The sequence below is a fragment of the Protopterus annectens genome, chromosome 5.part1, assembly GCF_019279795.1.
Source record: "Protopterus annectens isolate FY-2018-M chromosome 5.part1, PAN1.0, whole genome shotgun sequence".
Lineage (NCBI taxonomy): Eukaryota > Metazoa > Chordata > Ceratodontiformes > Protopteridae > Protopterus > Protopterus annectens.
Genome location: NC_056736.1, coordinates 193,482,357 through 193,626,535, shown reverse-complemented (window position 1 = coordinate 193,626,535; position 144,179 = coordinate 193,482,357).

Here is a 144,179-nt window from a genome sequence, read left to right as displayed (position 1 = left end):
CACACACACACACACACACACACACACACACACACAGGCTTTGGTGTTGATGCAATACACAGAGAATACTGTACACATGGATGTACTTAATTTTGTAGTGAACAGACAGCTTACACACGAAGAACACGATAGACAGTACTCAGAGTCCAGCTTTGCATGCAGGGGTGTATGGTTCCAGTACTACAATCTGCAATCTACTCTTACTAGGGAAAGCACTGTTAACAGTAGTAGTGTAATGATACAATACATGCAAGTGTGACTGCATATAACCTAGGATACCACCCATGTATGAAACACATACAAACATAAAAGATTGTTGTACCAGCCATACATACTCAGGTGACCCATACAGAATACTCACACCCCTTGCTACTGTAATGACAGCACATAGAAGCATGTTATGTACATGGAATTAAATACACTTAGGAAAGATGACATTACCATGCTATTTCATTAGACTGGAATGTGATCACTAGTTACCAGGGCTGAGCCATACTTAGCAGGTGTAAACATTGCTTAAATATAAATGCTAAGCAGATTTGCACACTGGCAAGTGAAGCCTACACTGTTTAAGCACCTTTTCATTTAACTGTACGTTAGCAGCACTTATCATCAAGTAAACCTTTGCAAACCCGCTTAAAGCTGCCAAAAAACTGCCTTAACAACTCTGTATCCAACAGTCCTTTTTCCGCTTAGCAACAAAATAAACAGCCCTTGCAGGACTTGAACCCAGGATCCTGTACATTATAGTCACATCAGTTAACCACTAAGTCATCACAGCTGTGAAATTGTTTGTACACATACTGAATCATACTGAACAACTGCTTTGACTTCTACAATTGTGTAGTACTTGATAGTGAAATTAGTGTTGAATCAGTATGTTGTTATATCTAAATATACACATAGATAAACATGGTGGGATACATCTGGGAAGGTATATACAACACTCATGTTTACACATAACGAGGATATATAAATATATATATATATATATATATATATATATATATATATATATATATATATATATATATATATATATATATATGCATATGTAGATATATGTATACATACACATACAAATATATTTATATATATATATATATATATATATGTGTGTGTGTGTGTGTGTGTGTGTGTGTGTGTGTGTGTGTGTGTGTGTGTGTGTGTATATATGTATATATATATATATATATATATATATATATATATATATATATATATACAGTAACAGGGGTTGTGTTAACAGACATGTTGTGTAGGAAATCACATCTGATACTGACATGTACGCCATCAGTTACTGACAGACATCATAAGATCATCATAGTGAAGTACCACACAAATCACAGTAATGATCCTGTGGAATACAAAAGAGATATGACCAATAAATGTGTATAGTTTGACACAATCTGGTCAGTGCAGAGGTATACACAGAACTCCTTAGTGCAAGATGTGTAGACCAAGCCTGACAAAGTGGATGTTTACAGCCCCATGTAAATGGCTGGAATAGATAAGCTCACACAGTTGATGAATTCTCACAGTCCTGTCTGTCCTAACACATATTAACTGGAGGAGCAAAGGTCCCATGCCCACATACTTCACACTAGTTAGTGACATACATCTTTACAGCATCCCACTGCTTTGTCAGAAATATACAACAGTTATTGTGGCCAGGCAACAGTACAACTGACAAATATTTGGACATAACATCATACTAGGTAAATACACTAAGCTGCTAGGCATGTCACAAAGCACTGTGCAAACTACAGGCAGACTCCCACAACATTGACCCAAGTTTCCTGTGTGGGAATACACATGTACTTGCAAATATACCAGGCATTACAGGCATGTAACAGCATGGAGCAACAGACACCAGTGTGAAAGTGCATACCCACAACCAATCTGAACACAGTCACAGTCACATTATGGTAAGCCTAAGTAATATTACAGTATATGGACAGTGTGAACAAAACCACCCTTATATGAGCCACTCACACAGTAACCCTACACATACCGGGCCAATACACAGTATAGTCTAATGCCTAACTGTGGTATGAGACATGTGTCAGTCTGGCCCTACAAACATGTATGCTGACAGGGTACCATAAACTGGAGCAGCATGCAACATCAGATAGAACAGGAGCAAGAAGAATGACATCTACCACAGTCTGTACACAGGCCAAGTAACATATTCACAATACACACTCTGCAACAATCACCATAAGTACACAGATCTCACTAATGTACACACTACAACAGAATGTCCAGGTTTTGTCCTCAAATATAAGGCCTGCTATACATAACATATCTAGCATTCTGATATCTCACTGGCTTGTTATCAGGTATGATATCAGTAAATAATGATGTACTGTACATATGCACCTCTTACTGCATGACATATGGACAAAGAGTGACAGACTTGGGGGACAGAGGCACAAACACAGGGCCAATATTGATATATTGCTGTGATAAACTGAGAAATTTCCTGGTGTAACAGGGTTTGTTGTGACATATCTCTTCTGAGGGATATGAAGCCAGTAACTCACATGGATGTCATCATGTACTGACTGCAATCATCAGAGTATGCTACTGCATATCTAATGATAGGAAATGTGTGAGTAACACAAAACTTGTAAGGCTCCAAACTCTGGACAGTCTGCAGATAACCCTACAGGTGAGAGTTTCCTCAACCACATAACACTGTCATGCCATATCCACACAGACCCTGTTAAACCAACATTACTTCAAATGTAGAACAGCAATACTTACATTCTGTCTCCATGTCTGGAACACCCCCCTCCTGTTTGTTGGCCTGTCTCCACAATGTATGTTTTAAGAGGTATTCCCAACTACCATCTGTGATGCTGTTTGCCAAACACCCACATGAAGTCCTGCTCACAGTGAAGGAAAAGGGCCAACACCCACATGAAGTGCTTAGTTATAGGAGTGTGTTTCCATGCAATTGGCTATAAGAATGATACCACAGCTGTTCCACATGCAATTAGCAAGTGGGTGACTGCAATTCATACACAGGCCATCAGAAGATCATGAGCATTCCTTACAAAATTCAAGCTGCTGCCTAGGCAAAACAGACGTACTTTTCCACATCCACCAGAGAGGGAGGGAGAGAGAGAGAGAAAGAGAGACAGAGACAAAGTAAGAAAGGAAGGGTGTAAGAGAGTAAGAGCCAAGTGTGTTTGTATATGATCCGTGGGTGGAGAGTGGCATCTGGGTATTATAACAGTTGCCTCTATTGTTTACTAATCCATACTGTCACATAGTAATTGCACATGGCTGTATACATTTATGGCTGAGGATTGTCTACAACAACCTCTACACTGTTTGAAAACTGTTGGCCTTGTAATGTGAACAATGGGAAATATAGGTCCTCAATATAATGATGTAGCAAAACCAACACTGCAGTGGATCCTGTCAGTACACAATCACCCCACCACCCACAAAGGATACTGATGACACACATACAAACACACACTTACCAGTACTGAGTTTCAAACCCCTACCTGACTATGTATCGCTATTACAGTGTTACGCAGTTTTTGCACATGTCACGGAGCTTACATTTTGGAGAGGTGTCCAAAGGTATCTTTGAAGATGAGTAACATCAGCAACAGTGCTAAAGGAAGGATAAGGGATGTGCATTACGTGTGAATGTCCACAAAAACAGGTGTCAACAGAGACCCACACACACTCTCTCAGGGAAACACACACATTATCACAGATGGCAGGATCTGGATTAGAAACTCTACTTGACTAGTTTGCTACACTACAGTATTACACAGCTATCACAAATGCCACAGAGCTTATATGGCTGATACTTGGCCAAAAGATTATTGCATGGTGAATGGCATCAGCAGGCATGCTGAAGTAGGGCAATGAGAGGTGTAGAGATTGTGAATGGCTTCAAAATCATTAATCTCCACACACACACACACACACACACACACACACACACACACACACACACACACACACACACACACACACACACACACACTTGCCAGTACTGAGATGCACAGGTTCATTGCTTCACAGGTGTGTAGTAGGTGAATGGGCCTGAAGGCTGTACAAGGATGGGCAAAGGGAATACCTTGGCATCAGGCCACATTGCAATGGTCTCCAGTGTGACTCAGGGGTGTAGTCCCTGGAGTGGTCCCCACAGGTAGGTATTGTATTCACCATCCACTCATCTGGGTTATTATTGTGGGTGGCCAGTGATGTGCATTGCTTCCCATGTATATGATTTATATTCCATAACATGGACAGTGTTTGGGTTGACCAAAAGATTATTGCAAGGTGAATGGCATCAGCAGGCATGCTGAAGTAGGGCAATGAGAGGTGTAGAGATTGTGAATGGCTTCAAAATCATTAATCTCCACACACACACACACACACACACACACACACACACACACACACACACACACACACACACACACACTTGCCAGTACTGAGATGCACAGGTTCATTGCTTCACAGGTGTGTAGTAGGTGAATGGGCCTGAAGGCTGTACAAGGATGGGCAAAGGGAATACCTTGACATCAGGCCACATCGCAATGGTCTCCAGTGTGACTCAGGGGTGTAGTCCCTGGAGTGGTCCCCACAGGTAGGTATTGTATTCACCATCCACTCATCTGGGTTACTATTGTAGGTGGCCAGTGATGTGCATTGCTTCCCATGTATATGATTTATATTCCATGACATGGACAGTGTTTGGGTTGTGCACATGTCCCACACACATGTTCTTTGATGTGTGGAAGTGTACTTGAGGTCTCTGGGGCATGTTGTGTGGACAGGTTGCTATCTTCTGATGTAGCATTCCTAACCTCATTTGGTGAGATGTGGCTATGTAACTGAGGTTGTGGTAGCACCTACATTGACAGCATGATATGGGTATTCAGTGAAGTTAGTGACATCTGTCCATACAGGGCATGTTTATGAGGCATGGTATTTCCTTTGTGGGTTACATTTGCAGACTCTACAGTTGTTGCAGGTATCCAGTGGGGAACATAGCAAAAGGACCACTGTAAGCATTTATTTGCCTACTGTAGGAATGGAACAGAGTGCCATGTTCTTTTACTTTACTTGCTGGATAACACACACAGTCAGGAGATGTAGCACATCACAGTACTTTCTGATGTCAGTGGCACTGTTGTGGTCAACAGGCATGTAGTCCACTGCAATAACACCGTGGTTACTATATGTGAGGCAGTATGCAGGAAACTACCAATATAGTGGTTGTTGCCTAGCCAAGTGTGTTTGTGTATGAGACATGGGTGGAGAGTGTTCTCTGAGTAATACAAGGGTTGCCTATATTGTTCACCAATCCATAATGTCACATGTGGAGCTATGGATTATCTACACCAGCCTCTCTGGTGTTTGACATCTGTTGCCTTGTAAGGTGGACAATGTGACATATACTAGGTCCTCAATATAAAAATTTAGCAAAACCCACCCCACAGTGCATCCTGTTATTACACAATCACAACAACCTCCACACAGGATACTGATGACAGACACACACACACTTGACAGTACTGAGATTCAGAACCCTACCTATGTATTGCTACCACAGTACACAGCACGTATTGCCCATGCCACTGAGCTTAAAGGATGGGTGTTTATCCCAAGGTACTTCTAAGGTGAGGAACATCAACAGCCCTTGTAAATATTGGCATTGGGTGATGTAGTGGGTGAGAGATCCCAAAAATAATTTTACCCTAAACACACATTTGCCAGGGGTGAGGTTCACACCTCTATCTAACAATCTTTATGGACCATTATGTTATGCATTTACCACATGCACCATTGACCTGCCATGGTTTAGGATTTGCAACAGGTATTTGTAAGGTGGATGATATCTGCAGGACACCTAAAGTTAGGCTCTGAGATGTGTACTGGCTGTAAATGGGGACAACATCCTTGAGATACACACATACACACACAGATACACTTGCCACAGATGATATTTAAACTCATACCTGTGTAGTTACTGCTACTATATAGTCCTGCATTTATGGCACACATCACGGAGCTTATAGGGCTGGCCCTTGCCCAAAGAGGTATTTCAAGGGGATTGACATCAGCTGGCTTGCTAAAGTAGGGAAATGGGAGGTGTAGTGACTAAGAATGGCCTCAAAATCATTAATCTCTCTACACACACACACACACACACACACACACACACACACACACACACACACACACACACACACACACACACACATAGTTTCACAGTTGCCATGACTGGGATTAGAACACCTTTCTAACTAGTATATTACATTATAACATTACACAGTCATCACACACATCATGGGGATTATGGGGCTGAGAAATGGTCAGAGGATTATTTCAAGGTGACTGACATTAGCATGAGTGCTAACATGGACTATGGGAAGTGCAGTATGTGTGTGAATGGGCCATAAACCATTCCTCTGGAAACACACACACAACACTCAGTCACACACAACTTTACATTTGACAGGACTGGGTATACAAATGCTAGATGAATACTGATTTGTACTATCATGTTACACAGTTATCACAAGCACCACATACACTATAGGGCTCAGGGCTACCAAAAGCAAATGTCTACAGTGATTGACATCGGCACATCATGTGATATTGGCCAAATGGATGTGTGGTGTGTGGGACGGGCCTCATGATGGCAATCTCCTTTTCACTGTCTGCCTCTCTCTTCCCCATATCTCTGTGTATGTCTGTTTGAGCTATTATAGTGTGTTGGCCTTGGATATGTGTGAGCATTTCTATCCAATGTGTGTGCAAAGCATGACTGGTGGGCAATGTGGTGTGTGTACACAGACATCTGCGACTGACAGATATGTATAGTCCACTGTTGTTGTCAGATGTGGGCTTCATTTCTCTATGTTGGAGCATGCCCAATATGACCTTCTGTATTTTGTTGTCAGACATGGACTTTATTTCTCTAAGTGTAGGAGGCTGCCCAGTATGACCTTCTGTATTGAGTGTGTGAATCCATTCCAGGTAGGTTGTACTCTATTGCAGGATTTTATGTTCTACAAATACAGCTAGCAACCTGTTTCTGCAGGATATCTGTAGATAGGTTGACAATATGGAGTCACAATGGGCTAAAGATAGTGGGATACTGTAACTATTGTGTCTGTGCTGTTTGTGTTACATGGTTGGTGTTAGCAGAGATATTCAGACATATTTACTGTTTTACACTGTGATGTATTATGTCATCAACTACTGACAGATATACTTATTTGCTCACAGTTATTTTCTGGGGAAATACAAGATGAATGAAGCTATGTACAGTATTGTGGTCTGCAGCCTACATATTCTTACACACTCATGCCATTCTGGAGGGGTAGCTGCAGACACTTGCTGATGGGTCTTTGTAAATGGTCCATCACCTTGGTACTGTGGTGGCTGAGGATCCCCTGCTTGTACATCTATCGACATAACAGAATGGCCATATCCTGCTGTGGCCATACTTCTCAGCTGTACAGATTCACCCAGGTTATCCAGAGGCAGGGCTCATATATCTGGTCAGTTCCCTTTCACATTGTGGTTTATGAGCAGGTTTGTAGCCTATTACTGGGTTTGCAGGCAGGGGTAGTATGGGCATACATCAGAGTTTCAGACTTCACACACTCCATGGCGTCCATGCTTCTACACTCCCCCACTCTGTTATTGTATACTTTTCCTAACATTATACAAGTGATATATGCAAAGTATCCCTATAGTTGTCCCTTCATCCCAGTGTTATTTAGGGGTTGGTCCACAGTTCATGCAGTAGGACATGGTGGGCATGCTATTGGGATTTGTCGACATGACCCTGCACTTGTGTTCTGTGGACTGTGTTATGTTGTTAGTTGGGACCCCATGAAATAACATACATTAGCAGTACAGGTGAGGGACTGGCCTTTGGCAGAGGACTGTAGGGCATCTGGTAGTGATGCAAGCCATCTGTAGCAGGCCAGTGCATTCTCTCACTCCTACAGTCTCATGCTGTGAGCCACTGGATTCCCCTGGGGTGTCAGAGTAAGTTAATGTCAATAGTTCCTGTCCATATTAATCCATTGGTCTGCTTACAGCTAGGGACACACCTGCATGGGACACCTCTTCAGCATGCTGCATTCTGTGGGTATTCCCATTCAGAAGTGGGGGTCATACTATACTCATTCCCAACAGCAGGGGTATGACCTCAGATAAACATGTGGCTAATGGTGGGGTGAGCTGAGTGCATGTGGGATATGGAAGCTTCTTGCAGCTGACTCACAGATATACCTGAGACATTCTCCTTATGCTGCCTTGTGCAGAGACATAGGCAGTCTCTCATTACTTCATAACTGTGCATTTTGTGGTCTGCCAGTGATTGGCCAGACTACATCAGTATTCCATACTACACAGACAACTAATGTGCTGCTAACCTGTATGCACAATTCCAAAGGTGTGTGCAGTTGACAGTTACATTTCATGTACTCTGTCTAGGGTACTTCCACCTGTGTACTGTGTGTATGTCTGGGCCTACATTCATGGCATGTCCATCTTTCAGATGGTGACAGATATTGAAATCTGAACAATGAGTATGGATGACTGCTGAATTGGGTCTTGGTGGGATGCATTGTGGTTGGCACTACAGTTGTCAGAACATGGCCCTGTCATCGACAGCACTGGTCATAGGCCACCAGGACACAACCCTCCATGCCTACATGCTGACCACTTCCACACAATATACAACACACAACAACCTAACACACAGAGCCCTGTAAATTGGGCCAGCTCAGGTAATCTGTGCTCCACTGTTATTAAACCCACACGTACATGTTACTGCATTTCTACATAGGATTGTAGGGTGGGGGTACACCTGACAACTGTAGACATTTGCTATGACTGTACTGGTATTTCAGGTACTCTGTTGGCTTCCATTTAATTTTGTATTCTGACCTATCATTCAGACTAGAGGCATATCAGTAGAGTACAAATCTTAGGTTTTATTGACCTACATTTCTGTTTCAGACTTCTTACCCTGCAAAACTAACATACAACTGCCTGACCTGTTGTAGTCTGTCTGCTGATGTTTGGAGGGGGCTGTTCTCCATTGCCATTAATTGGAGGCTGTAGCACAGTCTTTCTTTATAGTCAACTACACCTGTTCTGCTGGCTGAGGCTGTTTTTGGGTATGTGAGCCTCAATGACATGTATGTGTGTGTCCTATGGATACACATTTGGGCCACCAGATGTACTGCAGTGGGATTTGTCACCTTGTCTAGTACTGCCTAGTTTGTTGACACTAGTATTTGTTATGAATTTCATGCTGCCCATATAGGTGTCCACTATCTGCTGCCATCCCATTCAGCCACCCGATTCCTTTGCATGCTCACATCCATACCATAACTGCAACAAGTAGAACATACTACTCCATTCAGCTATTGATAGGAAGAGTGACTTATCTTGTGGCTGTGCCAGTAGTGAGGATGGTGTTGGAGGGCTGACTATGTCAGAGCCACATAGTACACTCCCTATACATGGTAAAGTACAGGTAGTGTCACATTTGGCATCCCTTTTACTGTATGTGCGAGTCAGAGAGAGGTGTCATTTCCTGGGTTCCTACCGTATCAGTGTATGTGCTATGCATTGCTTCTTTACCAAAGCCTAGACATACTGGGCACACCTCCTTCTGCCTACATGGGCAGGCTCTGGTTGTTCCTCCTCTGAGTCACTCTGTGCCTGTGCTGGCCTTGGCAAAGGTTGGGGGATATGTGACCCTACCCCATGCTGTTCCTGCTGCAGCTGTTTCCGCAGGATCATATTGAGTAGTAATGCACATAGAAAGAAAATTTGTGTACATGTAGCTGGAGAGTACTGCAAGACTCCACCGGATATGTCTAGGCATCAGAACCGTGACTTGAGCATCCCAAACACATGCTCTATTATGATTCTGGTTTGTGCGTGTGCCTCATTATGGAGTTCTTGTTCGGGTGTGTGTGCATTTCTGATGGGTGTCATCAGCCATGACTCCAGTATGTAACCCGCATCCCCCATTAGGTGGCTATATGGGATGTCCCCACTGCAAATCTCTGGTACAGCTGTGTCATATGCCAGATGTGGGAGTCTTGATAGCTTCCAGGGCTGCCAGTACAAACATTCATTATAATGCCATGGGCATCGCACATAACCTGGCAGTTGATGGACGGGAAGCCCTTGTGGTTTATGTAGATCCTACCGCGCTTACTGGGTGGTGCTTTGATGTGTATGTGCATGCAGTCTATAGCACCCACTACCTCTGGGTATTCTATTATTTGGTGGAAGAGACGCATATTGCTGGTCAGTGCCTCCCGGGTGTTGAGGAAATATTTGCTCATCGGCATGTCTGACATGGCATTCAGAAACTGGTGGAGTACCCTGGATGCTGATGCCTGTGAGATCCCCATGATATCCCCAGTTGCCCTTTGGAAGGTACCTGTGGCTAGTATTCTTAAGCCTACACATACCTTGGTATCCACTGGGATGGGTTCCCCTCTGTTGCTTCTGAATGTGAGATGTGGCTGGCACAGCTCAACAATTTGCTGTAGGATGTCCCTGTCCACCCTATAGCGCTCCACTATCTCCAGTTCATGTAGACCCTGGTAGGTTAGCCTGGGTTTGTACACTCTTCTCCTTCTCCTCACTGTGGGTTGGTCATCAGCATTCTCATCCTCACCATCCTCAGCCTCTTCCACATATTGATGTATGACAGCAGCCCCTATCATTTTGTTAGTTTTGTCAGGTAAAATTTCCCCATCTATGTACACCAGTGGTGTAGAGCTTGTGGGAAAAACCAGAGTGAAAGGTGTTTGCATAGTTTATAGTAGTGTGCTGGGCTGGACTGCTGCCTGTGTAATTGGCTGATTCTGATGCATTTCACCTGCCAGCTATGCTAGTTCTCCTTGATTGACTTCCTACTGATTTCTCTTCCCATTGCCTTCCTGTTTAAGCCCCAAGGTGTGCTGCACATACCCAGTGCTCAGATATGAACTGAGCTGCTATTACCTGTTTTTTTTTTTTTTTTTAAACCTGGTGCGCGCGCCCGTTTAGGCAATGTAAACTCTGCTTGGCAGCCTCAGACACACACCCCCCCTTCCTTAGCTGTGGTTAGCTAAGAGAAAACATGGGCCCCAGAGCTCCAATAAGCTTACAGCATGCATGACACTCCCCTTATGAGGTCATCTACTGCTTATGCTTATACCATGGTGTTGCTGCACCTACACGGTTGGGTGCAAGCTAACAGTGAGGGGAAATCTGTGATTCAGTATCAATCCCCTTATTTGCATGAAATTGACTGCTAATGTATGGTTACAAAACTGACACTCAGCCTTTTCCCTTAGAAACCTCTATTCCATGGTATTATTGTGTTATGCATGCCATTGACTATTATGGCAGAATTCTGATTTTGGTTTAAAAGCTTATTTCCAACTTTTTTCTTATTTTTGGGCTGATCCTGTTTGCGCACCACTGCCCTATGCTTAAACTGCTGAAATCAGCCAAAAAAAATAAAAGTTATTTTTTTATAATTTTGCAACTATTTACCATGCAAATATCCATATACTTGGCCATTGGCATGCCTACTACATTGAATATATGCTTTCTTTGGAGCTGCCATGCCCCGTTTTGTAATTTGCAGAAATTTATTCGGTTAGTAGCCAAATACATTTCTGCAGGTTGCACTATTCCAGCACAGATGCCTGCCTGCTTCCTGGATCACTAATTCACCTCATTTGGATGGTTTTCACCTGAAAATGGGGTAATTACCATACAGGAGCTGTTGCCATGCAGGAATAGTGTAAGAGCACTCGTGCACGTCCGTGAGCTCATTCCTGGATCACTCGTCGGATATATTGCATGCAGCAGCTCTTGCACTATTCCTGCACACCATGCAGAGCTTGCTGAATCTGGGAGATTATCTTTGCAGCAATTTTCCAGGGACAGAAATTAGTCAGCCCCGCTGCTTCCAGCTGGTTGAAAGACTATAACTGGGATTCATGAAGCTCAGCGCAAGGATGTGCGGCGTAGAGATGGCACAGCAGCACCACATACATATTAATGAAGGCACATTGCCACAATGGCCATGTGCATAGGAAACGTGCGCGAGTGCAGGGTGTGTGTCTAAGTGCTGCATGGAGGCGTGAACATATCGGCTGCATACGCGCAACCTAAAATGCTGACTAGTACAGCCTGCCTCTAATAGTAATCACTCCTGTCAGTGTCCGTGGATACTGAAATGTATGCAAAGCATACAAGACAGTTTTGCGAGCACCAAAATAAAAAGTAAACACAAAGGCACGTAGCTGAATATTGAGTCCCCGTCCCTCGAACAAATGACATTTAAAACCCCGTGCCCATATTCCATTGTAGTGTTGATAGTTATAGCAAGTGGAAGTGAAATGCATCGCATTAGTGTGCTGCCAATTGCTAAGCCTAGCCCAATGGTTAGGGTTAGCACCTGTCCCACATTGTGAGGGACAGTCCCCTCTACGCAGTTGTGTCCATACCAAAACCATTATAAATGTCAAATTTCCTGCGATTGTAGGACATAATTATGTCCCATATTTTATGTAATAGTCCCATACAATACTTATTTCCGTACGTAAAATACCTAAATGTTACAAGAAACAGAATAAGCAAGTAAACAAAACAGAATAAACAACTAAACTGCTACAACACTAAGCTTACATTTAGGCATAAAACTAAAGTACTATCCTTTGTACTGACCATGGGTATGTGTTGGCCTGTAAAATCTGATGTGTTTCCCGAAAATGTCCCATCTTGGTCATATGAAAAGGTGGCAACCCTACCAATGGTCAGAGCATTCACCCAATATCTGCTCATTCGCAGTCCAAGTCGTCCTTGTCAGGACAGCCCAAAGATGAATGGGTATTATCTGGGTCTACCTACCATGTCATGAAAGATAAGTATTTACGTGTACCTATCTGCATGAAGTACAGCATGTGGAAGATCAAAAATGCTAGGGTAGTCCTCACAACCATATTGGCACCAGAGATATGTAGTGTACGCAATGTGTTCTGTTGACTGTGCCATGGGCCATCAACCAGAGAAGGGATGGATGGTGTCTGTGGAATATGGGGGTGGGGGTTGAAGGGTAATGCAATAATTCGCCAAGAGGAGACTGGGTTGGATGCACAATAGGTGAACTGGAGGTGAACGAGGGAGCAGTGGGTGAATCATAAAGATAACCAAACAACAAACATTCACATCTGCAATACAACCTGACATGCCGTACTGTAGAACACAATCCCACAAACATATGAACATTAAAATGTGCGATACATATGTACAGAAACGTTACCAGCACATACCCACATAATGGTCTGGCCTGAACTGAGCCATCCAACCCCAACACACCTGGATAAATAATTGAATACCCATCATCCCCTCCACAGCACACCACCCACCCCTTCCTGAACGTCCACCAAAACCACCCATACTAGGGTTGCTAGCTTGGCGCAGCCATATCTGCACATAGTGACCCCTACTCATATCTAGTAGGCAGTCTCACCCTAGGCAGTCTCAAGATTGCAAACTATGTATCCCTTGCATGTATAATCCTACCTCATTTTCATAAATCCAAAGGAATCGAGGTCATCAGTCCCCACAAATATTGGATATCCCTCATGGGATAAGTATCTGTTCTAAACATTAGACTTGGTGTCACGACACGATGCCCAGTCCTCTAGACATCTGGACACAAGTTGTATGAGCAGTAGTTGTCCACAAGACTGCTCAGCCTCCAGCCGGTCCTGCAGAACCTACAACCCGAGATTAAACACCTGACCACGAAGCACGTCTTCCCATGTGCAGTATCGGGAATATATACCTTACACATTTGCATAGTGGCAGTCGGATATAGGGTGATTAAGGCACTTTAAAGCAGATGTAAGTAGGGTTACCACCTGTCCCACTTTGCGAGGGACAGTCCCTTTTTGGGCAGTTGTGTCCTGACCAAAAATAATACAATGGCAAATGACCTGTGATTGTAGGAAATAATTATGTCCCATATTTCATGTAACAGTTGCATAAAACAGTTATTTCTGTATGTAAAACACTTAAATGTTACAAGAAACAGAATAAGCAACTAAACTGCTACAAGAATAAGCTTTCATTTAGGCAAATAAGTAAACTTCTGACCTTTGTACTGACCGTGGGTATGTGTCGGCCTGTTAAATCTGATGTGTCCTGAAAATGCCCCACTTTGGCCATTTGAAAAGGTGGCAACTCTAGAAGCGGGTATGCAAGCGTGTATGTGCGATGGTAAGTGGTGGTGATTCAACAGTATGGGAAATGTAAATAAGCATGTAGGTGTATATGCATGTGTATGTGCAGACCGATATATATATATATATATATATATATATATATATATATATATATATATATATATATATATATTTATATATATCTATCTATCTATCTATCTATATATATATATATATATATATATATATATATATATATATATATATACATATACATACAGATATATATATATATATATATATCTATATTTATCTATCTATCTATATATATATATATATATATATATATATATATATATATATATATATATATAGATATAGATATATAGATATATATCTATCTATATATATATATCTATATATATATATAGATAGATATATATATAGATAGATATATATATATATATATATATATATATATATATATGTAGATATGAAGAATGAACATGGTCAGAATATAGCAGTCATAATGAATGTGAAGGAAACAGCAGCAGAACCCCCCTGTAATACTTAGTGCTGTCATATATCAGGATGGCCACAGGAGAGCACACCTCTGCATCCCCAACCACAAGTAGGACACTAAAAGTGGAACTAATAATGTCCCCATGCTAAGTCTGACTTTGAACTAGATACAGGGCAGTCCCGGTCCCCAGTCAGACAAGCCTAAAGCTGGATGACCACATGAACACCCTGACAATCAAATATACGTATGTGCCAAGACTATAGGATTTGGAGGTCTGAATATACTTTGAGTGAGTCAACATGTGGCAAGGGTCCAGAGCAGTAGGGAATGGCGCATGTGTAGTAGTGCGGTTTTCCCAACAGGAAAATGGATGCCTACTGTGTTAGTAAGTGTTGAGTCGTGTGTTCGGGTAACTCTGAACCATGGGTATACATATAAATGAAGTAGAACATAATAGTGGAGTAGTTAGAGCATCCGACTATCGAGCAGACGTTGCCGGTTCGACTGCAGCACACACCATTTATGAAGCATAATCCATATATGAGGATATCTTGCTAATTTTATGCTGTATAACAATATAATACCAATTAAATGTGAACTGTGGTGATGTATCACAGTAAGAATGTAGACGATTTTGCATGAAGTGAATCAGTGGTTAAATGGAAAACTGCAGCTGAAAAGTGTTGTACTCACCCTTTGTCCAATGGCCCTTGTTCCACCCAACAACACAAAATACTGCGTCAGCCAGGCCCAACGCCAGGACCCTACACATCAGAATCAATGTGATTTACCACTAAGCCATGGCAGTTATACCTAATGTCCGCCCCGTGGATGTAAGTAATATTCTGATGTGGGTATAGCAGATGCCCATACGTCCCAAACCTTAAGAGCACATCTACTGGATATTCCATAAGCCATTGGGGGAACACATAGGGACCATATCATTGAACTGTCCCCGATTACCAGGGACGTCCGTGATTATGAATCAGAATATAACACAGTCCCAACTAAACCCTCCTAGAACTAGTGATATATAGGAGGAAAGGTGGCAGAATACACGTAATGAATAATGACAACATGTAAGAGTCCTAAACAGCATGTACCTCAGACAATGTGCATGAATACATATGTGCTCTGGGTCCGTCAGTGTGTCAGGTTAATAGCACCAACCTTCTAAATGTGTCCCTGAGGTTGTTATGCAGTATCCCTGATTGAGTGTTCATTCTTCCCCATTCGTATGAGAGGTCTATTATTGAGAGAAAGTGCATGTTCCGCCGAGTACCTTAGAAAGATGATAGAATTATAGGGTTGGGGTTACCACCTGTCCACCTTTGCGAGGGACACTCCCATTTGGGCAGCTGTGTCTTGTAAAATAAATGTAATTATGGCAAATGTCCTGTGATTTAGGGCAAAGATTTCCTATATTGTCTGTAGTAGTTGCATAAAACAATTATTTTGTATCTGAAACACCTAAATGTTATAAGAAACAGTATAAGCAACTATAATGCTACAAGAATAACCTTTTATTTAGGCAAAACAGTGCAGTACTCTCCTTTCTACTGGCTGTGGGTATATGTTGCACTGCAAAATCTGACTTCTCTACATACAGGTCCTATAGGGTTGCCACCTTTCCAAATGGCCAAAGTGGGACATGTTCTGTAGAAATGTCAGACTTTCCAGGACAAAACATACCTACAGCCGTGCATAGTACAGAATTATACTTATTTGCACAAATAAAAGCTTACTCTAGTAACATTTGAATTGCTTATGCTACTTCACATAACATAGAAGTTTCATATATAAAATAACTGTTTCATGCAACTATTAAAGAAACATAGAATATAATATTGTCCTGTAATCAGGACATTTGCTATGTGTTGATTATTTTTGCAGGACACACCTGACTAAAGAGGGACTGTCCCTTGCAATGTGGGACAGGTGTTAACCCTAAAGTCCCACCTTGGCCAATTGAAAAGGTGGCAAACCTATAATAGGCATGTGGTAGCATGACTCGGCCAATGGATGTGGCTCCCAAAACCCAACAACTTGTCTGTATTGAAGAGTCTTGGTTCACATGTATCAGCCAGATGGGAGCAAATTGTAAGAGGAACACACAAATAATACGATTAATTCACTGGATAGTCCACTGATTCTGTACATTCGAACACCATGCCATTGCCTAATGGGCAGCCATTCCCGATACTGTAGTCATGTAGTCCGATGTAATAGGCATCACAAAGTGGGAGCAGATTGTATGAGGAACACACAAATAATATGATTGATTCACTGGACAGGCCACTGATTCTGTACAGTCGAACGCCATGCCGTCGCCTAATGGGCAGCCATTCCCGATACTGTAGTCATGCAGTCTGATGTAATAGGCATCACAAGGTGGGAGCAGATTGTATGAGGAACACACAAATAATATGATTGATTCACTGGACAGGCCACTGATTCCATACAGTCGAACGCCATGCCGTCACCTAATGGGCAGCCATTCCCCATACTGTAGTCATATAGTCCGATGTAATAGGAATCACAAGGTAATATTGTGGCCCTAGCTCCCACCCAGGGGTGTGAGTGACAGATGCAAGCACCAATGTCGGTGCATTTGCAAGTGTGGGAGCGAACAGGTGTAAGTGTGTTTGGCTACCAGTATGCGAGTATTGCAATGGAAAAGTAATGTAGAGGCTAACCGAGTGTAAGAAGCTGTAACCAGAGGTAAGCAGTGCTTAACACCGCACAAATCCACCACACCAGCTCCCAACTGCTTTAATGTGCCTTACTCCCTCCATATCCAATGGGCTTGTTCTGTCCTACAACCAAATAAATGTCCTTTGCAAGGGTCGGAACCAGGACAATGCGCACACAGCTAATGTGAATTACCAATACACCATGGCAGATATACAGACAACGGACAGTACCACAAACATATCATACAGCACAGTCATTCTACAGTATAGGAATGTATCACATCATGTAGATGCATATGTGTGTGTTTATGTCCAGCATATAGGTACATACATATATAGAGATATATCAGGAGCATACCATGTGGCAACAAAGCATTACAAATGAATGAAAAGGGGAAACACCAGTGACGCCTGTATTATGTAGTGGTGTTGCTCTATGTGATCTCAAGATTCCCTCAGACAGACATGTATCAGTCATACACGCAAATAGTTGTACATTGGCCGTATACATAACTCTGTGCATGTAATGTACATTAACACAACAGTACCTGTCCAATCATTATGTGTGAACAGTAGTCTTGCAAGGTGCTGTGTGCAACATCATCACCATAATAAAGGTAGATGGGGTAACCATAGAGGGACTGGTAGTGTTGTGTGTACAATGGGGTCATTCTCATCATGTGTACCTGGACCATGTAGGAGTGATGTGCATACCAGGATCATGCACCTGACAGACAGGGGTGAGGATAACAGGAGTATGTTGTGATGCATATTAAAAGGGTTTCATGTGTCCAGTGGGCATGTGTGTGTAATGGAAAGCTATGTATAGGGCAGATGTTGTCCTAGGAGCCAATTGGCCTTATGTTTCCATAGGTGAGGGTCGGATGTAGGGGAAGGAGTGTAGGTATGGCCGTGGAGGATAGGTAGGATCACAGAAAAGACAACATACAGGGTTGGTATATGACACATGTGGGGGGATACACCCTGGACAGGGATGAGTGCTCGGCATTCACAAGTTCATGGGAACAGTGGGATGGAGGTCCCTAGCCATGGGCAACTGCCAGTGCACCTAAACAGCTGCAAAGGAGGCAGTGCTGGGGGCTGTCCAGGAGGGGCAGCATCAGCCTGTAAATTTGACACTCCACCCTTGAGCTGGCATATCTGGCTTTGGAACCCCTTATTGAACCACCAATGCAACACGTCTGGGACCGCACAACAGCAGACATGTACCTGTCTGGTCCTGTTCCCAGGGGGGACATGCTCCATCCTCAGTGGTGGTACCACCAGAAGGTGGTGCAGAGCCAACAGAGGTTGATGTCTAAGGCTAGGCACCAGATGTGCTAGTGCCCGGTGCCATGGCCAGCAGAAGTGGGACAAGAGGTTCTGCTGGGACCTCCCAACCCATTCAGCCTATGGTGTTGCAGTTTAAACCCACATATGGCTGAGTGATAGACAACAGCATACAGGATTACCTATGACAGTATGCATAGATATCACCAGTAACCCAACACAACAGATGGTATACATTTGCAGAGGGAGCACAGCACATACATATATATTGCATGCCATCTGTACAATGTGTAGTAGATGTGTGACCGCAGCTATGAACAGTTGCCCATTATTGGCTTGCTACTGAGAACCCCAGACAGTGTCTGTCATACCACTGTCTCATGTGACACATGTCCCAGTCAGGTATGCAATGGCAGTAACACATCCCTATCATCATGTACTGTCTGCAGTCCTCACACCATGCTTCTGCTGTGCACAGATATGTGTTCAGTGTGTAACACAGGAAACAAATGGTTGCACACACTGACCAGTTCACAGATGGCCCTGCAGATGGGGGACCCTCATGAACAGAGTACTGTCATGTCTGTATTATAACATGCAAAATAGCCATTACTACACACAAACAGGTAGTATTCTCAATGCAGCATAGCTACAGTTACATGTTGTAGTCATCTGTGGCACATCACCCTCCTGTCTTTACGCTATTTCCAACTGTGGAAAATGATTGAGGTACATCCAGATATCATCTGTGATGCCGTGTCAGAACACCACATCTAGGTACCACTTGCAGCAGCTGTCATGGCCAAATAACAACATGTTTTCCCTAGATAGTGTACTGTGTTTATCATGCGGATGGCTATGGGAATGCCATCACAGCTGTACCACATGCAATCAGCTAGAGGTGAACTGTAATAGTTGCAGAGCCCATCACCTGACCATTTCCATCACTTACAATACACATGCTGCTGCTGTGCAAGTGTACCCCTTCACATCCACCAGAGAGTGTGTGGGTGGGACAGGCAAAGTACACCAGGGAAGGGCTTGGAGACTTAACCATAAGCATAATCTGCCACACACCAAACAGTACAAGGGTCAGACCCCTGACTGACTACTCATTACTATTACATGTGCATAACATTACTACATGTGCCACAAAGGCGACATGTTGCTGTGCTGTAAGAACATATATGTGTGTAGGTGAGTGACATCTGCAACAGAGATATAGTAGACATACATCGGGTGTGGCACACATGGCTGTCCATGTGAACGGATGCCATTGTCACCACAACCACACTCTCTAATGGACAGGCATTGACACCTTTGCCAGGGCCACAAATACACAACATAACTACTTAGTTTGCCACACTGCAGTAATGCACAGGACTACATGCACCACAGGGGATATCTGGAGGTTCTATGGGCTAGGGCATGTGAAAGTACTTGAAATCTGTTGGTATGCCAACTAGGGTTATACTGGGAGTGACTGTGGTTGGGATCATCACAACCCACACACAGACACAGGGTGCCAGTACTGGCATGCAGGTATGCATTGCTTCATGGGTGTGTAGTGGTTGGCTGTGCAAGATGGCTATACAAGGGTGGGTGAGGGGTAATCCTTGGCATCGCATCACCCGACAATGGTGTGCAGTGCAGGGGTGTAGTGTCTGCAGTGTCCCACACAGATGGGAACTGCATTATCTGGCCTGACATCCTGGTTACCAATGTGTATGCCCATAGCTTTGCAATGCTTGCCATGTCTGTCTGTGTTTGATAGTCCATCACATGGACATTGCCTAGGATGTGCATGTCCCACAATACTGTACAGTAACATATACAGGTATACCTCGTTTGGCAGACACATGTTGTGTACACAGCCTGTTATCCCCGATATGCCAGTACTGGCCTGGTGTGGCGAAACCTGCTTATAGTGAGCAGGTTGACCCTGCACCTGCATTGATAGTATGATACAGGTATTCCATGGTGTCAGTGGCATGGGTCCATACAGGGCATATGTGTACAGCATTGTCTAGCCTCTGTGGATCACATTTGTTGGCATCACATATGTTGGAGGCATTCAGTGTGGAACATAGTGAAGGCACAATGTCCGCATATATGTGCCTATTGTACCGCTGTACATGGTGCCATGTCCTCTGCAGGCCACTGCATTCACACCATGCCTACTATCTGTCATCAATGTGCATGGTATTAGAAACATAGCAGGATATCCTGGAAAAGTTTGTTTGTGCATGGCACATGGGTGTGAGACATATACCGGGTACTAGTAGGGCTGCATACTTTGTTCACCAGGCCTTTTGCCAGATGTATGGGTATGGCTTGCCAACACAGTCTGGTGGATGACTGACAGTTGTACTCCTCGTGAGGTGGCCAATGTGTCATAAGATGGACACCATATAGGAAAACTACAAAATCCGCTCCCAAACATGTCCAATGGTAAGACAATCACGGCCACCTCTACACAGGCTCTAACAGATAAACACACACTTGCCATGTCCTGTATACAAACCCCTACCATATCACACTGCAGCAATACACATTTAGGGCATGCACTACGGTGAATACTGGGTTGTGGCATGCCTACAGCTGTATACCTAGGTGGTGACAACAGCAGGAATGACAAAGGTGGTCATGCAATTTGTACAGAGAGTGCATACTCTACAAAGCACTGTATTGTCTCACACAGGCAGACACACACACACACACACACACACACACACACACACATACACACTTGGAATGTCTGGGATTAGAACACCGACCTAACTACTTTATTACACTACAGCATTACGCAGTTACAGAATGCGCTACCGAGATTACTGGGACACATCACTCCCAGAGGTGTACTTGTAGATGGGTGACATCATCAGCCTTGCCAAAGGCGGGTATAGGAATTGTATGGAGTGTGAGCACACAACAGCATGCATGTGTCACAACAGAAGGCATGCAAATTACACAATCATAGTAGTAGTTAGCATACATCCCTGTGTTGCACCATGTAGACCAGCACAGGTTAACAGTACACCTGCCTGATGTGTGGCATATGACATTGACAAGCACATGTAGTATGACATGTGATCTGCTGACATGTGCAATGACATGCATACATGTTTAACACAATGGTGTCCTGTCAAATATACAGTGGGATAATGGTGTCTCAATGCAGTGTTGTCTGTCCGCCCTACAGATATACTGCACATTTAGCTGATGTGCATGACCATTGCAGGGAATCATAAGGCATCTCTATTCCTATACAGTGTGAGTTACAGACACAGTTCATAGCCATGACTGTGTTCAGAAACAATATATATATATATATATACTGTGGAATGTGACACACATCACTGAGATGTATATACACACTAAACCATGATGTGGAATGTGTGACACAGGTCTCTGAAGGGTATACGGATGACACCCCTGCACATCTGCAACCATATTGCTGCTGCCTGGCAACTATGGCCAGATGTGGCGAACACGCCGGTACACCATGTCCCATATGATATCTGTGTACCACACACACAGACACACACACACACACACACACACACACACACACACACACACACACACACACACACACACACACACATGAGGAGCAAGTATGACATTGATGTCCAACACCAGCAAGGAGAATGTACTGTATCTGTGGGCTGATGTGGATACTGTACACATGACTGCTGTCATGTTGTGACACCCTCAAAATGTTCAACACATCTAATGTGGTGGATTGATATCACGCCTACACAAGATGTGCACAGGCCTGTAGGATGTCTAGTGTTCCACATCTACAATATAACCATTACACAAAGGCCATAGTTGGACCACGTGTAGCCATTGTACGACAGGGTGTACACACAAGCACATCACGTCTACTGTGTGTGTTGCTTTATGTCTCTGGTCATCCTCCATGGCCATGTGTGTACATGTGTTGGCCAAATTGTTGTGATGGGTGTCTATTTCACATGTCTGTGTTGTCCCATATGACATACACCCATAGATGTCATATGCTCCACTGACGACAGGGTTATGCAGACAAAGGGTGGTATGTGGAATATGTTTTCAGGTTAGTTAGGCAGTGTTGCAGCCAGGCCACTAGATGTCATGGATATGTCAAGATAGCACATCACATTGGGTGACATTCATAGCAGGGCTATGATCCACACCAGTGAATGCTGTGGACTGGCCATACTCCAGCCCACTGTGTAGTACTATTTGTATTCCCCACATGTGAGTTCTGATCTGTAGTACATGTCCCTACAGTGAACAGCACCTCCACCATTATATGCACAGCTGTCCACACATCTGGCAATGACAGTTTGTGAGGATTCATGTCAGTGAGGTGATTCACATAGTTTGCAAGTATTGCAAATGGGTAGGCATTGTGATGTATTGCAGGTCCGACCTGTATATTGTGACAGGACCATACATTATGTGTACATGGTGTAAATGGCCACATGGCAGATAGATCTGTGCATTATGATGCCTGATAAATAATAACAGTTTCACCTGCAACAGGCTGCTGTCACAGCGGAATGCCAGAGGTACCTAAATAGGAGTAAAACAACAGTATGAGCATTATCCACACCTGTATGATGGCTACAGGGTGCAATGTGCATGTTAACACATACAGCAGTCTATTAGACTATACTATGGTGTATGCACATGTGTGAATACACAGAGTAGCATACTATAGTATGCAGCATGTGTGTATACATGCCTTGCATATGATGTTACATTACATATTGTACAGTGACACATGCAACTATATGGAATATAGTTGTTATAGGTGCAGTACTGACTTACCAGGCAACTCCAGGCTCAGTGGTTGACAGACACGCATATCCACAATATCGGCTAAGGCTTGTGGATGCGGTTCTGCAGGTGTCCCCAAGTTGGCCAGTAGCTCCTCAGTACGTGTGAGTGGGGGCTGAGTTGGTGGTCCACGACCTGTTGCACCTTGTTCCCTTGCAATTGCATTCACACGTTGTTTCGCCCATCTAATGTGGTCTGTACAGTGTCTGCACACCTGCTGGTATTTGCAGTTGTGGCCACCCACATCATTAACCCTCCTGTGAAGTTCCATCCACAGGGCATCCCACTGCTGTGCATCCTGTGGCACATGGCTGAACAGGATATCATGATTGTCATGTAGGTAAGGGATGAGGGCCTCATTTTCCAAGCAGGTAAAAGGGGGCAGCCTTGCACACGGCATACCCGGAAGACATAATGATGGAGACAGGTCACAGTAACTCACAGAGACATACAGAGCTACAGCTGAACATACATATGTATTGCATTTATTACGATTAAATAGTTGTATTTGCAAATCTACATGACACTGACATGTTTGTGTCACACACATGTGACACTCAATGATGAGTGGATATTATCACCATATATGTGTGTGTGTCACCTGATTACATTGCTCATACTCCATGTGGATGCTGTCTTGATGTAGGCATGTCTGTTTGCCTGTACTGGTGTTCCTACCTATCAGCACATGGCTGGATGTGTCCACATTAATGCAGTCCACCTTGATGCTGTGTATATGTCACATATAAAGACGTACACTGCCTTAACAGACATGACCTGTGACCCTGCAGACTTGCTCACATAAGGTTTTACATGTATGTGTTCTGCCATATACATCTACACGGCACTGTACAGCAATTCAACATCCTGCCATGTATCACCTGTGTTGCACATGTGATACACATGGGACACTGGCTAGCCAGATAGTATTTGCAGGGATGGATATCAACTATAGCATGTGCAGTCAAAGTCAACTTGTAGGCTATATGCCATGGGCCATGTATGAATCTAGGATGAAAGGTTACCTGGCTGTAGCTGACAGGTAGGTCTCTGGGGCCAGGTGGAGCAGTTCCATATTACTGATCCACAGGGTTAATGATACATTTGTCATGCGATCATCACTCCATGTCTGAGAGGGGAGCGATGTGCAGCTTTGACGGACAGGAATGCATAGTATGGCAGGACTAAATAAAGTGTATGGGAGAAGGATCTGTCCAGCATGTGGAAGGTGGATGTCCATGAAGTATGTGTTTGAGATCAGGATGTGTACGTGTAGCATATCCAACATCACTGGGTTGGACATAGATTTATTCAGGGTATGCATCATGCTACATAGCGGAGATGGGAAATGGGAAGACTGGTGTAGGCCATCTGCACATGGCCAGTACCCCTTAAAGGAAATATGTGATCTGATATGGGTCACTTGAGTGTTGTGTATGGCTGGACAATGATCTCTATATTCATGGATGGCACCCTGTCATTATTAGGGTTGCCACATATGACTACCTGACAGGTGCGGTGACATAGCTATCACAGGAAAGACAACTGCCCAGCTGCATCCCTTACACACAGTGTCCATTATGTTGACTGCTGCCTTGGTGGTAGTTCATAGGTACAGGGTTATTAAAATAGGGGTGACAATGCAATATGTAGCTGTCAGATTGTGGCATATGTCACACACACCTCACCCATAAAGCCCCTTCTGTATGTTGTCCACAACACTCTTGTGTCAGTTATTGCTCCTAGGTCATAGTCCTTTGCATACTTCAATAGGCAGATGCCTTCTGTTTGTCTGTGTGGTATGAACTACAATGAGGGGGAATAGAATTAATTAACCCTGTCTTACTGTAGCTGGCACTGGTGTGATGAGCATGTATTATTCAGACACCTTCTGTAGTGTTGGTTCTTCCAGCAGTCCTGTTACAAAACACTCCTGTGACATAGGAATGTAAATGTAGTATACCAAGTGTAGGTGGAACACAGTGTGGATGATGATATCCTATGACTTGGCAAGGTTATGATATGCAGTGTGAAATCAACCTTACTGTCATCTACGTCTGTACTACTGACATCAAATAATTTGATCAAGGTTCATAGCCTTTCAGACCAGACTCAGCAGGGTATTTGTGCAGTACTTCCCATTATCCGTGGAGTCTCCCCCTTTGTTGGTTGTGATACCTGTTGGTGTGCACCATTCAGTGTGTACACAGCCTGACACAGAGCTATGTTTTACATGATGTGTATGTGGAGAGCAACTTGTTTTGCCATATGTGTATGATACAACCTGTGATGTGGGCAGGTCCCATGCAGCCTGAGTGCAGCTTGTACCTGCATAGTTGTGGGTACAGAGGCTCTGTGGTGTACACGGATATATGATTGTGCACCTGTTGGAGGGTGGCAGTGTGTTTGTGTTATCCAAGACCCTATCTGGATTGCTTATTCATGCTCAGCACTTGTTCAGAAATTGTAAGCACTGCATAAGCTACTAATTACTATAGCACTCAATCTTCCTCATTACCTAGAGGTACACATGTTTTGTACATACTTTTCTCACTTGCTTAGAGTAAAATAGCTCTTGTACTCACTTTCCTCACTTATCTAGGGGAAATTAGTTTTATATTCAGGCATGTCCAAGGGTAAGCTGCCAATGTTCTCTCCTGTCTATCTGATGAATCTGGACATCTTGAGGCAATGTAGACATTGCCTCATGTACACAGACAACCCTCTCCACCTACCACCCAACACTACAACCTGTGAGAGATGCACTTATCTAGCCAAACTGGAGGTAAAGCTCTCTCCAACCAAGTTTGACCCTGACAGTCATGTGGAGAAGGTAAACATTCGCACCACACCACACTCATCACATAGTCTCACTGAATCTACCCCACCATTAACTGAGAAAACTACTCATGTACCAACTCATTAGCTCAACGCTTTCTGGAATTCATAAACCCCAATGCCCTGGATCAACATATCCACACACCCACCAGCGGCAACAATATCCTAGACCTAGGCATTACCAACATGAGTGACCGGTGTTCCACACCTGAAGTCAACTCCTCATTGGTCCAATCCGACCATGAGCTGAACGCCATTGATATCCACATCCCGCCCCCACCCCCCATTAAGGGAACCACAGTATAATATGTCTACAAAGCCAACTTCATGCTTCTTAAGACAGACATAGTGAACGTCATGACACCCATGCAGATGGACAATACTGTTACAACTGCTGAATCCTACACAAATGCACTCTATAAGCACTTACAAGGGTGCATGGATCGTGCTAACCCAAACAGAACCAAGACGCTATACTCCTAATTAAGGAAGCCACTCTAGTTTTCCCTTGCTATAAACAAACTGTACAACAGGAGGAAGACACTGTTGCAAAAGAGAGTACAATCCCATGCGTGGAGGAGCTCCCTGGTCAGCCTCAGTAAGAAGGTGAGATCCCTTATAAGATCCTCCAAAGCTAGCTGCAAAAACAAAACTGCCACTAATTCCAACCACAAAGCATTCTATAGCTATGTCAAATATCTTGATTTCAACACCCAGATCTGCTCTGAGTTACAGCACAAAGGCACGAACATTACAGTACCAACTGATATTGCCAACATTCTGGCAGATAGGTTCAGTGCTACCTTTCCCCCCTCTCAGCCCCTAAAGGGCCCATATCTATACAGGAAGAGTGCGGAGTCCCTGTACTCACAACTATGCAGGTAAAAGCTGCACACTCTAAAGCCAATATCACAGCATCCATGGGACTGGACAACATCCCAGGCTGCGTTTTACGTGAACTTCAGAACGTACTGGCTACCCACCTATGCACCATGTTCAATAACAGCCTCGCATCTGGCTTTGTGCCCCCTGAATGGTGCACAGCAACAGTTATCCCACTCCACAAAGGTGGCAGCACAATGGACCACGGGATCTATTGCCCTATAGGCCTGACTAGCCTGGTCTGCAAGTCTATGGAGCACGTTATCGTGGATCTCAGTCACAGAGACATTGGGTACCTCCAAACCTTTGACCTCTCCCAGTTTGGTTTTGTTAAGGGCAGACCATGCCTCCTAAACCTGGTGGACTTCTTAGAAACAGTTACCAAGGCATTAGATGAGGGTAAGGAGGTCCACACAGCCTACCTAGATCTCTCAAATGCTTTCAACACCATTCCTCATTCTGGTATTATCTACATACCCATCCGCCTGAACATTAACCCCGACGTCATGTGATGGGTTGCAAAGTGGCTCACGAACAGAACCCACACTGTGGGAGTTGCATACCCTAAGTCCGACTGTATACCAGTTACAAGTGGCATCCCCCAGGGCTCAGTCCTAGGACCCCTTATGTTCGGTATATAATTCTCTGACGTACAGGCAAGCACAGGAGGGCTTTGGCTGAAAATGTTTGCAGATGACTGCAAACTAGGGGACAAAATTGTTTCCCCAGCTATTACAGACACCCTCCAGAAGGGTCACACTGAGACAGATACCTAGTGTCAATATCATGGCCTCAAGCTGAATGCCAAAAAGTGCATAGTTATCCCCTTTGGATATAACTAATTATCCGTGGACTACCACATAGGTGCTAGTTCCCTACATACAGAAAAGGTAATAAGGGATCTGGGAACCCCAGTAGATAGCAAGCTCTCCTTCAATACCCATAAAGACAAGGTGGTTATAATATCCTTCGACGTGGCCCCCGTAATCTCTAATGGGTTCGCATCCAGAGCAAAGGAGGCCATTGTGCCTCTCTACTCATGACTTATTAGACCCATTAAAGGATACAACACCCCATTTGGGATATACCTTACTAGACAACTGCAACAGCTTGGAAGACCACAACAGTACCACACCAAGAGGATTACTGACTTCATACAGATGACCTATGCAGCCCAACCTAAGAAACTCCAGCTGTACTTGGTTGCATACCGCATACTCACAAGTGATCGCTGCTTGATATACATGGCCCATGTCCAATCCAGTATTGCTGGATATGGTCCACCTAAACAGAGGCCTCTGAGAGCCACATGTTCTAGGGATATACACCTAACCACAACAATGATTAGGACATGTTGGACGGATAGATTCCTGACCCAGACACTCCCCATGCTTTGGAACATGATCAGGCAGGGCCCCTCACTAGAACTTTTCAAGGGAAGCCTTGATGTGTGGATGGGAGACAGACATGTACCCCAGGGATCACTGCAGTGGCTCTGCTGGACAGAGACAAAGGGAACTAATGGCTCTGCCATTCAGAGGCACAAGAACTAACCTGTGGGGGTGGCAAAAGCCAACACACTCTAGCTAGGCTTATAAATACCCTTGGTAAGACAGCCTAGTACCTACCTTTGCACTTATTACATGTCTTATGTGCATGTATAGTTAACTAGCTCTTCCATTTTACTTTGCTATCATGCTGATAAACTGTCGGGTGACTACAAGTCATATGTATCCTGTTATTGTGTATTGTAAATGACAATAGACATAACTAATGTTTGCCTAACATAACAGTAATGCTATGTAACTTGTAATACATATCTGCCTACAATACTGTAGATTACACTGTTATTGGCACAATATCCCACAATGCAAATCATAATTACACAGTGTGCCAACCTTCGACATGTTAATTTCAGTAATACACCCATACATATGGCTACTGTTGAAATATAGAACTTTGAAAAGTGTAAAAGAAACCAATAAAAACAAACAGAGCAAATGTCAGTAGAAAAACAATTTACTATAAGCGCTTGCGGTAAAACCAATGCTTCACCTTCTTCAGATACAAAATGTTAAATAAATTAAGAACATTTAAATACTCTTCAGCATAGCAGTTATTAATTAACAATTAACAAGGCATCCAACTACTTAAGTTCAGCTGCTAAACAACCATAAAAATTAAAGGTACAATCCACATACATACATTATCCAAAACCTCAAATTCATTCTAAAAGAAAAATAGTGAAAGTGCATATGATAAAAATGATGAATAAAAACGAAAAAGAAATTATTTAAACCTTTCAGTGTCTTAACGATAATAATTTAAGCACACATTTAATTGATATTTGTTCGTTAAGATCAGGAGGTATACAGGCAGTTGTCCTAATCTGCCAATCTAGCTCATCTGTTTCCAAAAGAAGTTGCCAAGGGCCACCTCTTGGATCAGGGCGTCTGCAATGCAAGACTACAAATCTAAAACAGTGGTCTGAATACTCGAGTATGTGTTTTGCCAAAGCGTTATTTGTATCTTTTTTACTTATGGCATAAACATGCTCATAGACCTGCTGTTTTAATTTTCTTTTGGTCTTGCCTATATAAAAAGCGGTGCACCGATCACATATGGCAGCATAGATCACATCTTTAGACTCACAATTGAATCTTCCCCTAATAAAATATCGTTTGTCATTGATCATGACCTCTTTAGTTACTTGAATGTTTTTACATTGAGCACATGCCCCACACTTTGACATACCATTAGAACCTGGCCCTTGCAATTTCCTTCTTTTTTGAAGTAAAGCTTTAAGGCTTAAATTCCTTCTATAGGTGATCTTTGGCTGCATACCCAATTTCCCACTCAGGGTTAAATCCTCAGTAACTGCCCCCCAGTTTTTGTTCAATATCTGCCTAATATAAGCATAGTCCACTGAGAATGTACATAAAAAAGAAGTCTGTAAGCTTTTGTCCTTAGGTAAGTCACCTTCGAGGTCTTGTTCAATATTTACTAATGTTTCTTTCAACAAGGTAGCTCCCAATAATGGTTTAAAGTGACCCTCATGTCTTTTAAGGACCACTTCCTCTCTAACCTTAACAATTAAGTTCCTAGGATATCCTCTATTAACAAACATTTTTTCTAAGTTCTGACACTCTGCTAAAAAATCACAAAAATCTGTGACTATTCTTGCTGCTCTCACCATTTGCCCTTTTACTACGGCCTTCTTTTGATGGAAAGGGTGGCAGCTATCATAATGCAATAAAGCATTAGAGTACGTAGGTGTTCTGTAAATTTTACTCTTGTATTTTAAGTTGGAATAATCTTTATATAACAGAATGTCCAAAAAATTGATACTACTCTCTTCAATTTGATAAGTAAAGTCCAAAAAGTTAGTCAATTTTACAATGTCTGAAATAAATAGAGGAACTCCTTCTCTTGGACCTTTCCACAAAAGGAACATGTCATCCTGGTATCTAGTGTACCAGGAGACATGTTCCCTAAATGTTGGATGTGTAAACAACAATTTCTGATGGGAGTCATCATCCACGGTTCCAGTGCATAGCCAGCATCCCCCACCAGGTGGCCATATGGGATGTCCCCCCTGGCAAATACCTGATACAGCTGTGAAGCATGCCAGATGTAGGAGTCGTGATAGCTTCCAGGGCTTCCAGCACACACATCCATGATAATGCCCTGGGCATTGCACACGGCCTGGGAGTTGATAGAGGGGTATTCCTTGCGGTTTATGTAGCATCTACCCTGCTCGCTGGGTGGTGACTTGATGTGTATGTGCATGCAGTCTATTGCACCCAGTACCTCCGGGCAGTCTGCCACATGGTGGAAGAGACGCATATTGCTGGCCAATTCCTCCTGCATTCGGGGGAAGTATATGTGCTCATTGGCATGTGGTAACATGGCATCCAGGAACTGTTGGAGTACCCTGGGTGCTGATACCTGTGAGATCCCCATGATATCCCCAGTTAGCCTTTGGAAGGTACCTGTGGCTAGTATTCTCAAGCTTACACATACCTTTGTGTCCATTGGGATGGGTTCTCCTCTGTTACTTCTGGCTGTGAGTCATGGCTGGCACAGCTCAACAAGTTGCTGTATGGTGTCCCTTTCCACCCTGTAACGCTCTACTATCTCCAAATCATGTAGCCCCTGGTAGGTTACCCTGGGTCTCAACAGTCTCCTCTTCCTCCGGTGCCTGAGATGGTTGTCAGCATCATCCTCCACACCACCGTCAGTCTCCAACACATGCTGGTGAATCAAAGCTATGGCAGCCTCTAACATGTACATATTAAAAGTTCCCTGTTTGTATACACCAATGGTGCAGAGTGTCTGGGAATATGCAAGTGTGTGTATGGAGCTTTCACACCTTTTACTATTGTGCAATGGATGATGCTGGTGTAATTGGGTGTGTATGTGCAATTCCAGCTGCGGGGTATCTTAATTATTGGTTTTACAGCAGGTACTGCTATTGTGGGGCCTTTGGTGTTGACTTATGCTTGGCTGCCATGATTCATCTATTGCCCTTTACTTCACTTTTCAACCCGATTCCCCTCCCATTGTCAGGCATGCATCCAGCTGCCGGCTTTCTTGTTTTGTACTTTCACAACCCAGGATTGTGTTGGGAAATGTGTTATGTAGCTGATCTACTGCAAGTTTGCTTTGTTCTGCTGTGACAGTTCTCTTTTCTTTGCTGTATGGCACCTCCCCTTTCCTGTTCTGCAGGTAGCTGCTAGCAGCCTTGTTAGCTGTTGTCAATGGCCCACTGTGAGTTCCTAGGTGTTAATAACTCATTTGTACTTCAATTACCATGCTGCAGCATTTCCTTATTGTCTTCCCGTATCCTTCCTGTTTCAGATGTGGTGCGTGCCACGCACAGCTGTTTATCGGTTTCGAGCTCGTTTTCATCCACATTCACATGCACTTTTGGTTACCTTCTGTGCTCTCAGCAAAGCTATGGCTGCTTCCACACCCCTATCCTGCGGCTTTGCTTAGCAACAGGCAACCCAGATTAGCAATGATCCAATGTGCTTACAGCTACGGAGGAGCACCCCTCTCTTGATGTCATGTTTACCTCCAGGCCACTCCTCGGTGTTGTACCGCTACGCCATGTGGTACATCCTTACGCCGGTGTGGCATTTGCGATTCAGTATTACTTGACTCATTTGCATGGCATTGACTACTAATTCCTAGTTACCATGCAGGCCACTGTCACAGACCCTTAGCAACCCTTGCGCCATGGTTGTGGTGTAGCATGCATGCCATTGACTATTATGGGGATTTCATGAATTGTGTTACATTGCAGTTTTATGACATCTAAATATATTTTCCTTGTGATCCCATTTGTGCACCGATGCACTGAAGTTTTATTTTACATTAGTGTGGCCATGACATTAAATGTTATTTTTTATGTGTTGTGCATGTTTTTTATGCCATTGGCTATATATATTTAGCCATTGGCATATATTAACATTATAATACGTAAGTTTGTTCGCTTTCATGGCTCTGATTTTATGTTTGAAAAAAATGTAAACCTTTTTTTTGGTTTACATTTCTTCATGCTAATGCTATGCCTGCACCACTTCATGAATTGCTATATACCTTCATTTGCATGCTGCACTGCTTCGCATGGGGAAATTATCATACCTGCGCCAGGAGCTGCGCAGCTCTGGCATATGTTGGTAGTGCACGTGGAAACAGCTCATACCTGAATCGCTCGGCGGCCATATTTGGTGCCTGATCGCCAACGCTACTCCGGCGCCTGGCACAAGCTTCATGAATCCCAGGGTTTGTCACATACAAAACTGGATGTTATATCTCATCAGGTGTACCTTCAGAAAAAGTTGTCCCCCAAGGTTAAATCACTGTCCCATCTATTCTTCTCCATATTCATCAAAAAGTTCCCAGTGGACCTTCCTGTTTTACCACTGTTCCTATATGCTGATGAGTTGGTCCTCCATAGTTCATATCCAACTCACTCCATAATAAAGTCGTAACTCCAAAAATATCTTTAACCTTTTGGCTTAACCCTTTCAGTGCACAGTATTTGCAAATGTCTGGTCTTAGAATGTATTAGTTATTGGCTGTTTTTGCACTTAAAATTCTATATGTTAGAAATAGTTGCTTATTTATGCATGGATTTTTCAGGCAATGTTACTAGCATACTTAGACAAAACATAATTATTCTGAGCTGATACTTTGAAAGACAAAGGGGCAGAAGCAGCTTGAAACTTAATGAAAAATCAATTTGTATGCCATTTTTATGCCTTAGCATATACAAAAATAGAAATATCACTCTTATGTAGAAACCTATATTGCTTTTAGGTCTAAAATCACATAAACATATAATCATATTTTTGCTAGTTTTGTTGATTTTACATTGAAAAGAACTGTATATTTGTCTTCACTTGACAGCTTTATATTCCATCCTAAATTCAAATGACAGTATCTGTTAGCTTCTTTAATTTAATCCTACAAAATCCTCAGAACAAAAAAAATGGATAATACCTCTTTTGTTTTGCACAGCCTAATAGTTTGTAGAAAAATAGTCACTAGCATCTGAAATAAGAACAAGGTTCCTGGAACATATGGAATATGGGAATTTTAACCACTGTGGTGGAGTTGAAGGTTAAATCCTTGACTACTGTTCAGTCAGCCTGGATCTGAATAGACGCTTGGCTGCCTGACAGAGTAGCATGGGCATTACTATCCCTAATGGGATGGTAGTTCTACGACTTCTCCTACAATGATTCCATTTGGAATTTGGGGATGTCACAATGGGATGGCATTGTTTAAAGAGGGCTTGGGTGATGAACATAAATGAGTTCCTCTGGAGATGTAGCAATATATCATACATCCCCATTGCTCAATCTCTCATTGGACATTACCATAGAGACTGATAGGGAGGGGGAGTAAAAGAGTAGGTCATAAGTAAAGCCCCCTAGTGAATGAATATGTCTACAATCTCAGGACACCCTTAAGATCTGCGCTGGCCTCCATCCCTGTGTTAGAGAGAGTCCAGGGTTAAGAGTTGGCTGGTAGTCCCTGCAATGTATACAGGAACATACAAGGCCATAAGGATGTCTCAGAAAAGAGGATAGGGAAAAATTGTTTGTAATAAATGAATAAGTAAATACATAAAATATGAGTGCTTTTTATCCCATAAAATATGACAGAAGCATTGCTTTTCCCCTAAAATGGTATTATTTTTTGGGTCTCATTTCATATAAACTCATCTACAATATGGTTCAGGCATGTATCAGCATGGGAAATGTAAAATGTACAATTATTATTATTATTATTATTATTATTATTATTATTATAATTACCACCACCATTGCAATTATTATTGTTAAGAAATGAAGGACAAAACAAAATAATCCATATGGCTGAATAAGACAATTATTGGTGCCTACTAATAAAAAAAACATTTCTCAGTTAAGTGTATGAACTATTATAGCAGATTTCCCAGGGTGATATATCAAACCAACATACAAAATGTACTTAGCTGGGGTGTCAGTTGTTAGAAACACATGCATAACTATAGGCTGGATTCATGAAGGGCTAATCTCTGTGCTGGCACTGTGTAGAGCCACCAACCAAAGAGAAAAGGCAGAGTATGGTAATGAAAGCATAACTAGCTGAATTACATGCTAATTAACCAATCCAAGATGGCTGAACCATTTAGGAAGCTATAAAGTAATTGTGTACACTTAGTGTAGCTCTTGGCCATGAACTCCAAAACCGATTGGAATACAGTCACCATCACACTTAGGGAAAAAAGCAAAATTAGGGACTGACTCTTGCTCTGTCATATGTATATCTGCAACAGGGTCATATTTATGCTGCTACTCATAATAGACCTCAGCCAATAAGAAGAAGGGTGTTCAGACCCCATTTAACATATCATGGACTGTATGATATTGAAATATGAGTTATACAAGATTGATAAGGAAACATTACAGGAACTCGGCAACTTCTGCCACCAACAAGATCAGATCCAGGAGAATCTGAGAAGAACCTTTACCAGTAGAAATTAAGGTATGTGTATCATCAAAGATATTAGCTTTTGGTACACTCCAGAGACACACACAGAGGATATACTAAGGATGTCACAGGCCTCAACCTTCAGAATATCACATGTCTTAATGTTGTGCTATAACATGCAAAAGAATACATCTATATTCAATGCACAACAGATCTGAGAGCACGAATAATGCTGGAATTTTATGCTATAGCACACGTCTCTGATGTTTTGGTGGCCATACACTGCACTCACATAGAAGTAAAAGCATCACCTTATGAACAGGAAAGGACATACGTCAACAGGAAGGGAACCCCCTCAATCAACTACACAATTGTTTGTAATGTCCCAGGGATCATCCTCAATGTGTGTACAGGCAACCCAAACAGTTACCATGACTCACACATATGGCACACCTCTTAGCCTTTCACAAGGTTTGCTAGGAGTGATGTTCCACAAGACTGTCTACCAGTGATGCAGGTTAGGCACTAGAACTGTGGCTCACAACACCCATCAGAAAGGCACACACACACACCAACAGAAGAATTTATTTATTTTATTTTACATTTGTTTACTGGGGAGGTCCAACTGGACAGACCTGTCTGTTTTCAGCGGAGGCGCAGGGAGAAAAGCTCTGGAACAATAGTTAACATACTATACATAAGACATTTACATGAGCATTGTAGTTTACACATTCTTTTATAAAAATATAGCAGATAATAACATATGATTGCTTAACATAGTTATATAAGCATAGAGATTTAGATATACAATTAAAAGTATAGCAGGTAGTAACATTTGATTGTTGTTGATACAGTATGTTTACTAGAGATAATCTTGAAGATGTACTGAAGATAAGACAAGAAAGGAAAACTAAAAGTTGCTAATAAACACAATACACTTGCCTGCAATAACTGGAGAAATTCTATGAGAAAATATTTACACAATACTGTGATGTAACCATGCAATTCATTAACAAACTTGGAACGCACAGCAAGAAGTGACATATCTGCAGTATACAAATAGTGAATGAAAAAACGCATACAGATAAAAAAAAATCTACTGCATATTGAAATACATTCCAAACATGAAAATGTAAGCAGTTTTTGAAGTGGACAAACATACATTATGAAAGAATGTAGTAATCTGTAGAAAATACTCCTCCAAGTAAATGCCACTAATGGTCTGTCTCTATCAAACCAGTCTCCCCTCCTTTTACTTCCATAGCTACACCATTATCTTTATTTAGTGTATATTCAGCCATCAGAGCACTGTAAGGATGTAAATGAGTTGTTAAATTATTATCATTTCTGAATACCAAAAAAATCACTTTGTGTAGGTGAGGTAAACATCATGTGAGAAGCTACATGATTGCATGCACATGCCATATAACTGCAGGGAGGTTCGATGACAAGTGTTATCTGATAATGCCTTGCAAGTGTTAATGATTAGTCTGACTACAGCAACAAGCAATATTGAAGTAACTGTTCTCTCTGAAGTTCTTGTATCATGCAGAGTAGGCTTAAGAAAAAAAAAACATGAAAGCAACTCTGCACTTTCTTGGTTATCTAGCTATATCACCAATAGGTGCCAAGCATTTAACTGGCAATCTAACTTTTCTACATTTTATCTATACAAACAGGGGTTACACCAAGGCTCCACCTTGGACCCCTATTATTTAATATCTTTATGAGTGAACTCCACTCTTCATCTCCACTCCATTCAGTTATGTAATATGCTGATGATTCCACAATCATCTCCTGCTCTGACAATATCTCCCATCTTCACGCCCTCAGTCAAGAGTCTCTGCACTCAATTGAAAAATTGTTAACTTTCAACCAACTTCTACTTAACCCTAAAAAATCTAAACTTCTGCTATTCCTCCCTAAATCTCTCCAACAGCATAATGCTTCCTTTACTGTCTCCTCCCTAAACAACACTATCATCTTTGCTGAAACTCATACAAAACTACTAAGAGTTATTACTGATGACTAGCAAAAGTTGATCTCCATACTCAGTAATGTATTAAAAATACTTATCAAAAGTTAGGCATGCTTTACAGGCATAAAAATACCTCGCAAATGCTTCTGGGCTCTCCCTTACACAAGCTTTCCTAGTTCCCTCAATACTTTATGCAGCCCCTATCCTTACTCACCTCTAATCCAACCTTCTGTCTAAATTGGAACTCACATATAATAAAATTGCAAGATTTGCCTCCAAACACCACTACCGTTCTCACCACTGCCTTGCCTTGAAAAACCTGCAGTGGCTGGAATTTCATCATCAAATACTACTACCCCAACTTCTCATGATTCATTCTGTCTTACAGGTGCCCTCATCCTGCCCTTCTCTTCCCCCAATACATCCCTACACTCCCAACTGTGCCCTATGTAGCTCTCAACAGCATCTTCTGCAGGTATATGTGCCCAATAAAAATATTGGCAAACTCCTTTACAGTTACCCAGTGAAAAATGCCTGGAATAAACTACCACTTAGTGTCTGATCAATCCCAACCCCTAACCCTTTTAAAACAGCTGTAAAGGATTCCCTTCGTAAATCATGGTCATGCCTATGTAATCACCCAACATAACCCTATCTTCCCCTCCTGTTATATTCCTTCAATACTTCTACAGCAACCATCTCTGCTCTTTCTCTCTGACAAATCTAATAATAGCTCAGTTTTTCTCACAGCCTACAGCCCTGTAGACTGGGATAGTGATCTGTGCCCTCAGATTACATATTCATTACATATTTACATATACAGATTACATATACAGATTCTGTACATAATATACATATATAAATTTATTTGCTCACCTTAGTTTTTGCATATACGTGACTTTTTTAGTTTTTCCACTTTGTACTGTATGTACTTTTTGAACCATAATATGTTTTAAATCACTGTACATGTTTTAGCATGTTTTTTCTCTCTGACTATGTTGTCATACTTGTTAACTCTAATATTTTTTTTTTATACTCTGTCATGTGATTACTTTTGTCACATTTACTACTTGGAGCTTTTCTCCTTGGGCCTCCACTGAAAAAGTGCTGCTGCCCAGTTGGACTAACTGGTTAACAAATGTTAAATAAATAATACACTTGAGGGCTATGAGAACAACCTTAACAACACTGGTATTATTTTAATAGTATCACACTCTCCATCTTCTGCTTAAATTTTGTATGCTATGCTAATCACGTATATTACACATTGAAGCAAAGATGTAAGTAAATGCCCATGACATTGCATTTCTGTTAGTTAAGCTGAGAGAAGGAGAAGATGCTTCTAAAATAAAGAAAAATATATCTGGCAATTTTACATTAATATGGTGTGGGTTATTATTAGCCTAAATTATTTGTCAGTATCATATTCATGTAGACTTGTTGAAGCAAATGAGAAAGGGGCATTTTCTGATCTTTCTAATGATGGACTTGTAATTTGATGGTCTTCAAAGACAGATCTGTATGGTATGTATATTTTCTGATTACTGCTCTAAGCCTGTGTTGGCGGCAGTTATGGATAAGAAAAGCAGCAGACCGTGTGTTGCTGTTGCGCTGAATTGAGGGTTCAAATCCCCATAGTGCTCTCTTCAAGAGAGTTAATACATATTTCCTAACCATGTGATCAGGCTATAAAATGCACAGAGTTTGAACATCTTACAGTCCTGCGTTTTCATTATTATTTCCTGATATTTACTACTACTGACATTTTTTTCCTTTTATTGTGTTTATCATTTGTACACATTTTGGCAAATTACACCTTGGGCTGTCAACATTCCATGGCACTGAACAAGAACCCACAGCTCAAGTCACAGACTAAGAAGTTTAATTTGGAATGCCTTCATTAGTACATTTCAGAGTGGCACAGGAGTGTTTGGCTACAGCACTTAGCAACAGTATTAAAAAAATAAATTCTGCATCTCACCTACGCATCACTATTGTGCACAGTGTTAATGAAATGATTTTAAAGAAGCAGGAAAGAAGATGGTGTTTGAATCCAGCTTGAAGACACATGCTGCTTGTAATGTTTGCAGCCGGTATAAAAATGCAGTATGTGTTTTTTTAAAGGTATAACTGTTGAGGAGAGGAAACACAGGTCATGCATGTCCTTGGGTTTTGTGGTGTGTAATATAAATTGTTGTATTTTATTTGCTATTGTAATTTGTGCACTGCTTGCAGAGAACAATCAGAGCTCACAGGTGAAATAAAAATGTGAATTTTTTTTCGGTATTCTTCATTAGCAGAAACCCTCTTTTCACCACTCCACAGTATTTGTAATGAGTGAATGAGTGAGAGATGTTTATATGACCTATACCTCTGTTTGTAGCACAGGCTGTAAATGCAGTGACTAGATCCATAGCAGAGATGTTCTGGGGTTCAAATAGAGCTTGTGTGAGGGAATACAGAAATTATTTTTCAAGACACACAAATTACTTTCATTTTAACTTCATATGCTTTTTTTTCCATTTCTTGCCTTCTGCGTTTGCTCATTCCTGAGTGGCATGCAACAAACCTTACCTGCTTATGGATAAAAATGAAACATTTTATTTGGGCAGCCTTTTGTATCATAAACAGGCGTAGTGGTGATGAACAGATATCAGTACTTTGAGCAGTACTGAATGGAGGCTATTCACTCTTTGTGGCACAACGTGTAAGTGCAATGTCTTTAGAGACAGCATACAGGTGATCCGGGGCTGAAATCCAGATAACATTTATTTTTACAAATGGAATGTGGATGACATTTCTCGCAGTACTTTGATTAGGAAGGTAACACTGCATATAAATGAATATCATGAATAGGTTAATTGCAAGAAATGTATCAGTTATACTATGTAGCATATCTCATTGAAGACTTACTTATGAAATCCAGGTGATTATGTGTGTAATTGTTTTAGCATAACAATTATGATAATTAAAAATGCATTTGCATATCTATGATGGAGATATTCTTTAGTTAAATTAGCTTGACTTCTCCCATAGCCCAACTCTCTGTAGTGATTCTACTTGGTCTGAAAATCACAGTGGTGCCTGCCTCCATAGCCATGCTCAGGCCTAATGAGATATTCCATGGGAATGATCTCTACTAACTGGCCATGTGCTATCCCTAGACATGACTGTGTAAAGTAGCACAGAAAGCCATATTAAAGAACATGTCTGAAAAGCTACAGTCCCACATTGTCATCAGTAAGGAGACTGTATGAAAGGTTAGACTAGCTGAATATCTATGGCAAATCTGTGGTATATGTGTGTGTATGAAAGTGTGTTGCAGTATGTGTGCATGTTTGTAAGAGTATATGACTGGAATCTGGCTCAGGTGAGAGTTTGTATGTTCATGTGTGTGTGTGGTGTGTGTGTATGTGTGTGTGTGTGTGTGTGTGTGTGTGTGTGTGTGTGTGTGTGTGTGTGTGTGAGCGCGAGCTGTCTAGGAGATCACAATAGGGGGTTAGTTAAGAAATGTTAAAAGCAGGTGTGTGTTTGTAAAGGTATATGAGTGGAATCTCACTCAGATGAGTTTTTGTGTGCCCCTGTGTGTGTGTGTGTGTGTGTGTGTGTGTGTGTGTGTGTGTGTGTGTGTGTGTGTGTGTGTGTGTGTATAAATGTGTGTGGGAGAGTGAATGAGGGGGGAATCCTCTGCCAAGCTATCCATGGGCCACCTGTGGCGTTTACCACAGAAAAGTGCCGATTATCACTAGTGGTAACACTAGAAGATTAAGGGACATGCAAATTACCCAATAATGAGGTCTTTTCTCCTTGCAGCTAACAGAAATGTCATCAGCTTTAGTGATGTTCCTGAATATATGTCGCAATGTAACATTGTAAGAGACCTTCTACTTTTACATCAGGTCATGACTCACTTTTACAAGTTGTAAAATTCTTATAGACACTGGACACATGCAAATGCAAAGACATGTGCACATGCGTGCAGACATACACACATTCACTCATTTACTATGTCTGTCTCTGAGCTTCCTGCTTCAGAGTTCTGAACATCAAATCTACATAAGGAGATGCTTTTAACAGTGAGATTTCTCACAATGGCGTTTTTTAAAGTGTTTCTTTTAAGCAGTGATACACTCTCTTCTTTCTTTCTTTCTTTCTTTCTTTCTTTCTTTCTTTCTTTTCTATTAATTGGTAATAAACTATTGTGTATATTGTAAATAACTTACTAACACCTAATGAAGGTTTCTAATTAGTTTAAAACAATGTGAAAGTTTAAAACCTATGTCAGTCCAGTAAAATGTATATCATTTCTATATCCCAGTGTCACCTAACAGGAAAGTGAAAGCATGATAGTTGGAAAGAATTGTAAGCATGTGTGCAATAGATAACCATGAACATGCAAGTAAAATATATAGAGGAAAAGCACAGTAGATAAGAAGTGATACATACAATTCTAATGATCCAAAAGGCAATTTTGTCACCTGGCTGCAGATCAAGCTCACTACATCAGATTTTCTTTGCAATAAACAATATAACAGGGGCTATTAATTGACTGTCGCAGAAAGACATTCGATGATTTATGTAATAAACACATGTAACAATCGCCAGAGTAGTCAGCTAATTAAAAAAGTGAACACATTTTTAAAACACGGAGAGAAATTATCAAAAGGTTATTCTAATAAAGGGTTTATTTAGTTAAACTAGTTTAATAGCCAAAGACTTTTTATACATACATAAAACAAAGAACCGAACTAACTGCATCTGTTAGATGATCAGTGTCTGGTAGCAGGTATTATATTTACTTTTTCATATAAAACACAATACAGAGGTTCCCCAAATAGTTTACTATATTGTATTATCCTCTGGGAACATCAATGGATTTTCATTGTTTTTTTTTTGTCGTTGTTTTTCCTCTACTGTTTCTACTAGACGAATTTTGTCTTTAGTAAGGCCTCAAGTAAGATGCTCTTATGGGTGTGCTCTTTTTTTCAGAGATTCCTAACTAAATTACTTTATAAGTATTGTGATATAAGATCCTGGAATTAGTTCTATTGATAGCATCAGTAAATGTGGAGTTGATTTAAAGATACTTATTTGAAGTTAATCAGTAATTACTCTTTCCCCTTCCTGTTGCCATTGTTTAGCTGCTGCTTAATAATGTTTTCAGTACATGTTGTGGCATTTATTTTACTCTTACTCATTTCTATTTTATAAAACAGAGACATTTGTAAAGAATTCCATGAATTCATACTGAATAAAGTAATGTTCACTTTGTTCGTTTATATGCGTTCTGAATAAATTGTTGTTCAGTTACCTCACATTTTTGAACAATAGATGTCATTATCACCATCACTTGAATGTAGAATCCCAGTATGTTTGGAAGTAATGGCAAAGAATGAAACATCCACGGGGTAGTCCTAGAATAATGAAAATCTAATAATAAATGTGTGTTCAAAATGCCACTTCGTATTGTTGCTGTAAACAGTACCATGCCTTATTCATGAACCTTGTGTAAGACTGTGCTGTTTAAAGAATACATCTTGTCCCTCATGACAAAGTCCAGCAGAAATACAAAAAAAGACTAAAAATAATAAATAATAAAAAAATGATATGTTCTATTGAAGACAATGATCTCAGAAGAGATAATGCAAACCATTTCAGTTTTCTTAAATATCTTCAAATTGTTACATCCATAATTAGTTTCAAAGACTACATTTCACTAACTGAGATACATTTGCTGTCATCTAGTTTTATTAAAAAGGTATTAATTAGTCAATATGTTGATCCACTAGCTGACATCTGTTAGTCAAAATATTTGCATTCCTAGCACTGCTCTCAAGATGTAAGCATAAACTCGTATATAATCATTACTGTTTTCACTAGCCTGAAACATTCAGTACATCCTATCACTCCTTATTGAAAATGGAGAAAAAATAGGCATTTTAATTATAAAAACATTTTAAAGAACACCTGACCATAACTGTAGCCCCATTTACCTCAGGGTTTCCTTTTTGACAGTATGATCAAAATGTCAAGGATTTTTCATTTGTCATGCTGTATAATACGCCTTTTTATTCATTGTAATAACTGTTGGAAACATAGTGATAGGGTGGGATCTATACTTTTCTACAGTGCAGTAGACAGAGTAAAATTCCCTGCATTGTATATTTAAATTACCATAGCATATTATGCATGTTTATTTCCCTTACTGGACATTAAGTCATTGTTACTGAATTTGTTTTACTTGCAAAATATCAGTTCCAATAAGATTCTGACCAAACTAATAACTGTACATTCCTTGCTTATGGCAATGTTCCTTACAATTCACATTTTTTTCAAACATTTATTTAAATGTTAAAAAGTATACTGTGGTCATGTTGTGTGGTGACTGCATTATTTAAAGCTACTTCACCCAATTCTCATTCATCACTTGGACTATTAAAGCTAGATTATCTTCTGGAAGTTTCAAGACTGCCCTTTTTGTTAATGTTTTTGATTTTTGTGTAGACTTGTTAATTTGAATAACTGCCATATGCTGTCACAGAGAATGCTTTTTTTCCTCAGGTAGCCTACATTAATTTATAGTCTGGATTAATGTTACATCATTTCTTTATAAAAATTAACTTTCCACTGAATGCCTTTACTTCCGACTTAGTATTCCTTGGTATATATATAAATTTTCCTTTGTTAAACTCACCTAGATGCTTAGAAAATAGTGACTATTATCTCAGGTTATTCAGTCTATCATGTACACATTTTGCATCTAGGGATATTACTCATCATTATAACAGTGACATTTGCTAGTAATCCAGTGTTATTGCATTCTTTCCCTTCCAGTGTTACTGCATTATTTTTAAGTGCTCTCTTATGTCCAAACTGCTGTTCCTACACATCCCATTCAGTTAATTATCCCTTGCACTAAAATACAAAATTTTACTGCCTCCACTGCCTTGCATTGTTTAATATTGCGCACCTCAGTTTTTGCAAATTGTGAGCAAGAGATATTATAAAACACAGCATCTGGTGATAAACACACATTCTTTGTCTAACAATGCTTATTCTATTTTGCAATAATATTATACAATGTATTATTAGAGAAGACCAGTCTCCACCTGTGATTTTCACATCATGGAGATGTCTAGGTGCATTGTTAAATTTTAGATCTTCCTATAGGACATGTGCTATGTGACATTTCTTGTATAGTTCTATACATGATCACTCCTTCTTATATTACCAAAACCTTTAATATCAATACAGCAGATAATCCTGTAATATGTAACACATCTGCTATTTACAGAGATCAAGCAGATAAATTAAGCCTTGGTATGTTATATGTGCTATTTATTTAGACAAACCTTCTTCACTTAAAACTACTGTTGGATAGAAAATGGTTACATTTTCAACTTACACCTTTCATAAAAGGTTATATTTAAGCAATTTTTGTAACAGTTTATGTGCATTAACATCATGCTGCCCTCTTGTGAAGAAAGCAGGCTGTATGTCAGAGAGGGATAGATCCTTAACTATAAGCCACATGAGCAAAGATCAATTTTTGTCTCGGGTAACAAGAGAACCACATTGGGAGGATGGGAGTGAATAACTTGCACAGGCTCACCCAACCTTTGTGGGAGGCAGATGGTGGTTTCTGTCTTCCAGCGTCTCCCATGCAGGCAGAGGCTTGCACACTCACAATGGGAACCATAAGACCAGTGGACATGGGCTTGGTAATTTCAAGTTGGTGATGATAGCTCTCTGGAGTTATGAATGTGGAAAAATTCCCATTCCCATGGGAAAGTACCATTTGGGTGATGAAGATTTCATGATAGCCATACCAGGTAAAGTTAAAGCAGTTAAGGAGAAAACTCTTAATGGTTGTGTGCATGAGAGATCCTCAGTCTCCTCTCACCCAAGGGGTAAACAACAACTGATTAGAGAAAGGGTGCAATCCTCAACAAGAAGAAAAACATGTACTATAACCCAATGTTGTCATATATATTGAATCAATTAATATATATGTTTGTTTATCCCAGCAACAAAAGCAAATGTGTTGGTGGTGCACGTAATATAGGTATTTTGTCTGAATTTTACAATGATAAACATTTCAAAGTTCTTTATTTACTAATATATATATATATATATATATATATAAATTGTCTCTGTTTCATGTTTTCATGTGGTCTTTTGGTCTGAAGATAGCTCAGATCACTGCAGTTCATTCAATTTGTTTTTAAAAGATAGATTCCCAGACATGGCCAGTGAATATATGGAGAGTGTAGGGCGTTACAACATCTAACAGATGTGTTGTGATTGTTGTAAGTATGCACTTAAACACTAGATGAGGATTAGATTCACTTAATTGCAAACTTAACTTTCAAGCACAGAAAAAAAACACACCTACTCTTTGAACTGTCCTGAAATTAACTAACAGACTTTTTCTAAGATTAGTTTCTTTTAACAGTAGTTTGGATTATGGCAATGAATTAAAGCATCTTCTAGGTTTGCAGAGAAATCCAAAAGAAACTGCTGCATGCATAATTCACTGAACTGTACATTTTAGTTTTTGTTCTTCATTAATTATCAGTGAAGGGTTATCCTCTACTCACACTCCATATGAGTCACTTATAATCTTCTCCTCTCCCCCATCCCATATATATTCACACATTGGGTTTAATAACTTCTTGAAAAAGGATTTACATGAAATATCCACATAAAACTGAGAATGACAGACACATTGATAGAAACAAAGATATTTGTAAGGAAATTTAATTGGGCAATTTATTTTAAAGAAGGGAAAATATAGTAGTAAGGGATGATACACACAGAAGGTACGAAATGTTTATCTCCTATCCACACTATTTCATAGACATTTGAAAAGGCACATTAAAATGAAATTAGAGCATTGGCACTTACTAAAGGTAGCTATTACATATATAACTGGAAAGAAGAGGAAAAACAGTGAATTAAAGATCACGTGGGTTGAATTATGAAACCAGATAAGGGAGGGGGACTGTTGTCAATTGACTATATTAGATATATGCCTCAATTATTCCATAAGAAATAACAGTATATGGAGGTATAAAAATGAAAAAAAATACAGCATATAAAAATACTGATCTTAGTTTGGAACAAATATTGATACAGCAGTTTATTTCCCTTTCCTTATACAAATATTTTTGAGTGATAGATGCCATAATTTCAATGAATTTTGAGATTTCTAAAATTTATAGTGATATCAGTTGTCCTCTTTTTTACCTTATAGTAGCTGCTCAGAGATCTAAGGCACACACATTGGCAATATTTATAGAAATAAAAGCAAAAACGTTTTTATAATTTATTTCCATGTCTACATAGAGATTCTTGGGATTTCTAAGCAGAAAAAATACTGATTTATGTAAAGAGAATGTCATTGTGGTTACTGTATACATTGTTAATATTCTGTCTGTGATCCACATGATACATTTCTATCTTGGTTCCAGGAAAGGTTGTTAAAGATAACTGAGTTAACAGCTATGGATATTAATTCTCAAACAAACTGATATAGCATGTGAGTGATGTATTTAAATAATGTCACTGGAGGCACAGCTGTCACATAAAAGTACTCCTAATGTCAATAAGGTTGTCAGTGGTACACACGCTGCACCCACCATGCACAATTCAAAGCAGACATATAGACCCATATATGCTGATGCACTTAAATGTAACCGTCCTAAACCCCAAACATCACCTAGATGAAGTACACATAACAAAGACCCTAAGCAGCCCCGAATGCACTCATTCAAAACAACACCAACAAAACAGCCACATCTCATGGAGCCTGTACCTATACGCCCATAAGGCAAGCAACCATACAATCCAACATTCTGGTCATTGGAGACTCCATTGCGAGATACACTGATGTCCGCCTCACCAGGTTGAGTAAGAAGGAAGTCACAATCAGTTGCTTATCAGGGGCTAGAATCCATCACATTATGCATGTACTCAGGTCATTGGACCAATATGACATCCGTGTGGGGGTAAATGACCTGAGACATACCTCCCTAGACTATGTGAAGAGAGACATTGTGGAGCTTTCAGAATATGTGTCACAGGCTGGTATGAGCCTAGCACTGAGCAGCATGTTACCTTCTCCAAGGATCATGCCACAATATGAACAAAAGATGACTGACTTTAATAATTGGCTTAGTTTCTGGAATCAGTCTAAGGGTGGGGGGGTGCAATATTTGTCAGCATGGAAAGAGATGGTTAACAGACCATGCTGCTTTGCCAAGGATGGTCTGTACCTCTACCCTCTAGGCTTTTGAATATTAGCAAAAGCATTGCCTTTCCCCACAGTGCCTTTTAAGGCAATGCTAAACTGAAAATACTTCTGCCATAGCAAATGGAATCCAAGAAATTCTAAAGGTATTACTGCTCAATGCTATAAGTCTGAACAAAAAATTCCACTCCCTAGAGAATGCTGATGTCTGTGCAATCACTGAGACATGGTTTAAAGGCACAGACAGCACACTGACAGTGCAAGATTATAATGCCTTCAACACACTTAGACCAGCTACTACACAGACAGGGTCTAAAGGTGGAGGTGTCTCGATTTACATATAAAACAAATATACCTCAGGGCTGATCAAGTAGAGCAATGCACTTGAGCTTCTCTATGTTCAAATCACCGTAGGAAAAATCCAATACCACTTCCTTGCAAGCTATATCTCTCCCTTTATAACCCAGGAAACCCATACCATGTATTTAAACTTATTGGAAACACTCACCATTCATCCCAAATGTCATATTTATGGGTAACTTTAATCACCCCTGTATTAAGTGTGAATCCTATGTGACACCAAACATATAGGCACAGAAATTCCAGGATTTTGTAAACACAAACTCCCTGGACCAGATAGTCAATACACCAACCAGTGGTGCAACCATACTGGATGTGATCCTCACAAATATCTCACTTGAGATACTAGGCACCAACATAGCCTTTCCTATACTTACCTCTTGTGCCACACACAGCTAGTACTATTCTCCTTCCAATACACAAACTTACTGCAAAAGCTCAATTCTCCCCCCATCTAGGTCCTCCTATCCTTCATCACCTTCCTTCTTCAATCCATCCAGTCTAAGCAAAACATCACACATAATAAGTATATCCCTACCCTATCTGCCTCAGTCATCTTTGTTCTCTATCTCACTATAGGATAACTTGCATAACATGAATAACACCACATTGAGTTCTGTCCTAATATATGTATCTTTATTTGTTATTACTTACTAGGCCTGTTGTTTTACCTTGTTTATAAAACTGCATCTGTGTTTGTATTATTGCTATGTAAATGAATGGAATCTTACGTGATTGTCTTGAACTTATTGTAATTATTTTAATTCTATTTGCTGCTATGCTCAGTTGGACTTTCCCAATAAATTAATGTAAAATAAATAAATAAATACAGTAATATGGGAGAGTGCTGTACACCTCTTAGCTTAATGTCTTCCTGGTAAGATCAGACCACAAAATGGTCTTCTCTGAAGTAAAAATAAAACCTGGACACCGAGCTAATCCTAGAATATTCAAGAACTATTCTGAGGCTAAATTTCTGCTATTAGGCGATAACCTGGCAAAAATTTCAAGCTCCCATAAACCCTGAGAACACTGTTGCCAATGCAGAACTGATCACAGAAACCATACACAAGCATGTTAATAGCTGTACAGAGGCAGCTGTACAGTCTGGTAGATTCCCATACAATGTCAATGCTCCCTCACAATCCTGTTCCATATATTGATCATTTTGAAGTTCCGTGGTCTGGCTATTATGTAACACTCCAGTGTAGTTGGCCAGCATCTGCGTGGTTTCCACTTCAGTTCAGTTGGGCACACAGACACATTAACGCCTCCTGGAAGTCGCCATCTTGATGATAATGTTGAGAATGTTGATATATCAGAATTCAATAAATTGCTCACTGAGGTCCCAGTCAGTTTGCAGGTCACAATAGTCTGATCTAAAAATGTATCAAAATCACAATGTAAGAGTGGTGCTTATGGCATGATATTAGATCATTAGAAAACAATGGGGGGCTACTACATATGGTGCTGTTTAATGATACCAATTGAGTATTTGTGTGGAGCACCTTCCTGTTATGCCAAGCTATTGGTTAATGCACCGAAATTTGAGAACTTATGTAGACGTGTGCAATTGGAATTATCAAACCTTGAATTTTAATGAACTTCATAAATTATATATAGTGCAAATGGAACTTAAAAGCTGTATGAACATACCTGGTCTTAGTTCAACTATACTTGAATCACAGGTAGTTGCAAAGGTAATTTTGTACCTGCTAGCATTGCTGTTTTGGAATATGTCTCTCTCCTTATAGATCTATGTTATCTTTACTCCTTGGAAATGTATATGCATATGCTTAGATTGATGCAGATAGGGAAAATTGTGTGCAGTATAACAAATGCATGTGACTTACAGGAGGGGTGTCAGATTTATTTGTAAGCAGACAGGGGGGTACATCTGCATCACTAACAAGCACTGCTTTCCCATATGCAGTTGTACAGAAAAATTTGCACAGCACAACTGAACAGTACATAAGGACATACTCATGGATTTTCCTTATATATATATATATATATATATATATATATATATATATATATATATATATATATATATATATATATATATATGGCTAGTGACTGGATACAGTCTGGGGTACATATATATGGAAAACTATGGACTCCAACATTATCTGTATGTTGCTATGTAGTATGTAGTTGTAGCACTGTTATGGATATGTATTCATTGATGCTTATTAAAATATGTACTAGAATTACTGCCTCAATAAAACAAGATCTCTGTTTATGTCTGTTTACAATATACTGTGTGTGGTCTGCTTACAGATATTGAGACTTTATGATGCTTTCCATAAGTTGTTCAACTGATAATTTTCAGATACTCTCTGCTAATGTGGATGGCATTCACTGCTCAGTTTTGATTGTGTTAATATAAATTCATCATGTGTAGCAGTTCATCTCAATATGACTGTTTTTTTACACTGGTTGTCTGTTTAGACTCAAACTGCATTATAGCTACAGGGTGCATGTGATAGCCATCACACATTTCTGCTTTACACATATGTCATGTATAGTATGTTAATGTGAACCCATGCAGCATGTGTGGATTGTGTGGCACATTGTTCTTGTGTTTAGACCTCTGCTACTGTGATATCTGCTGTAAGGGGTTTCAATCCCATAGACAGCCTCTGCAAATATCATAAGTTATGTTCTTGTTCCAAGTCTTATGTATTCATATATTGTTTTCATATCACATATGGCTTTATATGTCACAGTACTATATGGGACAGGGGCTATTTCCTAGTATTTGGCAGGATTGCAGAGAGGTTAAATTGAGATAATCTATCCACATTATCATCTCCATATGTGGGCCCCAACATCAATCTAACTATATGCATTTAACTGTCTTCCATATGACAAACAGACCTAGGGGTGACAGACTTTCCCCACAGTAAAAAGAAATTATAATAGATGTTCTGCACCAGCATGGATGGAAACTCCTTTGATGTACAGGAAATAGACTATGAAGGAATGAAGTCTGAGCTGACTTCACCAACATGATTGCTGTGGGAGGTCGCAAAAGATCCTGGTAGGCCTGTTGCCAATGGTACTATCATGATCATTCGTGCAGCCAGTAGGGTATAATGGTATGAGAGGTTGAGGGATATCACCACTGGCGGCCCACCATTGACACTCCACCAATGAGATCACACAGTTTTTTGCACCACTGAATACGGTGAATGGAGATCATCATATACCCAGGGGCAGGATAGAAGCAGATATTCCAGGCTGTGCATGTATGTGTGTTACTTCATGTAACAGTGATGCATATACAGTAACAGTACATATTGCTGTTGCATGCATATTCCTGTATTGTCATTTTTGTGTTGCAACAGCAGAATTGCATCATGCACATGATTCCACACAGGGTGATCGCCAATGTAAGCGTAATGACATGTTAATACACCTTCATTACATACAGCATACAACAGTGCAACCAACATGTGTAATGTCTGAATTCATTTGCACAGGTCTATCCACTTCTGTACAACATCAGGACATGACAAGTGAGTGTCTCCTTATACCATTAGTGTTATCATTACCTGCTATTGCCTCAGCATCCTGTCATGCCAGTGGTGTAATCTAGCATATTGATATTTCCCTCACATTGTAAAATACAGGTACTTGTCTTGGGAGCATGAGCCATGCAGGTGTGCCTACAGGCAGACCAGGTATGGTTCCTCATGTTCATAGGCTGCAGAACTGTGTCGAATAACTATAGTGTATGAAATTAATGTTGCTGTTTTTTACACAGGGATATCTGACCAGTAGGCAGTCAGTACCTGACATTGGGCATACTTGGCATAATGGTTAAGGTCTTCACCTCATAGACATAAAGTACAGGGTTTGATTCTGAGTGCAAGCTATTCACAAAGCTTAAAATGGCACTTCAGGGCAATTAACCTAGTGTTTACCTACAAACTTTGAGTATCAGCATATCCTGTTATTGTGTTGTATATGTCATCATGCGTCTATACCAGTGTCTGCATAGATGACTGTGTTTGCTTTGTCTGTACTTTCCCACTGCAGAATCTGCTTTATGACACACAAACTCACTACAACAGGAGAGTGTAACTAGTATGCTATTCCCTCTGTTTACTGCATGCCAGTGCTCATTACTCCTGTTGTTGTCCTCCATTAATACTGTGTCCTTCTACCCCTGCATAGGTCAGCCAAAACAACTGGTATATCTATGTATTACCTACTGTGTGTTTTACCTCTGTTGGAATAGTACATGCTGGCAAGTATGTGATTAAGGATGTTGTGTTTATGCCTTTGTTTTTCTTCCACAGTTTCATTTTATCCATTGCTTCCAGCACTGGCTTCCCATGAGGACATATCAGGTGTATGTTATAATTGTATTCATTACTTATGTCATGCATGTTGAATATACAACATAATTGTCAACTCCCTGTTATATAGTTTGTGTGGGCCATACATGGACAAGGACCTGGTAACACATTATTATCTGTAACATTGCTAAGAGATATATGTGACATATGCCATTAATAATATCCAGCACATGATATAAACACACTTTCCTGACCTGTGTAATCTATATCGTCTTTTATCATATCCAAAGCATTTATACCTCCATTTGCCTGTCCATTGATCATAATGAGGGGTCTGATGTGGCTCAGTATGGTAGCATGGCCCTTGGCAAAAAGGACACAGCTTTGGTGATACAGTCTGGCCCAGATGGTGACAGTTATGTGGATAAGCCTGCAGTCTCAAATGTGAAGGAAAACTTGTCCAGCCATTTTGACAATTCAAGTAAAGTAAAACATGGTTGCTGAACAATAAATCTGGTTTAACAAATAAAACAAGAATAATGCAGATAGTAGAAAAGCAGAACCACGGCTAAAGTTAAAAGCAGCTTTATTAATAAAATGTTAAAATCACTCTTCTGCAAAATCCAAAAGTTAAGTATAAGAAGTTAAAAATAACTCTTCAGCAGTATCCAAAACTTGTGTTGCTAGTAAAGACTTTCACCTTAAGGCTTCTTCCAGCTAGTGATTGTCAGTATTAGAACTACAGTATTTAAGTAAAAGCATGTGATTACTGCACCTGTAGTTTTAGATCTTGAAGCATTGGTCTTAAAGCGAAAGATTCAGTAAAATCAGATGCAGTGTAAGCATAGAAGTGCAAGATCCATTTCATTTTTTGTAACTCAGCTAAGTGTTTTAAACGTCCTCCATCTTCATAGGTTCATGGGATGGTGCTAGGCTATCTAGGGCTTATACAAGCCTAGCCATAACAATTGCCTAGCTATTTCTTCACACAGTATTTACTTCCCTGGATCCCTGTCTATCAGGGTTACTGACGTGATCCCCGGGGTGAATTTCCTATCTCCCATCCAATCATCAAGGTTCCTTTTGAAGACGGCCAAAGAGGCGCTCTGCTTGACATGTATGGGCAGTCTATCCAAGAGTCTGGGGAGTCTCTGGGTCATAAACCTATCCTCCTGGCATGTTTTGTTCATTGTGATGACAAGGTTTAGATCCCTGGAGAGTGCGTCTCTGAGGGATTGGGATTTCTTTAAGTGTAGCATGTCCAACAGCTCTGGGTTTGACATGGCCTTGTATGTTAAGCAGAGATCGCCTCTGAGCAGACGATATGCGACAGAGTATAGGTTACGTTTTTTTTAGACGGTCAGCACAGGACATCTGCTTTAGGCCTGTGATTCTTTTAGTGAGGTATTTCTGTGGCCTTTCCAGTTGTTGCAGATGTCCTGAGAGGTACATACCAAATGGGGCATTGTATTCTATAATGGGTCTAATGAGGGATGAGTACAGTGGGACAATAACCTCCTTTTTTCTGGATGAAAAACCCTTAGTGATGAGGAGTGCCACATAGAAGGATTTCCTGACTGTTCTGGTGATGTGGTTATCAAAGATGAGACCACTGTCCACCTGTGTCCCTAAGTCTTTTATCACACTTTTGGTGTTTAGTGTACTGCCACCTATGTGGTAAATCACAGGTACATGTTTTTTTCCCAAAGGGGATAACTATACATTTCTTGGTATTGAGCTTGAGCCCATGGCTCTGGCACCAAGCATCTGTTTCTGTAAGGCCCTTTTGTAGAATATCCACATAATTTGGGGATTCAATAAAAGCTCCCAGTTTGCAGTCATCTGTGAACTTTGTTAGCCAGAGTCCCTAAGTGTTGGTCTGTACTTCAAAGAAGTAGATGCCAAACAAGAGCGGGCCCAGGACTGAACCCTGAGGTACTCCACTTGTCACTTGTCTGGAGCTGGATTTGGAGTTGGCTGTTTTTACAGTGTGGGTTCTGTCAGTAATCCAGTTGGCAACCCATTGTGTGACGTAGGGATTAATGCCCAGCTTAGTAAGTTTATCTATGATTCCAGAGTGGGGGATGGTGTTGAAGGCCTTGGCAAGGTCCAGATAGGCTGTGTGGACCACCTTACCCTTGTCCACGGCTCTGGGGACTGATTCAAAGAAGCCAATCAGGTTCTGGAGACAAGATCAGCCCTTCACAAACCCAAACTGCATGGGGTCCAGTGTTTGAAGGTTGCCAATGTCTTTGTTTATAAGTTCCATGATAATACGTTCCATGGCCTTAAAGATCAGGCTCATCAGACTGATGGGGTGGTAGTTCCTTGATCCAAGGTGGATCCCCCTTGTGGAGTGGGATAACTGTAGCTGTACACCACTCAGTGGGCACAGAGCTTGAGGTGAGGCTATGATTAAACATGACACTTAGGTGAGGTGCCAGCTCATTTTGTAGTTCATGTAGTACATTGCCTGGGATGTTGTCTGGTCCCATGGATGCTGTACTCTTAGCTTTGGGAGAGTGCGTTTTTTACCTGTGTTGCCATTATTACGGGAATTTGGCAATCTTTCGGTATTGAGATGGGCCCTTTAGGGGGGTAAGAGGAGGTGATATTTGCACTGAATCGATCTGCCAGGATATTAGCAATATCCTTGGGATCAGTATATTTAATGCCATTCTGTTGTAGCTCAGAGCAGATCTGAGTATTGCCATTTAGATTCTTGACATAGCTATAGAATGCCTTGTGGTTGACTTTGGAATCCTTGGCAATTTTATTTTCATATTGGTTTATATACAGTGCATAAAATTAAAAAATTTAAATTATGTGAATTGTCTGTTTAAAATACGGTTGTACAAGGCGTTAGTATATACTTGTCTGTTAATATCAGAAATATGGTTACCAATCCCTTCCATAAGTTTCCTTTTGGTCATGCTTACAAAACATACTGGCCATTGTGTGCCTCAAGCCATACATACCACATTCTTGGAGTCACAGCTCCCATGAACATGTATGAAGAAATGTTTGTTAAATATAGGATGTTTAATAACCTTGTCATTGTCTATACACTGATAATAGATACATTTATTTATAGGTACCTTTTCTTGAACTTGAAAAACTTGTGGTAGATCTTGGTTATTCCTAACAAAGTATACTTTTTAAGTTGGCTGCTCTTCTGTAGCCAAAATTAGGAATTGTGGAGATGTAATCACTTAGTTGTGATATTTATTAATTTATTTATTTATTTATTTGCATTTGTTAACTGGGTTGGTCCAGCTGGGTAAGAATTACCCTTTTTCAGTGGAGACCCGTGGGGAAAAGCCCCAAACAGACATACAAATACATACGAATAGAGACAAATTAACAATATTACAGAGGAAAACAATATTATGGGTACAATGGATAAGAAAAACAAACAATGAAAGTTTGAGAATATGAGTAAGGTAGGCCAGAGGCATGCATGCAAAAGATTTATGTAAAGGTGTTCTGAGCAAGATCTCTGAATTAAGTTAAAGTAGGCAAAGAAATGATGGTTTAGGTGTGGACTTAGTAGTGTGGGAGTTTTAGGTGGGAGCATGTGAAGGACAGTCCCATTTGGAGGAGAGATGGGAGAGAAGCATGGATTTGAAATTGTTGTGGTTAGGTATATTACGTAGTGGTGTGGGGAGATTGTTCCATAGTTTGGCTATAGTGTGGGATAGTAGTAGTTTACCAGTTGGGTGGATGGGTTTGTGTACATGCAGGATGTTTTGGCCTGTGGATCTTAGGGTACGGGTAGGTGTGTAGGGTGTTAGAGATTTAGCAAGAGAGGGGCATTCTGCTGGTTTAGAGATGAGTTTGTGGGCTGTTGTAAGTTGTAGGTACTTTAGGTGGTTGTGGAGTTCTAGCCAGTTTAGGGTGTGTAGGGAGTGACAATGATGGGAAGAGTTCTTAGAACTGGTTGCAAATTTGCAGATTTTATTGTAACAGGCCTCAAGTTTAGCACGGAGTCTGAGTTGTAGGTTGGAGAATAGGGGAGCACCGTACAAGAGAGAGGGGAGAAGGAAGGTAGATGCAAGGGAATTAACTAGTATTTGGTGATGATTTGTTTAACTACTAAAGTATTGCAATTGTAAGTTATCATGCATCGAATCGTGATTTCTGTGTGCCATATGCTGAGTATATTCATTATTATGAAATAAAGATCTTGTTTCATTTTTGTGAGCTGCTATGATTTCTTGCTGTGTATTGCTGACCTGTGATTCTTGATAACCTGTTCTGATGAAATCAGAGGTAGTAGTATTAAGTTGCTCTGTCGTAATAGTATCTAGTGTATTCAATTTGGCAACTCTCAACATTTGATTTTTCAAGATATTTTTAAACATATGGAGGATACATGCTGGTATGAAGTAAATAACTGTTCCTTTTAACTGGCTTTTTGTACAAAGTGCTCTAAATTTTTCCTTCTTGGTTGATCAGTAATTTCAGGTCTAAGAAATTAATTTCTTGACTACAACTTTCTTTTTGAAGCTGAGAAATTGAGTGGTTGCTGAAAAATGGCTATGAAAGTCCTCTTAAAACATTGCATCTCCAACCAAATAATAAAAAGATCATCCACAAACCATTTGAAAAAGGCAACATCTCCTTAAAACAGTTATTACTCAAGATGTATTCAGTTTCCCATACCAGCATTACTATGGTGGTATAAGTATTAGCCATGGGTGTACTCATTGGTGCAACTTGTTCTTGGATATAAATTTGTTTTTGGAAAAGAAATACATTGTTCTCAAGTACCAGATTCAAAACTTCACATGGCAATTCTATATGGGGATGTGTATAGTTTGTGTACTCATGCAAGTATTGGGAAATGGAATGTACCCCAATGTTACGTGGTATTTTAGAGAATAATGAATCAACATCAAGTTTTACAAGAATATGTTTACGAAGTCCCTTGTTTGCTGACCATTGGGAGAGTTGAAGAAGAAAGTCATTTGTATCTTTTATAATAGTATTCGCCTTATACAAATTTGTTTTAATTTATTGTCCAAAAACTTAAATATTGCCTCTGTAATCTACCCACGAGCAGAAACTATGGATGTTCTTCATGTTTCACTGTTGCAGTCATCACACTTGGGTTATCTGCCGCAGGTAGCCCTCAGTCAGCCCGAATACCAGAGAATGAGTATTTCTGTGTCAGATGCTGTCGCTCCAGGACTGACATCAGGTCGTCAGGGGTATAAAAACAGGTGGCTGATGCCATTACATCAGTCTTTCTTGCTGAGGAGCCCAAAGCAGAAGCAGTTCACAAGTGCAGGTCAGCCGCTACCTGAATTTTCATTTACGAATTGAATAATTCTGAAGTCTTCTAAAGCTAAGTACCCCATTGGGGATCCTTTTTTCTTGCTCTAACCAATGTCAGAAAAAGTTAACAATTGTCTTGCCTGTCGAAAGCAAATACCTCACAGAGATTTTCATTCTTACTTCATCACCTGTTTTGGCCTAGACCATGACATACCTCTCAAGTGTACCTCATTACGAGGAACGTACCTCATTTGGGGTCTTATAATGTTCATGTTCCTCGAAGTTCCTCAAAGTTCCACACTGAAAGAGTCTGTCACACATTCAGTGTTAGGAATTTTTTTAAGTGAAATCCATGGTAAATAGAAATTAATCATATTAATTCATTAAAGGATCTTCTTTATAAGTAAAACCAGCATATTTTAACAAACCTATGACCTTCCTAGTTGAAGTTGTTAGTAAGCCATTAATATGTGTTCCACATTTTGCCCATTTGTTCCACATTATGAAGGAGAGTGTTCCTCATTTTGGAGATGGAAGGTTGAGAGCTATGGACCATGACGTACCTTCCTGTCAGTTTTGTGCCTTATTTAATGCCTAAACCATTCATCGTTGGGCTCTCTTTCTTGCTAAATTATTTTGCTCTTGATCTCCGTATTCTGAAATGGCTTCAGTAAGCCATCCAACTACTGATATTCTGAAGAAACGTAAAGACAAAGACAGAGACAGTCCGCATAGGTTCAAAGCTGCCGACGATACTTCCATTAAGCTAGTCACCAGTCCACCAGTACTCAGTGAGGCATTTTCACAGCCCCTGATGCCCACTTCACTGGATTCGTAGGCCTCTACCAAGACCCAATTGGAGTCCAGTATGCCGCAAGACTCTTCTTTGACTATGGAACCTGCGGATGTCTCTACATTGGATGGGTCTGGAGCCCCTGTGCAGGCACCAGCTTCTGAGGCAGTTCTTTGCTCAACCGATGTTCGACTCAAACTGACAACTTCTTTTATAAACAAAACTATTGAGTTTCTTAGGCCCAGAGTATGCACTATGCCTAGAAAACCGATGACCAAAGTGCATGCACCTGCTCCCGTGCCACAAAAACAAATGTTTAGAATGGCAAAAGACCTTATTATGCTGATTATGGGAAGTTAGCCTTCCCCTGCTAAGAGGAAAAAGAGACCAGTCCTCTACAGCTTCTACAGACCAGGAGTCTGATGACTCTTAGATTTCTGCTTATGAAGACATGCCCTTATCTGCTTTTGAGGATTCAGATGCAGAGGAATCCATTCCCTCTGCCTCCCCTCCAGAGGATTTTTCTTTTGGTGAAACCTTGCATACCTTAAGAGAGTATTTCCACTGGGAATGCCAAGACTATCCCCAGTCCAAAAAGAGACTCAGAGAATTCCTAGAGTTGCCTCAGCACAGGCCTTTAGCAATACCCCCTGTCCTGGATGTTGTTTATGATGTTTTTATGGAATACAGTCTTAATCCTGACACTTTGCCTCCTGCCTCTAGGAAACCAGACAGATACTACAGAGTAGCTGACACTGACAAATTTATTTTCAAGAATCTTACTGCTGACCCAGAGATCATTTCTCAGGGGCCTAAAGGTATCAAGGCTACTACAGCCAAGAATCCCACCCCTTCGGATGGGGATTCCAGAGCTTTGGACAGATGGGGTAAAAAGGTATATACCTCTGCAACTCTTGCTATTAGGGCATTGAAATGCAAGTTTCACATGCTGAAGTACCAGTAGCATATTATGGAACTTATTAAACAAGAAATGGCAACCTTTGCAGACTGTGCAGAAAATAAAGAATTGCAAGAGCTTATCCACTCTGCAAGCCAAGTCAGTAAGCATACTTTGCAGTGTGGCTTTGACTCCCTAGAAGCATCTTGCCGGGCAGCAGTCACTAGATCTGTACTGAGAAGACATGCTTGGCTCAAGGAGCAGACCTTGCCAGACCATGTCAAATCAAAGTTACTAGACGTTCCTTTGAACAAGGACAGTTTGTTTGGCACCAAAGCAGAAGAGGTTCTTAAGATGGAAGAAGAAGCTAAGTCTATGCAGATTGTTAAAGAATTCTTACAAGTGCAACCCCCTAGATTCAGTAGGCATTGCCCTTCCAAATACTGGTCCTTTCCAGCCTGCTCCAGGCCTTCTCAAACAAGACCCAGGGGAAACAGACCACCCAGACTAAAGTCTCAGGATATGTTTTGATCTAAGCAATGGAGGGCCCTAACCCCTAAAGCAGAGAGTAGTAAGCCACCTCCTTATGGAAAAAACTCACAATGACTTCTTTATGCCACTCCCCAGTCCTGACCAATTGCTTGTGCCCCTAGGAGGAAAACTTGCCCTTCATGCAAAAAATTGGATGTCAATCACACAGGACTGGTGGGGCCTCAACATTGTATCCCAGGGGTACAAATTTTATTTCCATTTACTGCCAACCCTAAGCAGGATTCCAGACCTTCCTCCAAACCAGTGGGTAGAGGCTTTAAGCCAAGTAGCTTCCCTGCTTAATATCAGAGCCATTCAGTCAGTTCCAGTAGAACAGAGGGGTCAAGGATTCTACTCCAGACTCTTCCTGGTACTCAGGAAAGAGGGCTCTTGGTGCCCAATCCTGGATCTTTGAATTCTCAATACCTTCCTGGTGGTACCAACATTCAAAATGCTTACCCTGCAGCAGCTTCTTCCTATGCTAGCCAAGGATGCCTGGTTAGTCACCCTGGACTTAAAAGAACCCTATCTGCACATCCCCATAAGGGACTCATGCAGGAAGTATCTATGTTTCAGAGCAGGATCTATGCATTACCAGTTCCCTGCACTTCCCTTTGGCTTATTTACTGCACCCAGAGTTTTCACAAAATGCTTGGCTCCAGCCATTGCATTCTGCCGGCAGAGAAATATCCAAATTTTCCCGTACTTGAATGACTGCCTGATTCAGGTGGACAGTCAGGAATTGCTGTTGCAGCACCTGACATTTGTGAAACACCTTCTCACTTCCTTGGGGTACACCATCAATGGAAAGAAATCAAAACTGGTACCCAGTCAAAAGATTGTATTCCTAGGAGCAAGCTTGGACACAACATCCCAGATGGCATTCCTCACTTCAGAAAAACAAGTCTATCTGACAGCCTACTTCAATCAAATGGCCACCAGAACCCAGCTATCTGCAAGAAAAATACTGCAGGCCCTAGGGTTCATGGCATCATGTATACTGCTAATTCAATATGCAAGACTGCATATGAGGAAACTTCAATGGTACTTAAAAAGTCTTGGGTGCCAACATTCTCAGGACCTGGAAACAGTCATTCCTATCATACCCTGTCAAAGGATAGAGTCCCTTCGGTGGGCAGAAGCATGCTACCACAACAAGCAACTGCCCTTTTCTCAACCCCACACTGCCCAAATCCTAACCACAGTTGCATCAGACTATGCCTGGGGGCACACATGGATGGCAAATGCATTCAGGACCACTGGAGTCCAAGTCAAATTCGTCTGCACATCAACCAAAAAGAGATGCTAGCTGTGCAGAATGCCCTGACAGCTTTCAGATCCCTACTCTTTCCAGGACTACTGCTAATAAAAACAGACAACACCACAGTTATGTGGTACATCAACAAGCAGGGGGGAACCTACTCCTACCCACTCTGCAGGTTATGCAAGTCCAACTGCAAGCTCAATGCCTGCCAGGCAAACAAAACTCACTGGCAGATGACTTAAGCAGAAATCTCCTAGAACCACGAGTGGCAATTGGAGCCCATCACCTTCAACCTTCTGATTCAGAAATGGGGGACCCCAGAGGTGGATCTCTTTGCCTCCCGCTACAACCACCAACTCAGAAAATTCTGCACCAGGAATCCTCACAGCAGGGCCTAGAAAGTGGATGCCCTATCTTTTCAGTGGGTAAATCTCTCAATCTATACCTTCCCCCTCTGCCCCTTCTCTCAAGAGTATTACTCAAGATAAGACAGGACAGATCAAGGACAATTCTGATTTCCTGGTCATGCCAGCACTAGTACCCACTCCTGCACAGCCTGTCACTGGTGCCACCCTGGCATCTACACCAGAACCCAACTCTGCTCTCTCAGTGGGAGGGACAGACTTTGCATCCACAACTGCAAACCCTAAATCTTGCAGCCTGGCTTATTCCTTGAATTCTCCCCCAGCAACCCTAAGCAAGTAGGTGCTGGACATCATTCTTGAAGCCAGAAGACCCAGTACAAGAAAATCCTATGCTGATAAGTGGAAAAGGTTCTGCTCCTGGATTCTATCTAAAGGAGAGGACACAACTCTGCCCTTCCTGCCTCTAATCCTGGAGTACTTAGCAGATCTACTCCGCAAAGTCCTATCCTTCTCCTCCATTAAGATACATGCCTCAGTCATTTCGGCTCATTACAACAGTGAGCCACCTCTCTTCTCGCACCATCTTATCAAACAGTTCCTGAGAGGGGCAAACAACTTAACACCACCAAGGAGAGCACCCATCCCTGCTTGGGGCCTTAACTTTGCACTGGAAAAGCTTGCGCTTTCCCCCTTTGAACCTGCTGCATCAGCAGACTTAAAATTCCTTTCTTGGAAAACAACCTTGCTTCTGGCCATCATGTCAGCTAGAAGAGTGTCTGAGCTACAAGCACTTATGGCTGTGGAATCCTTCATTATTTTCCATGCTGACAGGGTTTCCCTCAGACTAACCCTTCCTTCATGCCTAAAATGGTGTCCAGTGTGTCTCAATCAATCCATCCATTTGCCAACTTTCTTTCTTAATCCTCAATATAAAGGGAAAGGATCTTGCACTCCTTGGACATGCACAGACAGCTCAGATTCTACCTTGATAGGACTAAGCCCTTCAGAAAAATCTGACTAATTACTAGTCAGCTTTGCAAAAGAGGAAGAGGGCAAGGCCATTTCAAAACAAACAGTTTCCAAATGGATAGCACACTGCATCAATTTCTGCTACAAGCACCATGGGAAACCAACCCCTCAGGGGGTCAGAACACATTCTACTAAGGCAATATCTACCTCTACAGCATTTCTCAGGGGACTCCCTACCAGGACATCCTGGAAGCTGCTACCTGGAGTTCAGTACACACCTTCACCAAGCATTAGCACCTGCCTATCTTTTCCAAATCCAGGGCATGTTTTGCAACAGCAGTCCTGCAAGGCATACTAGCCAGTCCTAACTCTTCTTGGCTGCCTCCACTCTTCCCCAGCTTTGGGAATCCACCCAAGTGCGATGACTGCAACAGCAAAACATGAAGAATATAGCACAGTTGTGTACACCTACCATAAATGTAGATGTTCAAGTGTATTCACTGTTGCAGTCCTGGTTTCCCTCCCTCCAGCCCCCTGGCTTTTCTCTCTCTCTTTCTCTCTCTCTCCTCTCCATGGCTATTACTCACCCCTTTTATGGGTATTGGTATTTACTTTTTACTGGTGGTGTTTTTTCCACCATAACTTAGCTCCCTATTTGGGGGGCTCCTGACATTTGGGGCAAGAAAACCTGATGTAATGACATCAGCTGCCTGTTTTTATATCCCTGACGACCTGATGTCAGTCCTGGAATGATAGCATCCGACGCAGAAATACTAAGTCTCTGGTATTCGGGCCGACTGAGGGCTATCTGCAGGCAGATAACCCAAGTGCGACGACTGCAACAGTGAATACACTCAAACAACTACATTTATGGTAAGTGTACACACCTGTACTGTTTCATGGGAGGTGCTACCAAAAATGTATGAATCTTGGGAATCCCATAAATAAATGGAATTCTAGGAGAGGTGACCAAAAAATATTGCAACAACATTTCATCAATGGGGCAATTCATGTATAAAAGCTGAATAGCATCACTAAAAGCTCTGCTGATGTGCTGATATTCATTTCTAGAAATCTTCCTATACTCATCTGTGGTGAGCATCTATAACATAGTATTCATGTAGTACGTGGAATTAAGAGCCAAGATGGCTCCACCCTTTTCTTCTCCTTTTATTACAATGGATTTACTATTCTGCAGTAATTTAATAGCTTCTGTTTGTTCAGGCATCAGGTTGTAGAAAGATTTTTTTTTTAGTTTTATGCTTACTTGTATATAAATCATAAATGTCTTTTCCCACCACCTTTTCAAAACTTTGAATAATAACATTGTTTGGGGGATGACTGTGCTGTTTCTTGTGTGTGGTGCATGCTCATGCACTGAAATCTGTATAGTTATTTATTTCTTTAATGTTTATATTATACTATTCTACTGCACAGAGCAGTTTACTTCTGCATTAAATGTATTTTTTAAATACAGTTTAAAGTAGTGGATCAAAAGTAACTTTATGAATTTTTCATCTGTTTGTAGGATGTAATGTCCCTGATTTTATTCACATCTTTGCCATGTCATTTGTAATTATACAACAAAGATTAGTTAATAAACAGTGCACATTGATTATACTGTCTAGCTGAAATGTGTCTATGTGTATGAGGGGTCAAGAGTGCATACATTTTAAGTGTCTTTGAATTTTAAAGGACATTTTCATATTGGGCTATATACATAAACAAAGGACACTGTGCTTGTAGAATTTTGTACTGTGGTAGTTGAGAAATAGGTGTGTAGCCATCTATTTGGAGACACTGTATTGCAGATAATAGGCATTTCTTCAGTGTTTTTAATGCTAGTACCTAGATATGTCAGGACTCATCTCTATTAGAAAGGATCATTTTACAATGAGCATGCTGATGGGTTTAGTATACTAATTAATCTTCATTGCATTATTGCTGTTATTTAACAAATACATGGCTTACATTTTTAAATAATGACATTGTCGGATGACACTATAGTTTCTTTCTGCATCTTATATCAGCTATTAATATACTGCATGCATACAGCATATACTGTACATCAATGAACTTGAGGAGTGAAAAGACACAATGGGCACACTTTTTGCAAATATTCCTAGCACACATTCTTGTCTTCCCCTTACTGTTCTGTTGGTACAATTAGTTTATAATATCGAAAGATCAAGAAAGAGATGACAGGGTTTACCATACAGATGGGGTTGGGAGGGTGGCCTAATTGTTAAGGTATTTTCCTTATAAACACAAGGTGTAGGGTTTGCATCTCACATGGGATAATTGGCTAGGCTTAAAATGGCTTGCAAGGGCAGTTAGCTTAGTACTAATCTATGAACCTAAGAGGTTTTCACAAAGCAAGCAGCTTGCAGTTTTGTTTTTAGACTACATAGTCCTGGTGACTGATTTGTTCTGGTTGGCATAAAAAGACACATTGATTGCTCTATCCAGTCCGCATGCACGTTTGAGAAAACTAGCACATATTCAAGTTCTCTTACACAGCCACTATGCACAAAGAGGTACTAAATAAATTAATTTAAGAATCTTCAATGTCATTTGCTGATTCATAAATAAATGATGTTCTTTCTACTGCTGCAGTCTCACCCTCTAAAGTCTGAACCTGGAGCACCCACCCCTTTTACCCCACCCCACTTATGGCTTTAGTCTGTAAAATCTAAAATTACATGAACACGTGATAGACTTGGTTAGTTACTTACTGCATCCAGTAGCCCTTCTGTTATTATTTATTAAATATCATTCTCAGACTCTCAGTCAGCTCTCAGTGCCTCAGTCACTGTTCGATGATTCGATCGAAGTTACGAACTCTGTCTAAACCAAAGTGCTACTGCTACTGACTGTTTCTCACTCTCTTTTTCCCAGCACGCAAAGTGCAGGAAGAAAGCAAGAACCAATCAGTAGCCATCCAGCCATCCACGCCACATATGTGACTGTGGATGTGGCAATCCGATTCCCTTCCATTTTACTGTGGTTACAAACCAAGCAGACTTCTGGGCATCACACTGATGCCTTCTCTCCTTAATCTGGATTGCTTTTACAGCAGTCCAGATTTACAGATACTAGTTTTTTTTCTTTTAAACTCAGAACTCACTGAGCATATGCAGTTTGAGTTCCGGGACTTTAACAGTGAGTCAGTCGGACTTGCAGCTAAGCAGCCAGCCAGTATACTATACAGTAGTATACAAATAAAATATTTTTTTAAATGTTATTTCTTTTTCTTTCCACAGCTGGGGGGGCTGCAGCCCTGCAGTCTGATGGCACGAGACACCACTGGATTTGTATAAGGTAAATACTATTATAAAAGATACAAATGACTTTCTCCTTCAACTATCCCAATGGTCAGTGAACAAGGTACTATATGAACATTTACTAGTAACACTAGATGTGGTTTCACTATTCACTAAAATACCACATGACATTGGGGTACATCCCATTTCGCAATACTTGCATAAGTACACAAACTATACATGAGCCCATATAGAATTGCCATGGAAAGTTTTGAATCTGGTACTTAAGAACAATGTATTTATTTTCCAAAAACAACTTTATATCCAAGAACAAGTTGCACCCATGGGTACTCCCATGGCTAATACTTATGCCAACATAGTAATGCTGGTATGGGAAACTGAATACATCTTGAATAATAACCCATTTAAGAAGCATGTAGTCTTTTTCAAATGGTTTGCAGATGATCTTTTTTATTAGTTGGCATGGAGATGCAACATCTTTACAGGACTTTCATAGTCATTATTCAGCAACTACTCAATTTCCCAGCTTCTAAAATGAAAGTTCTAGTCAATAAATCAATGTTTTAGACCTCAGATTAATAATCAATCAAGATAGGAAAATTGAGACTACTTTGTATAAAAATCCAGTCAAAAGGAACAGTTATTTACATCGCACAAGCATGCATCCTGCACATATGTTTAAAAATATCTCGAAAAAAACAAATGTTGAAAGTTGCCAAACTGAATAAACTAGATACTATTATGATAGAACAGCTTAATACTACTACCTCTGATTTCATTAGAAGAGGTTATCAAGAATCACAGGTCAGTGGCACACAGCAAGAAATCATAGCCTCTCATAACAATGAAGCAAGATCTCTATTTCGTAATAATGAATATATACAACATACAGCACAGAGAAATCACAAGCTCAATGCATGTTAACTTACAACTGTAATACTTTAGCAGGAAAACAAATCATCACCAAATACAGGCCAATCCTAAATGAAATACCACAACTAAAAGATTACATCTCCACCATTCCTAATTTTGGCTACAGAAGAGCAGCCAGCTTAAAAAATATACTCTGTTACAAGGAATAACCAAGATCTACCACAAGTTTTTCAAGTTCAAGAAAAGGTACCTATAAATATAATAAATGCACCTATTGTCAGCATAAAGACACCTATCAAGGTTATTAAATATCTTGTATTTAACACAGATTTCTTCATACAAATTTATGTGAACTGTGGCTCCATGTATGTGGTATATATGGCTCAATGCACACAATGTCCATCATTTTATATAGGCATGATGAACAGGAAGCTTAACGAAAGGACTGGTAACCATATTTCTGATATCAACAGACAAGTATGTACTAACTCCTTACACAATCATATTTTAAACAGACAATTCACATAATTTCATTTTTTTTATTTTATGCACTGTATATAAACCAATACGTGGAGGACGTTTAAAACACTTAACTGAGCTACAAGAAATGAAATGGATCTTGAGCTTCAATGCATACACTGCACCTGGTTTTAATGAAACTTTCACTTTAAGACCAATGCTTCATGATCTACAGCTACAGGTGCACTAAACACATGCTGTTACTTAAATACTGCAGTTCTAATACAGAGAGTCACTAGCGTGAAAAAGCCTTAAGGTGAAAGTTTTCACTAGCAGTACAACTTTTTGATCCTGCTGAAGAGTTATTTTTAACTTTTTGTACTTAAGTTTTTGATTTTGCAGAAGAGTGATTTTAACATTTTATTATTAAAGCTGCTTATAACTTTAGCATTGGTTCCGTTTTTTTCTACTTTCTGCATTATACCATTCTAACAATTTTGGACACCAGATGGTGGACAGGATGAGGCCTCTGGACCACAGTCCCACGTAGTTTCTGCTGGTGATGTTGACACTTCCCTACAATGCTTCAGTACTGCCTGGTAAAGCAGACACAGGCATGTAGCTGGGGGGCATGGACACGTGTCATAGTGTGTCTGTCTACTCCTACAGGCACACAGGCAAGTGAACATTCCCAACAACATCATGAATCTGACATTTGTGTACTTGTCCGTGCTATGGATCATGTTGCACACCAGTAGGGTGTGCTGCAAGAAGGACAGGAGCACTAGCACAATGAGGTCATGTTGACGTTGGATGTCCAGAATGAAAGCATGTTATCATGGCATGGTCCTTTGAACCCCTGGCTATGGCAGTACTACAGCAGTGCCATAGTAAGAGCAGGGTTCTGTGTGGCCTGATTGTGCTTAGCCATGTACTGTACGGGAGAGGTAGAGTCCCTTTTCAGCAGACCAATCCTTGACCATCAGGCATCAATGTATATGCTGCAACGTGCAAACACTTCTGCTCTGGCCAATTCGGTGTAGGCCTGGCAGTCATGATCTGTCAACTCACAGTCATGCTCCTTCCCATCAGTCTCCTCTGTGAAGCAACTTGGACTAATTGCTTCCATACATAGTAGGGGCAGACAGTACCACAGTATAAACTGTCATTATTGGTGCCCCAGACTGTCTTAGAGTAACACTGACAGTTGATCCACTATGTCCTGTAGTAACATTCTTACCCTGTGGTGATGATAATTTCTGAACAGACCACTGACAATGTCACCATTCTGAGGCTGTTGTGAAGTCTGATGCCAAGGGAGTCTGACATCTTTATGAAACATAGGTGACTCCATTTAGTACATTACTCTTATCCATACTTTGCATCGATATATGTTACTTGTGATACTGACAACAGTTCCTCATTATGTCCTGAGTTGGTTTCCTGTTACATCGTTTGATAGTGGACAGATAGGAATGAGTTTCACAGAGGTTTGTTTCTTGTTGTCTGCTATACATACATACACAACTATGAATCTGCATGCATAACTTTGTCACTTGTAGCTTGAGTTGATGCTCCATGTGGTGCCAGATTTGTGTACATACTGTTATATGTTAAAATGATATTGTTATGTCATTTGCTTAGTGTGTACATCTACTGGATAATTGCCATTAAATGCAATCTGTGCTGCTGTGTAGTGGCAACACCTGAATATCAGTGTTTAATTTGTGTACTTCTTTCCATCTGGTTTGTCATGACTCAAAGGTGTGTGTCAGATGCTGCCATGTTGCCTGGGCCTGGACTTGTGTTCGCACCATCCATAGCCCGTGCCTGTTTCTTCTGCCCCCTGTGTCCTCCTCCTCTTCCTCTGAGTTCTGTGGAATGTCATATTCAGACATGTGGGGTTCTTGGGGTAGTTCATCCAGCCCTGCAACCAGAAGACTGCCATGTGTTGAACTTAACATATTGTGAACCATGGCACACACAGTAATTATCTGTGCCACTTTTTCAGGTATGTATTGCAGTGTACCCCCAGATGTATACAAACATCTAAACCTAGCTTTCAGTATGCCAAAGACATGCTCTACAGTATTTTGTGTTGTTGCTTGTGCTCTACCGTAGGCCCCCTCTGCACGGTTGGATAGTTCTTTATACGGTGTCATTAGCCATGGCTTGAGTGTATCACCACAATCACCTGTTGTGGGATGTGGACACATATGTTAGCATCATGGATTGTGTTGACAGGGTTGTCCTTAGCTTACATCTAGCTGTGTTCCTGTAATTATCAAGTAGAAGTCCCACAGGTATTACATCTTGCTGGAATGTAGCCCTCAGACCACTTTCCCTTCCTATGGCAGCGTCATGGACACTTCCAATATGTGTTATTGTGATGTTTTTTATGTTGCCATCTGCTGAACATCTCAAGTGGCAGTTCAGAGATGGCCATCCTTTTTAATGACATATCTGTCTGCTTCTGGATGCATGGGTGTTTTAATGGGTCTACTACAGTTGATTGAAAACTCACTTGATTGAAAATGAAATTACTAGTACCACTTCACTGAAAGCTCACTTCACTGAAAACTCACTTGACTGCAACTCATTTCGTTGAAAGTCATAAATGGCCTTTTCCCCACTGTAGTGCGACCCTGGAGTTAGTATATAAAGTAAGGGGGTGTGAGAGGCAAAGTCCCCCACATATCTTGGTTATATATTCTCTTTTGGAAACAGTTATTTATTGCACTTGTAAGTATCACTGTGTATAGTTTAAAATGTTTATAATATGCGGGGGGGGGGGGCTATGCCCACCACACCCCCCAAAGTGGGGAGTTTTGCACCCCCCCCCTTACTTCATATACTAACTCCAGGGTTGCACTACAGTGGGGGAAAGGCCATTTATGACTTTCAATTAAATGAGATTCAAAGAAATGAGTTTTCAGTGAAGTGAGCTTTCAGTGAAGTGGTCCTAGTAATTTCATTTTCAGTCAAGTGAGTTTTCAATCAACCGTAGTAGACCCGTTTTAATAGGGATATGGGTGCAGACTATTGCACCAAGTACATGTGGGAAGTTTGTTAGACCATAGGACTGGGGCATGACAGTTATCTATTCCATGGGTGGGGTGGGGGGGTAGATGGAAAGTGTACTTCTTTGTCTACCTTTTTGCACATTGCTGCCAGGAATTTTGAAAGAATATTACTGGAAGCTGTCTTTGATGCTCCTACAGCATCTCCCATGCATTGTTAAAATGTTCAAGATGCTAGTACATCTAGGCTCAGGCACACTTTTGTTTCAACAGAGATGGAGTTGCCTCACAATGCATGCACAGGCATGTGTGAGGCACACATGCTGCAAACAGCTTGCCTCAGCTGACTCTCTAGGTGGTACCTGTCAATGATTTCTTGATCTGAGAGTTGGCTTAGTTGCAGTCTGGCTCTCTGTCTAGCTGGCTGCCTTCTAGGATGCACAGCCAGGTCCTCCTCCATAGCTTGCAGTACTGTATGCAGCCTGTTGTTGTTCATTCACTGCAGGTAGCTTTTATTTATTTATGTATTTATTTTTTTATATTGTTACAGATTCCATAGGATTCCTTGGGAATAGCTTATGTTCCTTGCATTGAAGTATGGCATTCACCAAGAAAATTGGAAACAGACTCAGCATTGCAGTTTGCCACATTTAAGTTGCATTGGGTGCACACAATGTGTTTTGAAATCCAGTGGGTGTGTGTGGAATCAATAATTATCCTAAGCTGAATAAATAAGTACTTTGACTGCTTGTGGCACACATTCTGAAATCATGTCTGCAGCTTGTGTGCTGAAGTTTTTTTTTTCGCATGCTGAGCTGTCTACAACCAGCTTTTGGAATCTGGCCCTGAATGTAATAGGAAGTAATTATAGACACTAATAACAGTAATTTGTAAATATAACCTAATGAAACCTGTAGCTTCTGTAACAGAATTTAATTCTTTATCATAACAGTCTCAGTCCATGTCAGTAGAAGCACAATTTACAAAGAAGTACACCATTACAGTGAAGAAATACACTAAACAATACAGATAACATAACATTACATAATGTTCAAGGCAATAAAGTGTGACAGTAGGAGAACACTGCAGTGAAAAGATACAATACACAATAGAGTATTACAGTGCAGACAACATAGTTCAGCAGACAGGCATTGTAGCATACAAGGAAGATAAAATGATATGCAAATGTATTGATTGATAGTTAGATAACAATGTAAGATAATAATAAGGGGCCTAAGTTCAGAGGAAAATGGATAGTTTAAGTCTGAGAAGGACTGAGTAATAGATATATAGTGTTGCTAGAGGGGTGGCATTGGCATTTTCTTCTTTATTAACATGGGCCTATAAAGGAGGTTGAAATTGTGAATAGGTGTACAAATCTTTTTTTTTTTTTTTTTTTTTTTTAGATAGGAGAGTAGAATCACAAAGTTCTGGGCCAGGAATAAAAAACACTATGACTTGTACAGTGAAGCTTGGTGTTGGGAGCTTGGGAGCTTTTAATGAGTTTAATAGTTTAATAAAAAATAAAATTTTTATGCTGAAGAATAAAGTTCAATAACAAAACAGACTGTCAGCATGAAAGCACTGTTTTGTTATAAACTTTTATACCTCGGTTGTGGTGGATAAGTTATTCTATTTGCTGGTTATCTGTATTAAAAGTGAAGTCCAAGGAGGAGTTTAACCAAGTGTCTATTTATTTAATTGTGTTGAATTTTATGATTGTGATTTTAACATCAATGATGTATATTGGCAAAGAGACTGAGCATTTTTTTCTTTATTTCAACCATGGTGTTGGTTTCGGTGGAGTTATGTCAAAGTTGTTTTTCCCCATCCAATGGATTAGTGTAAGAAAGTCTGAATGAAAATCTATTGGAGTGCAGAGAATGACTGAAATGAGCAGAAAAGGTCAATTTTATCTGCACAAAGAAGGAGAAGGGCAGTTTATTAATGTAGATTGAAACTTGGAAATATGCCAGAATGGAGCCCTGAGCAATGACTTTCTTAAGAGATGGAGATAGAACAAATAAAAAGTGGATCTTTACAGGGAAATTCCACTCAGCCAGAAAATTGTTGAAACAAAAAATGGTGTCATGACTAATTTCTGTTTCTAATAGGTAATGTAATAGCAAAATGTGGTCCACAAGAACAAATGCTATCCTAAAGTCTATACAGATATTGTCTGTGAGATGTCCTTTGTTCATGCTGTACTGGAGATCATCTGTATAGTGCTGTAACTATGCTGTGACCTGACCAAAAGCCATGTTGTTTCTATGTAAAAAGATGGTATTTGCTTAGATATTGTGATACTTTTCTAAAAATTAACTTTTCATAGGTTCATAGGTATAATCATACTAAACTAAGAGCCCTTGTGGTCCATTTTAAGCCAAGCCAATTTCCTTTTCAAAAGTGAGAATAGCACTGTGTATCTTGTGATTGTGAGATACACTTCTTAACTATTATACTGACTCCAGCTTTCTAGAAGTTTTTGTTGGTCTAGGAAAATGGAGACCAGATGTGTGATGATTTGCTGGGATTAAGTTGTTTTGGTAGGATTCCTATCAGGTGAACGAATGACCAAAATGTCAAGTACAACATGCTCTAACAATTTTGATTGATTGTTCATCTATTCAAAAACCCTAAAAGATAAAAAACGGAGTTCCGATAAGTTATTGTTGGCTCTGGTACTGAGTGTAGCTTGTGACATAAGGACGCTACACTGTCTGGAATGGCTAGGTAAGTGAATGCCGTACTTGTGTGTGTGTGTGTGTGTGTGTGTGTGTGTGTGTGCGTGTATGTGTGTGTGTGTGTGTGAGTGAGTGTGTGTGTGTGTGCGTGCGCGTGCGTGTGTGTTGCGATTAGTAGGTAATTGCCCTTTCCCCAATGTAGAGCGATCTCGAAGTTGGTATATATATTTGGGGGGTGCGGGGGGTGAAACACCCACTTTCTTTTAAAAGTAGATGAGTATGTTTAGGTTTTAATGTTGTTGAATGATGTGAGAATGTGTTTGTTTATTTGTATTAGTTGTATGTGTGTGCGTTGCATGTTAATGTAGGGAAGATGTGGGACAACTGAAAATTGTCGGAACTCTGGTTTTCGTTAATGTAAGGGTTCGATTAGATGAACGTTCGATCAAAGTGCTCAGAGCATGTTGTACTCAACATTTTGATTGTTCATTCATCTAACATAGACCCGTTTTGGTAGTGGATTTATGAAATCATATTTCCATATATTAGAAATTCTGTTTTGAGTTAAGCATGGATTGCATATATGCTTAAGGGACTAATTGTGGATTCCCTGCAAAGGAAAATTAACCAAGGGTATATGGCATCATTGTGAATGTGTTCAAGTATTGGTGTATTGTTCTTGGTGTGTATGTGTTTGAAGTAAGTGAATAAGATGTAAAGTGAGGGTTGTGGATTACTGGTAGCTGTGGAACTGATACTGGGGCATGCAATAAAGTTGCACTAAATCTGGAAGACTTGATAATAAAACAAAATTGTTTCTGCATTTTAATTAATCAAGACCTCAAGTAATAACTCTATTCTGTTGTATGTCTTTTAATAGTCTGATACGAGTTCATATTAAAAACACAAACTTTTACTTACCCGAACACCTAAACACTGACACGTATTCCGCGAACCACAAATACACCGAATGTCCTAAACCGCGAAATTCAAAAACTCTAAATGTCAAACTTGTCCCATCCCACCGCCTGCTACATACTACCTACACAAAAAAACTATATAAACCACATACATACACTAATCAAAACCCTACTTCTAACCCTAAGCAAAACCCTACTTTTAACCCTACACTAAATCTTGCATATACCACCATGTATGCACTTAACCTGCACCCTAACCCTAAGGTCCGTAACTATCGCACATTTACCTTAAAAAGCTATACCCAAACAAACTAAATAATCCACACACATACAATTAATAAAACCTTACTTCTAACCCTACACTAAATCTAACATACATTACCATCTATGCACTTACCTTAACCCGCACCCTAACCCTAAGGTACGTAACTATTGCACACTTACCTTACGGTGCTATAACGCAGAAAGGCCAACCATGACGATTGAACATTTCAGATTTTGCACTTCAGGATGATCAATGTTTTCATGGTTCAATGAAGACGTGTCAGCGTTTAGGTTTTCGGGTAAGTAAACATTCATGTTTTTAATATGAACCCTCTGATACCACACAAGTTTTTTTTTTTTTTGGATTTATAAGTGTACGTATTTCTTACTGGTATGTGGTCCTGAAAGCAACACATGAATAATATTGTAGCTCTCTCTTCTAATACTGAGAGAAAAAAGTATTTGGGTTAATAAGAACATTATAGTAGTCTATTTTTGGTAATTGTAATAACTGCATTATATTTTCCAGACTTATAGTCTAGGAAGGATGACTTAAAAGTTTGATTTACTCTCATTGTAAAGATGATGGTATTATGATTTGTCTTAAATACAAGTGGTATGACCATATGTGGGCAGTCAAAGGATACTAGCTTTGTCTCTGTAGTATTGCTATGTCTAGTTTTACTTAATACTATATTGCAACTTGTTCAGAGTATCATATTAAATATCTGTATGCACAGTGGTTTACTTAATTAATGTTTAGAAAGTTAAAATACCCTACAAAATACTGCATTTTAATTGAATTTTACATCTTTCCAAAACTAGGATTCCTGAGCCCTTTAATGTGGATACCAGATTCTTTCCTTAGTTTTGAAAACAGAAGAAGAAAAATATACGAAGAAATTCACCGATAATTGAGCATAGAAAACAAAGTCCTTTTAATTTCATCAGAGCCTTATTTTTTACTACGACCCAGGAATGAATCCTTAGAGCTTAGACAATGCTTATCTGAATCATCCTTATCCTTGAAAAGAGATGTAATGGATGGAATTTAACATTTTTCATATTGCTGAGAAACATGGATCTCACTAACCTGCCTGGAGAGCAGACATTACTTGTTTGTCTATTGATAATTCAGAATTCAGAGAAAGCCTGCCCCAAGTTTTGGGAACTGAAATTCTTACATAGAACATAGCCAGACACTGTAACATTTACAAGTCAACCACAGCAACTTTGTGCTACTCAATGCTTTTTATGCAACAAATTATGACAATAGCTAAAATATTTATCTTCTTTCATTTTTACCTTACATAAAGCTAACGGCTAAACTGAAATGTCAAACTTCTACCCCATCACTACTCTTTCACCTCTATCAAAAATCCTTGCAAGACATATCTGTAGTCAGGCTCTTCGATATATCCTGCTGAATAATCTGTCACCACCTCAACATGGATTTCTTCCTAACCATAGCACAAATACTGCCATACTGTCATTCTACAACACAATCTTGCGAGAATGAAATAACAACAAACTCATTTCAGCCCTCTAACTTGATCCTTCAGAAGTTTGTGTTAGTGTGTCCTATCCTAAACTACTACATACTCTTTCCTGCATTGAATTCTTCTTTCACACTCTTAACTGGTTTACCAGCTACCTCTCCAACTGGCCAGAGGAAGTTAAACAGTAAACATTCTTCTCTGCTAATTTACCAGTTTCTACTGTTGTTCCACAAGGATCCTTTCTCAGACCTTTAGTATTTATCTTCTTCACCAATAATCTTGTATTCAGCTCTCCTCAACTGACCCTTTTCCAATATGCTGAAGATGCTTCTCTGATTTATCATCTCTCTTTTCTATAAAAACTATCACCCAAAAATCATTCACATCCATACATAGCTGTCTCACTCTCAATTTATCCTGAGTTCTACTGTAATAATCATACTAACTTTATAAACTTGTCATCCCAAAATATCTAATTGGAAATAGTATCCCACACCTAAAACGCTATGTGTCATCCTAGTGTCATCATAACGTTCCAAGTATGCTGGGTCTAAGAAGATGATTTAGTTTTATCTTAAAGTGAAAAGAAATTTCAGACTGTGTATGTATATGCCAGAGAAGCATACCAATTTCAGTCCATGCCTTTGAACGCTCAAATTGCCTCCAAATTTTCTGTCTTAGAGCCTCCCTGCATTTGTTTGCTTACCTTACAACCATTTTCTCAGGTCAAAACTGATTTGCTTAATTAGGAATTTCAAATGTTTGCTGTTTTATTTTATTTATTTATTTATTTATTACTGATCATTTCTAAAGTCCATTTAATATCATTATTAATAAGTTTTGGATTCTGGCTTTAAAATAACCAACCTGCCAAGAGCAAGCTATATTTCCCATTACTTTTAAATGCTAGATTCTAAGGGTAGTGCAGCTGAATTTAATGGAGGAGATGATGTTCTTAATAGGGAGGAAAGGGATGTGGAACTTCTTGCCTACCTGTATTTGATTTTCCTATTGATTAAATGTGCCTTTTGCCATCCCTTTGAATAGCAATCCCCTAAAACTCCCTGATTTAACCATTTTCTCTATTCTTAGAAATTAAGGAAACTAGAATGGGAGATGGCAAGTCAGTGAATGGGAACCATCATTCTGCTGGGAGTCATTTTTTCTTACTCTGATCCTAACCCTTAGCTATTGTTGTTTGGACTTACTGTGAAATCCATCCATCCATCCATCCATCCATCCACAACTCCTTTTTCCCATTTTTGCACATGGGGTCAGGGTGTCACTTCAACAGTGACAGTCATGGAGAGACAAAGTTTACACTGCCAAGTGGCTAGCCTTGTCACTGTAGTTCTTCCATACCACACATACACTCACACCTATGGCCAGTTAAGAGTGCCTAATCCACCTACTGCATTTCTTTGTAATGTGGGAGGAAATTGGAGCACCTGGAGGAAACCCACACAAACACAGGGAGAACATGCAGACTCTGCACAAAAGGCACCCCAGCTGAGAATCAAACTGGGACACTTTGTTGTGAGGTAACAGTGCTATCCACTGTGCCATTGTGCAAAATTCCATGCATACTCCTTTCTGACCTACATAATGAATGTATGCTTGGCAAGCTCATTCAGCCAAGTCTTACCTTAACACAAACACATTTTTTAACTACACTTTAACCTATAACTGTCCCTCCAACAGGAAGAAACCAATAGCTCACAATAGCGGAAGGCATCTCAACAGTGACTGATTCCCAAGTTTTTGCTCTGCTAATCAGATTTTGATCACTGAGGCCAAAATCAGTCCTTTATTTGTCTACACCACTAAACTTATATATGTTTTATGGCTTCATGATTGAGTAGTTTGATTGGCAAATTACAATTTCCAGAATAGATAAAAATATGCTATGTAATGATGTCATTGAGCCCTACTCAAACCAAGTTTTTATTCGCCCCATTAACTTAACTCATATTTTGAGACACTAATGGGAAAAAATACCTATCTTTCAGAGACATGATATGGTTCACTTAGAAGCTAAATATTTAGAGGGAGCTTTTGCTGCCTCTTAGTAGTGCAGTCAATGCTTCATGCCCTCTAAAAACATATAGGCAAACAAAGTGGTGGCTAATGACTTCAAATCAAAGGGGGGCTGCAGGAGATAGCCGGATGGGTGGAGTCAATGGAAAGGGGTGCGGACAACTAGAAAGGGGAGGAGCTATGCTCAAAACCACAAAAACTAAACTTTAATTAAATATGCTGCCCTGGGTGCCAAACCCTCATTATGAGAGTCCAATCAAGACAAATTAAGTGTAAAAGAAAAAAAATATTTCAATGCATTGGCTGCTTGACAGCTTACTTAATATCTAGATGGAAACAAAAAGGTTGTGAGGCATGAAAAAAATAAATTACTTTTTAAATACATTACTGGAATGCCAGTCAAAATAAAGTATAAGAAAAACAAGCAGCACACAACTCAGACCACTTCTCTTCACTGCAGTTCTAATTATAATTTATATTCAGCTTTATTAAAGTACCAAGTAAGATGCTGAAAGTAGCAATCTCTGTGATGCCCCCACTTGTAAAAATGTTTCTTATCCAAAAAAAGACCTGCTGCCTGACAACTATCTACTTGTTTCATGGGGAAAACATGATCAAAGTGAAAATGAAAAGCAAACAAGCTCAAGATACATTGCTTAAAGGATTACTGCACAGGTTATGGACCACACATGAATGGCATTCTGTTTAGTTTACGGGTAAAGCCCTCAGAGATCACTGGAAGTCTCCAAGTGTAATGAGCTTCTTAAAAACAATGTAATCCTGTCATTTAATACAAATACTGTCATATGCATTTCAATACCCAACGCTTATACATTATCTAGTTAAGTATTCTTTGCATGGCAACAACAAAAAGGCTTCAATGTTGGCAATTCTTTAACAGTATGCTTATTAAAGCTTACTTGCATGTTATAATCTCAGACAAGCATATCTGATGTTCATTAAAGCATTGCTACTTAAAACACAGAGAAACAGGCACTTTGAGTAATAAGCATAAATCAACAGTACAAAAATATGACAGAAACCAGACCATTCTGCAAAATCAAGGACAGATGAAAAGCCACTGTAGTACTTGTGTCTACCTTGGATGGGGGGATACCTTGCACATTTACACTGCATAACTGCTCCTTGCCTTGCTTGGACACATCCAGAGTCACAACATGGGGGAGTGGGGTGCAACGAGTAGGTCACAATTTGAAATGTCTTTGGCTGACTGTGATGGCCCTGACACATTTGTCATACCTCTCACCCTCAGAGCAAAGCCATACATAGAAGTGGGACAAAGGCCCAAAAATAAGGACAATTTTTAAATATTGCTCTTATAAAATTAGAAAGATAATAGAATAGTAGGTCTTGCATTAGTATGAATTTTCTGAAGGATATGAAATCTGAAACTCAAATGTCTGTCATTATTTTCTAACTTCAGTCTTTAATGATTTACCACTATTTTGCCAAAAAAACAATTTTATGAAAAATGGACCAAAAATGTGTTGCAAAAATATAAAATAGCCACACAATACAGCTGGGAACCTGTCAAAGAAGGGATACTTTTTTAATAATAGTACTGCTAACTTGAGCAGCTAACAAAATAAAAGAATCTACATGCATTTCTGAAATAAAAGTATCTATAACTCTGATTATTACAGTTATTTCTTAATTGTAAACCCTCCATGTTTTCTTCCAAAATTGCTGTTTTGTGGAGTGATTATTAGGGGAAGAGCAATATTTTGAGCCAGATTCGGGGACAGTTGAGAGGTTTGACTATGCCTAATTCTATAAAGCAATTTATTTGCACATACCTCTCAACCTGTTAATGCAATAAATCTGGACAAGACCAAATATATTGGGGGAACTTATAAACAGTACTAAAAAATTGCTCTTGTATAAACTGAGACAGTTGACAGAATAACAGGTCTTACTTTAGCATGCATTTTTCTGAAGGTTCTGAAGTCTAAAACTCAGTGTGTCATTATTTCGTGACTTAATTCCTAAATGATTTTCCAGAAAACCACAAATATGAGGAACAAACCAAAAATAAGAAGCAAGAATCTATTCATTCTGTGAAAATCTGGACAGTTGGGAGGTATACTTCAGCTGGGGCTATCTGAGTTTGCTGCCCTTCCCCCTCACAAAATTATGGTCGAATGGAGCCCTCCCACCTGCAGCCATTCCAATGATCCATTACTTGGCTATTTCACTCCATTTACCATAAACACTAATGTGCATACTGCTTTACTTCTATGATGATCTGGATTTCATTTAAAAGTTTTATTTTGCATTTTACAGCACAAACACTAAGATATCTGCTAAACAAAGCAACACAGTCTCACAATGAAAACAGGCTTAGCATTAAAAACTTCTCTGCCTTTGAAACTCACATTCAATGAAACAGCATTGAAACCCACATTCAAAGAAAATACATTTTGCCAGTGGCAGATAAAGATTAACTTTGGGCTGTTTTCAAATCATAGGCCCCTTGCACATGAATCATACATGTACTCTTTGATACACCTTCCTGATTCTACTAAATTATATTCCTTGTACAATACAGTTGTTAGACAGCATTTTAAATTTATTGTTTTGAACATTTTTCCAGTAAACAATGAAACAAAATGCATGCACCAATGACAAAACTACCCAATTCAGAACATTTCCATCAAAAAAGTCTACTCAACCTTCTACATTCCACCAGTATCAGTAAATATGCACAATCTCTGAAGTAGTAAAAGTCATCTAAATAATTCCACATTAAAGAAATCTGTAACAATGAAGAGGTTGCTGCTAGCAAACAAGTTTATATGTCACTGTTTATTCATCTACAAATAAAGTGCCTGTTGCCCTTGAGGAATAAATTGCCTATGTTGCATGCATTAAAAAAAAAAATAAGCTAGTAATATCGCAATAGGGACTGTATGGCAAACTGATAACAGGTTCAGGTTCATAGTTACTACTCTAGGTATCTTTGTCAAAAAGGACTGCAGCATCCACCCACTTTACAACACAATACATTATCAACAATGCATCTATCTACTGTGGGAGTAGAACCCAAAGCCTTCTACATCAAAAGCAAGTATACTACCTGTTGTGCTATTAATGTAAGCAGACTCAAAATAGGCAGCACTAAAGTTTTGTTCCCCTGCAGCTCTCAGCTCCTTGCAAAATCTACTCGACATGAAGTTGTATCTCTGAACTTTGCAGCACAAGGAATCTGGAAAAAGCCAAAATTTATTGGGGGGGGGGGCAAAAGCCCAAAAATCAGGGACACATTTTAAACATTACTTGTATAATGTTGGAAAGTTGCTAGAATAAAATGCTGTGTTACCACCATACATTTCACTGCCACGTCTTTAACCCAGGGGACCCTGTGCAAAACAGTCAGAGAAACATACCACTATGCCAAATCAGCTGTTTTGTAAAAGAGAGGAAGACAAACATAAATGGCTACCATTTAGTGAATTCAGTTCTCAGCATAGCTGTCAACCTCTTGGCACAAAACTCCTGAACAAAGCCAATAATGGGGGGGATACAGCCCCCAAACATATTCAGTGAATTTAGTTCTCACTATAGCTTTCAATCTCTTAGCAAAAAACATGTGGACAAAGCCAGTAATGGGGGGAGGGGATACAGCCCCCAAACATTCAATGAATACAGTTCTCACCATAGATAACTCTCAACCTTAGCACAAAATACCTGGACAAAGCCAATAATGGGGGGAATACAGCCCCCAAACATAGTCAGTGAATTCAGTTCTCACTATAGCTCTCAACCTCTTAGCAAAAAACATGTGGACAAAGCCAGTAATGGGGGGGGGTATAGCCCCCAAACATTCAATGAATACAGTTCTCACCAAAGATAACTCTCAACCTTAGTACAAAATACCTGGACAAAAATAGGGACAAATTTCAAATGTCCATGTTATAAACTTAGACAACTGCTAGAACAATTTTGTGTTATCATGTACTTTCTGAAGAATATGAAGTCTGAAATTCAAATGCCTGTTATTTTTTAAACATTTAACCAGGAAACTAGTCTGACTTGGACCTAAACATTTTACCAGGAAACTAGTCTGACTTGGAACAAAAGACAATTTTCAGCAGAGCAGAGAGAAATGCCAATCACATCTTTGCAAGATGGGAGAACATGCAGACACTACACAGAAGGCAACCCAGAAAACCTGTAGCTGTTAGGCAGCAATGCTACCAGTACACCACTACAGACTTTACAAGGAAAAATGTAGATACAGAAACCACAGATTTTATGAGGAACACAACAAATAGGAGGCAAAAATCTGCAAATTTATTTTTAGAAATGGTGGTGGATAGGGAATTCAGGTCCTTGCCACCTAAATCCAAGATACAGGGTTCAAGCCTGAGTATCTCTATTCACCACCATTTGCTCTCTCTAGCCACCAGTATATAGTAACTGGGACATTTCACACACATGCCTTCACTTACCTGCTGTATACCGTATCATGGACGAAGCATCCAGCCAGTGACCTGAACGAACCTCCTGAAGCAGCAATCCAGCCAGCGACTGAGCTTGTGCAATGAATGTCCCGCGAGAGCAGCTCACCTCTCTCAGTCCTCATTGGATGCCAGCTCACCTCTCTCAGTCATTGGGTCTGCCTGCAGCTGAAGCAGTCCAGACCTCCTCTTCTGTGTGGTCGTCACTGCTGATAAAGGCAGTCTGAGGTCTCTAAATGTGCATGCGCAGAGGAGTCAGGACTCGTGCTTTTTTTTTTTCTGTTTTTGTTTTTTAGTTTTAAACAGGGGCGGCTCGTGCCATAAGACTGCCGGACTGCAGCCCTCCCACCTACAAAACAAAATAAAAACAAACCGAGAAACCCAAAAATTAATTCCCGGACAGTACGCATGCGCACATGCTCTCACACTGCTTTCTCAGCAGTCTAGATAAGGGGAAAGGCAAGATGCACAGAAGTCTATGCGGTGATGACATCATGACATAGAGGCATTCTGGACTGCAGCAGTCACAGGCAGGACCAGTCGTGGGTTTGGACTGCAGGGAATCCTTTGGGATGGACCACTCATACAAGGAATACAGGTAAGGGTCTGTTCGGATATCGGTGGCAGCAACTGAGTGGTAATGGAAGCAGGTATTTCGTTCAGTGACAAGGTAGGAGTGTAAGCAGGTATTTCACTTGTTCAGCAACTGTGTGTGTGTGTGTGTGTTGCCCCAGTTACTATATACTGGTGGCTAGAGTAGACTCATGGAGGGGTGTAGGGAATACCTCAGGCTTGAACCCTGTACCTTGTATGCAGGTGTTAAGGGCCTGAATTCCCTACCCACCACCATTTGTAACAAATTTGCAGATTTTTGCCTCATATTTGATCTGTTCTGTTCCACATAATATCTGTGGTTTCTAAATATTTAAATGCTTGATATTTGATGGTGCAGTGGTAGCATTGTTGCCTCATAGCTGTAGGTTCTCAGGTTTAATACTTGGCTGGGGTGCCTTCTCTGTGGGGTCTGCATCTTTTCCCTGTGTTTGTGTGGCTTTGCTTTTGTGTCCTCCCATGTTACAAAGACATGTCTGCATTATTTCTTCCTGGGCCTCTGCTGAAAATAGTTTTTTTGTTTCAAGTCAGACTGTCCTGGCTAACAAATGTTAAATAAAAGTGACAGGCATTTGAATTTCAGACTTCAGGTTTCTGAATGTTTAATTCCTTATATATTTGATGGTGCAGTCGTAGCATTGTTGCCTCACAGCTGTAGGATTTCTGGTTTGATTCTTGGCTGGGGTGCCTTCTGTTTGGAGTCTGCATCTCCTCCCTGTGTTTGTGTGGGCTTGCCCTGCTGTCCTGCCATTTTACAAAGACATGTGTCTACAGTATTTCTCCCTGGGCCTCTGCTGAAATTTTTTTGTTCCATCAGAAGCATAATTGACAGGCAGTTAAATTTCAGACTTCATATTATTCAGAAAATACATAGTAACACAACCTTTTATTCTAGCAATTTTCTATGTTTATAAGATGAATATTTAAAATTTGTCCCTATTTTTGGGACTGTATTCCCTCATTATTGGCTTTGTCCAGGTTTTTTGTGCTAAGGTTGACAGCTATGGCAAGAACTGAATTCACTGAATATGTTTGAGGGCTGTATTCCCTCATTACTGGGTTTGTCCAGGTGTTTTGTACTAAGAGGTTGACAGCTGTGGTGAGAAGTGAATTCACTAAATGATAGCCATTTAAGTTTCAGTCTTCGTCTCTTTCACAAAGCAGCTGATTTGGCGTAGTGGTATGTTGCTCTGACTGTTTTGCACAGGGACCTTGGCAGTAAAATGTATGGTGGTAACACACCATTTTATTCTAGCAACTTTCCAAGATTATACAAGCAATGTTTAATGTGTCCCTGGTTTTTGGGCTTTTGACCCCCTCCCCAATAAATGTTGGCTTTTTCCAGATTTCTTGTGCTGCGAAGCTGAGATGCAGTTGAGTATTGAGTAGATTTTACAAGGAGCTGAGAGCTGCAGGGGAAGAGAAGTTTAGTGCTGCTTATGGTGAGTTGGCTTGCATTGTTAATAGCACAACAAGTTGTGTACTTGCTGTTGATGCAGAAGACTGTGGGTTCTACTCCCACAAGGGGTGGATGCTGCCATACTGAGAATGTCCTCCTTGGTGAAGATACTAACTATGAGCCTGTTATCAGTTTGCCATCCATTTCCTCTTGCAATATTACTAACTTATCATTTTTTTAATGTAATACAGGCAATTTATTCCTCAGGGGCAATATACACTATTTTTCGATAAAACCATGAAATATAAAGGTGTCTGCTAACAGCAACCTCTTCATTAGTTACACATTTCTTTAATGTGGAATTATTTAGATGACTTTTACTTCAGAGATTATGCAGATTTACTGATAATGGACTGCAGAATTGTGCATATTTGCTGATAATGGTGGACTGTAGAATTGTGCATATTTACTGATAATGGTGGACTGTAGAAATCTGAGTAGACTTTTATGATGGAAATGTTCTGAACTGGGCAATTTTGTCATTATGGGTGCATGCATTTTGTTTCATTGCTTACTGGAAAAATGTTCAAAACAAATTTAAAACACCCTCTAACAACTGTACTGTATTGTACAAGGAATACAATTTAGTACAATCAGGAAGGTGTATCAAAGAGCACATGTATGTTTCATATGCAAGGGGCCTATGATTTGAAAACAGCCCAAAATTAATCTTTATCTGCCACTGGCAAAATATATTTTCTTTGAATATGGGTTTCAATGCTGTTTCAATGAATGTGAGTTTCAAGGGCAGAGAAGTTTTAATGCTAAGTCTGTTTTCATTGTGAGACTGCATTGCTTTGTTTAGCAGATGTCTTAGTGTTTGTGCTGTAAAATGCAAAATAAAACTTTCAAATGAAGTCCAAATCATCATAGAAGTAAAGCAGTATGCACATTAGTGTTTATGGTAAATGGAGTGAAATAGCCAAGTGATGGATCATTGGAATGGCTGCAGAGGCTCCATTCGACAACGATTTTATGAGGGGGAAGGGCGGCAAACTCAGAGGCTCAGCTGAACTATACCTCCCAACTGTCCAGATTTTCAAAGAATGAATAGATTTTTGCTTCTTATTTTTGGTTTCTTCCTCATAAAATTTGTAGTTTTCTGGCAAATCATTTAGGAATTAAGTCACTAAATAATGATACACTGAGTTTCAGACTTCATAACCTTCAGAAAAATGCATGCTAAAGTAAGACCTGTTATTCTATCAACTGTCTCAGTTTATACAAGAGCAATTTTAGTACTGTTTATATGTTCCCCCAATATATTTGGCATTGCCCAGATTTATTGCATTAACAGATTGAGAGGTACATGCAAACAAATTGCTTTATAGAATTAGGCATAGCCAGCCTCTCAACTGTCCCTGATTTTGACTCAAAATGTTGCTCTTCCCCCTAATAATCCCTCCGCAAAATAGCAATGTTGGAAGAAAACATGGAGGGTTTACAATTACAAAATATTTGTAATAATCAGAGTTATAGATTACTTGAAATGCATGTAGATTCTTTATTTTGTCAGCTGCTCAAGTTAGCAGTACTAATATTAAAGTGCCCCTTCTTTGACAGGTTCCCAGCTGTATTGTGTGGCTATTTTATATTTTTGCATCACATTTTTGGTCCATTTTTCATAAAATTGTGTTTTTTTTGGCAAATTAGTGACAAATCATTAAAGACTGAAGTTAGAAAATAATGACAGACATTTTGAGTTTCAGATTTCATACCCTTCAGAAAATACATACTAATGCAAGACCTATTCTATTATCTTTCTAAGTTTATAAGAGCAATATTTAAAATTTGTCCTTATTTTTGGGCCTTTGTCCCACTTCTATGTATGGCTTTGTCCAGATTTCTTGCTCTGAGGTTGAGAGGTAGGACAAATGTGTCAGGGCCATCACAGTCAGCCAAAGACATTTAAAATTGTGACATACTTGTTGCACCCCACTCCCCCATGTAGTGACTCTGGATGTGTCCAAGCAAGGCAAGGAGTAATTATGCAGTGTAACATGTGCAGAGTGTCCCCCCATCCAGGGTAGACACAAGTACTACAGTGGCTTTTCATCTGTCCTTGATTTTGCAGAATGGTCTGGTTTCTGTCATATTTTTGTACTGTTGATTTATGCTTATTACTCAAAGTGCCTGTTGCTCTGTGTTTAAGTAGCAATGCTTTAATGACCATAAGATAATCTTGTCTGAGATTGTAAGATGCAAGTAAGCTTTAATAAGCATACTGTTAAAGAATTGCCAACATTGAAAGCCTTTCTCTTGTTGCAATGCAGAGAATACTTAACTAGATAATGTATAAGCCTTGGGTATTGATGGACAGGATTACATTATTTTAGAAAGCTCATTACACTTGTTGGAGACTTCCAGTCATCTCTACAGGCTTTACTCGTAAACTAAACAGAATGCCAATCATGTGTGGCCCATAATCTGTACAGTAATCCTTTAAGCAATTTATCTTGAGCTTGTTTCTTGTTTGCTTTTCATTTTTTACTTTGATCATGTTTTCCCAATGAAACAAGTACATAGTTGTCAGGCAGCAGGTCTTTTTTGGATAAGAAACATTTTTACAAGTGGGGGCATCACAGAGATTTCTACTTTCAGCATGTTACTTGGTACTTTAATAAAGCTGAATATAATTTATAATTAGAACTGCAGTGCAAGGAGAAGTTGTTTGAGTTGAGTGCTGCTTGTTTTCCTTATACTTGATTTTGATTGGCATTCCAGTAATGTATTTAAAAAGTAATTTATTTTTTCATGCCTCACAACCTTTTGTCTCTATCTAGATATTAAGTAAGCTGTTATGCAGCCAATGCATTGAAATATTTGTATTCTTCTACACTTATTTTTGTCTTGATTGGACTCTCATAATGATGGTTTGGCACCCAGGGCAGCGTATCTAATTAAAGTTTTAGTCTTTGTGGTTTAGAACATAGCTCCACCCCTTTCTATTTGGTCACACCCATTCCCATTGACTCCACCCACTCAGCTGTCTCTTGCAGCCCCCCTTTGATTTAAAGTCACCAGCCGCCATTGGTTTTAAAGATTTTTCTTTTGTTTTTTTCTAGGTGGGAGGGCTGCAGTCCCGCAGTTTGATAGCACTAGCCACCCCTGGGCAAACATAAACATGCACATGAGCACTCATAAATATGCACACACACAGGCATGCACATGAGCACTCATAAATATGCACACACACAGGCATGCACATGAGCACTCATAAATATGCACACACACAGGCATGCACATGAGCACTCATAAATATGCACGCACACACACACACACACACGCACACACGCATACACGCACACACGCACACACACACACACACACACACACACACACACACACACACACAGCTGATTTGGATGCACTGACTTCTGATTCATTGTGCTGTGTCTCGTGATAAATAGATGTCAAATCATGAGCTTGGTAGTAAAATTGCTGCTTTTACTAGAGTTTGAATAGGTTGTTATAGGGAGTTATATTCCAAACTGGAAACTTATTACACTTTAAGTGTGCTTAAAATCATATCAATGGGTAGACAACAGAGAAAAAAATGTGTTTAGTGGTTTAAACATGTCCTCTCAATTCCCTTCACATATGTACACGTGAATACTAACCAAATGATTGTGATTTTCGATCTGTAGTTTTTGGCAAGATGTATCTATGCATGTAGGTATGCATGCACGTTTATATGCTTGGATTTATTTATTTATTCTTTGTTGCCAGGGAGGTGAGCTTCCTTTTCAGACACAAACTGGGTGCAAAGGCTAAAAAAAAAACAGTGTTGAAGAGACAATTCAAATGCAGTTACAGCAAACAGGATCAAAGTTAAGGCAGATGTACAGGTTGATATATTACCCAGCAGGGAAGAACTAGTTTCACTGAAGCAGAAAATGTATATATAGCAAAGTAAAACTAGCGATATTTTACAAAGTCATGAAAACTATTTTCACAGAAAATGTTATCCTATCCACAAAAATTTTGCTTTTAACTACTTTAAAGTAAACTGAGAAAAGTAAAACAGAAGAATTGATGTGAAACAATATTACATTCAAATTTTGAAGTACAGCACTAGCTATTTCATAGTTAATGGTCTAAATCAGATCTCATACTTACAAAGTGAAAGAAAACTTCTTTGAGATACAGAACAAGGGGGTAAAGCAGTAAAAAATTAAATTAACATTAGAAAATAAGGTAGAACTAATTCAGGTTATTTTTCACCTCTCCCAGTACTTCAGCTGAGTATGATGTATAAGCTATTTACAACCTCCACGGGAAGAGGGATATCTTTAGTATCTCTATAGTTGATGTGACAAATGACAAGTGTCTGCTGATAAGGGAAGAGAGGGACTAGCCTTTTTATATATAGAATGAACATTTGTATGTGTTTTGTTATTTTATTATTACTTTTTTTACTATTTATAATTTGCAATTTATCTTAGTTCCACTAGGAGAAGACTTTGAAACAATCTTGTATAACCTCTAATCACGTGTGGCTTGTCTAATTGGTAGATGCGTTAAGGTTAGCAGTGTAGTTGTCCTGATTTTTCGGATATTAGTGGGAGGATTTGAGCCTTGATTTTTAGAAAGGAATGTTAAGTTCATATGTGCATGACTTAGGGATAGGTTATACCACTTTACTGATAAATGTGGTCATAAACATTGTATAGCTTCAAATGTCATTGTGTGCATGTCTTCATTTTATAACTAAAGTGTAAAGGTATGCTGAAAAAAGAAAAAAAAAACTCTAGTTATTTCCATGATACTTTGGAAGTTACTGGACTAGGAGTTAGCAATATGACATGTCAGTTCTTTAATAAAATGTCGTCTTGATAACTCTTCATTTAAAAGACAATTTTTTCAAAATAAGTCATATGGGAGGCATAGCTGCATGCATGAATCAGGACAAGGTTTGTCAGGACCAGTGTCTGGACTCACATTCAAGCATTGTATTAATGCCAATGAACAAACGAATAACTAGCTCCTTTGTTTCTCAGAGTGCAGGTTCTTCTTCCCTCTATCTTCTATCTTCCCTATAAAAATATCAGAGGTGGTCTGAGAGAAAAGTTCTCCAATTTTAAAGAGCTGATGATTTTTTTTTTCAACATCACTACTGAAGTTGTCAGACTGGATTGCTGTATTGTGTTTTCAGCCAAGTTGTAATACAAGATGTTTTTAATCAAGCCTCTTTCTCAGCCTTTTCTGAGGCTATGCATATTGAATTTTTTCTCTAGCTGACTCCCATCAGGAGGAAATATTGAAAATAAAGAGTTGAAGAAGGGAATCATTTGTTATTCCTTGGAAAAAAGCTATTATTTACCATTCATGAATTTATTTATTTATTCTTTGTTGACCAGGCTAGTCTCACTATGTCAACATCATCTTTTCAGAGGAGACCTGTGGTGATATTTATACTAAGGGAGATTTGTCCAAATCACCAGGGATCTACCCCTACTCTTTTCCTCTAGGTAGTGGCTATGGGTGGTAATTGGAAGAGTGATGATAGATTGCTGAGTGTAGCATGACAGAAAATCTTAGTGGGAAATAGCAGATTCACAGCATGTAGTGAACACAATTAAAGATGTGGTGATGAAGCAAGTAGGTCTGGTGACTGAGAATATAGATGATGAATTAGTGAATGCATGCAGTCATATTGTAGACAAATGTGGACAGGAATCTACTGATACTGAAAATGAGACTGTATTTGGAAGTTATTCTGTTCAGGAATCTGCTGATGTTGAAACTGAGACTGTTTTTGGTGATACTGCTAATTCCAAAAGCACAGCAGGATGCTGCAGTAATGGAAAATTGCTGGAATGTCTGTGCAGCAAAACTTTGAGGATTACAATAATAATTTAGTTGTTTTAGGGTAGCAGAGAAGCAGCAAACAATGAGTACTGAGCAGAAACATTAATATTTTCAGACTGTGAAGTCTGTGCAGCCATTTAATAATTCAGCAGCAAAGAGTTTTTCAAAAGAATGGGAGTTCTGTAGACATGTATGATGCTTGTGACACTGTTTTGTGCATTTAGACTTCATTGTTAAAGATATTAGAGCTATGATACATTCTAGATGTGAAGTCTTTTCTGTAATAACATTGGAAAATTATGCATTGGCAAAAATGTGATCTGTGGAAGAATTACATTTTTCCATGCAAAAACATTAACGCAAGAAAAAAAAAAGACCTGACTATGCACTTTAGAATGGCTGATACTGAAGAAATGGATTTAAGAAATTGTTGAACAATGTTCTCATATTTATACAAAATGAAAAATACATGATGACAGAAATATTTAAAATGGGGCATGGCAGGCATGGGTTTCATTAAAAGTGAAAGGAGGAAATATTGCTCATATACCAAATGAAATAAATTTTTTTGAACAATTGGGAGATGTGATATGTTAGGGAAAGCCAAAAGCATGTTTTTATTTATTTATTTATCTTTTTTAGGGAAAGAAATGAGGTTTGGAACACACCGATTTGTCCAAGAACATCTTCAAGTGGGGCTAGATAAATAGAGTAGTAGGAATTAGGAGGATAAGGGCGGATAGGGTTAAATAGGAATGAAGGATGACTAGGAGGAAATGAGGTAAGGATAGGGAGGGGCTTAAAGAGTTTAGGCAAGTGTAACTGGAGTAGGAGTCACAATTTTGGTGTAAACTTGCTATAGAGCAGCATTACGTCCAAGACAGCCTGTAAGAACTTTGGTTAGGTAGGCCTTGGGTTAATAGTCATATGAAGAATGAGGTGAGTATAGTGGTAGTGTATTTTTCTTTCTTTTCTCTAATACTAGACTTTCAAATCTATTGTAGTCCTAATGGTGATATTAGTCTATTGGAGTGCTAAGTTTTCTACAGTTAATTTGCCAAGGGTTGGGGAAGTCTGGTGTAGGTTAAATAAATTACAGACTAAACCTAATATGTTGTCTTTGTAGATTTAATTGATGAGGTGAATTGTGCCAGTGTATGGGATTCATTAGGGTGTTATTATTAAAATCTTTCCATTTTCTTCTTTCACCTTCTGTTTCCTTCCTTCCTCAGTTACTTTGTTTTCATTCAATTGATTATTGTGGATGTGTGTGTGCATTAAGGTGGTTAAGGAAGGTAGTTTAATGCTTCTATTGAGGTGTGAGGGATTGTCCTCGTTGTATGGAATGGCATTCTGGGCAGTGAATGTAGTGGTTTATCTTAAAAGATGATCTGGTAGGGGGTAGCATTGTTATTCCAAGTGTTTCTGTGGTCTGGTTGCATTCATCTTAGCAGTATGTCTTGTTGTAAGGGGATTCTGCACCATGAGGCACCAGTGAGTAGTGTTGCTAGCCATGCAAGCACGGTGTAGAATTAACTAGGAACAGTTGTCAAGATTTTGGACTTTATATATAAAAAAAAAAAAAAAAAAAAAAAACGGCATATTTGTTAGCTTCTTCTAGGTTTATAGGAGCAATATTTAATAATCATCACTATTTTGGCTTGTTGTCCCACCAGTTAGATGTTCGGACAGTGTAGGGAAGTGCCATTTGTTCTGAGGAGGTTAGATTCGGTACAGAGTGGAGGCAACCACATGGCACTTTGGGTCAGAATACTGTAGAGCTTTTGTCCTACTTTAATTTGGTTTTATCCAGATTTTACACAAAAGATGCTTCTATAAATACAGAAATTTAAGTATTGTTATACACCCGCACTTGTCCATAAATTAGGTAGTATGGTTAGGAATCAGCATAAACTGTTCATTATTTCAGTGGGAAGATAATGGTGGAGCATACAATAGTTATTTGTGAGTGCTGTGATGAAACCACATGGATGGGCAAAACCAACTGGATTATTTAGTTTATTATGTGAGTACCTACACTTTTGAGTAGTTCTGATTTTACCTTTAAAGAATAAGAGTGCAGGAATTTGATTTAATGTGCAAATTCTTGCCTGAATGTGTATATGATGGAGTGGCAGTCTCTGGGGCATTTACTGTTAAAAAAAGAAGAAAAACATGGTGGTACTCAGAGGTAAGTAATGGTAGTTAGTATAGGTTTGGAGGATGTGCTTGTTTGTTTGGCAGGCTTGCCCTCTTTTCTTTTTACACAGTGTCCCTGTCTGTGGATGTTAGATTGCTGGGCAAGTGTGTGGTCCAGTTGAAGGTTTTATGGTTAGGGACTGTGGGGGGGGGTCGCTTTAGTTATGATCCTAAGGGTTAGACTTATGTAAGGTTGGTTGAGGGCTGCTATCACTAGCAGCTGTCAAGAGGCAGTTTGTTAATTTAAAAAGGTACTTTTTTTTTTTTTTTTTTTTTGAGGGCATCAAGGCTGGCTAGGGGATTCTGACTGAGCGTTATGATATGCGGCACTAGGTGGATTAGGGGAAGTAATCTTAGGGCTTAGTAGGACATTGTTGGTGATTGGCTACAATCTTGTGGCCTCGTACAGCTGCACTGCACCTGCCAGACTTGCAGGGACTGTTTATGGGTTTTGCAGGCTTCCAGCTTATGGTGGCTCACGCCGTATGTGCGTTTGCCGGGTTTGTGGCTGGCTTTCTGAGAGTGTCCTCAATGTAAAAGAATGGGCATTGAGTAATGGACTTTTTATCCTACATTTTAATATTACTATTTCAATGGGAATTAATAGTCTGTGAAACAATTTGAAGGATCTTCATGGGAGTTAAGAGAAAGATGTAAATGATTGTTTTGTCTTGAAGAGTTTAATTCCGAACCAGATTTTGTGTTCAGATTAATGAAATCATACAAGAAATTTACCCAGATGCATCCTCTTAAAAAGACTGGTATTATTTGTCATTTGACATTGGGCAACAACCATTTCTCTGTAGCAGAGGATAATTCATTAGATAATTTATATTATTTTGATCAGTGGGATACTTTCAGAAGTTAAGTATGTTTATTGTATTGTACTGTGTTTTACTTTAAGTTAACGTTTTATGCACAGTTCTGATCAGTGACGTGTTTAAGGTGGCTTTTTCTCTTAAAGATGGATGGTACATTTGGAAATCTATTTATTAATTTCTAATTTCAGTACTTCCAAACGTCACCAAATGTGACAAGTATTTTTGTTAAATGCAGTAGCGTTAATTTTCATACAAGATCTGCACATTATTTGCTGAGATATTACTCATATGTAGACTATCATGTCTGCTTAATTTAACAGTCTTAATAGGAAAAGAAATGCATATATTAACATGTTCTGCTATATTCTTTAGCTTTAAGTTTTAGAAGGGTAATGCTTAAAGACTTTTGCAATATAAGATATGGCAATATTATAACTGTACATTAGGGATGACTACATTTCTTTACTTGTATACAGAAAAATATACACTTTGTGACCATGTATGAAGCCTGTATGTGGCAAGCATGGATTCACGCAGGTGATAGCATAGTTTTGTTTTTATTTCTCATTCCTGGTTCTTTACACAACATATCTTTCAGATTGCTGTTGCATTTAAAACCAAAGCTTGGTCACTCTTGATGTCAATAACCTTTTTACTGTTATTAGTAATGACTATGGCTTAAACGCTATCAGGGAAGTACTAAAAGTAAAGAAAGTGCTTGATGGGAGAACACACCAGTTAATTCTGGACGTTCTACAGCTCATAATTGAAAATAATGTATTTATGTGTAATGGTACATACTATAGGTAAAGACAGGATGTGGCCATGGGCACACCCGTGCAAACTCATACGCCAACCTAGTGTTGGTGTATTGGGAAGAAACAAATGTCCTTATTAATGACCAATGGTGGAGTCAATATTTACTGCATTATGTTCAATTTTGTGGATGGTGTTTATATTTTATGGCAACATAGTGAGAATGAACTGACAAGGTTTGTTAAGCATCTAGAGACAACCACTAATTTCCTATAGTTTACAGTAAAATGTGATTTTAAATCTATAGACTTTCTGGATGTAAGAATAACCAATGATGTAGGGACTAGCATGTCAACCTCTCAATATAAGAAAAATTGTTGGAGCAATCACTATCTAGAATTTTCAAGTATGCACCTAGACGTCCTTTTAAAAACATAGTAGTGGGACAGGGTTTACGTACATCGAGACTATGCACAGAAGAAGCCAATTTTGAAAAAGAGCTGGAGAGTTTACAGAACCATATTGTACAAAGGGGATATACAAATAATTTGATGCAAGAGGGGTTAGAAGTAGTGAAGAGAGATAGAAAGGGAAAGGCTAGACCATGGTTTTAAGTTAATGAGACACAAAGCCATGAAAACAATGATATGGCACAAAATAGTAACATAGAAAGAAGTAATAAAAATAGGCTTATGTTACAATACAGCAACAGTATTAATGGGGTCTGCGAAATAATAAAACAAAATTGAAAAATCTTGTTAAGTGAAGATAGATTCAAAAATATAGTGGACAAAGAACCAAGCTTTGGTTTTAGACGCAACAGTAATCTGAAAGATATGTTGTGTAAAGAACCAGGAATGAGAAATAAAAACAAAACTATGTTAACATCAGATAGAACAGGTACTTTTCCTTGCAGGCATTGCAAGACATGCATCATGATTAGTGATAAGAATAGTTTGTTCACCCCATAAATAAAAAGGAATATATATTTAAGTTATATACAGACTGCCATACGGAGAATGTGATATATATAGTGGTGTCAGTCATGCCCCAGTTACTATGTAGGGAAAACTAATTGTAAATTGAAAATCAGAATACAACATCACTTGTACAGCATTAGACAGAAAGATGAATGAAATGCCCTGTATGTGCATACTTCTAACAATCCAACACACACTTTTAAGTTCATGGTTATACAGGTAACTCATGTGAGTAGAAGGGGGGGCATAGTGAATGTCACTGAATGTAATGAACCACACTGGATTATAGAACTAGCAGCAAACCATCCTCCAGGGTTGAAAACATGTATACCTTTAAGACCAGCCCTAAGGAAAAGGAGGGCAGTGAGATGATTGGTGGTTGTGTTTTTAAAAGTATTTAAATAGATTCATAAAAGCTGTTTCATTGTCTGATGAAGGGTTATCCCGAAAGCGATCACAGTTTTATCACTATTTTACCTGTTTTTATGAAATAAAAGTTTGCACAGCCTGTTTGGACTCGACTGTTTTCTTGAATTTACATTGGTGTTTTGGCAAGCGAGTCCTTAAGGAGAGGAAGAGAGAATTTTTATTAAGCATGTAAGTGCAGGAATACCATGGTGCAAGCCCAAGAGTTAGCTGACATCATAGGGGGTGTGTCAGGCATACTGTAAGTTTATTGGAGCCCTGTGGCTCGGGTTTGCCCTTAGCTTAGCAGAGCTAAGCAAGGGAGTGTGTCTGAGACTGTCTAGCACTCTTTACATTACCTAAGCGGGTGCGCATGCCACGCACCGGGTTTAAAAAAAAAAAAACAAAACCAGGAAATAGCAGCTCTGTGCACATCTGAGCACTGTATTTGCATGGCACACCCTCGGGCTTAAACAGGAAGGCAGTAGGAAGGGAAAACAGCAGTAGGAAGGTAATCAAGGAGAACTAGCATAGCTGGCAGGTGAAATGTATCAGAATCAGCCAATTACACAGACAGTAGACCAACCCAGCACACCACTATAAACTATGCAAACACCTTACCCTCTGTTTTTTCCCACATACTCTACACCACCGGTGTACACAAGCAAGGAAATTTTACCAACCAAAACCAACAAAATGATAGGGGCTGCAGCAGCTATCATACATCAACATGTGGAGGAGGCTGAGGGTGGTGAGGATGGGAATTCTGTTGACCAACCCGCAGTGAGTAGAAGCAGAAGAGTGTACAGACCCAGGGTAACCTACTAGGGGCTACATAAGCTGGAGATATTGGTGTGCTATAGGGTAGACAGGAACCTCATTCAGCAAATTGTTGAGCTATGCCAGCCACACCTCACACACAGAATTAACAGAGGGGAACCCATCCCAGTGGATACCAAGGTATGCATAGGCCTAACAATACTAAACACAGGTACCTTTCTAAGGCCAACTGGGGATATCATGGGATCTCACAGGCATCAGCATCCAGGGTAATCCACCATTTCCTGGATGCCATTTCAGCACATGCCGGTGAGCACATATATTTCCCCAACAACCATGAGGCGTTGGCCAGAAATATGCGTCTCTTCCACCAAATAGCAGAATACCCAGAGGTAGTGGGTGCTGTAGACTGCACTCACATACTCATCAAAGCATCACCCAGTGAGCAGGCTAGGGTCTACATCAGCCACAAGGGCTTCCCCTCCATCAACTGCCAGGTCATATGTGATGCCCAGGGCATTATAATGAATGTGTGTGCTGGCTGCTCTGGAAGCTATCATGAGTTCCACATCTGACATCTGATGCAGCTGTACCAGAGATTTGCCAATGGGGATATCCATTACAGTCACCTAGTGGGGGATGCTGGTTATGCATTGGAGCCATGGCTGATGACACCCATCAGAAATGCACACACAGCCGAACAAGGACTCCATAATGAGGCACAAGCACAGACCATAATCATAACAGAGCATGTGTCTGGGATGCTCAAGTCACAGTTCCGGTGCCTGGATATGTCCGGTGGATCCTTGCAGTACTTACCAGCTACATGTACCCAAATTGTCATTATATGTGCCATGCTACACAATATGATCCTGCTGAAACAGCTGCAGCAGGAACAGTATGGGTCAGGGCCATACAGACCCCCACCATTGCCAAGGTCTGCACAGGCACAGAGTGACTCAGAGGAAGAACAACCTTAGCCTGCTCCAGTAGGCAGAAGGAGGCATGCCCAGTATGCCCAGGCCTTGGCAAAGAGCCAACGCATAGCACATACACTGACATGGTAGGGATCCAGGGAATGACACCTTTCTCTAACTCACACATACAGTGAAAGGGATGCCAGACATGACACTACTTGTGCTCAACCATATATAGGGAGTGTACTATGTGCATCCAACATAGTCAGCCCTCCAGCACCATCCTCAATAATGGCACAGCCACAAGGTAAGTCACTCTTCCTACCAATTGCCAAATGGAGTAGTATGTGTTACTTGTATCTGTGGTATGGATGTGAGCATGCAAGGGAATTGGGTGGCTGAATGAAATGCCAACAGATAGTAGACACCTATAGTGGCAGCATGAGATCTGTAACAAATACTGATGTCATCATAGTAGCCAGTACTAGACAAGGTGACAAAACTCACTGCAGGACATGTGCTGGGCCACGTGTGTCCATAGAACACACACATGCCAGTCAGAGAGGCTCACATTCCCAACAACAGTCTCAGCCAGCAGGACAGGTGTAGACAAATACAAACAAAGGCTGTGCTAAGCCCTCTGATTGATGGCTATGGAGAACATCCCCCCAGACCTATACAGACAGACTACAATAGGTCAGGCAGTGAGATGTTAGTTCTGAAGGGTAAGAAGTCAGAAGCTGAAATGTAGGTCAATGAAATCTAAGACCTGTAGTATGCTGATATGCCTCTAGTCAGCATGATAGGTTAGAATGCAGAATGACATGGAGTACCGGAAATACCAGTACAGTCATAGAAAATGTGTACAAGTGTCAGCTGTGGTCCCCCAAATCCTATGCAGAAATGTAGTAACAGTCAGGTGTGCCTCCCCAGTCCTATGTAGAAAAGTAGTAACTGTCAGGTGTGCCCCCCCAATCCTATGTAGAAATGTAGTAACAGTCAGGTGTGCCCCCTAAACAATCCTATGTAGAAATGTAGTAACAGTCAGGTTTGCACCCCCCAAACCTATGTAGAAATGTAGTAACATGTACGTGTAGGTATAATAACAGTGGAGCACAGATTACCTGAGCTGGCCAAGGTAGCAGGATAGATTGTAGCATGTGTATAATATGCTGGGCTGTGTGTGTTAGGTTGGTGTGTGTTGTATATTGTGTGAGAGTGGTCAGTATGTATGCATGGTGAGGTTTGTCCTGGTGGCCATTGCTCAGTACTGCCAATGACAGGGCCATGTTCTCACAACTGCAGTGCCAAACACAATGCTTCCCAGCAAAACACATTTCAGCAGTAAGCCATAGTAAATGTTTGGAAGTAATATGTGTCACCATCTGAAAGATGGACATATCGTGAATGTTGGACCAGACATACCAGCAGTACACAGGGGGAAGTACTCCAGACAGACAGTGTATAATATGTAACTGTCAAATGGACACACCCTTTGAATTGTACATACAGGTTTGCAGCACATTATTTGGGCTTGTAGTAGGGAATACCGATTTCGTCTGACCAAACACTGGCAGACCAGAAAAGGTCATAGGAATGAAGTATTGAGAAACAGCTGATGTCCCTGCACAAGCTAGCATAGGTGGCATGCCCCATGCATATATGCGAGTCAAATGCAAGTAGTGTCCATAGCACACATGCACCCAGCTTACCCAACCACCACCCACAGATACCACTCCAGTCTTAATCCCTGCTGTTGGGAATGAATACAATATGACCCCCACCTGTGTATGGCAATAGGGAAAGAATGCAGCATACAGAGCAGGTATCCCATGCAGGTGTGCCCCTAGCTATAAGCAGAACCCTGCTAGCATCTACACCACTGGATCAATACTGACATAAAGTATTGGCATGAACACCCTGCACACCTACCCTGTCACCCCATGGTAATATAGTGTATTGCAGTCTGGGACTGTAGGAGTGACAGAATTCAACGACCTGCTACAACTAGCCTCCATCACTACCAGATGGCCTACCGTCCTCTGCCAAAGGCTTGTGTCACACCTGTACTGCCATTTTAAATTTCTCCAAGTCTTTTGGGTTTCTAATACCATGATGGGAATAGAGCCCATTCCTAAGTCAAAGTACGATTAAAGTTCATGAAATTAGTATTGTTTCACTCTTTGATGTTAGCCAAAAGTGCTCTTCACAGCACCCACAATATGCCCATTAATGACTCCTTCTGCAATGTATATTATCTCATGGACTCCCAAATAACAACATAACACAGTCCACAGAACCCAAATGCAAGGCCATATGGACAAATCACAGTAACATGTCCACAATGTCCTACTGCATGAACTGTGGACCAACACCAAATTACTGCTGGGATGAGGTGATAATTATAGGGAACATATCAGATAATATTTGCATAATGTATGGAAGAGGATAGAATAATAGAGGGGGGTAGAAGTATGGGTGGCATGGAGTGTGTGAAGTCTGAAACTCAACCATGTGCACATACTATCTCTGCTGCAATCACAAGAATTGGTGGCTACAAACCTGCTTGTAAACCACAATGTGAAGGGGTAATGTCCAGAATTATGACCTCTGCCTCTGGGTAACCTGTGTGAATCTTTACAGCTGTGAGGTATGGCCACAGCAGGATATGGCCATATGTCACATCGATGGATGTACAAGCATGGGATCCTCTGCTACCACTGTACCAAGGTGCTGAAATATTTACACAGACCCAGCAGCAACTGTCTGCAGCATCCCCCCCAGAATGGCATGATTGTGCAAGAATATGTAGGCTGCTGACCACAATACTGGACACAGCTGCATTCACCCTGTGTTCCCCAGGACATCATTGCAAGCAAATATGTATACCTGACAGTACTTGATGACATAAAACATCACAGTGTAAAACAGTACATATGTCTGAATATCTCTGCTAACACCAGGACCATGTAGCAGAAGCAGCACAGACACAATTACAGTAACCCACTATCCTTTGCCTATTTTGACCCCATATTGTCAACCGATCTACAGATATCCTGCAGAAACAGTTTTCTAGCTGTAGGTGTAGAACACAAAAGTCTACACTGGAGTACAATCTACCTGGAATGAATTTGCATATTCAGTACAGAATTTCATACTGGGCATGCTTCCACACTTAGAGAAATTAAGGCCATGTCAGACAACAATATACTGAAAGGTCATACTGGTCATGCTCACATACTTACAGAAATGAAGCCCATGTCTGGCAACAACAGTGGACCATACATATCTGACAGTTGCAGATGTTAGTGCATACACTCCTCAGTACACACCAGTCATGTTTTGCACACACATTGGATAGGAATACACACATACATACAAGGACAACACATTATAGTATGCCAAAAATACACATACATAGATGTGTGGAAGAGAGTGACAGTGACACAGAGCCTTCCATCATGAGGCCTGTCCCACCCAGCACACATCCAATTGGCTAAAACCACATGATGTGCCAATGTCAATCACCGTTGAAATTTGCCTCTGGTATCCATGAGCACTATAGTGTCTGTGGTGCTTGTGCTAACTGTGCAACATGACTGTACAAGTCAGTAGTCATCTAGCAGTTATATACACGTACCTGTAGAATATAAACCTGTGTGTGCCTGAGTGTTGTGTGTCTGCCTCTAGATGAATGGGTTATGGCCCATGCACACACACTGCACTCCCCATTGCCCTACTATGGCAAGCCTTGAAATACACCTTTTGGGAATTTGCAGCCCAGTGGTCTTTGTGATGCATCCTATAACTGTATAATGCAGTAGTGTGATTTGATAGTTAGGTAGGTGTTCTAATCCCCGCCTTGGCAACTGTGTTTGTCTGTGTAGGGATCAATGCTTTTTAGGCCAGTCACACTCACTACAATTTCAAATGCCCTACTATGGCATGCCTGCTGATGTCATTCACTTTGAAATACACCTTTGGGGAGAAATAGCCCAGTAATCTCTCTGGTGCTTTCTATAACTGTGTAATGCTATAGGGTGATATACTAGTTAAGTAGGAGTTCTATTCCCAGACATGACATGTGTGTGTGTTTGTTTGCCTGTGTAGGAAACAATGCTTTTGAGGCCATTCACAGTCACTACAACCACCATTGCTCTTCTTTGGGAAACCTGCTGATGTCATTCACTTTGAAATACACCTTTGTGGAGAGAGTAGTCCAGTAATCTCCGTGGTGCATCTTGTAACAGTGTAATGCGTTACTGTGATATACTAGTTACGTAGGAGTTCTGTTCCCAGATTTCGCAACTGTGGATGTGTGTGTCTGTGTGGGGATCAATGCTTTTGAGGCCATCCACAGTCACTACAGCCTCCATTGCCCTTCTTTGGCAAGCCTGCTGATGTCATTCACTTTGAAATACATATTTGGGGAAGAGGTAGCCCAGTAATCTGTGTGATGCATCCTATATCTGCATAATGCTATAGTGTGATATACTAGTTAGGTGGGAATTCTATTCCCAGACATAGCAACTATGAAACTCTGCGTGTGTGTAGGGATCAATGATTTTTTGGCCATTCACAGTCACTACTCACACCTTCAAATGGAGAACATTGATAACTGTGCAGTAACAGAGACCTGATCCAAGCCCCCAGAGAGCACCCCTGCAATACCAGGTACAACTCTCACCACACATGTGGCCACCAAACCAGGACCAAAACAATAAAGGTGGATGGGTGTCCATATTCACCAAGGATATTCACACCACCAGGCTACTTGCCTAACAGAATGTGTCTGAAATACCCCTGGTGCAACTAACAGTAGGTTAGACTGCATTCCAAATTGTATAGCTTGCTACAGAATCCCCACCATGCCCCACGATACCAACTACAGCTTTTGAAACATACTGTGAAATATTATGATACAAGCAAACACCCTAATACTGGGTGACTTACACTACCCTGCCATTAACTGGGAAAACTACTTGTGTACCAACACGTGTGTCCAACGGTTCTTGGAAGTCATAATTCCCAATGCCCTGGATCAAGTAACCCATAGTCCCACCAGGAGGTCAAATATCCTAGATCTGGTCATTACCAACATGGGAAATCAATGCTCCTCACCTATGGTGATCCCATTGGTGGTCAGATATGCCCATGAGCTCATCACCTTTAACATCAACATCCCTCCCCCACAACCCAGTAAGGAAACCTCTGTAACACACATCTCCAAAGCCAATGTCATGCTATACATGTCAGACATGACTAACATCATGACACCCATGTAGATGGGAACTGAAAGGTCAACTTTTGAATCATACATGAAGGTACTGTACGAGCACATCCACTCGTGCATGAATCATGCCATCCAATATTGAACCATGATGGTCCCCACCAAGAAAAGGAACCTAATGTGGTGGACCCTGCCATAAACATATTATACAACAAAAGAAGGAAACTGTTGCAAAAATGGGGGAATTTCCAGGATGGAAAATACTGCCTTACCAGCTACAGTAAGAGGCAGAGATCCCTCATAACACCCACCAAAGCTAGTTATGAACATAATATAGCCAAAGATGCCAAAGACAACTGCAAGCCATTCCATGGCTATGTGAGGAATCTAAATGGCAATGCTCAGAACTGCTGTGAGCTACAACAGGATGGTATTAAATCAACTGCTCCCAGGGTATTGTCAATATCATGGCAGATTGATTCAGTGCCAACTGAACACCCCCCTCCCTACCCTCAAAGGGACCATCTCAACATGGATAGATTGCCATATTCTGGTAATAATGGCCACATAGTTAAAAAACACACTCTACAGAGCTAAGACAACAGCAGCTATGGGACCAGTCAACATCTCAGGCTGTGTACTACATGAGCTACAAATTAAACTGGCACCTCACCTACGTGCCATGAATGATCATAGCCACACCTCAGGCTTTGTGCCCATTGTGTGGTGCACAGCTATAGTTATCCCAGTTCACAATGGGGGATCCACCTTGGATCCTGGGAACTACAGCCCCAGCAGTATGATGTGCCTGATCTGCAAGTCCGTGGAACGTGTTATCATGGAAATTAAGACAAAGGCATTGGCAACCTGCAAACACTGGACCCTAACCAGGTAGGATTTGTGAATGGCCGATCATGTCACCTCCATCTGAATGACAATTGTGAATCCATCTCCAGAGCCGTGGATGAGGGTAAGGTGGTTCACACAGCCTATATGGAAATCGCCAAGCCCTTCAACACCATCCTGCAGTCTGAAATCATAGAACAATGTATCAAGCTGGACATTAATCCCAATGTCACCCAATGGGCTGACAACTGCTGTACTGACACAACTACCACTGTAAATGTAGGTGACACCAACACGAGCCCCAGACATGTGACAGTTGGAGTACCTTAGGGTTCAGTCCCGACACCACCCTTGTTTGGCATTTACTGCTCTAAAGTACACTTCAACAGTAAGGGACACCGGCAAACAAAGGTCGCACATGACTGCACACTGGGAGCCAATATTGAATCCCCACATGATGTGGATATTTTACAGAAGGTCCTTACAGAAAGACATGATTGGTGCCTGAGCCATGGCCTCAAGATCAATGCCAAGAAATATATAGTTATCCCCTCTGGAAGGGACTTGCACCTGTGAAGTACCACATAGGTGGCAGTACACTAAACACCTAAAGTGTGATAACAGACTTAGGGACACAGGGCGGCAGTGGACTCACCTCTGATAACCACATCATCACAACAGTCAGGAAACCCACCTATGTGGCACACCTCCCACTAAGGGCTTTACATCCAGGAAAAGGAGTCCATTGTCCCTCTGTAGACATCTCTCAGTACACCCAGTACAGACTACAATATCCCATTATGTATGTACCTCACATGACATCTGCAACAAGTAGAGAGGCTGCAGACATACCTCACAAAATGACCACAGGCCTAAATCAGATGCCCTATGCTGACTGTCTGAAAATCTTCCAGCTATAGTCTGTCATGTATTGTGTTCTCAGAGGTGATCTCTGCTTAACATACCATGCCATGTCAAACCCACAGCTGTTGGACATGCTACACTTAGAATTCCAAACCCTCACAGCCACATGCTACAGGGATCCAAATCCTGTCATCACAATGAACAATACATGCAGGAGGGATATGTTCCTGACCCAGAGACTCCCCAGACTCTGGAATAGACTGTCCATACATGTCAAGCAGAGTGCCTCTTTGGCCCTCTTCAAAAGGAACCTGGACAATTTGGTGTGAGATAGGACATTTACCCCGGGATCATTTCAGCTGCCTTACTAGACAGGGATGTAGGGAAATAAATATTGTGGGAAGTCATAGATAGAGAATTGTCATGTTTAGGCATGTATAGGCCCTAACACCGATAGCCTAGTATCAACGTATGACCCTATGAACCTATGAACTACAGTTTCCATTGTCCAACCTTGACAAGGGTGCTGATGTCACTCACTTTGAAATACACCTTTGGGGAAAGAGTAGCTTAGTAATCTCTGTGGCTCGTGCTATAAATGTGTAATGCTATAGTGTTTTGTATTAGTTAGATAGGAGTTCCAATTCCAGACATGGCAACTGTGAGACTTGGTGTGTGTGTGTGTGTGTGTGTGTGTGTGTGTGTGTGTGTGTGTGTGTGTGTGTGTCATTTGTATCCTGTGTGGAGGTGGCTGTGAGTGTATACAACTGGAGTCATTGTGGAGTGGGTTTTTCAAACTTTGTATATGGTGGGCCTATTATATATCACAATGTCCACCTTACAAGGATAGCAGATGTCAAATAGCAGAGAGACTGGGTTGACAATCCATACCCCTACATGTGACATCAAGGCCTGTTGAACAATTTAGGCAACCCTTGTATTACCCAGAGAACACTCTCTACCCATGTCTCATACACGAACACACTCAGCTAGCAAAAAACACTATGTTGGTTGTTCCCTGCATATCGCCCACAGATAGTAACCACTGTGTGATTTCAGAAGACTACATAGGCCATGACACCCTGTCCCATCACTACAATAGGCACATAATTGCATACAGTGCTCCTTCACTATGTTCCCCACTGGACACTTGCAACAACTGTAGTGCCAGCAAATGTAACCCACAAAGGACATACCATGCCTTATACACATGCCCGGTATGGACAAATGCCACTGACACCAGTGAATACCTGTATCATGCTGTCAATTCGGGTGCGGGGTCAACCTGATGTCCATTGCCAGTTCCCACCACATGAGGCCAGGAACGGCACATCCGATAACAAACTGTGTACACAATATGCCCAAGACAACCCAGGTACACTTCCACATGACACAGAACATGCATGTGGGATGTGTGCACATCCCAGACACCGTCCATGCCATGGACTATAGAAAACATACATGGCAAGCATTGCACAGCACAGGCCACCCACAATAGCCCATATGACTGGATGTTGAATACAATACCCATCTGTGTGGGCCAATTCAGACACTACACCCCTGAGCCACACTGCAGACCATTTTTATTTAGCCTAATGCCAAGGTATACCCTTTACCTAGCCTTAAACAGCCTTCTGGAACAGTCAACCACTACACACCTGTGATGCAATGCACCCATGCATATCAGTACTGGAAACCTGTGTCTGTGTGTGTGGAGTATAATGATTTTGACACCATTCACACTCACTACACCTCCCATTGGCCTACTGATGCAAGCCTTCTGATGCCAGACACCTTCACATACCCATTGACCATAAATCATCCTGATAACCTCTGTGGTGCATATGATACTTGCGTATTACTGTATTGTGGCAAACTAGCTAGTTAGGAAGTTTAATCCTGACAGTGACAACTACGATAATGTGTGTGAGTCCCTGAGAGAGTGTGGCTGTGTTGACGCAGACACCTGTTCATGTGGACAGGCACGTGTACTACACCTGCCTTATCCCTCCATTATCTATGTTGCAGATGTCACTCACCGCCAGATACACCTTTGGACAGCTTCCCAACATGTAAGCTCTATGGCGCATGCAATAACTGCATAGACATGTGATAGCAGTCCATAGTCAGGCAGGGCTTTGAAACCCTGTACTGGTAAGTGTATGACACAAACATGCTTAGGATTTACTCTCCCACCCCCTCCCTGTCTTACTTTGTCTCTGTCTGTCTATCTCACTCCCTCTCAAGTGGATGTGCAGAAGTACACCTGCTTTGCTTAGGCAACAGCTTGTGTTTTATAAGTGATGCTCATGATCAGCTGATGGCCTCTGCGTGAATTGCAGTCCCCCACTAGTGAATTGCATGTGGAACAGCTGTGGTAACATTCCCATAGCCAATTGCATGGAAACAAACTCCTATACCTAGGAACATCATGTGGGCGTTGGGCCTTTTCATTCACCGTGAGCAGGACCTCATGTCGGTGTTTGGCAAACAGCATCACAGATGGTATTGGGATATACCTCTAACAACATACACTGTGGAGACAAGTCAACAAACTGCTTGGTTGTAACTTGATTAAAGTGTAGCCATCATTCTAAGTCTTTTGGATTAAGCACTTGGGCTTCAGACCAGTTGTTTTACATTAAGAAGGTTTGTGGCCTGCACTGTGGTGGCAGGACAGGTAGCTTACATACTTCTAAGTTGGGAACTGCTGATTGAGGGATCAGTGTCTGTTATTCTAAAAGTGTATTAGTTTGATTTAAGCACTTGGGCTTCAGGCCAGTTATTTTACATTAAGAAGGTTCATGGTCAGCACTCCTGTGGGAGGAGAGGCTGGACTCTGCCCTTCTGAGCTGGGAATTTCTGGTTAAAGGCTTATAATGCCTACATATTTGAACTGTTTCTTACTGAAATTGGTACACCTTGTTTTGCTGTAGCATAGACTAGATCCAGGCCTGCTGAATCTTGCTTTGTTTGTATGCTTGTTGTTTGTTATTTCCCTGAAACGCTAATTTCACCTAAAATGCAGCTTTTCAGCACTTCTTTGGATCCCTAGTGATATCTGCATTGCTTACTGTACTTATTTCCTTGTTTCACTTGAAAGAAAGTTACTGTTTGTTGTTTTTGCATTTAAGTTACCTGTAACACATTGCATTTAAGTTACCTGGCACTTGCTCACTAAGTCAGCACTAAAAAATTAAAAGCACTACACCCTCACAAACTCCCCTTGAGTACCTTGTTCCACATTGGCCCTTTTTTCAATTATAAAGGAATTCCCAATACTATTCTAGCATGTCCAAAGGTCAGTTGTCAGTCTCCTCTCCAGTCCAGCTGGTGAATCTGGGAATCTTGAGGCAATGTTACAACTGCCTCATGTACACAGACAGCCATCTCCTCCTCCCAACAAATTCCAACTCATGTGAGAGATGCAACCATATAGCCAAACTGGAGGCTAAGCTCTCTCAACTCAGTACTGGTGTAACCAGTCAGGAGGAGAAGGAAACCACACTCACTACAATTCCAGTCTCACATAGACCTACTATGACAGCAAACCAAACACATAAACACACAAAAACATACTCGGAGGTTCTAAATAAAAATCTGCCTAAGCAGCAGAGACCTCCAAAGCAGTCACCCAAGCAACCACTACCCCAAAACAAAACACATGCAACACATAGCTCGCAAAGCCAGTGTGCCAAACAGTCCACAGCCCTTAAGGCTAAACAACACCCCTGATACACTTGTAATAGGTGACTCTATCGTCAGGCACACTGACGTCCCACTCACCAGACTGAACAAGGAGAAGGTCATGGTGAGCTGCCTGTCAGGCACTAGGATCCGCCACATAACACAAGCACTCAGGTCACTCCAAGGCAAGTACAAATATGACTCAGTCATTGTCCATGCTGGTGTGAATGACCTGAGATGTACCTCCCTGGACTTCATGAAAAGAGACATAGAGGATCTCTCTGAGCATGTAGCCCAGGCCGGTATGACCCTGACCTTGAGTAGCATCTTACCCTCACCAAGAATGATGCCACAATATGAAGACAAGATGATCAATTTCAAAAATTGGCTTAAGTATTGGTGTCATTCAAAGGGGATCCAATGCCTGTCAGCCTGGGATGACATGCTCGACAAGCCATGATGCTTCACTAGGGACGGCTTGCACCTGTCCCCCCTGGGCTTTCGGATATTGGCAAAGGCTCTTGCTACCCCCATAGTGCCTTTTTTAGGCAAGGCTCAAAAGACAAACCCACCTCCATAGGTATCACAAGGGATAAGAAACTAAGAGTAATGCTACTCAATGCCAGAAGTCTAAACCTCAAGATGCACACACTCAAAGCTCTCCTTAGCATGGAGAACATCGATATCTGTCCAGTAACAGAAACCTGGTTCAAGGCTCCCAAGAGCACCCCAGCACTACCAGGTTATACCACATACCATGCTTTTCGGCCCCAAAACTTGGACCGAACCACAAAAGGAGGGGGAGTATCAATATTCGTCAAAGATACCCACACCTCCAGGTTGGTGGCACAGCACAAAGCATCAGAGACTATCCATGTGCAACTAACAGTGGGTAAAACTGCCTTCCAGTTTATAGCCTGCTACAGACCACCCTCCCAAACCCAGGAACCCCACTCGGCCTTCCTGAGAACATTGGAAAATATGAACGTCTCTCCAAACACCATTATATTGGGCGACTTCAACTACCCAAACATAGACTGGGAGCATTACTCTAGCTCCAACACCCTAGCCCAAAGGTTCCTAGAATTTATAAACTCAAATGCTATGGAACAACAGACCAGAAGTGTATCCCTCACTGGTAATATCAGACCATAAACTAATCTCACTGGATATTCACATCCCGACCCCACCCCCTGCCCAGAAAACCACAGTGAAAAACTTCTCTAAAGCAAATTTCACACTCCTCAAAACCGAGGTGGAATCCTTCAAAGCCTCCAGGCCTGTGGAAAATACAGCCCAGACCGCAGAGTCCTTTATAAACGCATTCTATGAACACTTTCAGGAATGCATGGGTCATGCAATCCCAAATAAAACCAAGACCCAATCCTCCAAAGGCAGACGTCCTGTCTGGTGGACCCCAGCCATAAACAAACTATACAATAGAAGGAGGAAGCTACTACATGATAGAGCAAAATCCCAAAAAGGGAAGGCATCTCTGATCAGTATTAGCAAAAAACTACGGGCACTCATAAAATCGTCTAAGGCCAGCTTCGAGAGAAAAATTGCACAGGACACTAAGGATAATCACAAGGCTTTCTTTAGTTATGTTAGGAACCTGGGTGGGAATTCCCAGATATGCTCAGAATTAGTCCAAAATGACAAAGAATACACCAAACCCACAGACATTGCCAACATCCTAGCTGACAGGTTCAGTGCAAACTCCCCACCAAAAGGGCAAATATCTATCACAGCAGAGTGCTGCCCCCCTGACATCTCAGATGCTCAGGTAAGAGCCGCCCTCTTCAAAGCAAAAAACACAGCATCAATGGGACCAGACGGTGTCCCAGGCTGCGTCCTACATGAACTCCAAGAAGAGCTAAACCCAAACATAAAACTACTGTTCACTCTCAGCCTTACTACAGGATATGTACTCAAAGAGTGGCGTACAGCAACAGTGGTCCCTCTCCACAAAGGTGGTGCCTCAATGGATGCTGGAAACTATCGCCCCATAAGCCTGACTAGCTTGGTCTGCAAAGCTATGGAAAGGATCATCATGGACCTCATAAATAAAGATATTGGGGACCTACAGACACTGGATCCTACTCAGTTCAGCTTTGTTAAGGGCAGATCCTGCCTCTTAAACCTGGTCGATTTCTTTGAAACAGTCACCAAGGCCATTGACGAGGGGAAGGTGATCCACAGAGCCTCCCTGGACCTCGCAAAAGCCTTTGATACAATACCCACTTGGGCATTATAGATAAGCTCATAAGCTTAAATATAAACCCCAATGTCACTAGATGGGTGGCAAACTGGCTCAAGGACAGAACCCACATGCTTAGAATTGCTGGAGCCATGTCAGACTCCAAACCAGTTACACGTGGCATCCCACAAGGCTCAGTCCTGGGACCTCTCTTGTTCGGTGTATATTTCTTGGAGGTACAGGCCAACAAGGAAGGACTGTGGCTGACCAAGTTTGCAGATGGCTGCAAACTGGGCGCCATAATCGACTCTCCAGCCGACACAAGTATCCTCCAAAAGGGCCTCATAGAAACAGACAACTGGTGCCAGAGCCATGTCCTCAAGCTAAATGCCAAAAAGTGTATAGTCATCCCCTTTGGCAAAAACAAAGTGCCCACAAATTACCACATAGGTGGTAATCCATTAAGTACAGAAGAAGTAATTAGGGTTCTGGGGACCCAAGTTGATAGCAATGTCTCATTTGACAACCACGTGGCCAAAGTGGTTAGAAAAACATTTTATATAGCCTACCTAATCATGGATCAGGGGAGGTCATCATGCCTCTTTACTCATCCCTCGTCAGGCCCATAATTGAGTACAATGCCCCTTTTGGGATGTACCTTACCAGACACCTGCAGCAACTGGAAAGACCCCAAAAGTACCTCACAAAGAGGATCAAAGGGCTCAAACAGATGCCATATGCTGCCCAGTTAAAGAAACTCCAGCTCTACTCAGTGGCATACCGCCTGCTCAGAGGTGATCTGTGCCTGATGTATAAAGCCATGTCCAACCCGGAATTAATGGACATGCTGCACCTCAGAAAATCCAAATCCCATCGAGGTACACACTCGAGAGACTTGAACCTCAGCACTGAAATAAATAGGACATGCTGGAGGGACAGATTCATAACCCAGAGGCTCTCTTCACTCTGGAATAAAATCCCAGTCCAGGTTAGGCAGAGTCCCTCATTTTCTCTCTTCAAGAGGAATCTTGATGAGTGGATGGGAGATCGTAGGTTTACCCCGGGTATCACTTCTGTGTCACTGTTAGACAGAGGCACAGTATACTAACCTCGAAAAAGGGCATAGCAAAATTCATTTAAAATGGGAGGCGAAAGCCAAACACACTCTGGCTAGGCTTATAAATGCCCTAGGTCAGATAGCCTAGTATGAACCTATGAACCTATGAACCTATGAACAGGAGGGGGATGTTACAGACATGACTGCAGAGTGCAAGTGTTGCTCTTCTGCATTTGGAGCATTGTTGGTTTAACAGGGTTTGTGTGGATATGGCTGGTCTACATGATTTAATACCTGTCATGACAGTGTTATGTGTTTGAGGAAACTCCCACCTGTAGAGTTATATGTAGACTGGGCAGTGTCTGGAGTCTTATGTTTCTTGTGTTACTCACAAATCACCTTTCTTAGAACTGCAGAAGCATAGTCTGAGGATTGCAGTCAGTACACGGTGACAACCATGACAGTTACTGACTTCATATCCCTCATAGGACAAATGTCACAACAAACCATGTTACAACAGTACATGTATGAGGGTATCACAACAACATGCCAATATTGGCCCAGTGTTTGTGGCCCCAGCCACAAGTCTGTCAACCTTTGTACATATGTCATGCAGTAAGAAGTGCATGTGTTCTGTACACCATTATTTATTGACATCATACATGATAACAAGCCAGTCAGATATCAGACTGCTAGACATGTTATGTATAGTAGGGGTTATTTCTGAGGACATAACCTGGGCATTCTATGGGTGTGTGTACAGTAGCAGGGTATGTGTATTTATGGTGATTGTTGACAGTATGTGTATTGCGAATATGTACCTTGGCCTGTGTACAGACTGTGGTAGATGTCTTTGTTGTTTGTCCTGTTCTATCTGATGTAACATGCTGCTCCAGTGTATGGTACCCTGTTGGCTCAAATGTTTGTAGGGCCAAACACACATTTGTCCCATACTACAAACAGGCATTGGACCACACTGTTTTGTTACCCAGTATATGTAGGATTAATGTGTGAGTGGCACATATGAGTATGGTGTTGATCAGACAGTCCGTATAGTGTAATATTAAGATTGCGTACCATATGTGGATGTGTTCACATTGGCTGTGGGTATGAACTTTCACACAGGTGTCTGTAACTCTGTGCTGTGACATCCCTGTAGAGCCTGCTATATTTGCAAGTACATGTGTATTCCCCCATACGAAATATAAGCCAGTGTTGTGGCAGTCTGCCTGTAGTTTGCACAGTGCTTTGTTACATGCCTAGCAGCTTAGTGTAATTACCCAGTGTAATGTTATTTCCAGATATTTGCGAGCCGTACGGTTGCCGGGCCACAATACCTGCTGTATATTTCCGACAAAGCAGTGGGATTCTGTACAGATGTAAGTCACTAACTACTGGGTAGTATGTAGCCATGTGAGTTCTATACCACCAGTTATTATGTGTCAGGACAGACAGAAGTGTATGAATGCATAAACTGTGTGGGCATATGTAGTCCAGTATTTACGTGATATACCCATGTACATGGCTGTTAACATCCACATTGTCAGGCTTGGTCCACATATCTCGCATGAAGGGGATCTGCGTATACCTTTGGACTGACCAGAGAGTGCCAGACTGTCCACATATATTGGTCATATCTCTGCTATAGTCCACAGGATCATTACTGTGCTATCACTGGTACTGTACTATGATGTCCTTAGGATGTCTGTCAGTAACCAATGGCGTACATGTCAATAGCAGATGTGACCTCCCACACACAAAATGTCTGTTAAGACATCCCCTGTTACAGTAGCAACAGTCTACATATATACCTCAAAACATACATGACATCCTCTTGCACTAAGAGGTTGAGACTATTGGTGCTGAGGTAAGATCTGGACATATGGTAAAGATATATATGTATATCTATCTATATATATATATATATATATATATATATATATATATATATATATAAATACATAAATATGGTTTACTATTGAAATGTCGAACGGCACTACATCGACTGTACTATAGTCGAACACGGAAGTTCGAAAATAGTAATGTCGACAACAAAAAAACAATCTAGGACTGTGTTTTAACATGAGTCGAGGTAGCGGAGATGTTTGTAGTTCTGAATAATACTGAACACCTACCTCGACCCATGTTAAAACCATTCCTAGATTGTTTTTCTGACGTCAACATTACTATTTTCGAACTTCCGTGTTCGACTATAGTACAGACGATGTAGTGCCGTTCGACATTTCAATAGTAAACCATATATATATATATATATATATATATATATATATATATATATATATATATATATATATATATATATATATATATCTATATACATATATGGATATATATGGATATATATATATATACATATATATATATATATATATATATATATATATATATATATATATTAATACATAAATATACATATACACATCTATATATGTCTACACATATACAGATATATAGATATATATGCACATTTAGTTATAAATATCTACATATATATCAACATAAATAGATATATCTGCATATATATATATATATATATATATATATATATATATATATATATGCACATATAGTTATAGAAATCTACATATATATATATATATATATATTGACATAAATAGATATATTTGTACACATATGATGTATATATATATATATATATATATATATATATATATATATATATATATATATATATACACAGAGAGCTCTATAAATGGCCATATATATGATGCACTATACAGACGTGTATAAATACATATATATGTGTATGTACATGTAGACATATATCTACATATATATATATATATATATATATATATGTATATCCATATCCTTGTCATTTGTAAACATTACTGTTGTGTATACCTTCCCAGATGTATCACACTCTATGTATCGCATATGTGTATATTTAGATATAACAATATATGTGATGCAACAGTAATATCACTAACATGTACTATACAACTGTAGAATTCACAGCAATTGTTCAATACTATTCAATATGTCTACTGACAGATGTATTGGAAATACAATAACTGTCTTCAAACTGTAATGGCATAGTGGGTAACTATTGTGACTATAGTATACAGGGTCCTGGCTTCAAGACCTGCATGGGCTTTCTATTTTGTTGCTGGGTAGAACAAGGGCTGCTGGATACAGAGTGGTTAAGGCAGTTTTGAGTAGCTTTAGGCAGATTTGCGCAGGTTTGCGTGAAACTAAGCAGTGCTAACCTAATGTTTAACGTACGGTCACTTACCCCATGTAGGCTTCGCTTACCAGTGCCCAAATCTGCTTAGCCATTATTTTGCAGCAATGCTGACACCTGATAAGCATGTCTCAGCCCTGGTAACCTGTGCTCACATTCCAGTCTGATAGCATAGCAGTGTAATGAAGTCTGTAATAGATGTATGTAATGCCATGTACATAACATCCATCTATGTGCTGTCAGTACAGTAGCAAGGGGTGTGAGTGTCATGTCTAGGACACTTGAGTATATATGACCTGTACAACACTCTTATCCATGTGAATGTGTTACATAAAAGGTTAGTATCTTAGGTTATGTGCCATCACACTTGCATGTAGTGTATCATACTGTTACTACTGTTGACAGTGCTTTCCCAAGCAAGAGTGGATTGCTAATTGTAGTACTGTCAACAAGCACTCCTGCATGCATAGATGGACTCTGAGTACTCATTGTCATGATTCTCGTGTGTGAGCTGCTTCACAGTATATATCTCCTACTGGATAATGACCTGACATGTGGAAATTAACTGTAGACTACTGTCTGTATAGCACACGTCAGTGAGGGCTGCTGACATGTAGTAATGGCATACATATTGATGTCAGACATCTGTCTGTCGACACATTCATCCTACTGCATAGCTAGTTGGCAAGCTGATGTCTGTCAGTCCCTGTATAGATGTGTAGATGTTAGGTATCCAACTTGGATACTTACAAGCAACCTATGCTTGACTGACACTGACATGTCTGCCCAACTGTGGTATAACTGGCACAGACAGGACACAACACCCTGTACGCACCACATGCCATAGGTACCTCCACTGCAGTACCACAGTCAGCAGAACATGCTTGGGTAAAGGTCTCCAACACAAACACTAACCATGTTTTGTAATACATGCTACATACATGTCAACTGGATCACCTCACCGGCCATTTACCGGAGGCACCCAGAGGATTGGCTGATGCATGTCACTCTCACCCTGAGGGTCACCAAAGTGGTGTCTGCAGATAGATTTCCTGCTGGCACTTGGCAGGTGGCATGATACCACTGTACACACATCCCCTACACTTCCCATCTCTCCATGGACAATAGCGGGGTACACAGCTATGACTACCTGCAGCGATGCACCCCAGTACTGACAAATGTGTACTTGTGCATTACTGAGGATATCAGTGTATGTGTGTTAGTACACCTGTAGTTAGGAATACCATGAGGCCCTTCACACCCACTGCAACACCCATTGCCATAGTTAGATGTGGCTGCTGCTGTACTGGACATTGCATGTAACCTGTTATGCTCCTCTCCCTAAAAGGCTACCTGAGCCTTGCAGTACCAGCACAACACAGTTGTAGAAATGGGTTTATAGGCATGGGATGCCTACTGAGTTCTGGCAAGTGTGTGTATGTGTGCATGTGTGTATGTCTGTAGAGTACAGAATTCCAAGGCCCCATACTCCTATTACAATATGCATTGCAACACAGTATTACAGATAGTGGTGTCACTGCCCATAGGAGAGGCATGACAATGCATCACCCTACTATGCCTGTGGCAGGTGCATTAGATGCATATCCCTGTAGCACCACTGTTGGGATGCACAATGGGTTGTATCGCAGTCCTGGTCAATGTGTGATGGTTGGTATGTCAGAGTGTCATCATGGGTTCCAGTGTGTACAATATCCACAGTGGGGTTTTGGTGCTGTGTACACTGTCATTACACCATGGTATCCCTGGTACATGTCCCATGTACCACTGTATGGTGACCACTGTCACCATTAACCATACAGGTAACTGATAACACAATCCAGCCCAGTTATGCATGTGCTGTGTGCAACCTACCTGTAACACATTGGACACACTGACAAGTCAGTTAGCACTGATAGGCCAAGGTCTCTCGGATGTGCGTCTGCCTGTTATGCATCTGTTAATGTGTATATGCTGGTATGTCACACTATGTATTGTCCATATACAACCATTACATCCCCCATTACCATACTGTACATGCCTTGGGATGTTCTGCATGTAGCATGCAACCTGGAACACACCTCATCCTAAACACTGTGTGGTGTGCGCAGTTAAAGCCACACACATCAGTAGCACTACATACCTAAGTATGGGTCTAGTCCTAGGGTTGCTAAGTAAGAGTGTACGTGTATGTGGAGGGGTCTACTTCAGGTTGCTGAATATACATGCCCCAGGGGGTCACCTGTCCATGGGGCACAGGCAGTAACTGTTAAACAGACTTGTGACATGTGTTCAACTGTACCCAGGATTGGGTCACCACAGTGCCATACCCCTTGTGAGATATGATAGCAGACCATCCTCCTGCTGACACATGTAGACCTACAACACAAATAGATAACATTATGGAGACCACAATCACTCAGAGTGACTAACAGCTATAATGCGTCATGGCTGGACAGCTACACTACCTGACATGTAAGAATTAGACATTACTGCTGACAGCATGTTACACATCAGTACATTGGTACACTGTAGTACAGTTACCGTGTGCATCAGAACCATATTAGCCTGTCCCTGCATCGATGTCATGGATAACAGGGATGTGGCACAGGTATCATCATACACACAGGGTCTGTTGTTGGTTTGCCAGGGACCTAGGGTGGGCCATATATTTGACACCATGTGTGTGGGTGAGGGGTATAAGTTGCTGATATGGGCATGGTGATGTGGTGCGTGTAGGTATGGGTTTGCCCTAGGTGTGTTTGTATAGTGCATGGTTATGCATGCACACAGTTCTGCCATGTGGCTGCCCTATACAGATGTTTCTTGGACACCTGCAGACCATACCTGTCAGGGTGTGCAGTTCACCACCTCCAGCCATGGACACATGGACTGTGCTTGCCAGGGGTTCTATGGGCACATCCAGGTACAGGCCTCGATGTGCTACTCTCCTCTAATGATGACATATGTACTCTGGAACCAAGTCCCTCCTGGGACTGGCCAGGGCCACGTGCACATGGCCTGCTGTGATGTGGTGTGGACAGTGCCCCCCTGCAGTGCTGGGGCTGGCACTGCTACTGCGGGTGTGGCTTGGTGTCCTTGCACATCCACGTCAACCACCAGATGTTGGTGTTGCTAGCCTACGTCCACACGGCTGTCACCCCACTCCCACCACAAGTTCTAGCACAGAGAATCCATGGTCGATGAGGCCCACCATCTCACCCAACCATCTAAGCATGACCTCTGTATAATCACGGAGGGCACTTGCAAGTTCATGGATGTTGTCACTTACAGATGAGAAAGCAGCCCTCCACAGCATCAGACCCTGTCTAGTGTATAGTTCCATGCATACCTGAGCACCCATGACAGTCTGAAACATGCATCTGCTGGTACCAGTTGTGGCACTTCTGCCAGGAGCACAATGACCAGTGGCCCTCCCACGAGCACCCCGGTACATCTGCCTATGTGGTGTCCTGCCGGACATTCGGCTATGCCTGCTATGTCTAGACAGAGCAGCCATAGATACTATATTCTGCTGTGTACTGCCATCAACCACCAACTGTCCGTCTGCTATGGCCACTGGTGATGGGGTATCTATAGGCACTGTGACTGTGTGCGGGGATGGGATGGATAACAGGGGGATGTCAAATGATGGTGCAGTTTTGGCCTCTGACAACTTTGCCTATGCCTCAACGCACCTATCATCATTTTCGGTGTCTGTATGGACACAACATCAGATTGCATTCAGGAGGGACCCTGACCCACCTCGCCACCTGTGAGGGGAAAACAAGAAATGCATTTTAAGAACTGTATGGCATTGCATAGCAGTACACACATAGACAAACACACACACACACACACACACACATACACACACACACACACACACACACACACACACACACACACACACACACACACACACACACACACACACACACACACCCTGAGATTCCACCATAATACCTACCTGTCCCTGAGTTTACAGACTGTCCCAAGTTTATTCACGTAAGTTCCCCATCCTGCATCACACTTGAAAACATGCACTCAATAATACCACTCATTAGCGTATCTTTCTTCTAAATGCCTAGACAAGTGATCACAACATATGACCTGTTACTCCATTACCTTTTTGATTTGATTGGAATAGGTTTTACAAGGACTCACTGCTGTCATCCAGTTTTCACCCTGGGTATGTCCAGACATTGTGAGCATGGCCCCCATATGTCAAGGGCTACTACAGTCACTCCATAATGTCATGCACTGGAGTGTCATATGTAACTATTTCTCAGTAAATGCAAGATCTGTTGCTCAATCAACTTATTATGTGGACAACAGTAATATATGAATACACTCTCTGGTGTTGTCTAGTAATCCCCCAATTCATTTGTAGTGCTGCATATATTGGTAGTCATTCACCTTTCTGCTAATTGCAATTTTAACAGTAGGTGGATAGTCAGGTTAAGAGGCAACAGAGATAAGGGACTAAATGACAGGATACCATTAAAGCCTATACTAAAGAACAGGTCTCTACGTTAATGAGACCCAGTATGAATAGGAATTATGTTAGCAGTAGTATTGACCATGTATGTTAGATCAAAGTTATGAAGTTTATAACAGAATGGTGCATATTTAGGATGAAATTGAAGTATGATATGGGAAATAGTTAAAGGATTTATTTTATTATTTTTATGCATATATTTTATATATTTTTTACATATTTGTATATGTGTTTTTATATCAGCAATGTTTGAATAGAAACAATGCAAGTGATTCAAGTAGAGATGAATATCTCTTTAAAATGAATTGGTAATTACTATTTAATTGGTATTACCAATTTAACTTGCCTTTAACTTGCCTTACTGCGGTGGTGGTGCTGCTGTAGCATTGTCAACTCATAGCAAGACGTTGTCCCATTCGATTCTCAGCTAGAGCATCTTCTGTGTGGAGGCATATGTGAATTGGGCGTGCCTTCTTTGAAGGTTGTGCATCAGGGCTGGTAACCTGGTATGTAAAAATCCACTACCGATCATTAGCGGACCGGAGTTCCGCTGTGGCGACCCCTAACCGGGAAAAGCCAAAAGACACAAACAAAACCAATTTAACTTGCCTTATAAATAAGTGGATAGTACTGCTATTGTAATGGTCTGATGAAGTGGGAGGTAGTCCCATGAAACCGCTTACCTACTACATTTTCGTAATAAAGCTGTGTTTTTATCCTACAAGACTTGCTCAAGGAGAACATTATTTCAAAGAATTATTTGGTATAGCAAGTTTCTGCTTGGTATATGTTCCCAGGACTTTTGTGTGCACTTGATTGTTTGAGGACTTTTTTCTGGGTTAACACTTTTCCAGTTTGTTTCTTGGTTCTTGTGAGAGAATTTTAACAGTATAATTGGTGTCTAGTTTCCCTCCCAATGCACGTTCCATGCTACAGAACTTATACTATCAGCTGTCCTGAGATTACATATTAGACAAGTATTCCTGGTGTCTCATGTCAGTCCATGTCCATGTACTGCACAATTCCAAAGGGAAGTACTGATGTATGAACAACCCCACAATCACACATGTACATACATGGACACCCACACAACCACACACACACATGCACACACACATCCTACATGCATCAACCTCCCCCTACACTCCACCAGATTGCACTTACAGTCAAAATATCCCCCCCCCCCAAACACACACAACTGCAGATGAGGTTGCACAAAGATAGTACACAAAGACCTCCCATTACCCATATGTCAATATGCATAACATATGGTACTCAACAGCATGCAGTGCAGCTATAATCAATCCATGCTAGCAACAGTATACATGTGTGTGTGATGCAGGGGCTGTGTTAGTAGGTGATGCCCTCCCCCTGGAAAACATGGCACCCCATGTACACAGTATTGCTGTGCACCTGTTCTGCACCCTGCCATGTACTGTGCACCATAACTCACAGGTGTACACATCATTGCTGAATGTGTATTACTGTGTCAGTTATGAGTGCTGTAATGCTCACAGCCCCTATGTGTTTGTCCAACACATACCTGGGATGATATGTGAACAGATGTCATTTGTGAATGCCTAATGTCTGATTTACAGATGTCATCAGCGGTGCATGTATGACCAATACAATACTATTACACAGACAACCATCAAACCTTACCATGGCTATGGGGAGTATACACACCCTTATTGATATGATACCCTCTTATTTGATATGCCATGGACCACATCACTGCATATGTTAACATTATGTGAGCCTGATATGTGACATATGTCCTGTACAATCAAATTCAGTGTCTACCAAATGTGTTAGTTGTGCTGATGCTGACCACGATGCATACACTTTGTGGGTGCATATGTGTGCACATCCTTATCATGACAGTTTGTTGCACCTACTGTTATGTGTACTACAGCAGTCACTATTCCTGGCAGGGTATACTAGCATGGGCCATCTGCAATTGCCAGTATATGGTCAGTCTGCCCTACACATGTCCCCCAACTCTGCATGATTGCAAGGTCAACTCATGTGCAGATCTGTTTGAGTTCACACACTGCTGTCACTATTGCTGTTGCATCAGAGTTACATCTGCCACAGTTCCTGACCATGACTGTGTGCAGATACAGCCATTTGTAGCATCCTTAGGATCACTGCTGCTGTGCACTGGTATGTCATGATGACACCCCTCCCCACCTTCAGCCTTTTTGAAGATGCTTGACAACTATGGCCTGCACATGTGTGTCAGTTTGCAGTGTCCCAAACACTGAACACCATGTGTAACAGGCTAGTCTCAGCTAATGAATGGCAAACATGCAGGTGTACACTGGGACAGGCACAGTACAGATGGGGATGATGGGCCTGAGGTGGGGTGAGGCATTGGTTGTGCAGCACATGTATCTTACATGATACTGTCTGTAGGTTTCCAATGTGTTCATGGTACACCAGTACACACTGCAACTCATGACTTTTGGAGACCTCTTCTGTTATGTATACACTACCTGTAGAGAGGCCTGGCTGATGTTTCCTGTGGTACAACTGTCACATCTGATTACCCTAACCCATAGGCCACATGTTTGCACAGTCCAGGCAATTGCTGACATGGGTACTGCACAACCAGTACTTACTAGACATTCCTGCATCCCCCTCAGTGTTGCGGCATGTTACTAGGCAGCTCACATGACCAGTTTGCTACATGTGACATCATCTGTCTTGGATGGCTATCTGTTTATTTCTTACATCATTCCTGTCCCGTACATACTTGCCACATAAATAGCTGCCTGCACTGTTTGCCATGGTATATGAAATGGTGAGGTATGGCTGCATGTCCAGCTCATGGGTGCTACCTGTTGGGTATGGGGCCCACACCATGTCATGTAAGATGTGTGCAAGCCATGGCTGCCTCTGTTGCAGGTAAGTGTGCACATCTGATGGCCAAACGTTTTGGACATAAGACCAATACGTGGTGTGACATTGGGGATGTGTACTTGCTGAAAGGTGCATTTCCATGACAAATGCATGCAGTCAGTACCTCAACAGCTGCTTTCACTAAATTTTATCTGGAGTGTGTGCACACATATGCTTCCAGTGTTTGTGAAGGTATGTATTCCCATATTTGCTGCCCTAACCTACGATTCCATATTGCACACTCATTGCTCATGTTGGGACCACATTGCAGGTTTTAATGGCTGTGGACCGCAGTATTATGATATGCTGTAGTGTAGATCTGTAACATTTCCCATTGTAATACTGGTATATACACTGTTTTAGCACTGTATAAGGGTGATATTTCACACATGTCCCTACTGTAGGCCACTTGTCCCACCATTATGTTCATCTCTGTGGACACATTTTGCAATGACAGGATGTTAGTTATATTGCAGGTGTCTGACATACCCTTCAAATACACCATCATGGTTACCACTGTGAAGCAGTGCAGTTAACAGCAACAATACGTGAACATGTAAGGCATGCATTATGGGTAGGTGTGTTAGATGTGTGCATTGAATATACCAGAGCCATTACATGACCGGTGTATTGACAAGCATGAACATAAACCATACTCACCAGCTACAGGCTGCTGCCTTGGAGGTATACTAGAGGGACCTACATAAGTGTGTGAGAGATGTGATGTCAGTAGCCACAGCTGTGGCATTGGTACAGGGTGGGTGCAGCATTACAGTACATCAACAGTACAAGTCCACAATATTGCAGCTTAGGCACATCTGTGTATTACTACTATGCAGCAAAAGACTATATATTTGTCATCTCACATATGCAAGATCTACCTGTACAGATGCAGCTGGATATGAGACAGTGGTCTACTGATGTGCCCTGTGGCCTTACCTGCACATTCTTCTGCCAGTGTATGGGTAGCACCCACCTCTGCTATATCCTCTGCCAGTTGTGTATGCAGGCAGGCAGGTGCCATGAGGCTGGCAAGCAGCTCCTCAACATGTGTCGGGGGGGTGGATGGCATTAACCCCCCTCCTGTTGCGAGGTGATCCCCCTGGACTGCAACAGCACACCAATGGGTATTGTGAAGCAGGTTGCTGCAAGGATGCCGGACCTGCTTATAACTGCAGTTATGCAGGCTGACATCATTGACCCTGTGGACTAGATCATTCCACAGGGCAGTGCATTCCTGCTGCTCATGGGCTGTTCTGCCAAACAGCACCTTGTAGTGCTGTACCAGGTGTGTGATGATGACCTAATTTTTTTCTGCTTAATCGACAGGTAATCTGCCATGTGACATCTTGCCTGAAAAACATAAAGATGGAAACAGGTTGAGCAACTCATGCAGCAAGGTTACCATAGTTCTTAATACACATTTCTGTCTCCCATCCACCATATCTGCAACAATAGACTCTTCACACACTTCAATAGTATGGCTAGAGCTTACCTACCATTGGGACATATATCGTATTGTACCACACTTTGCGCTATGTGTTTGTAGCCATGTTCCCTGTGTAGACACTATCATTGCTGGCCTGTTTCAGACAATGTCACCTGCATGTCATTATAAGGGCCGCTATGGTTCCATATATGCATGTGGTCTGTTTGCTATGTGATTGCTGCACATCTCTTGTTATGTGTTATTGGGGATATATATGCATGCTGTTGGACATGATCTGGGAATGTGTGGACTATTACTACCCCCATATGTTCTATAACAGTTACACTATAGCATATTTAGAGAACAGTTGCCAGCAGAACCACCTCTCCCACCTCATCTGGCCATGTTACCAGGCCACATCACATGTGGGACCCACCCTGAGGCCTCCTCATCTACTGGTCCTGCACTACCTTCAAGTGAAAACACCTCAGGGGATGGTGCCCCCCCCCCGGGCGACACACAGACATGATCCTGTCACCAGAGGTCAGGTCCAGGGACTGGTGCATAGTGAGCTCCACAAATACTTGGGGAATGTGCTACAGTACCTTGAGGCCCTGTATATGGGGTACATTCAGACATCAACTCCACAATCTCTAACTCTCCTTCCTGCACAGCTGCAATGTTCTGCCTTGCTACAACACAGGCAGGTGCCACATATGGACACAGCCTAACATTAGGGAGGTATATATAGGGAAAGATTGCAGGTTAGCCTATTACACATTTATGGCATTTCAGCATGTTACTTTACACATTAACTTAAGTGTCCTGCAAGTGGTGGGCTCTGGAACCCACATGTCCATCATTATGGCATTACTTCCACCACCAGCTATTGGCCACAGTAATATACATGTTTCCCATTGCACAACACACACTATGATGGCTTACATCTTGACAGTCAGTGCTGCTCTGCACAGTTGATGGGTATGGCCCACTACCCACAGGGACAGACACTATTGTCCATAGCAGTTTTTAGCTAGACATCATTACAACAACACCCGAAGGCACATATAAATCATTCCACGTCACCTATCCCATTATTATGGACCAAGTACTACAGTCAATTACATGCATATATATACTTTGCATACCTGTTGTGGGAATGATGCCTGTTCTGGATAGTTTACTTGGATTTTTTTTCTTTGCCTTTGGCTTGGCCTTTAGCTTTCTTTCTTTCAGATTGAGCTGCTTTGAATAGATTGCAACATGGCTGTTGTAGGTGATGCACATGATCAGGTGATGACCTCTGCACCAGTCAGTGTCCTCCACTTGTTACTTACATGCAGCATGCTGTGTAGTACTTCCAATTACCACTGTCATCGCAACCCACTACTATAAAACTCTACATCATGTGGACATGGCCCTTTACCTTCCCTGTATGATGGACATCCTTCCTGTGTGTGGGCAGCAGTGTTACAGATAGCAGGTAGCAATACCTCTTACAAGAGGACTTGCAGACTCAGGCCAGCTACATATTTGTATAAGGTTCAAGAACTACAGACAGAGTGTGAGTAGTGTTGTTATATGCATGGTATAGCACCAGAGTTACAGTGTTTGTGTGTACACACTAGATTAACTTGGAATGCAGTTTGTCTGCGTAGCTCTCAACTGTAGGCCTATCCACATAATGGCCAGGGGTGTGCCTGTTATGTTTTGTCTGTCCACCACACAGGTCTTGTGTCAGATATATCACTGGCAGTGTGTGTGTTGAGTGCTATACAGTTTCTTATACTGATTTAGCTTGCCAGTTGCTGCACCTGTGTAGGCATTTCTTACCCCATGCGCAAACAAACTTAATCCCACTTACTGCTGCTTAAAGGTGCTTACTTCCACTTTCCCCCCGCACTAATTACTTTAAAAGAAATGAAAAAGGGTTGATAGGAAAGTGGTGAAAATGGGGCACAAAGAGGGAAAGACAGTAGGGAAAATAGCTAGGGATGTGCAGGACGGGTGTAGGGAAGGTCCATAGCTGCCCATTTTTTCTACAGCAACAGCTGTGCATATACACTGACTTTGGAGATTGATTTGGACACCCAAACCCCGGAGAGAGGTGTGAGGATGACAATAGTATGTTGTGAAGCCAATTAGACCAGGTTACATGTGTCCAGTGGACATGTGTGCGAAATGGGCAGCTATATACGGGGTGAGATTTTTTTTTTTTGGGACAGATTGCCTTTTTTTTTTTCAGGTGAGGGTGGGATGTTGTGGAGGGATAGTAGGTATATATGGGGAGGTAGCTTGGGTAGGATAACAGACAAGACAGCATACAGGGGTGGTCTATGACACATGTGGAGGGTAAACACCTTGATGGGGAGAGGTGTTTGGAAATTGGAAGCCTATGAGCCCTCTAGTGGATATAGTGGGACTGAGGTCTCCACCCATAGGCAGTCACCACTGAAACTTCACAGCCTCGATGGTGGCTGTGCTGGGGGCTGAGTAGGAGGGCCAGACTGACCCTCTAGTTGTGACACGTGGCCCTCAAGGTGGCATAGCAGATCTCCAAACTCCCTGCAGATCTCGCTACACACCACACCCTGGACCTGGTGATGGGTGACAGTGTCCTGTCTGTGCCTGCTCCCAGGGGTGGCGAGCTCCATCTCCTGAGGCAGTTACACTCAAAGGTGGTGCAGGACCAGCGGACAAGTAGGTCCTGGGGTGGATCCCAGACATGCTGGTGCCTGGTGCCATGGCCAGATAAGGTGGGACAGGTGAGTCTGTTGGGACCGGCCTTCCCAAACATGCTATGGTGTTTCAGTTTTACAACATATGTGGGTTAGTAATAGTCAACATATTCCAGGATTGTGTATAACAGCATGCATAGATATTCCCATTAACCCCAAACACCAGATATGGAACAGTTGCATAGAAAACAGAACACATACATATACGGAACCACAGTGGCCATTACAACAACATTCAGGTACATTAATGGCAGCATGCCACCAATGTGGGAGTATTTCAACATGGCACATGCATAGAAACAAATGTAAATATTTATCAAACAATAGGACATATGTCCCAACAGTAGATTTAATGGAGCACATACCGACTGAGTTGGGTATTTAGGTTATTGTTGTAGCGATGGTGGTGGGGGGAGAGAAAGATGTCAACTAATAACTATTACATTCCTGTAGTTCTTATTACTTTCCTAGTCAGTGCTGTGATCTGTACCTTACAGGTATTAGTACACTACCCTATGGCCTTAATTTGGACAGTGGTATGAATGTAGACAACTATATACATGAACTGAGTTTTACCTGCAGTATACACCTCTTACCTGGTATACCTGTGGAGGTATTGTCTGTTAACACTACCTAACTGTTTCTACACATATTCCCAGATTCCAGGTTGATGTTATGCACATCCCTGTCCATCTCTTACTGCACACACTCTGGGCATGTCTTGACCAAATGCCGGTGAACCGGGACATATTTTAACTATTGCCCTCTTAAACCTTTGGCGAGTTGTACAATGACAGTTTTGTTTTCAGTGACATTTTCCAAATATGTACAGGCCTGACAGTCAGTTATATGACATGAAATGCTGCCTACATGTCAGAGATTAGCATGCTGATATGCCAGTGGGACAACAGCTGGCAAATATGGGCCAATTTACTGGACATTCTGGACAATTCTGTACACTTGTGGGGTATGATTCTGCATACAGCTTACTGCCACTCCCAGGATTTGAACTATGGCTGTGTCTGCTAAAATGAAACAGTGTCCATCACAGTTGAGTATGCTATATAGATATTGCTGTGTATCTCTTCTCTGATTTCTGTCTGTAAGTTTCCTGTGGTTTTATAATCTGACCTTGTAATTACAACACTCTTATATAGGATTTCTTAGACAGTGTTATTATGTAGCACAGTGTGGGTGACAGTGATGAGTAATACATTATTATTCAGAGCAACTGCAACACTAGCAATGCCATACAATACCAGAGTAAACAGTACCAGTACAGGATACCAATCTTTTATTTCAAGGCACAGTTTTCGTATCTGACAGACATGTGGGGGCAATGTTTGTTAGCACTACTTGAATGTTGCCATGCATATTACCAGATTCCACATTAGTATTATGCACACATATCTCACTCTGTTACTGCATTCACTCTGGTCAAAATTTCACAACATGGGGGTGGAGATGGGACATACTTGGCTTTTTACTCTCATAACATTTTGGGGAGTTGCTAGAGTGACAGGTTTGTTTTTATAGATGTCTGACAATCAGTTGCATGTCTTATTTGCTGCCTAAATATCTGGGATCATCCCACTGATTTGCCAGGGGACAGGGTGACAGGCAGCAGTTGTGGGACAATTAACTGGACATTCTGGACATATCTGTACAGTTATGGGGTATGATTCTGGATACAGCCTACTATCACTCCCAGGATTCGAACCATGGCTGTGAGTGCTAAAAATGCAACAGTTCATGTCTCAGTTGAGTGCACTGTTTGGTTTATGTTGTCTATCTTTTCACTGTTTTCTGTCTAAGTCTCTCTCAGTTGTACTACATGACCACTTGTGATTACAACAGTCATATACAGGCATTCCTACACATTTTATTTATGTAGCACAGTGTGGGTAACAGTGCTTAATACAACAGTACTATTAAAAGATTACAACTCTACATTACCATATGATACCAGAGTAAACACATGCAGTCCAGCAGTTCGACCTTTATTGCCAGGCTATTATGCTTTTATTTACATACAAACTATATGAGACTCTAATTGCCATATTTTCTGGTGTATGCAGTACATGCCTTAAAGAATACATGTTTTATACAGGTGATAAACTTACTACTACTTTTAGATTTATTTCCTATGACAGTACATGCAAGAGTATTACTAACCTGCCTCGCATCGCAACAGCTGCAATCTACAGGCATGAGCTTCCTGGTTTGCAACTCCCTCATCTGCCACTGTGAAAGACATAGGTGGAATATTTAGCCATATCTATCCATAATATACATGAGCTGGCAATTATTAAACAGGTAGTGGACTGATACTTACACAAGGCTGGGACATCCCCCATCCTCCTAGTCTTTTGGATCCACTGATCCAAGCGATCCCTCTTTCTCCATTTTAGGTCAGTATAGTGATGCCTGACCTACTCACCAGTTCGAGGTATGCCAGTGGCACTGGTGAGGTCACAGGTGAGATGGTCACTCCCAGGCTTCTGCTTTATTTTGGGAACCTTGGTACTGGCCCTGCAGCAGTCTCTGGTCATGGTCTTTAACAAGGAGTCCTGCCATGACTCTGGACTCCTGAATGCCCCAATACTGTGTACAAAAGCACACACCCTTTCCCATACCAGTCACAGTGCCTACAGGAGGAAGTTGCAACCAGTTATGACATGTATTCCCACCTGTTGGGTTTAAATAGGGCCAGTTTCCTTCACTTTGCTGTGATTTGAAGGGTTTTGAAAATGCTAAGCTATGGGGAAATCTGCTTACCTGAGGTTGGCATTGTTTAAAGAGGTATACCAATGGGCAAACTTATTTAGCTGGCCTACACATTGCTTACACCTACTAAGCTGTGCTGTGCAATGCTTAATGTTGCTTAATTTTTAATTTGCATACTATTTGCTGTTTGGTATTGATTTATTATTCATTATATGTTATATATGTGTTTGGTATCCATGATTCATGTGTACTTCCACTGTATGGGATTCTTGTGTTTATTAGGGGATTTCAACACTTTATTACAATAACACCTCACATCTGGGCTAAATGCAGTACTCCAGTTCACATATTTATTTTATATAGTAGGTTATACAGCATACAACTGTATATAGATTCCTTTCACATGTTCAGTTTGATTTTCCTGTAGTGAGGATCTGTTTGGTGATACCTCAATCTTATGTACTGCTGTGTTGGCATAGTGTTTAACTTCTGTAACTATAGTGTACAGGGTCATGGGTTCAAGACCTGCAGGAGCTGTTTATTTTGTTTCTGGCCAGAATAGCAGCTGTTGAATACAGAGTGATTAAGGCACTTTTAAGCAATTGTCAGCAGGCTTGTGTGGGTTTGTGTGAAGGTAAGCAATGCTAACCTCTGGTTAAATATGCTTACAGAGAATTAGCTTAATATTGCTTAACCTGTGTGAACATTGCTTATTCCCATGCAAACAAGCTTAAACCCACTTACTGCTGCTTAAATATGCTTACTCTTGCTTAGTGCTTACTCCTGCTTACCCTTGCACTAATTTAGACAGTAATAAAATGGTTCTTGGGAAGGTGGTGGGTTTGGACACTCTATGGATTTATCATTCATTACATATTGTACCTTCAATTTGTATCCCTGATTCCTGTGTACATATACTGTATGGTGCACTTGTGATTATCTATGGATTTTACAACATTATGACAATGACACATCACATCTCCATTTAATGCAGTACTCCATTTCACAAATATATGTTATTTAGTAGGTTATGCAACAAAAAATATTGTTCATAAATTGATTTAACATGGAAAATGGAATGTATTGGAGTGAGACTCAAACCGGGAATGACTGTTCCTAAGGTGAATGTTCTGTCCAGTACACTATTGCAGTACTGCTTCATTTGCATATATCTTGATTTTTATCCTCTTGTGCCATTTAAGCTGCAATAAACATAGCTAAGCAATGGGCAAACCCGTGCACCTATGGTTAAATTTTATCTGTTTGATAAAAAAAAAATTAACTTGTTTATATTTCATGTTTTAACTATTGCTCTTATAAACTTGGGGGATGTTGCTGGAGGTATGCAAACACCTATGAGTGGTCTCACTCATTCTTATTGTTAACCTGCTGTTCTTGCTTGCAGGGGCATGTATATTCTGAGAGTTCTAGTCTCAGATACGCCCCCTGCACTCATACAAGGTCCGTGTCTGTTTAGGAGCTCATGCAGCGTGTCTTCATTAATATGCCTGTTGTGCTTCTGTACTGCTCCTAACTGGCCACTTCCGTGTAGGACTAAGTTAGTCCTGCACAGAAAAATAGTGAATCCGGGGGACAGTTAGTGAAAGTAGTTCTCCAGGTCCAGATGGTTTTAGCAATGATTTTTATAAGAAATTGCAGAGATACAATAAGCTTTTGTTTATGAATGTATTACATTAATTGTAAATGGAGGTGGAGGAAAATGAAGTTGTGTGTAAGGGTTTTATAAAATGTATTTCTAAAAGTAAAAGAGAGATAGGTGATATTAAGAAGTGGAGACCTATAACATCAGGAAATACAGATTATCGAATTCTAATGAAAATGATCCAAGTGAAGGTATGTAAGGTGATAGGATGAGCAGTATATAATGGAATATATGCGACTAAGGATAAACAAGCTAAAGCTATTTTGTTGATAATAATGAAAGTGGCGGTTATCATGGTGATAGAAGGGGTGAATGTAGGGTAGTAGTGTGTGACATACAGAAAGCATTTGACAGTGTAACACATGAGAAAATGTGGGAGTTATTTGAAAGCTGTAAACTGAGTGCAATATAATTACATTTTTAAGGCAGTAGTTGAACATACACAGAATACGGTGATAGTAAACTGATGGGTAGGAAAAAAGGAAAGCAAAGAAAGGAGTGACTCAAGGTTATCCTATAAGTGGAGCATTAACTGCTTTCGTAATCAACGATGTGGTAGTCAAAAGCAGTAGGTCAGTAAGTAATAGCAGCTTGGTAGTAGGTGCAAGGAGTAAAGGTATCCCAGTTTATGACACATGCTGATAATCCAGTGATCATAACAAATAATAATGGATAGATGAAGGGAGGCATTTGGGTACTGCATAATATGTTAAGGGAGGTTATATTAAAGTTAAGTAAAGAGAAAGGCAAGGGATTGGGGGGGTGCCAAAAAATAAATGCCATCTTGTTTGATAACATTGTCATAAAGTAGAATCTAGAACCATGTACAGCTGAAGGAATTTGAGTTATTTACTAGATTACCAAGGATGAGATATCCAAAATCAAAAGTACTGGAACCACTGCTGAACTTGTAGTCTATGCAAAAGGGTATTAGATTACACCAGACAAAACAAGATTTTTTTCATTAAATTCTGTTAGCCTTATGCATAGGGAGAGCTGCCAAAACTATAAATCTGAAATTTGAAATACAGATTATTTGTGTGCATATTCAATTTTTTATCAGCAATTTATCATATAGGTCAACTTTCCAATCTGAAGCCTAGTTTTGTCTACAATGAATGAGAACAATTTCTAATAGTACATACTAACTCAACAAAAGTTTATCTGTCTGCATGCTGGGTAACTTTATTTTGCAATAAATAACTGTGCCACTGCATGTGACAGGGGTTCTACTGGTTAACTAAATAGCCTTATGCTTCCTGGTTGGTTGATTTTGGCTTGATGTCTGCCTGGTGTACCTTCTGTGTAGTCTGAATATTCTCTGTACCCATGGGGAGAGCTTTGTTTTGTTCTCTAGTTTCCTATCATCAGTTTTGTTTACAGCAAAATGTCAGGTTGTGTACCAGTGATTACCCAGTAATAATGAATGACAGTATCACAAATACCAGGATATATAGCATCATTTTAGTCATACTGAATTATATAGCTGCATTATTGAGAATGTGATTTTGACCATGTAGGTTATGACAACGTTGTCCATTGACCAAGTGAAATAGACCTGGAACTCACATGCAAAGAAAATCTTACCTGATTTCATATTACAGATGTTATTTTATTATGGCTATGGTCAGTGCAACAGCTACATTGGTAGTGCATGAAAGATCATTCAGTGTCATGTACCTTACTGTCTTTTATTAAGTAACACTTTGCAGTATGGCCCGCTCTGTACCACATCATGGTAACCAGTCTTACAGAGGTTCACACATATGTAACTGTCTTTTACTGAGTTGCATATTTACAGCGAGGGTTACACTCTGTGTCACATGTAGATCAGCTAGTCCTTGAGATGGATGCTTATTTCCTTTCCTAATTTCCACTTCAACAGCACTGCTGATGCTGTATTATCATGTTCTGGACCAAATGTAGTTGACTAGACGAAGAGAATTTTGGTTAGCATCACCTTCCCTTCTGCCTTTTAGTAAATTATATTGTTGCAGTTAGACCACATTGTAGTCCACACATATGTATCTTTTTCCACAGATACAATTTCACAGCAACGTATCTACTCAGTTACTTAGATGCTATTAGTGAGTGACACTATTTCAGTGTGAATGTACTTTCTACCACATTTTAGAAGCCGTTCACACATATGTAACTGTCTTTTACTGAGTTGCATATTTACAGCGAGGGTTACACTCTGTGTCACATGTAGATCAGCTAGTCCTTGAGATGGATGCTTATTTCCTTTCCTAATTTCCACTTCAACAGCACTGCTGATGCTGTATTATCATGTTCTGGACCAAATGTAGTTGACTAGACGAAGAGAATTTTGGTTAGCATCACCTTCCCTTCTGCCTTTTAATAAATTATATTGTTGCAGTTAGACCACATTGTAGTCCACACATATGTATCTTTTTCCACAGATACAATTTCACAGCAACGTATCTACTCAGTTACTTAGATGCTATTAGTGAGTGACACTATTTCAGTGTGAATGTACTTTCTACCACATTTTAGAAGCCAGTACGACAATGTTTTATTAAGCGTATTTATTTCATAGCAGCTTCTTATCAAAATTGTAATGCTGAGTACAAACACATAGACAAAAAAAGATCACAACATGCAGGAGAATAATGAAAATCCAACGTCACTCTTCTCTTTAAAACCTGTTTTTGTAGGGGTCACAGCCACCTGCACACCCTCATTTTGGAGGGCAGGTCCTCCCATACCCAACTCCTAGATCGCCATACCATGGGGAAAAGGGATTATTTGACAAAATGGCCATCTTGGACTTGGTATATGCGGGTCTTTGTTTTTTTAGCCATTTAGTCTCCATCATTTAGGGAATCCCTCATGTGGGTCCTGACATATTAAATGGTTACTGTTAATAACAGTACACAGTTGTGTTATTGGCAGTGTTGCATTGTGACAAATCCTCATACCTCCTTGAGGTAGTCAATCCACAGAGACCAATTTAAACCATAAAAAAAAAAAAACAAGACACAAAACCATGGCATTCCCTTGGCCATCAGTTCAAATACCATAAACTATCTGCAGTTGATTGCATTATCAGAAATTCAGCGGTTCTATGGCAGTCTGCAGTTAGCCAGTCAACATAATCATATATGCATCCATTAATTTCAATAAATTAATTCTAGCAGCAGTAGGTGTTTTACACTCTTGATTTAATTAATCATGTTAAGAAGCTAGAACACCCTGAACAAATAGTGCCTTCACAGAGATAAGACTGCATGCAACACAATCATCTTTATAACCAGCAAGTAAATGTTTTATAGTCATGGTAGACACAATAGTTGTCTGAAACATATTGCACAGCTGTGCTGCCAAACTAAACTGTATAAGATGCTTTTCATTTCAATGACATGGTCAGCAGTCAGTGTAAAGAACACCACCACCAGAAAAAATGCTTGCAGATTAGTCTTAATCTAATGAAATAAGTCGATTGTTTCTTTGGATATGAATCACTAAGACAGGTAATAGTGTAATCCATTCACAGCAAACAGATCCCTTAAACAAGGACACATAGATCACCCTGGGAATGCATTAGTATGCTAATCAATACATAGTTCAAAGCTGTGCATAACTTGTGTAATGTAAACATCGATGTTTCTTTGGATGTGCACTATAGTGACTCCAGTCAAATATTGCTGTTTCCAGTTTCACATCTATTTTTTGCATTATTTGAAATCCAATAACCATCTTGTCATGTGATCACACTGACTGGCACTGTGCCCAAAATTGTTGAGGCAGTGTTAACTTCAAGATAAATGGCAGGACGTACAGTGTTATATAGATTTGAGGAGCACAGTAATGAGACTACCACAAAACATCTCTCACTTGGCCATCCATCACAAAAGGTATTTTCTTAATGTTATCCATATTAGATACAATAAGCTTTTAGGCACCATGTATCTGCATTGCTATGCTGTCATTCTGATGGAGTACAATCAATAAATTAGGCAATAAATACCACAAAACATGGTATGCACTCAACAAATTACTGCTTTACCTGTAGTACAGTATGATGTGATATTAAATGCAAAAGTGTATTCCAGTAATAACATCCCTCAGAAAGCTTTGTGATTTGCCTTACTAATAATTTGCCCTTGCTTCTGCATTCCATATAACTTAGGTACACTTCTGTTAATGCTCTGTCTGCAGACTATTCGCCACTTGTTGTAATGTCTGGAATTGTCAGTAGCACTTTAGACTCCATATTGATCCTGCTACATTCATTTTGATGCTTAAACTTTTGGCTCAGTTACAGGTATATATGAAGAGGTTTTGTGTCACCAAGTGCATATGCTGTGATTACCAGTGCTAAGCTAAAATCAGATTTCAAGAAGGATAACAGGAAAAGTCTTTGCAACATCATTCCTGAAGTGTGAAATGCCCTTTAATGTGTTAGCTATAGCCTATGACAGATTATTTCCTTCTGAAGATGCAAAGACAAGCCACCTCATTTATCACCTTTTACTTCTGTGAGCGTGTAGAGATATATTTGATTTTTGCAATTTTTATACTCACACGACAGCCACATATACTGTCATTTTGTGCCTTTTTTTTCTGGTAAGTTAAACACAAAAATTAGCAACCGTAATTTTCAAAGTATATACTTCTCAGAGACTGCACAATGTTTCTTTAAACCAAACTAAAGTTCTAATCTGGGCTATAGACAAAAGTTCAATAAAATCCCTTATTTGGTCATTCCTATTTCTTTTAATTTCGTTTTTCTTTGCAGTGCATGCTAACAGCCATATGAAAAGATAGGACTGTTTTGAAAAAAAAATTAAAGTTTAGATAACAACAATATTAACAGATTATAAATGGAATTTTCACATAATAGAATTTGTTAAAATTTGAACATATCATTGTTGTAGTAGTCTTTGAATGTATGTAACTCAGTGTAAGTCAATGATATCTATCAGTGTCATTGCCCTCCTTTACTCAGCCCTCATTAAACCAATCACTGAAAGTAATGAACCTATTGGTATGCATCTGTGCAGACACATGCAACAACTGGAAGATCCACAGATATACCTTACTAAAAGGAAACAAGGCCTGAACAGCATGTCCTACATGGACCACATCAAAGCACTGCCACTGTACACAAATTGCTAATAGTTGACCTGTGTCTTGCGTACACGGCATCCTCTGGCTCAGTAATGGTGGATCTACTGCACATCAGCAAGACAAATGGGATTAGAAATACTCAGTACAGGAATCTAAACATTGTCTTCAACATCTACAGAAAGGTTTAAAGGAGACAGCTATATCTCCCAGAGAGCATCACTGCTATAGAACAAATCCACAATCCCCATAAGACAAAGCTAATACTTTTTCAAATGCAGCTTGGATCTATGGATGGGTAATAGAAAATATATCCTAGGACTGCTCTCTGTACTACCAATGGACATAGGTAGCTGCTGTATACTTTATCCCACACAGGGGTTCATAGGTTCATAGGTTGGTATTAGGCTATCAGCTCTAGGGCCTATACAAGCCTAGCCATAACAATTCCCTGGATATTTCTTCCCACAATATTTACTTCCCTGGATCCCTGTCTGGCAGGGCGACTGACATGATCCTGGGGTGAATTTCTTATCTTCTATCCAATTGTCAAGGTTCCTTTTGAAGAGGGCCAAGGAGGCACTCCGCTTGACATGTATGGACAGTCTATTCCAGAGTACAGGGAGTCTCTGGGTCAGGAACCTATCCCTCCAGCATGTTTTGTTCATTGTAATGGCAAGGTTTAGATCCCTAGAGCGTGTGGCTCTGAGGGATTGGGATTTCTTTAAGTGGAGCATGTCCAACAGCTAATGGGTTTGACATGGCCTTGTATGTTAAGCAGAGATCACCTCTGAGTAGATGATATGCCACAGAGTATAGCTGGAGTTTTTTTTAGATGGTCAGCATAGGGCATCTGCTTTAGGCCTGTGATTCTTTTAGTGAGGTATTTCTCTGGCCTTTCCAGCTGTTGCAGATGTCTTGTGAGGTACAAACCAAATGAGGTGTTGTACTCTATAATGGGTCTAATGAGAGATGAGTACAGTGGGACAATGACCTCCTTTTTCCTGGATGAAAAGCCCTTAGTGATGAGGTGTGCCACATAGAAGGATTTCCTGACTGTTGTGGTGATGTTGTTATCGAAGGTGAGACCACTGTCCACCTGTGTCCCTAAGTCTCTCATCACACTTTTGGTGTTTAGTGTACTGCCACCTGGGTCTCCTCAAATTACCTATGATATGATCCCACTTTTTTCTCACTGGGGTAATACAGAATTATCTACCATGAGATAAGTAAGACCAATCTAATACCAAATGGTATAGGTTAAATCATACACCCAGAGGTGCAGGAAGCTGTTGAAGACTGGGGGGGGGGGGTAACAGGGGCACTTAAAAAGGTCAATTTTTAAAAACTATTTACTACCACAACATAGGTTCACTTGGAGGACATTTTAAGCTAAGCCAATTTCCATTTTGGTGCTTGAATTAACATTTCCTAATTAGTCTTACCTATATATTAGTCTTAGTGAGAATAAATGTGATCACACTGTAGATAATTTGAGGGGACCCATGTAAGGGATGCAGCATTTAGAAATTGCCTCTATCCATTAAAGGCATAAGGGGTAATCTGGAAATACATTTTCTATTACCCATCCTTAGATCCAAGTTGCATTTGAATATGGACAGGGATGAGCTTTGTTTACTCGAATGGATAGTTTGTTCTGGATATATATCCATTTCTCCACAACATTCAGTTTAGATACCTGGACTGAGTATTTCTGATGCCATTTGACTTGCTGATGTTCAGTAAGTCCATCTGTATTAGGTCATAGGATGCTTTGTAAGCCAGACACGTCACCTGTAATCACCCTGTAGGATACTGAGCATAGTGATAAATCTTTGAGGTGGTCCATGCAAGACCTACTGTTTAAGACTTGTATCCTTTTAGTAAGGTGTCTCTGTGGGTATTCCAGTTGTTGCATGGGTCTGGACAGATACATGCCAAAGTGGGCATTATACAAAATGATAGACCTAATGAGAGCTTTGTAAAGGGGAACAATAACATCTCTAGATCTAGGCCACAATCAATTTGTTTATAAGCTGTGCAATATAGAAAGACTTTCTTATGACTCTTTGGGCACATGTTGGTCAAAAGTTAGGTCACTGTACACACAAGTTCCCAAATGTCAAACAACTGGGACAGTTCTCAGGGGACATTGTCAATTTTCCAGTTCCCTGGAGTAGATGACTTTCCAAAGGATACGATAATGTATTTCTTGGAGTTTAGTTTCAATTCATGATTCTGGCACCAGTTATTGTTTGGGACAAACCTTCCTGCATGATGGTTAAGTCATCTGGAGATTCAATAACTGCTCCCAGCTTGAAGTCATCTCAAAGTTAGTTTAACAAAGCCCTTTAGTATTTCCTTTTACTTTTGAGATGTATATGCCAAACAGAAAAAGTCTCAGCACCAAACCCTGGGGGACACCATTGGTGACTGGTCTCTTCCCCTGTTTTGATCTCCTGCATTCTGTGAGCAAGCATATGTGCATACGTTCTTTGATTCACCTTCCTGATTGTATTAACCTTATTGTATTAAATTATATTCCTTGCATAATACAGCATCACTTGTTACAATGTGTTTTAAATTTGTAGTTTGGAACAGTCTACTAGTGAGCAATGAAACAAAATGAATGAACCAATAATGACAAAACTACCCATTTCAGAAAATATCAACCATAACAGGCCACTCAAATTTCTGTCACTACAATCCACCAGTATCAGTAAATATGCAAAATCTCTGCAGAAGTAAATCATCTAAATAATTCCACATTAAAGGGATCTGTTCTCATCTATAAATAAAGTGCATGATGCCCTTGAAGAATAAATTGCCTATGCTACATCAAAAAATTATAAGCTAGTAATTTTGCAATGGGAAATGCATGGCAAACTGATAATGGCTTCATAGTTACTAAGTAACTCCTCCAAAGAAGGACATTCATAGGACTGCAGCATCCACTCCCAGTAAAGTACAACACAGTACAGTATCAGCGATCCATTTGCATACTGTGGGAGTAGTACCCACAGCCTTCTGCATCAAAAGCAAGTATACCACCTGTTGTGCTACTAGCAATTCAAACAACTTAGCATAAGCAGCATTATACTTCTCTTCCCCTGAAGCTCTCAGCATCTTGTAAAATCCACTTGATGATCAACTAAATCTCTTAACTTCGCAGCACAAGAAATCTGGAAAAAGCAAAGATGTATTTGGGGGGCAAAGGCCCAAAACCAGGGACACATTTTAAATATTGCTTGTATAATCTTAGAAAGTTGTTAAAATAAAGTGTTTTGTCTTACCATTTGTTTCCTGAAAGATAGGAAGACTGAAACGTAAAGAGCTACCATTATTTAGTGAATTCAATTCTCACCGATTTGCCAGAAAAACACAAATTTTAAGAGAAACAGACCAAAAGTATGAACCAAATATTCTGTGAAAATCTGGACAGTGGAGAGCTATTGTCTGAACTCAAGTGGTGGTATGAGTAGAGAATTCAGGCTCTTGTTTGAGCCTTAGTAACATTAGCCACCAGGTATACCTAACTGTTATGCACATACACACACACGCGCGTGTGCACGCACGCACGGGAGCAGCATAACTCCTGCAAATAAAAGAACAAAACTCTCCTTACCAGCATGACTCTGGCAGCACCAATGAAACAGCAGCAGCATAACTCCTGTAACACAGAGCAATAAGAGAACAAGAACAGCTAGTTTAGTTAGTTTAACTTTCCCACACAAATCCACGTTAGCATGAAAGCACCACTTCATTAATTTTTCCTGACATGTCTTGCAGCTGTAAGTGTGTGTGGGGGGCTCCCCCTCCCCCTGGCTCTCTGGTTCCAGCACCCATGCATGTGCCTAAAAGCAGAAACTGGCTAGGCTTAAAATGTCCTACAAGGGCAGATAGCATAGCCCTTACCTATGAACCTTTGTAGTATTATTTTTTCCATTTGCATAAACTGAAAAATGCTTCTTATTTATTCATTGTTGACTGGGTTATTCCCACTAGGCTAGTAATTTCTGTTTAAGGGGCGACCTGAAGTTGTAATTACATGACTATAGGGAATTTGTTTAGAGCATCAGGGAACTTTCACTACTCCATTTAATAAGTGCCATGAGATCTTCTACATCCACCTGAGCTTCCACCAATTCAAGCAGATAAGGCCACAGTTTAATGTCTCATCTGAAGGATATCTATTTCAGGGTGCAGCACCCCGTTAAGCTGCCCTGTAGTGTTAGCAATTGACTGGTCTGATGTGGGAATAGAAACCATCATTGTCTGTACCAAAGGCAAGTGTGCTGTCTGTTGTACCACTGACACTGCTTTGGACTCTTAAGGATAATTATTTCAAAGCTCAGCTCCATGTCACAGAGGGACATATATTGATTAGCAGCACAAGTAATGTTGGGACCAGCCTTGTGAGGATGGAGTTGACTAACCAATGGCAGCTTGACCATACTGGGGTTGGAAGGCAGTTTGGTTCTCTGTTAGACTGACACTACCAGAGTGAGTTATACATGAACCCTATGTAAGCAGCTGTCACAGAAGGTGTGGTTGCCTATTTGAAAGGATTTGGGGTTTAGATCCATGATAATTAGTTTAAGTATAATGGCTTCCACCCTTGGCTTGTTAGACTCTCACCCCAAGGGAGTGAATAAACCACAGGGGTCTGAATCCTGGAGAAAAAGAATGGATCAACAGAGCAGTTGGGGCAGACTGGGCTCAGTGTTGACTGATGTATCAGTAAAAAAAGGATTTCTATTATGCTTGAATCTTTAGTAGCCTACCTTTGGTCTGCTTCTACAGAAAGTTAAAATACACCATTAATTCAGTCTGTCTTCAACAATGGACTATTACATTTAAATAAGAAAAAGAAAGTTAAAATATTAACTTGTGGAAAAGTAAGAGTCAATCTTCCACAACTCCTATCCATTATACCTTACCCTTTCTACATAGTACAAAATAGATTAAAGCTACATAACCCTGGGACAGGTTTTGTATATTTGATGAAATGACCATTTCTGAAGATGGACTTGATTAGTGGAATTTTACCCACGTCTTAATACATTCAGTTAATTAATAAGATAAGCTTAGTCTTATCAATTCAAATCAGAAGATTCAACAATTTCAGAAAAGGCTAACTTGACTTTCACCAGATGCACAATGTTTGTGTCCAAATCACATTGTTGTGGAAACATTCTCCATATTCATTGTGATGATTGTTCTGTCCTGCTGTATAGTGCACTTATAAGCACTTTTGTTGCTGCCTTCATTTATCTTTTTTTTTAATTCTTCAGCCTTAATAAGGGTACTGCTGTACCCTTTGGATTGTTAGTACTCTGCAGTATCTTCTTGTAGATCACTGTGTATGTTGTAACTTATCAACCACTGTAGCAGGCAGCATGTGTATAAAAGTTACTGAGTAAGTGCTGACTTTCAGTTTATGCATGATGGCTGAATGAAGAGAGGTTGTGTGCATGTATGCAGTTAGTTAAGTAAAGTTTAATTTAGATGTACAAACTAGTGCTTACCAAGTGTGAGTGTAATTAACGTCCTGAACTCAATACCCAGCCTCAGTGTCTCATTTGAATACACAAGACTTTCGACATGGTGTCAGAATGGGATCTGAAGTTGAAGCAGCTTGCAAACAATGAGACACACAGTTAGAAGTGGAGTACTATACAGGAGCAAACTGGCAAACAGGTCAGTGGTTATAGTTATTCAAAGGTACTTAAATTTCTTTTAAATGATTCTCAGCTGCCAAACATGTGGCATAGCATTCAAAGTGTTCAAAATAATTACTGAGTTATTTGAAATGTCCGAGATTGCAACATAATGATTAGTGTTTGAAATAATTTCTGAAGTATTTAAAATGTTCAGAAATGCTAAAATGTCCGAATTTTTTCACAATGTATGACTTTTTTGCAGACTTTTTTCGTAGTGTTCACAGTGTCAAGAGTGTTCAAGGTATTTGCAGTATTAAAATAAAGCATTTTCAGATAGATTGTTGTGCATTGGAGCAAAATTGCAAGTACCAGGTCAATACTTATGTTTAAAAGCAATGTGTTATTATGGCAGAGGTACTTTGCAGAAAACCACTGGTATCTGAAGATAATTTTGCAGAGAATTGTTTGAGAGTATTTCAGCAAGGATATGATATTCTCATACAGGCTGCATTTTCTGATAAAGATGCACAAACAAGAGCATTTATATTTCTCAATTTAGCTGGCTCAGAATCCATTGAGTGAGAACGTTCATTTGTGTATGTACCTGCTATGTATGGAGGGGAGGGAGAGAACCACCATATGTGATACAGGCTGAAACACAGGAAGACCCTGAGTGCTAAAACATAAATTTAAAGAAATGTGTAACCCTCAAAGAAAGATTACAATGGAAAGGCACACATTTGGGAAAGCCCCATTTGGGATGTACCTTACAGGACACCTGCAACAGCTGGAAAGACCACAAAAGTACCTCACCAAGAGGATCACTGGCCTCAAACAGATGCCCTATGCAGCTCGACTGAAGAAACTACAGCTGTACTCGATTGCATACCGCCTACTCAGAGGTGATCTCTGCCTGACATACAAGGCCATGTCCAACCAAGAATTGATGGACATGCTCCACCTAAAGAAAACCTTATCCCCTCGAGCCACTTGCTCTAGGGATCTAAACCTCACCACAACAATAAATAGGATGTGCTGGAGGGATAGATTCCTGTCCCAGAGACTTCCCATGCTTTGGAAAAAGATTCCAATTAGGCAGAGCTCCTCGCTAACACTCTTCAAAAGAAACCTTGACGAGTGGATGAGAAACAGAAAGTTTACCTCAGGGATCACTTCAGTGGCTCTGCTGGACAGAGGCACAGGGAACTAATTAAGGGGTGGCGAAAGCCAACACATTCTGGCTAGGCTTATAAATGCCTTCGAGCAGATAGCCTAGTACCTACCTATGAACCTATGAACCTATTTTACACAATAAATCAAAAGCCTGGTGAAACTATTGCAGCATATATTACCAACTTAAGAAATAAAGCAAAAACATGTAGATTTGGTGATCTAGGAGATGGGTTGATAAAAGACTGTCCTGTATGTGGTGTTAATAATGATCCAGTGAGAAAGATTTTGCTTTGAGATAGTGAATTAACATCAAGGAAAACCACAGAGATTTTTCAAATGCATGAGATTACAGAAAAACATATGAATATGCTTATGAATGAGAAAAGCATGTGAATGTTGATAGTGTACAACAGAAAGTTGAGATAAAAAGGAAATATAAACCAAAGGGGCCACCCTCAACCTTATTGTTAACTGTTGCAATTGTGGAGGCAGTCATGAACCAAAATGGGAAAAGTGTTTAGCTTTTGGTCAGCAATGTCACAAATGTAAAATGTGGAATCATTTCAAAAGACTTTGCAAGTCTGAAGTGTTGCAGACTTATATTAAAAGAGAGTATCCGAAGAAGCAAGTAGATCAGATAGACACAATAGCAAATTCTGAGAGCTGTGAACAAACTTTCTATGCTGATGGTGTCTCTGTGATTGATGAAACAGTTAATACAGTAGATTATCAGTTGTCAGCAAAGAGCAAAATATTTTGTACTGTACAAATTAATGGGAAACCTGTAGATCTTAAAGTAGACACCGGATCTAAGTGCAATGTCACAAAGGCGGTGCCTCCACTGACCCTGGAAATTACCGGCCCATTAGCTTGACAAGCCTTATCTGCAAAGCCATGGAGAGGATCATAATGGACCTCATAAATAAAGACATAGGGAATTTGCAGACTTTGGATCCAACCCAGTTTGGCTTTGTCAAAGGCAGATCATGCCTTTTAAACTTGGTTGACTTTTTCGAAACAGTCACCAAAGCCATTGATGAGGGAAAGGCAGTCCATACAGCCTACCTCGATCTGGCTAAGGCCTTCGATACAATACCCCACTCGGGTATCATTGAAAAACTCATCAGCTTAAATGTTAACCCATACATCACAAGATGGGTTGCAAACTGGCTGAGTGACAGAACCCACAGGGTCAGAGTTGCTGGCGCCATGTCAGACTCAAAGCCTGTCACAAGTGGTGTCCCACAGGGCTCAGTCCTGGGCCCACTCTTGTTTGGCATCTACTTTTCTGAAGTACAAGCAAACACAGGAGGGTTATGGCTGACAAAGTTTGCAGATGACTGCAAACTGGGCGCCATAGTAGAAAACACATCTGACACAGATATCCTTCAGAAGGGTCTCACAGAAATGGATAACTGGTGCCAGAGCCACGGCCTAAAGTTAAATGCCAAAAAATGCATAGTCATACCCTTCGGGAAAAACAAGGTTACCCCTAGCTACCAAATAGGTGGCAATCTACTGAGCACAGAAGAAGTTATCAGGGACCTGGGGACCCAGGTTGATAGTAGTCTGTCATTCGACACCCATGTAGCTAAAGTAGTTAGGAAGACCTTCTACATTGCCCACCTTATCATGAAGGGATTCTCATCTAGATCAAGGGAGGTCATAGTCTCCCTTTACTCTTCACTCATCAGACCAATGATTGAGTACAATGCCCCATTCGGAATGTATCTGACCCGACACTTGCAGCAGCTGGAGAGGCCACAAAAGTTCCTCACCAAAAGGATAAAGGGTCTCAAAATTTGTCCTATGCTGCCCGACTGAAAGAACTCGAGCTCTATTCAGTCGCCACGCTTGCTCAGAGGTGACCTTTGCCTAAGATACAAGGCCATGTCAAACCCAGCATTGATGAATATGCTTCACCTCAAAAAATCTAGATCCATCAGAGCCACAAGGGCGGGAGACTTAAACCTCGACATGGCTATTAATAGGACATGCTGGAGGGATAGATTCATCACCCAAAGACTCCCTATGCTGTGGAACAAAATCCCGGTACATGTGAGGCAGAGCACCTCGCTGGCCTTGTTCAAGAGAAATCTTGACCAATGGATGGGAGATCGCAGATATACCCCAGGGATTACCTCAGTGTCACTGCTCGACAGAGGCACAGCAAAATAATGGGTATAGTTCCCCATACTAAAGGGGTGGCGTTAGCCACAAAACGATGGGCTAGGCTTGTAAATGCCCTCGGGCAGATAGCCTAGTATGAACCTATGAACCTATAAATGTTTGCTTAAGAAAAAGCTAGTGAGAATCTTGATTCAGCAAAGTATGCAAAACTAGTTGCTTATGGTGATGAAGAGATTTAAACTGATGGTGCAGTAGTCCTTTTATGCCATTCTGCTGTAAACAGGTATGACTTGCAGTTTTATGTGCTGTCACTGTTAAGCCTCAAAGACAATCTGAAAATGGGGCTGATTTCATTTAATAAAGAGGTTCATCATATAAGTATGAGCAACAATGATAGTATTACACAGGATATTTTTAGTGAATATGCTGATAATTTCAAAGTCGAGCTTGGCAAACTTCCAGTCACATACTCCATGAAGTTAAACGTGT